The sequence below is a fragment of the Corylus avellana genome, chromosome 5 (genome assembly GCF_965113065.1).
Source record: "Corylus avellana chromosome 5, dhCorAvel1.hap1.2, whole genome shotgun sequence".
Taxonomy (NCBI): Eukaryota; Viridiplantae; Streptophyta; class Magnoliopsida; order Fagales; family Betulaceae; genus Corylus; species Corylus avellana.
In genome coordinates this window covers 29,295,044-29,411,279 of record NC_142494.1, presented here as the reverse complement: position 1 = coordinate 29,411,279, position 116,236 = coordinate 29,295,044, and the positions used below count along the sequence as shown (strand labels likewise).

The 116,236-nt window shown below is 35.8% G+C and overlaps 9 protein-coding genes, 1 non-coding gene and 3 pseudogenes across 12 annotated transcripts; 8 read left to right on the top strand and 5 right to left on the bottom strand.

The window, feature by feature from the left end:
- The first annotated feature begins 2,391 nt into the window (after positions 1-2,391).
- Positions 2,392-4,158, top strand: LOC132182896 (UDP-glycosyltransferase 90A1 pseudogene; annotated as a pseudogene).
- Positions 4,159-9,039: 4,881 nt separating this feature from the next.
- Positions 9,040-10,632, top strand: LOC132180370 (UDP-glycosyltransferase 90A1 pseudogene; annotated as a pseudogene).
- A 47-nt stretch (positions 10,633-10,679) lies between these two features.
- LOC132180368 (benzaldehyde dehydrogenase, mitochondrial) lies at positions 10,680-14,338 on the bottom strand. The gene is made up of 11 exons (XM_059593164.2): positions 14,095-14,338; positions 13,352-13,486; positions 13,081-13,223; positions 12,759-12,912; positions 12,436-12,665; positions 12,120-12,209; positions 11,759-11,932; positions 11,513-11,650; positions 11,269-11,406; positions 11,122-11,183; positions 10,680-11,033 (listed from the first exon to the last, which is right to left on the bottom strand). Exons 1-11 carry the CDS (start codon positions 14,159-14,161, stop codon positions 10,760-10,762), a joined length of 1,605 nt encoding a protein of 534 aa, XP_059449147.2. The 5' UTR covers positions 14,162-14,338; the 3' UTR covers positions 10,680-10,759.
- A 2,839-nt stretch (positions 14,339-17,177) lies between these two features.
- On the bottom strand, positions 17,178-21,766 carry LOC132181122 (benzaldehyde dehydrogenase, mitochondrial). Its single transcript, XM_059594198.2, has 11 exons — positions 21,559-21,766; positions 20,433-20,567; positions 20,162-20,304; positions 19,843-19,996; positions 19,513-19,742; positions 19,008-19,097; positions 18,618-18,791; positions 18,376-18,513; positions 18,127-18,264; positions 17,956-18,017; positions 17,178-17,867 (listed from the first exon to the last, which is right to left on the bottom strand). Exons 1-11 carry the CDS (start codon positions 21,620-21,622, stop codon positions 17,594-17,596), a joined length of 1,602 nt encoding a protein of 533 aa, XP_059450181.2. The 5' UTR covers positions 21,623-21,766; the 3' UTR covers positions 17,178-17,593.
- Positions 21,767-22,992: 1,226 nt separating this feature from the next.
- On the bottom strand, positions 22,993-26,231 carry LOC132182334 (cyclic nucleotide-gated ion channel 18-like). Its single transcript, XM_059595551.2, has 6 exons — positions 25,692-26,231; positions 25,311-25,523; positions 24,735-25,045; positions 24,420-24,531; positions 24,081-24,317; positions 22,993-23,876 (listed from the first exon to the last, which is right to left on the bottom strand). The coding sequence occupies exons 1-6, from the start codon at positions 26,157-26,159 to the stop codon at positions 23,094-23,096; spliced, it is 2,124 nt and encodes a 707-aa protein (XP_059451534.2). The 5' UTR covers positions 26,160-26,231; the 3' UTR covers positions 22,993-23,093.
- Positions 26,232-32,596: 6,365 nt separating this feature from the next.
- Positions 32,597-40,211, top strand: LOC132183075 (potassium transporter 8). 2 transcript variants are annotated; one of them, XM_059596471.2, is made up of 9 exons: positions 32,597-32,921; positions 33,053-33,192; positions 33,300-33,786; positions 33,883-33,936; positions 37,119-37,379; positions 37,478-37,530; positions 38,340-38,463; positions 38,559-38,813; positions 38,941-40,211. In XM_059596471.2, the coding sequence occupies exons 2-9, from the start codon at positions 33,154-33,156 to the stop codon at positions 39,990-39,992; spliced, it is 2,325 nt and encodes a 774-aa protein (XP_059452454.1). In that variant the 5' UTR covers positions 32,597-32,921; positions 33,053-33,153; the 3' UTR covers positions 39,993-40,211. The 2 variants fall into 2 exon arrangements, with proteins under 2 accessions (XP_059452454.1, XP_088372377.1); XM_088516251.1 differs by having other exon boundaries at positions 32,597-32,958.
- A 1,976-nt stretch (positions 40,212-42,187) lies between these two features.
- Positions 42,188-46,344, top strand: LOC132183076 (uncharacterized). The gene is made up of 7 exons (XM_059596472.2): positions 42,188-42,670; positions 42,754-42,834; positions 42,990-43,166; positions 43,971-44,141; positions 44,300-44,512; positions 44,597-44,685; positions 45,318-46,344. The coding sequence occupies exons 1-7, from the start codon at positions 42,586-42,588 to the stop codon at positions 46,095-46,097; spliced, it is 1,596 nt and encodes a 531-aa protein (XP_059452455.2). The 5' UTR covers positions 42,188-42,585; the 3' UTR covers positions 46,098-46,344.
- Positions 46,345-47,162: 818 nt separating this feature from the next.
- LOC132182203 (F-box/kelch-repeat protein At3g23880) lies at positions 47,163-48,652 on the top strand. The gene has a single exon (XM_088516869.1). The coding sequence runs from the start codon at positions 47,175-47,177 to the stop codon at positions 48,552-48,554; it is 1,380 nt and encodes a 459-aa protein (XP_088372995.1). The 5' UTR covers positions 47,163-47,174; the 3' UTR covers positions 48,555-48,652.
- Positions 48,653-68,465: 19,813 nt separating this feature from the next.
- LOC132181160 (uncharacterized) lies at positions 68,466-80,626 on the top strand. The gene is made up of 16 exons (XM_088516940.1): positions 68,466-68,480; positions 68,792-68,958; positions 70,387-70,617; positions 70,796-71,110; positions 71,892-71,999; positions 72,721-72,910; positions 73,082-73,344; positions 74,486-74,615; positions 75,378-75,457; positions 75,735-75,983; positions 76,077-76,153; positions 78,027-78,118; positions 79,079-79,161; positions 79,363-79,434; positions 79,984-80,109; positions 80,330-80,626. The coding sequence occupies exons 2-16, from the start codon at positions 68,824-68,826 to the stop codon at positions 80,357-80,359; spliced, it is 2,181 nt and encodes a 726-aa protein (XP_088373066.1). The 5' UTR covers positions 68,466-68,480; positions 68,792-68,823; the 3' UTR covers positions 80,360-80,626.
- A 6,639-nt stretch (positions 80,627-87,265) lies between these two features.
- LOC132183501 (small nucleolar RNA Z247) lies at positions 87,266-87,404 on the top strand. Its single transcript, XR_009440463.1, has one exon. It is a non-coding gene; the product is annotated as a small nucleolar RNA Z247 (small nucleolar RNA).
- Positions 87,405-97,339: 9,935 nt separating this feature from the next.
- On the top strand, positions 97,340-98,118 carry LOC132183127 (uncharacterized). Its single transcript, XM_059596524.2, has one exon. The coding sequence runs from the start codon at positions 97,519-97,521 to the stop codon at positions 97,981-97,983; it is 465 nt and encodes a 154-aa protein (XP_059452507.2). The 5' UTR covers positions 97,340-97,518; the 3' UTR covers positions 97,984-98,118.
- Positions 98,119-104,122: 6,004 nt separating this feature from the next.
- Positions 104,123-105,965, bottom strand: LOC132183306 (RING/U-box superfamily protein). 2 transcript variants are annotated; one of them, XM_059596715.2, is made up of 2 exons: positions 105,735-105,965; positions 104,123-105,394 (listed from the first exon to the last, which is right to left on the bottom strand). In XM_059596715.2, the coding sequence occupies exon 2, from the start codon at positions 105,348-105,350 to the stop codon at positions 104,250-104,252; it is 1,101 nt and encodes a 366-aa protein (XP_059452698.2). In that variant the 5' UTR covers positions 105,351-105,394; positions 105,735-105,965; the 3' UTR covers positions 104,123-104,249. The 2 variants fall into 2 exon arrangements, with proteins under 2 accessions (XP_059452698.2, XP_088372623.1); XM_088516497.1 differs by having other exon boundaries at positions 104,123-105,965.
- Positions 105,966-112,730: 6,765 nt separating this feature from the next.
- LOC132182201 (putative inactive receptor kinase At2g26730) lies at positions 112,731-115,027 on the bottom strand (annotated as a pseudogene).
- Positions 115,028-116,236: the final 1,209 nt, after the last annotated feature.

Here is a 116,236-nt window from a genome sequence, read left to right as displayed (position 1 = left end):
TATTTTTTTAGATAAATTTTATTTCAATTTTATCCTTATAATTAAAAAAAAAATTTTAAAAAAAAATGTGCTTTTCATATGTAGAAAACGCATATCATTTTTATAGAAGATGTTAATTTTTTTCTTTTCAAATTAGTTTCAGGAAAATATCGTCCGTACAGGACCATAATTAGTGCCCAAAGTCAAACATGACATCTCATTCAATTACCTTTATGTGAATTTTTTATTTTTTATATGTTCGCACAAGAGAAAAAGATTTGAATTAGTGACATTCGCTTCATTAGACATGGTCCTAACCAATTGAACTACCTTTTGAGGACATACAGTTCTGAAATTGAGTATAAGAGGATCGACATTAAAATAATAAAATAATTTTGGATTTTTTTTTATCCTTTAATTCATGGTTTTTTTTTTTTTTTTTTTTTTTTTTTTTTTTTTTGTGTTTTTGGTCCATCCAAATTTACTACTCTCCAAGAACTCAACCTACAAGAGAAATTGTAAGAAATAACATTAAGAAAAGCAGTTGACTCATATCTGAGTCTTGATAAAACTAGTGTCCATTACAAGACAATACGAAAAAGTCTATGTACCTACTAAAACTATGAGCCTATTTGAGATTGTATTGAAAAATAAAATTTTTGTTTGTAAAATTTTATCAAAAAGTTCTACCACTAAAAAACTATTTAGCTGTTTTGTAATTGTGTTTTTTTTTTTTTCTTTTAACTATTACTAATGTTTGGTAGCAAAATGAAAAAAAAAAAATGCATTTAGAAGTAAAAATGACAAAAAAGAAGAAGAAGAAGAAAGACATGTAATATTTTTTATTTCATTATAGCAATTAAAATGGTTAACGTAATGGTTGTGAGAAACGTAACTTTTTTTAAAAAAAATTAAACTCAAATATCATTGACAAGAATGTAAAGATCAAAAAAATCACAAAGAAGGGAGAGAAAACTCCTTACCGACAATACTATAGATGCTTGGTGGGATTTCTCATATCCATGTTTTATCTATGACATGGTTGGTTGCCTCTTTTGCTAGCTCGGGAGCTGCATAATTAGCTTTTCGCATCACATGAGTAAAACTACGAGACCGAAAATAACATAGACTTGTTTGGATCCCTTCCACAAAATGTCCATAGCAACTATTATTTTTCATAGTCGAATTAACCGCGTTCACTATTTGTAGTGCATCTCCTTAAAAAATGACATCGGTAAAGCCCATCTCCTGGCTGAACATTATTGCATATAGTGCAGCTTGTGCTTAAGCCATAACTGGATCCATAATGCTACGTAGAGTGATGCTTCAAGCTGCCACCACCCTCACCCTTGAATTCTGGCGTTGAAAATCACCAAGAGAGTCCCTGGCCTCACGAATCAGTTGCTTGGGATGAGAAAAAACGTCCCTATGTACCACGGCATTTCAACGGAACCAAATCTTTTGAGCCACTACTGCAAATAACTCCACGTTGTCTCTCTCCCATCTACCCAACAGCTCCTCAAATTTTCTCTCCTCCGTTTAAGGCTAGCTCTCTCCTCCACAAGCAATTTTTTTTTTTTTTTTTTTTAAACTTAAGACAAAAGTTGGATTTAAGTTATGCCTTTATCATTTTCCTTTTCTTTTTGCTTTGTCTTTTTTCCTCCACAAAAAAATGATGTAGCATCTTGTCATTTTGACTTTTATGGGTAAAATGTGAAGTTTCTATTAGATTCTAGCATTTTTCATACTAAAATGCAATCATTTCCTCACATTTAGCCCATCAAAAGCTGATGTGGTATGGTACTTTTATTATTTTATTATTAAAAAAATTTAATTTTTAAATCAAAATTAAAACAATAAAAACTAAAAAGAGGTTGAAGGGGTGGCCACTAGGGGTGACTTTGGCCACCCCTTGCAACATTTTTTTACTTTTTTTTTGGATAAAATTCACTTAATTCCTTCAAACTATCATCTCAATGACAATTTATCTCATAAATTACCAAAACAATGACAATGTATCCCCAAATGCTAACAAAATGATTAAATTACTCATATAGAATTTTCAACAAGACAAAAATACCCTTACAATTTTGAAAAAAAAATTAATTTTTAGTATTTTTGTTTTTATTTTAGTAAGGGTAATTTCATCATTTTTTAAAATTTGGGGTACATTATTATTGTTTTGATAGTTTGAGGGGTAAATTGTCGCAATTGATAGTTTGAGGGATAGATTGTCATTAGAATGGTAGTTTGAGGGGGTTAAGTGTACTTTACACTAATTTTTTTATTGTATTATTAAAAATCGCCACACACACACATATATATATATATATATATATATATATATATAGAGAGAGAGAGAGAGAGAGAGAGAGAGGGCGTTTACTGAGCCAGAATAAATTTGTATTTCCAAAGCATTAACGATAAACAAAGAGAGCTAGAGAGAAAGAAGAAGAAAGAAGAAGAAGAAAAATGAGTTCCAACTCTGAAACACAAGCTCACCATGTGGTTCTCTTTCCCTTCATGTCCAAAGGCCACACCGTCCCAATCCTCCACCTAGCCCATCTCCTCCTCCGCCGTGGCCACGCCGTCACCGTCTTCACCACCGCAGCCAACCGTCCATTCATCGCTCACTCCCTTGCTCAGACTTCTGCCTCCGTTGTCGACCTTCCCTTCCCTCAAAACGTGGCTGACGACATCCCCGCCGGCATCGAGAGCACTGACAAACTGCCCTCGATGTCCCTGTTCCATTCATTTGCTAACGGTACCAAGCCCATGCAGCTCGCCTTCGAACGAGCGATAGAGACTCTTCCACGTGTCAGCTTCATTGTCTCTGATTGGTTCCTCTGGTGGACCCTGGAGTCTGCCTCCAAATTCAACATCCCCCGGTTCGCATTCCATGGTATGAGCTATCACTCCAGGGCTGTGAGCTGGGCTGTAGTTCGGAGTCGGCTTCTCGTTGGACCCGAGTCAGACGACGAGTTGATAACAGTGGATCCTTTTCCATGGGTCAAAGTCACTAGAAATGACTTCGAACAGCATTTTAGTGAGCCGGACCCAAAGGGTCTGGATATTGAGTTCGTTATGAATGTTGTAATGGCAGAAATGAATAGCTACGGCGTAATATTCAACAGTTTTCATGAGCTTGAGCCTTTTTTTGTTGACTATTGGAATCGTGAGTGTTCACCCAAGGCCTGGTCCGTGGGGCCTCTTTGCCTGGCTGAGCCGCCAAAGGAATCCCACAGTAAGCCATCATGGGTGCAGTGGCTGGACAAGAAGCGTGAGCAGGGGAGCTCTGTTCTGTACGTAGCCTTTGGGTCTCAGGCGGATATTTCCCCTGCACAACTCAAAGAAATAGCAACTGGGTTGGAGAAATCCAATGTGAATTTCTTGTGGGTGAGAAGAAAGATCAGTGAGTCGGAGGTTTTAGAGGGGTTTGAGGAGAGAGTGAAAGACAGGGGGATTGTGGTGAGAGAGTGGGTTGACCAAAGGGAGATTTTGATGCACGAGTGTGTGCAGGGGTTTCTAAGCCACTGTGGGTGGAATTCCGTTCTGGAGAGCATATGCGCTGGAGTACCAATCCTGGCATGGCCGATGCTGGCAGAGCAACATTTGAATGCGAGAATGGTGGCAGAGGAGATAGAGGTGGGGATGAGGGTTGAGACCGTTGATGGGTCAGTGAGAGGGTTTGTGAAGTGGGAGGGGTTGCAGAAAATGGTGAGGGAGTTGATGGAGGGAGAGATGGGGAAGGAAGTGAGGAAGAAGGGGAAAGAGCTCGCTGTTATGGCCAAGAAGGCTGTGGAAGACGGTGGATCGTCCTGCCGCTCCATGGACCTGCTCATTGATGAGACTTGCAGGAAGGAAACTGCCATGAGTAACTCTCTCACTCTGCCAGCGGTGGGGCATAGAAATTAGACAACTTTTTGTTTTGTTCTTTCTCCCAACACAAATTTCTGTTCCTTGTGCACTGCTCTCCGCAGATTTTTGGAACTGACCGAAGTTTTCCATGTGAGTCGTGACAGATGGAGTACTAGTTTGTGTGTATATGGTAAACAATGTGATGACCTGCGATTATACCGAGCGGAGGTAATTATATATAGATCGAATATTCTACTTATCATATGTTCGTCTGTTTACTTGCTTCCCATAAGAATAAGATTCTTGTATTTATTTTATTAATTACATTGTTGGTGCTTTCTTATATATTTAGGGTTAAATATTATTTTTTTAGCGAATGCAGAGAGTTGCTTTTCTTCTCCTCAATCGCCTGCTTTCTCGTCGTCTCAGATCTCACCATCCTCGAGTTTCCTCATGGCTCACCACCATTCATCTCTTGATTTTAAGACCCTAGCTTCTCTGCAATCCAAACTAGGCAACTACTGCAAATTTGCTATAAAAATTGTTAACCAACCATCTGTGAAAAAAGTATATCGATCTATGAACCTATCAACACAGCAATGACACACTCTTATCATATACAGATAGGATAATATTTGTTATATGATGTAAACTGTATAGCTTTGAAAGTTCTATACTTAACTAAACATTTCTTTCTCTTAACCAAACGCTTTTAATTCTTAATTATGACATGTTTGAGATTGCGTTTAACAGGTTTAAAAGTACTTTTAGTACTCAATAATTCCGTTTGAAAACAAAAAACATCTTAAGCAAAGGTTTACCTCCATGGGTTCCAAGAAAAACGAAAACCCCGGCCTTCCACGACGACAGCGGCCGCCTTGGGTTCATCCACTCTCTTTCTCAGTCGGTTCATACAAGATAATGGTACTTAGTTAATGGGTTTTTTGGTTATTAATTTCGTCTTTTTTTTTTTTTTTTTTTTTATCCAGTAAAATCTGGAGCTTTCCAATTACACCATCCACGCTGAGAGATTTGCAGTAGTTGGGATTGCAATGAAGGATAGTTTGGCTAAAAGATCTTGGATAAATTAAAATCTGGACTTTTTTAAAAAAAAAAACAGCAATTGTGGGGCACGTAAGCTGGATCCTAGCTACAGCAGTGCGGTATAGATTAGACAGTTTTTTTTTAATTTTTTTATTTAATATTGAATTGAAAAAATTTCTTTTAACTTATTCTATAAAAATGATAATTCACTTCTTATGTGAGAAACATATTTTTTTTAAATAAAATTTATTTCAATTTTATCCTTTTTTTAAATAAAATTTATTTCAATTTTATCCTTATATATATATATATATATATATATATGTATTTATCATATGTAAAGAACACATATTATTTTTATAGAATATGCTAATTTTTGTTTTTTTCAAATTAGTTTCAAGGAAAATATCGGCCGTACAGTACATTGGACCATAATTAGTGCCCAAAGTCAAACATGACATCTCATTCAATTACCTTTATGTTTCATGCAGTTCATATTTTTGTATTTTTGTTTTACATGTCCGCATAATATGGGAAAATTCGAATTAGTGATCTTCGTTTCATTAGACGTGGTTCTAGATTGAACTACCTCTTGGGGACTTCAGGAATTGAGTATAAGCGGATCGACATTAAAATAATAAAATAATTTTAAATATTTTTTATCCTTTAATTCATGGTTTTTTTTTTTTTTTGTCCATCCAAATTTTCTGCTCTCCAAGAACTCAACCCTACAAGAGAAATTGTAAGAAATAACATTAAGAAAAGCTGTTGACTCATATCTGAGTCTTGATAAAACTAGTGTTCGTTATAAGACAACACGAAAAAGTCTATGTACCTACTAAAACTATGAGCCTATTTGAGATTGCATTGAAAAATAAAACTTTTGTTTGTAAAATTTTATCAAAAAGTTCTACCACTAAAAAACTATTTAGCTGTTTTGTAATTGTCTCTATTTTTTTTTTTTTTTTAACTATTACTAATGTTTGGTAGCAAAATGAAAAAGAAAAAAGAAAAAAAGAAGCATTTAGAAGCAAAAATGACCAAAAAAGAAAAAGACATGTAATATTTTTTATTTCGTTATAGCAATCAAAATGGTCGACGTAATGGCTGTGAGTAACGTACTTTAGTGTTTTTTTTTTTTTTTTTTTGAATTAAACTCAATTATCATTGACAAGAATGTAAAGATCAAAAAAGATCACGAAGTAGGGAGAGAAAACTCCTTACCGACAATACTATAGATGCTTGGTGGGATTTCTCCTATCCAAGTCTAAAATCTATGACATGGTTAGTTGCTTCTTTTGCTAGCCTGTGAGCTGCCTAATTGACTTCCCGTATCACATAAGTAAAACTACAAGACCGAAAATAACATAGACTTGTTTGGATCCTTTCCACAAAATGTTCATAGTAACTTTTATTTTCCATAGTGGAATTAACCACATTCACTATTTGCAAGGCGTCTCCTTCAAAAATGACATCGGTAAAGCCCAGCTCGTGGTTGAACATCATTGCATATGGTGTAGCTTGTGTTTCGGCCATAACTGGATCCATAATGCTACGTAGAGTGATGCTTCAAGCTGTCACCACCCTCACCCTTGAATTCCGGCGTTGAAAATCGCCAAGAGAGTCCTTGGCCTCACAAATTAGTTGCTTGGGATGAAAAAAAACGTCCCTATGTACCATGACATTTCGGCAGAACCAAATCATTCAAGCCACTACTGTAAACAACTCCATGCTGTCTCTCTCCCATCTACCCAATTGCTCCTCGAAGATTTGCATGAACTCCTTTCCCACACAAACCCCTTTTTGCATCTTCGTCCTGCCACACCCCCACACATCTTTCACCGAGGGGTAGCTCCAGAGTATATGTTCAACGGTCTCCTTATCCTTCCTACATATAGGGCATAGATTGTCTTGAACTACCCCCTTGCAAAATAAATTTGTTTATGTAGGGAGGAGGTTATTGCAAGCTTTCCACATGAATACCTTGACAACGTTGGGGATATTGATATTCCACAATGCTTTCAATACCCCTTCATTTGAGTTTGGACTAGAACCCCCACTGCAGTAAGAAGCGTGTATATCCACCTCCATATATATGGTACGCACTACAAATAGAAAAATCACTATTAGTAGTACATCTCCATCTTAATTTGTCCATTGGCCGAAGAGGACTCAAAGGAATGTCACAAATATTACGGGTTTCCTCCTATGTGAAAATATTCTCAATGAGAGAAGATTTCTACCCTTTTGTGTCTTGGTCGATGAGGTCTACAACTCGAGCATTCTTGTTCAAGATATGACAAGGGGACTGCACAATTAATGAATGAAACCGGAGTTGGGAGCCAACGATCGCCCTACACCTGAATATCTCTCCCATTTCCAACCCTCCAAATCAGCCCATGCCGAATTACCACTTGTGCCGATATGATGCTTCTCCATGTAAAGAATGGTCGGTTTCCCACCGTAGCTTCTAAGACTGAACTATGGGGGTAGTATTTGGCCTTTAATATCTGTGCAGCCAAAGATTTCGGATTTTGGAAGATAAAATAGGACTTTAGTGTTAGGCTGCACATAGAGAAAATATTTTTTGTAAATTAACTACCACAAGTGGCATTAATTGCAAAATGGTAAATTGAAGAGATGGTGGGGAGATGATTTGTCAAATGCAATGTAGCATTCCTCAAGGAAGACTCTGCGAGTTAACTGGCAAGAAGAAGAAGAAGCAGTAGGAAGAGGAGTAGGGTTTAAAAAATTACATTGTAAAATTTTTTAGTATAATTTTTAAATAAATCGATGTGATAGTTTATAATTAGTAAAATAATTAAAAATGTATGTTTTATAAGTCAACATATTAATTAATTAAATTGATAAATCAACTTTTTTTTTTAATTATTTAATAAATTATGATCTATTACGCATATTTGTAATAAAAACTATACTACTCCAAGCATCACTCGTAGCTAAACTTACTAACCAGAAACCACGTATCAAGATTCAAGAGCCCAAAAATAAAACATTCAACCTATTGATATGAAAAATTTCTACGTCCTAAATTAAATTCATAGAATCAATAGGTTCTTTTGAATCTTTGATCATTCATCCTCTTCTTTTTTTTTCCTTTTTTTTTTTAAATTTAGGACTAATTACCTTTAAGCTTCTTGTAGTTTAACAACTTTATTTTTTCTTTCATCGGTTTCTATTCGTACCACAAATGGTACTTGGATAATGGCAAAAAACAGAGATTGTACTTCCATTTAAATTTCGTCCAAAATTTGACAGAAAGTTATGTCAGCACCATTAAAAAATCAACACGTGTTCACATATTAATTACAAGTACAAAATAAAAATTTTAAAATTTAAAATATTAGAAAATTAGAAGGAAAAAAAAAAAAAAAGGGGAAAGGGGTGGCACGAACCACCCATTTGGCCCTTGGGGGTGGTCGAACCACCCTCAAGGGCCATGGGGTGGCTCGAGCCACTCCTATCTCCAAGGGCCCAACAATCACTAGGTGTATACCATAATTAAGCATGTTAACCATACACCTCCTATCAAAAGCCCAACAATCAACCTATTGATATGAAATTTTCCTACGTTGAGGATCAAGATTTCATACAATTTTAAAAAACTGTAAATTCTAAAATTATGTGAATTTAGATTTGTTTTTTAGTTTTGTTTTGGTTTTGGTTTTGGTTTTTTTTTTTTTTTTTTACATAGAATGGCTTGAAAAATGTTACCTATTAAAAATGTGGAATACTACCTATAAACATTCAAAAAGATTTTTTCTTCTTAAAAAATTTTCCAATAACTTTTGAATAGACACTTTTTCTTCAATATGTCAAAAGATGGTTTTTAGCCTAAATAAAAATATATTCAATTATCATTAATAACGTTTTTTTTTTGTAAGAACACTTTAAGGTTTAAGGCGTGGTCCCCAACATTTTCAATTCTCATTGAGCTACCCTGAGGTCCTCAGCATTTTCACTATGTGCTTTTTAAGTAAAAACAAAAACTTAATTATTTTATCAATTATGAACTATTATGTATATAAAACCCTTGTAATAAAAACTTTATTACCGCAGTCATTTTCGAATAGTCCCACAATGGATTGCGATATATATATATATAGGGAGGGAGTTTATTCAGCCAGAATAAATTTGTATTACCAAAACAACGATAAACAAAGAGTGCGAGAGAGAAAGAAGAAGAAGAAGAAGAAATGAGTTCCAACTCTGAAACACAAGCTCACCATGTGGTTCTCTTTCCCTTCATGTCCAAAGGCCACACCATCCCAATCCTCCACCTAGCCCATCTCCTCCTCCGCCGTGGCCACGCCGTCACCGTCTTCACCACCGTAGCCAACCGTCCATTCATCGATCACTCCCTTGCTCACACTTCTGCCTCCGTCGTCGACCTTCCCTTCCCTCAAAACGTGGCTGACGACATCCCCGCTGGCATCGAGAGTACCGACAAACTGCCCTCGATGTCCCTGTTTTATTCATTTGCCAACTGTACCAAGCACATGCAGCCCGCCTTCGAACGAGCGATCGAGACTCTTCCACGTGTCAACTTCATTGTCTCTGATTGGTTCCTCTGGTGGACACTGGAGTCTGCCTCCAAATTCAACATCCCCCGGTTCGTATACCACGGTATGAGCTATTACTCCGCGGCTGTGAACTGGGCTGTGTTTCCGAATCGGCTTCTCTTTGGACCCGAGTCAGACGACGAGTTGATAACAGTGGATCCTTTTCCGTGGGTCAAAGTCACAAGAAATGACTTCGAACAGCAATTTAGGGAGCCGGAGCCAAAGGGTCTGGATTTTGAGTTCTTTATGAATGCTGCAATGGCACAAATGAACAGCTACGGCGTCATATTCAACAGTTTTCATGAGCTTGAGCCTTTTTTTGTTGATTATTGGAATCGTGAGTGTTCACCCAAGGCCTGGTCCGTGGGGCCTCTTTGCCTGGCTGAGCGGCCAAAGGAATCCCACAGTAAGCCATCGTGGGTGCAGTGGCTGGACAAGAAGCGTGAGCAGGGGAGCTCTGTTCTGTACGTAGCCTTTGGGTCTCAGGCGGATATTTCCCCTGCACAACTCAAAGAAATAGCAATTGGGTTGGAGGCATCCAAGGTGAATTTCTTGTGGGTGACAAGAAAGACTGAGTCGGAGGTTTTAGAGGGGTTTGAGGAGAGAGTGAAAGACTGGGGAATTGTGGTGAGAGAGTGGGTTGACCAAAGGGAGATTTTGATGCACGAGTGCGTGCAGGGGTTCCTAAGCCACTGTGGGTGGAATTCTGTTCTGGAGAGCATATGCGCTGGAGTACCAATCCTGGCATGGCCGATGCTGGCAGAGCAACATTTGAATGCGAGAATGGTGGCAGAGGAGATAAAGGTGGGGCTGAGGGTTGAGACCGTTGATGGGTCAGTGAGAGGTTTTGTGAAGTGGGAGGGGTTGCAGAAAATGGTGAGGGAGTTGATGGAGGGAGAGATGGGGAAGGAGGCGAGGAAGAAGGGGAATGAGCTTGCCGTCATGGCCAAGAAGGCTGTAGACGACGGTGGATCATCCTGCCGCACCATAGACTTACTCATTCATGAGACGTGCATTGTGTAACTCTCTGCCAGCTCGGTGGGCTATTGAAATTAGACGACTTGTTGTTTTGTGTTAATAATTAAGCTTTGTAATTTGTATCCAACCCAGTGTTAGGAATTCTACTCTTGATTTGATTTTGTTCTTTCTCCCAACAATGTGACGGACGTGCAATTCAACCGAGCGGAGGTAATTAATTATAGATGACACTCAAGCTGTAGGCAAAGTATGCTCTTTGCTCATGCATAAATAATAATATAATTTTTAACTCATGAAACCTGATCTGTATATAGAAATTACAACCATGCTGGATTCTCCAAAGGAGTAACAACAGCCTTAACTTGCAAATAGTTACTAAGGCTGTAAATCCCCTTCTCTCTTCCATGTCCACTCATCTTGTACCCACCAAAAGGAATTGCAGCATCAAAAACTATATAGCAGTTAATCCATATTGTCCCAGCTTTCAATGCACGAGTCAAGGTGTTGGCAGTGTTAATGTTCTTAGTAAAAACTCCGGCAGCCAGCCCATACCGACTTGCATTCGCCCTCCGAATCACCTCATCAAGAGTCCTATTGTAAATACAAGTATTAAACAAAGAAGGTGAAAGGGGAGATGATCATTGAAACACGTATAAGCCATATATGAATAATAGCTTACTGGAATTTTAAGATGGACTGCACTGGGCCAAAGATCTCATCCTTCGCAATCAACATGTCATCCTGTTTGGAATAATGGTTTAAACTGCATTACTATTTATGCATAATGCATGTTCTCTGTTTTATTATGGGTTGGTAGAACTGGTACCTGAACATTTGAGAAAACAGTGGGCTGAATATAATAGCCCTTGGAGCCAACACTATCACCTCCAGATTCAAGAGTAGCACCACTTTCAATGCCTGACTTAATGTAGTTGAGGATCTTTTTGAATTGCACAGCATCGATCTATAATAATAGCATTCACAACTTTCATAAGCAAGTGGGTAGATCTGTTGACAAAGTAAATATGCACAAGCATGAATCAAAAGATTTTAGATTTGTCATATTTTACCTGTGGACCTTGCTCAACCCCCTTCTTGAAAGGATCTCCAACTACACGTTTCAAAGCTCGAGCTTTTGCTTTCTCTACGAATTCATCGTATACTCGTTCATGAACAAAAGTGCGAGATCCAGCACAGCAACACTGGCCCTGCAGAGAACAGTCACAGCACAAACTTTGTTACAAACATTCTGGTTAATAGTCAAAAAAATTGAAGAAGATGTGCTTCTTTTGAATATGATTTGAATATGGACAAACCTGATTAAAGAACAGAGCAGAATGTGCGTGCTCAACAGCTAGATCAATGTCAGCATCCTCACACACAATGATAGGAGATTTTCCTCCAAGCTCCAAAGTAACTGGCTTAAGATTGCTTTTTGAAGCCAGCTCCAGTACAATCTTACCAGTGTTGGTTGACCCCGTGAAAGCAAGCTGCAAAGAGAGCACTTCATAGTTTTAGCTGTTTAAATACAATTGTTTTGGTCGTTTTGATATAATCACAGCACTGTAAAAGAAGAGGCAGTTTTTATATGAAGAATTGGAGTATTCCAAATCCCCCATATTTATTACTGCAGAGATCTCTTTTGAAAAAGTTGTAACTTTAAAGCTAGTAAAATACCTTGTCAACATCCATATGACTGCAAATAGCTGCACCAGCAGTTGGACCGAAGCCAGAGATCAAATTTAAAACACCAGGAGGAAGTCCAGCCTGTCAGGGCAAATGCAAGATTTAAGATCATCACCAATCACAAATTTAATACTATCATGATTAGAAGATTTCCACTTTGAAGAGAAGTTGAAAATTTTGGTGTCAATTTACATGTTTGGATCATATCTGGATATGAATTCAAAATCTTAAGCAACCCCATCAACTGAAATGGTAGAAATCCAACAAAGAGAGAATAAAAACAGGAAATATCTTATAACAAGCCTACCTCAAGGAATAACTTTGACACATAAATAGCAGACAATGGTGTTTGCTCTGCAGTCTTCAGAACTATTGTGTTACCACAAGCTAAAGCAGGCCCAACCTTCCAAGCATACATGAGAAGAGGAAAATTCCATGGAACAATCTGCCCTGCAACACCAATGGGTTCATGCAGGGTCTGGACATGGTAAGGCCCATCAGCTGGAACTGTGAGTCCATGAATCTTATCTGCCCAACCTGGAGAGTATAGAGAGTAAAAGCATAAATGGCAACCCACCTACATAAGAAGTATGGAAGAGGAGCTTATAAGATATTCATCTGTCTACACACCAGCATAATATCGAAATAAGCGTATGACCATTGGGATTTCAACATTTGCAGCCTGTTCATAAGGCTTCCCATTATCCCAAGTTTCAAGTGCTGCAACTTCATCATTGTGCTTTTCCAGTAAATCAGCAAAGCGAAATAATATACGTGATCTTTCCTGGACATACATAACATTGAGTTAGGAAAAGTTGACACTTGTTAGAAATCTCATATGAACCTTCCCCCTCCAACAATGAACATACCAACAAAAAAAGTGATGAAAGAACATATAGGCTTTAAATTGGACAACAATCAAGAGAAATGAAAATGAAATGCATAATTTTACATAAGGTGTCATCTTTGGCCATGGCCCCTCATCAAATGCCTTGCGAGCAGCCGACACAGCACGGTTTACATCTTCACTGTCACCTTCAGAAACATGGGCAATCACCTCTCCTGTCCTGGGATCCAGGGTTGGAAAAGTTTTTCCTAAAGCCAGAAAAGTTCTCCCATTTAACTAATTTTGTCTCACAGTTTCTTAGTATGATATACCATTGCATATAGTCCTAAAAATTGAAAATTTTGTGTTGTTGGAAAAATCATAGAATGAGGCTAACCTGACGCAGCATCAACAAATTGTCCATTTATGAGAAGTTGAGTATGATCTATTTGAACAGGTGGAGTTATTGGTTCCTCAATAGCAACAGAGGTACTAAACCTATTAATGCCTCTTCCCCAGCTAAAATGACGACCTGCAAATTTACTTACTTTAGTCAAACCAGTATTCACTATGCCTCCAAAGAAATGAAATTTCACTGATGGCAAAAATGTAAGCACTCAAACATCAAATAGCTTAAATAAAAGGACTTTGAGTTGCAAAATGGGATATCTTGTTGTTTATAGTGATACCAAGAAGGGAAATAGGAGTGGTTTAAAAATCTGAAACTCTGATTAGGAATTTATGAGCGGGTACTCAGAAAATTATTATGCCTGCATATGAGAAGTTTAAGAACAATTGCTATAGTTTAAAGCACCAATGAAACTTGTAATCAGAAAATGACTATGTTATGATCAAACCTATAGTAGTGATCATATCAGACAGACAGAATTATAAGATCATACATATCAGACAGAATTATAAGATCATTGAAACCCAAGAAAGTTGTAGAGCCATGGAAAACAATAAGAGAAAAACCACATGCAGCATGAATAAATCCAATTATTCATCTCAAACATGAAGCAAGATCCAATCTTCACCTCCCCCACCATACAAAAACAAAATATCTGGATTCCATAAGCGCATAAATACATAGCTAAACAAACATGTTCATAGTTAAGAGTGTAAGGTAGTGGGTGTTACCCAAAGAACGTAAAGAAGCAGAAGTAGTAGAAACAGAAAGCAGAGAGGAGAGCTTTTGAGTTGCCATGAGCACTACAAATTACACAAACTCTTTGAAGTTTTCTATGAATTCTCTGTTTCTCCTTTCACTCTCTGACTTCACCACCTTTCGATCATTTCAATGTGCTCCATCTTCCTACAACTACAAGCTCTTAAAGTATTTAATATATAGTGGTCATTAAGCAAATTATCCCTTTGTTGTTTGTCAAACTCGTTTTATGAGATTTTTCAAAGTCAACCTCAATAGATAAGAACAATTCTTAATAAAAATATTAAAAGATAAGAGGCACAGCTTTCCAAGTGCTCATATTCAAGATTGGTGTTCTTAGCGTGTTAGACTCATTTACTCATACAGCTAACCTATACAAATTCTCTTCTATTTCATTTGCTAACCTTATCTATACAAACTCACTATTTTTATAAAATAATTAAGGCTCCATGTAAAATTTTCATTCTTTGATGCCATTATCGCTTGCGGAAGGTCATCAAAATTCACCATATGAATTCGTCAAGCGTAGCTGCTTTTATGTACGACTAAAGTCTTGAAAAATATATTCCGTTTTAACATAAAACATTTTAAGCAGAAACAATTGGAAATAAAGTGAATCGAAGAATTGTCTTAATCCCTATTTATGTGGTGCTCCCTTAAAGCACATGGAGAAAGAAAGGGAATTTATAGTTTGCTTCATCTTCATGAGGAGCTCCTACTTAGTAGGAGGTTGCCTTTACTATTAGAAATGGGTCTTGGACCTAACTCAACCCAAAAGCTAGCTCAAGAGTTGAGGTTTTCCATCATCTTTATAAATGGTTCATCTCCTTAATACCCAAGTAATGTGAAACTTCCAACACTCCCCTTCACGTGTGGCGGGAGGACATTCAAGCCAACATGTGCAGCAATGGAAAATGGTGGGCCACAGCCAATTTGGCAAGGCTCTGATATCATATTAAAAATGGGTCTTGAGCATAATTCAATCCAAAAGCTAGCTCAAGAGTTAAGGTTTCTCATTAACCTTATAAATGGCTTTACATCATCTTCTTTTGAGATCAAGGACATGCTGACCAAGGAGGTACTCTTGCAAGGGCCGAGTAGAGCTGGGCTATATCCTAACTTTTTGCAATAGTTTTGTTCCAGTAAAGCTTCTTGCATAGCTACTTCTTCATTTACTGTTTTCATAGGTGTCACTCCACCAATAAATGTCTAGCATTTACGGTTAGGTCATCCCTCAACACCTGTTCTTTAGCAACTCCTACAGAAATCATTTCTAACTGTCACGGGTCCTACAAAAATTCAAACTCTATGTGAACCATGTAATCTCTCAAAGAGCAAAAAATTGTCTTTCCCTTCTTCTAGTCATGTCCCCTTGAATTAATCTATTCGGATGTATGGACCTCTCCGGTTATGTTTGTTAGAAGTTGTAAATTTTATGTCGTGTTTATTGATGATTATTCTCGTTTTGCCTTTGGATGTATCCATTAAGACAAAAATCTAATGTAATACTATGTTTTATGAAATTTAAAGTTTTGGTTGAGAGTTTATTTTCTTGCAAAATTAAACAATTTTAAACTGATAATGGTGGTGAATATGTTTCATGTGCATTTCAAAACTTTCTTGAAACACATGGTATATTACACCAATTAACCTGTCCATATACATCTGAGCAAAATGGAATTGCAGAACGTAAACATAGACATATAGCTGAAATTGGTCTATCTCTCCTTGCCCTATCAAATCTTTCAAATAAATATTGGGTTGATGCTTTCTTGACATCAATTTATTTAATCAACCGTATGCCTACACCAATTTTAAATCACTACTCTCCATATTTTACTCTATTTCACAAACACCCATATTATTCTTTCCTTCGTTCTTTTGGGTGTACATGCTTCCTTTTACTTAGGCCTTATACTCCACATAAATTGTCTTTTCGTAGCAAGAAATGCATCTTTTTGGGTTAATATAGTTTCTGCTACTACTCCCCAAGTCGATACCAGTTCTCGACACACAGGTAACTCACACCCTTTATCCTCTTATGATTTTATGTTACCTAATCCTGTATTAGATATGGATACATCACCTCCTCCCAATAATTCTGATTCGTCTTTATCTACTACGGATTTTGAGAACTCACCCACTATTTCTCCAGAAGCTACCATTAGTCCAACCAATGCCTCACCATTTGTAGGTAGTTCCATCAATGACCCACCAACTCCTTCCTCACCCAATAGTGCTCAATTCCCATCTAGGTACCATACTTTGACTTCTACTTCTATACCCATACTTGCTACAGATCACGCCCATGTTGCTTCTAGTTCCCATGATTTGGTATCTCCTTCTATGCCCATGCCCACTACAGACCACGCATCTGTTTGTCTTGCCAGTGAGCCATCTGTACCCAATTCTACCCACATGGTTACTATGTCCCAGACTCACTTTCTAAGGCCTTTCAAAACAATTCTCAACTCTTGTGCTTTTTCTTTCACAACTCTAGTTTTCCAAAAAAGCACACCCATCATGCCACGACTCAATTTGTTAAACCGATGGTACAAAAAAAAAAAAAAATTTGTTAAACCGAACTCTCTTTATTAGGGATGGGGGTAATAATTAATTTGCCAATTTGGTATTCCATCAAATCAAATAAAATATATGGAGCCCACATTATTATTATTTTTTTTTTTAATGTTGGGGGTTTTTTTTTTTAGTGTTCCCTTGATTGTCTCCTATTTTTTCTTAATATTCGGCTAGAGAAATAAGGGCTATTTTTTATAAATAATAATAATAATATTCACCTAAGACCAAAAAAACACCATGAACACCTAATATTTTCTTTTGGGTTTCAAGCTGATATTTCTCCTGCACAACTCAAAGAAATAGCAACTGGGTTGGCAGAATCCAGAGTGAATTTCTTGTGGGTGACAAGAAAGAGTGAGTAGAGCTTTTAGAGGGGGTTTGAAGAGAGAGTGAAAGACGGAGGGAGATTTTGATGAACTGTGGGTGGAATTCTGTTCTGGAGAGCAACAATGGTTACTACATCAAATCCAACATATATAGCCAAATGACAGATACATTCAAAACAAACTGTCTTTGAACCAACATAACCAAATGGCACATATATTCAAAAAGCTGTTACGAACATGTTTTGCAAATACATCCAACATCCTCAAAATTACAACCAACTGTATTTGCAAATACATCCAACAAACTGTCATCACTTACAATAAACAATCACAGTATCCCACCTGGGTTTGTTTTTAGTCCTCATTGCCCTGGAGTCATCCATTACATCTTTGACCACTTGTATGTCCTCTTTGGTTGCAGGGGCTTTACCCATTCCACTATCTACTTGGGTCTTTGCCCCACATGACATACAAGCTGTAGCCTGTAGGCAAAGAATGCTCTTTGCTCATGCATAGATAATAATATAATTTTTCACTCATGAAACCCGACCTCTGTATCTAGAAATTACAACCATGCTGGATTCTCCAAAGGAGTAACAACAGCCTTAACTTGCAAATAGTTACTAAGGCTGTAAATCCCCTTCACTCTTCCATGCCCACTCATCTTGTACCCACCAAAAGGTATGGCAGCATCAAAAACTAAATAGCAGTTAATCCATACGGTCCCAGCTCGCAATGCACGAGCCAAGGTGTTGGCAGTGTTAATGTTCTTAGTAAAAACTCCGGCAGCCAGCCCATACTGAGTTGTGTTCGCCCTCCGAATCACCTCATCAAGAGTCCTATTGTAAATACGAGTATTAAACAAAGTAGGTGAAAGGGGAGATGATCATTGAAACATGTATTAGTTATATAGGAATAATAGCTTACTGGAATTTTAAGATGGACTGCACTGGGCCAAAGATCTCATCATTCGCAATCAACATGTCATCCTGTTTAGAATAATGGTTCAAACTGCATTACTTCTACACTTCAGATTATGTGTACTATTTATGCATTATGCATGTTCTCTGTTTTATTATAGGTTGGTAGAACTGGTACCTGAACATTTGAGAAAACAGTGGGCTGAATATAATAGCCCTTGGAGCCAACACTTTCACCTCCAGATTCAAGAGTAGCACCACTTTCAATGCCTGACCTAATGTAGTTGAGGATCTTTTTGAATTGCACTTCATCGATCTATAATAATAGTATTCACAACTTTCATAGGTGAATAGATTTGTTGACAAACTCAATGTGCACAAGCATGAATCAAAAGATTTTAGTTTGCAGGGGGGAGGAGAGTGTTACCTGAGGACCATGTTCAACCCCCTTCTTGAAAGGATCTCCAACTACACGCTTCAAAGCTCGTGCTTTTGATTTCTCTACAAATTCATCATATACACGTTCATGCACAAAAGTGCGAGATCCAGCACAGCAACACTGGCCCTGCAGATAACAGTCACATCACAAACTTTGTTACGAACATCCAGGTTAATACAAAAATATTAAAGAATGTGTGCTTATTATGAATATGATTTGAATGGACAAACCTGATTAAAGAACACAGCAGAATGTGCGTGCTCAACAGCCAGATCAATGTCAGCATCCTCACACACAATGATAGGAGATTTTCCTCCAAGCTCCAAAGTCACTGGCTTAAGATTGCTTTTTGCAGCCAGCTCAAGTACAATCTTACCAGTGTTGGTTGACCCCGTGAAAGAAAGCTGCAAAGAGAGCACTTCACAGTTTGAGCTGTGTAAATACAATTGTTTTGGACAGAAACGATAGGGCTATAACTCACAGGCCGTTTTGAAATAATCACAGTGCTGTAAAAGAAGAGGCATTTTTTATATGAAGAAATGCATAATTCCAAATCTGCCATATTTACTACTGCAGAGATCTCTTTTGAAAAAGCTGGAACTTTAAAGTTAGTAAAATACCTTGTCAACATCCATATGACTGCAAAGAGCCGCACCAACAGTCGGACCGAAGCCAGACACCAAATTTAAAACACCAGGAGGAAGTCCAGCCTGTCAGGCCAAATGCAAGATTTAAGATCATCACAAATCTAAACCCCCACCCCCACCCCCACACCCCACCCCCGCGGGGGTCCTTTTTCTTTAATACTATCATGCTTAGAAGATTTCCGCTTCAAAGAGAAGTTCCACCTATGTGCATAAATATAACACCAAGAAATTTGTGGTGCCAATTTACATGTTGAGATCCTGATAAAATCTTAAGCAACTCAATCAACTGAAATGGTACAACCCAACAGACAGAGAATAGAAACAGGATATATCCTATAACCAGCCATGGTATTATACTGACATTCAGGCAGTATATCCATAACTTGGATTTGGATATCATAACATGTACAACCGGACACACAACATATGCACTTATGCACTCTGTGCACACATGGATAAGTACATATCATAAGCCTACCTCAAGGAATAGGTTTGACACATAAAGAGCAGACAATGGTGTTAGCTCTGCTGCCTTCAGTATTATTGTGTTACCACATGCTAAGGCAGGCCCAACCTTCCAAGCATAAATCAGAAGAGGAAAATTCCATGGAACAATCTGCCCTGCGACACCAATGGGTTCATGCAGGGTCTGGACATGGTAAGGCCCATCAGCTGGAACTGTGAGTCCATGAATCTTATCTGCCCAACCTGAAGAGTATAGAGTGTGAAGCCATAAATGGCAACCCACCTACATAAGAAGTAAGAAGTACGGAAGAGGAGCTTATAAGATATTCATCCGTCTACATACCAGCATAATATCGAAATATGCGTATGATCATTGGGATTTCAACATTTGCAGCCTGTTCATAAGGCTTCCCATTATCCCAAGTTTCAAGTGCTGCAATGTCATCACTGTGCTTTTCCATTAAATCAGCAAAGCGAAATATTATACGCGATCTTTCCTGGACATACACAACAGTGAGTTAGGAAAAGTTGACACATGTTAGAAATCTCATCAGAACCTTCCCCCTCCAACAATGAACATACCAACAAAAAAAGTGATCAAAGAACATATAGGTTTTAAATTGGACCATCAAGAGAAGGGGAAATGAAATGCATAATTTTACATAAGGTGTCATCTTTGGCCATGGCCCCTCATCAAATGCCTTGCGAGCAGCCGACACAGCACGGTTTACATCTTCACTGTCACCTTCAGAAACATGGGCAATCACCTCTCCTGTCCTGGGATCCAGGGTTGGAAAAGTTTTTCCTAAAGCCAGAAAAGTTCTCCCATTTAACTAATTTTGTCTCACAGTTTCTTAGTATGATATACCATTGCATATAGTCCTAAAAATTGAAAATTTTGTGTTGTTGGAAAAATCATAGAATGAGGCTAACCTGACGCAGCATCAACAAATTGTCCATTTATGAGAAGTTGAGTATGATCTATTTGAACAGGTGGAGTTATTGGTTCCTCAATAGAAACAGAGGTACTAAACCTATTAATGCCTCTTCCCCAGCTAAAATAACGACCTGCAAATGTACTTACTTTAGTCAACTTGCATTCACTATGCCTCCAAAGATATGAAATTTCACTGATAGATCTAATAGTTCAAGTAAAAGGATTTTGAGTTGCAAAATGGGATATGTTGTTGTTTATAATGATATATCAAGAAAGGAAATAGGAGACTAGGAGCGGTTTAAAAATCTGAAACTATGACTAGGAATTTATGAATGGGCACTCAGAAAATCATTATGCCTGCATATGATGAGAAGTTTAATAGCAATTGCTATAGTTTAAAGAACCAATGGAACTTGTAATCAGAAAATTACTATGTTATGAATGGTATAGATTCTCTGCTGGACATCAAAACTATGTATTGATAACAAAAATTGTTGCAAGTGCGTATGCAAGCAATGAATTTTACATGGACAAAAAGCAGAGAAAATGAGTTAAGATTTTGGGTTGAAATGGTGTCCCAACATATATTTCAACAGGTTCTATTCAAATGAACAGAAATTGAAACACAGAATGATCTCAAAAACTTTGAGATAATGAGACATTTACAGAAAACAAAGGTACCTGGAGAACTAAAATAAAGTTCTATTCCCCCATTCCTTCTATCTGGTATTATAGACCTTCCTCTTGTATTTGCATTGATCTTAACCTTTAAAGCCTATAACTAACTACAATGAAACTACTCCTCGCTGGTGCATTCACCGGACTGAGATGCAAATGACCATATCATTTATCTGACTCTTGATGCCAGACCCCTTTACCCAAAAAATGAATAGAAAATCTACCACATCATATCAGACAAAATTATAAGATCATTGAAACCCAAGAGACTCGTAGCCATGGAAAACAATAAGAGAAAAACCACAACATGAATAAATCGAATTATTCCTCCAAAACATGAAGCAAGATCCAACCTTCAACCCGACAAACAAAGACGCAATATCTGGATTCCATAAGCGCATAAATACATAGCTAAACAAAAGAGTGAAAGGAAGTGGGTTTTACCCAAGGAACGTAAAGAAGCAGAAGAAGAAACAGAGAGCAGAGAGGAGAGCTTTTGAGTTGCCATGAGTACTACAAACTCTTTGAAGTTTTCTAGGAATTCTCTCTGTGTTTCTCCTTTCACTCTCTGTCTTCACTAGCTTTCGATCATTTCAAGGTGTTCCATCTTGCTACAAGCAGATATAGAGGATAGCTACTCCTCACACTCTCCGCACGGGGGTGTACGTGTTTGAAGTGAAAGCTGTCACGAGTGAGAGAAAATTACTTTACAGGAAAAACAAGTAAGAAGTTGACAAAAGTAAATGCCACCCTCCCATACAACTATACAAGGACTGGCGGCTCCTCTCCATTTGATCCCATTTCTTTACATTATCAGACAATTTGTAAATTAATTAAAAGAACCAAAAGACGCAGACTTTCAAATGCTTTATATTCAAAATAGGTGTTCGGATAATACACTTGCTCGAACAAGTAACTCTCTTCATTTGGTATTCCATCAAATCAAGCCATGTTCTTTATAACTCTTACCCCGTACTCCTACTGTCGTGTTTCCCAAATAAGCAAACCCAGCATGCAATTGCCACGACTCAACCTTGTTAAACCGAATATGTGTTGGGGGGTGATTTGGGTATTCCATCAAATCAATGGGGTCCAACTATAATACTTAGCCGACACTTTCGCATCTATACACGTACGCATATATTTTTGTAGCAGCCAAAGACTCAAAAAGAAGACTTTTGGTTTGCGTGAGAGATTTACCGCACAAGAGGATTAGTGTGAGAGATTTACATCAACTTAGGATATTATCTAGAATAGTCTATTTTTGTGAAAACTGTTTATTCGTGACAACAATGCTAAGTTAAAAATAAAAATTGACAAAAAGAAAATACAATTTGCAGAAGTAACAGAGTTACTGAAGAAAAAAGTATCATGGTCAACTTTATTCAACTTACAACAATTTTATATTTATTAAAATATTTGTTTCCTATTCTTCAAATAAAAATATTAATAAATAACTAAAAATACTATCTAAAACACAAAAATAATTTTCACATTTACGTTGCTTCATAATATATTTTTTCAAATCAAATACAAAAAAACTTTAACCGCTAAATTATCATCTGTCCCAAAATCTTAAATGTAAAGAAAATAATGAATTTGATCTTTTGATTACTACTTTAACATTCTCTTTCACGTGAAACTATAATTTAATAAGTGAGACCCAACACATAAAATATTTAATTAAAATGAGAGATGAACTATTGTAAAAAGAACTTTATGTAATTTAGAGATTTTTGACCAAATTTTCTAAAGGTGCCCCCCAACTTAATTATGTACCACTTACTTCCACAAGTTTTTAAATATTTCTTTCTCTTAATATTTGCTGCAAGTGCATAAACAATGTGACACTGAAGAAATTAATGAGAATGTGCTCGTTCTAGTCTACAGGGTATAGTTTACACAAGTTGTATAAAAAAAATCCTAACTATTCTGTCATTAGCTCATTTGTCCAAGTTTTTGATTGGCTCTGGTACTAACTAAATATCCTCTCGATCTACAGAGAAATCAGGTTCATCTGGCTTAAACAACTGGGGCATCTTTAAGCTTGTAGAAGCAGGGTCACCCACCAGAACTTTCTGCTGGTTAGCCCCTCTTCTTGTATTTGCAGCAAACTTGGAGGCCAGGATTGTGGCCCCAAGATGCTGGCCATTGTTTGCATTGTCCTTTACTGATCTCCCACCATTCTCATCCTCAAAATTCCCATCTGCTACCTCATCATTGTAGTCACTATCTCGGTCAGGGCTTGACGTATAGTAGAAGCTCTCTTGCCTGGTCAAGTCCTTTGCCAGCTTCTTCTTCCAATATCTTCTCCAAGCAGCTTGTATAAAGCAAGCACCCCATGTCCTCCATTGATGGGAATAGTACCTGAATGCGTGCTGAAGTTTCTTGCTGTGAAGGCGCTTGAACTGACTAGAAACAAATTTAAGATCCTCGGCTCGAAGAGCGAAAGCTTCAACTTCAGTTAGGGCTGTAACGGTTCGAGTTGAAGAAGGAAGGTTGAGGCTGGAGTTTGGCATTAAGGCCCATGTCAGTAATTCCTCACCGCAGAAGTCACCAGGTCTGAGGGTGATGGAGTTGAAGAACCCGGACCTTCCTCCATTAGTTGTTGAGCTCTCCAGTTGTCCTCTAATGATAAACAGCATGTCCTTTACTGGATCACCCTCTCGAACAATATATGTGCCTTGCGTGCTCAAGGATGAGACCAGGCGTTCACATATGGCATCAAGAAGTTGGTCATCCATTTGTGAGAAGAAAGGGACCTGCGTAATGAAAAGGGACATCTTCAAAACTAAGAATAATTACAGAATAAGAATTCAAATGCTTGCCAACCATCTCAATCCCCATGAAATATTGGAACCAAGAATTCAAATAATAAACAAATGGACCAATTTCCACAGGAAATTATGCACTGCTATTTGCAGTGATAGATGAACATAAAATGAAAGAGGCCAAGATAGACATACACGACGAACAAGGGCAAGACATAAATGCCGTTGAATTTCACGACGGAGGTCCAAGGGCAATGAAAGCAATATAGATTCTTCATTAACTCCTCTTGTGGCGAGCCATTTGTATTGAACAAACCGAAGAACACGTTCTTGCAAATCCGGAGGTAACTGGCGGTGCCTCATCCACTGCTCAGTATCTCTTTTCTTAATCCTCCATTCTTCAAGTCTTACCGTCATTGATTGCAAATAAGTCTTCAACAAGGGAAAACCGAGAATGCACATAAAAATGCAAAATAATATCTCGCCAAAAACATAAACTAAGAGTAGAGAAAGGAGATAGCATAAAATTTATACCTGCATGTTGCCAATAAAAAATGCGGACAGAACTAAACCGAGAATGCATATGAAAATGCAAAATAATGTCTCGCCAAGAAATGTTGTCGTCTCCAAAGTCTGTCCATAAGAACTGCATAGAGAAAGGGTATATATCATCATGTGCAGTGCAAGTATTCTAAACAGAATCACCTGTTATGTTGTAACTAATAGCTATATGAATTTAAAAGGATAAGAAAACAACTGCAAACAGGATCATCTGCGTGGCCCGTTTTCCCAGATACTTTATGACTAAATTAACTTCAAAACAAGAAATTAAAGAATCTGAACTCATACCTTAGATTTCTTAAACCCCACCAAAGACAATATAAGAACTTCTCAACGAAAGGTGAGGAAACAACTTCATTAGTAAAAGCATCTGCAAATATTCCAAACTTAAAACTGACGTCTTCGTCCTTTGCATCACAAGTGGCAATAACGTTAGTGATGTTTAGCCAGTATTGTCGTTCAGATTGTCCCACACTATGACAATCTAAATAACTAGGAAGGCAAAACAGTACTCCTGCAGCATTCTCCTTGGTACATTCAGCTTTCCAGCAGGAGAACTGCCGGCCTATGGCCGATATATACCAGATAGCTCCTAATACCTGCGTCAATACTAACTAAATGATGATACTGACATATTAATTACCACTTATCTCATAAAAATATTGAATTTAACACAAACTCTCCCTCATTGACTAAAACCCCAATGTGTAAAAGAAAAAAAAAAAAAAAAAAAAAAAACTTTAAATGAGAAATAAAGCTAAGCTGATGGGAATTGGTAAATTAATCTAGCAATGACCATTGAGTTTTAGCGGCTCAAAAGAGAGCAAAATAGCAAGCATAGACAGGAGGGGCGTGGATGCTTACATGACTTGCTAGTATGTAAAGAAGGAGATTGTATGCAGCACCTGCCCAAGCAGTCTTGGCAACAACCCCTGTAGTTTTTATAATACTCTGATTCAAAGGGAAGATGAGAAACAGCCTAGGAACATATTGCATAAGAAAAAAAAGAGCCAGAGCATTGTTGGTGGGATCAGAACTGGAGTTTCTCGTTGCTGGAATTACAAACCAGATGACAATCTGCAAGGCAAAAAGGTTACAAATCCTCAACTCCGAGAGAAACAAAACAGAACACATTCACCAAACATACACATTTAGCCAATCTTAGCCCTTTCTTCAAATTCACACAGATTGTTTGAATGAAAATAAAATAAAATTATAAGAGGAAATAATTAAAGTCGGACATGCCTGTGGTATAGGAAGAGACGCAGCGAAGTCGACGATGAAATCCGACTTCAAGTACCGCATAGCGATCTCCCTGCCGTCCATAACCAGCTCGCCCCGCCCGAAAACCCTAGACGAGGGCGCAACGAACGCTGTCCGGAACTTCAAGATCATATGCAACAAGTAAAAAAGATCGGTGACGGAGCGGAGGAGAGTGACGACGATCGCCAACCCGGTGTCGGCGGAAAAGCAGGCGGGGCCTCCGATGGAGGGGAGGTAGAAGTAGAGAGGGTCGATGAAGAGCGCGATGAGGGAGGTGATGAGGAAGACGTGGTTCCAGTGGGTGACGATGTCGCTGTCCGGTTCGAGGATTTGGTAGCGCCATAGGATGTAACGGGAACGGTGCCGGTCGTCGTCGTCCTCGGTCTTGGCGGTGACTTGTCGCCGGAAGTGGCGGAGCTTGGAGCTTGACGTCGAGATTATCCTATTCATCTTCCATGGCGGAGTCCGGGGGTCCTCGGATTCCGCGACGACGACAAAACGAGAGAGAGAGAGAGGAAGCAGATCAAGAAAATGGCGATCACAGAGTTGGAGAGACAGAGAGAGAGAGAGAGAGAGAGGAAAATGGCCGTCAAAGCGTTAGTTATGGGGTCAAAGTGTTGGTTATGGGGCCGTTGGGATTTTGGCGGGAAACCGAGGAACGCGGCGAGGAGCTTGGGTTTGCTTGGGGCAAGTCGTGGTGATGAAGGGATGAGCCAGCGCGGGAAGAGGGGCTAATTTGGTAATTTCGTATCTGTTTGGTTGGCAGCAAAATTTAGACGGATCTGGGCTCTCAAACAAAATTGACTGGTTTGCTTCAAGAGATAATAGCCCATAACCAACTGGGCTAGATTGGGCCTTAGTTTAAATCTTTATTTATTGAGAACCGTGAGTGAGCTTGGGCTTGATTTTCTTAAGGCCTTTCCCAGGCCTAATCTATGGCATTGGTTAATTTGGTTGACATGATTGGCATCCTTTTCTTTTTTTGTTGGATGATGTTTTTATATCTTCATAATTGACACACATTTTGAATTGAGAGGTGACAAGGAAATGAGGATATATATATATATTTCATTCAATGATTAGATTTCATTTACCAACTCAGATTCGAATCACTTGAAATTCACTGTTTAAATTGTACATAATTCAAATAGATAAGTCTTGTACTTGTCGTCTTTGTGAAACTGTCTGAGTTGCATTTAATTCTGAATAGAAAATATGAAGGAATCTTGATTCTCTGATTTGACTATTAGAATCAGACGAAAATGGATTGATGGCCAACAGTCATACCTAGTTTTCAATCACAATTTTTTTTTTTTTTTTTTTTTTTTGGCACATTTTGTTATTCTTCCTTTCCAAATATTTGCTTTGAAACAAAATTCTCTTTCCATTTATCTAAATAGTTCCAAACACCAATGTACCCTATGCAATGTGGAAAGTAAATAAATAACGACAAGAATTTGAACAGGATACACAAGTTGGTACTACTTGTCTGATGCCGACATGCACGATTCATCTTGAACTTAATCAGAGATCCATTCATAGACAACTGTAGTTTTGGTGTATGATAAGGACTATGTTAAGGAAATGAGACATTAAAATGTCAAAAAACATTTAAATACATAACAACAAGATCCATACTAGTAATAAACAAATGTGAATTTGGGTCAAAATGGAAGTTGCCAAATCTCAATCCTTGATGTCAGATTCAATCATGGTAAGCATGATCCTTGAATTATTGTGTCCCGTTTTACGGGGAAAACCCCAAGTAATGTGGGTGCTTGCACGAACTCGGATTCCCTCTTATTATTAAGCCGGATGAAAAATACAAAAATTCAAAATACCTTTTTTTTTTTTTTATATTGGGTTATTAATTTTTTATATGACCCACAAATTCAATATGAAATCAGCGAGTTAGATTGATGGGTATAACTTGTTTCAGTGAATGAGTCAGTTAAAGTTGAACCCGAACTTGACACTTACGGTTAGCAATTTTTCATAAGAACCTCGAATCTGATACGAATTAAACATATAATTAGTGGGTTTAAAGTTGAGGGGTCTAACCCGTTTCTTTAGTATCCCCATTATCTTTTCCTTTTGAATTGATTTGTATAATTTTATACTTATATATCAATATGATTTGAATCGGACACACGAGCGCGAATTATGACCCATCAATTGCAGAGAAGCCTCAAGGGTTACTAAATAGGGAGGGATATGAGTGAAGCACCATTTGGGGGGGTGTAGGCAGAGAACAAGACCCGGATTGAATGGAGTAGATTGATCTTGGTGGGGTAGGGAGAATCTGAAATTTGTAATGTAATTGCCTAAGAGGCATGAGTCAGCTTATCATTTGGACACATTGATAATTAAAGATCCTTCTGGAGATCCTTATTCGTAGGTATATGTGATGCACATTGTTGCACCCATCTCTTTCTCTCTCTCTTGCTGTCTCTATCTGGGGACGTTAGTATATGCACTAATTGTGCTAATATTGCTTCATGGTGGGATGGTCTTCCCCTTTCTCAAGGGTCACCTATCTTAGTTTTGTCATAAGAACTTTCAATTATATAAAAAAACAAGGATCTCGATTTATGTCTCACTCCTGGGCATATTTATCTATTTAATTTTGCTCCTTTAAACATATTATTATTATTGATGGGTGCATCACAAGTTGGACTAGGTTCATGTAATTTGAGACTAATAAAGTATTTGTTAATTCAAATCGCTGATAAATTTGTATTTTGATTGATGTAACACGTGGAAGAAGACATATAGTTGATCTAATCACATCCAAATATATATATATATGCTAATCTTAAAGTCTAATAAATTGATAGTAGAACTTCCTTGGTAACAACTCGAATGGGTCTATTTAAATGGGTGTTTTTTTTTAAAATACTTTGCCCCTGACATTTACATAGTCTACAGCCTACGAAAACTTTAAAAAGTGGCGTTTAAGACCTTCCAACTACCTTCTTGTTAAAAGTTACATCATTCGTTAGCAATTAGTGTTAAACTTGATAGAAAATGATGCAATTGTGTCGCACGTGGATTTTTTTTACTTAAAATCCACAAAATGTCCGAAAAAATTATTAAAAAAAATAAGAAAACAACTTGAAAAAAAATAAAATAAAATAAAATAAAATTGGGAGATGATTCAACCACCCCCTTGACTAGTCTGGATTGCAGTTTCGAGAGTGACTGAATCACTCCATACCCGTACGTATTGCAGTTTTGAGAGTGGCTAGACAATTTTTTTCCGAATATTTTTAGGTTCTTAACAGTGGAAAATGTCAAATATCTTCCTTTTTTTATGATTTTTTTCTCTCCCTCTTCATTGATATTTGGCGTGGGAATTGCTAAATTTGTATAAGTAGTTACATATATTTTTAATTGTCAATTTTTGTTTATAAGTAGTACTAAAAAAAAGATGTTAGAGAAATTGGTTTATTTATTAATTAAACGATGATAACATGAATAACTTACTTGATAATCAATTAGGTAACGAGAGATGTGCCAAACTAAAATCCAAAAATTGAAAGTGAAAGAAGAAAAGAAAAGGTGGATGTAGGGCAATGCCATTAACCAAGTAGTGGAAGTGGTGACCCTTTCTCAAAAGCAACGTGAGCAAGGTCAATTGGCCCTAGCTTGTTGTCATCTTCTCACTTGTCACTGCTCTTCTTTACATCCACTTCTCTTTCTGAATTATTGATATCAAATACCTGAAATATTTTAATAAAATAAGAAGTAAATTTATTGAGACAACGTTTGAATTCAAGACTTTTGCTCTGATACTATGTTAAATTACTATTTATCAAATAATCATTTTGAGGCTTGTAGCTCTTAGATACCTAATTAATACACTAAAAGCTTTTATAATTGATTGCATGTGAAAAATTAAACCCTTAAACTTATTCCGTTACCTAGGATAAATGATACAAATCTTACATAAATATTCACTTTTAAAATCCATTTGCAAGGAAATGGTGTCCAAGAACTTATATACATATTATTAAGATTGTACATAACCATGCTTCGCGGCCAACATCCACATAGACTTATTTTATCGACAATGACTTAATAGTAATCCGTTTTCTTTTGACAACTCCACTCATTTATAATTCAACATGTAGGTCGCCCATTTAATCCATACTCGATTGGCTATACTTAAACATTTATATACTTTGCTAGGAAGAAATTTTTTTTTTGGAGTTAATTTGGTTGTAGCTGATTAGGAACATGATCCTTCTCCAGTCCAATTTTGGACTGGAGAATATACAGTTAATGGTCAAGATCTCTTTAAAAATATCTTGAGGCCATAAATAGGACATTTGCCCCATTAATAATAATAATAATAATAATATATATATATATATATATATATATATATATATATATATATATAAACAAATTATAAAAAATTAAGGGGTGGTTTGGCCACCCTCAAAGGGTGGCTGAACCACCCCAGTTAAGGCTGGGGTGGCTTCGACCACCCCAAACCGCCGGTTTGGGGTGACCTAAGCCATCCCATGGCCCTTGGGGGTGGTCCGGTCACCCCCAAGGGCCAGATCTAAAAAAAAAAAAAAAAAAAACAAATTCGTTTGGCCCTTGGGGGTGGCCGGACCACCCCCAAGTGCCATGGGGTGGTCTGGCCACCCCTAGCCGGCCATTGAGCCACCCCCAGCTAAAATGGAGTGGTCCGGCCACCCCCTATGGCCAAGATGGGGTGGCCAGCCATCTCTTATTTTTTTTATTAATTAATTTATTAGTTTTTTTTAATTTAAAATATATTTTTTTAATTATTTTTTTGTAATGGGACATATATCTTATTTGTGGTTATAGGATTTTTAAAAAGAAATTTCAACCATAAACTAGTTATTTTCCGTCCTAGAGAGGATCCTATTCTAGTTGATTGCCTAGTATAGATGCCCACAAAAAGATGATTACCTAGGAAGGCCTATCACGTGTTTGAAATGAGTAGAATATCTCTTTCAACAGAGGAAGTGAAATGATTCGTAAAGGATCCCTGCCTTTTAATTACTCTCATTTTTATTGCCATCACTTTTTTGGTGCACTTTGGACAGTTGAAAGGTCTTAAGCTCATTTGGTTGAGAAGAAAGTGAGAAGGAAAAGTGGGAGAAAAAATAGATGGGGATAAATACAACTCATCTGGTTTGCTAAATATGCCCCTATTTTATAATGTTTATTCTTCATTTCCTCTTCCTTCCATATTTCTCTCCTTCCTGCCAAACACCCAACTGGGAAAGTTGGTAGCTTTTCGTTTTCAACCTCTCATTAATTTTCTCTTCTTCCAAATTTTCCATCTTTCCTATACCAAACAGAACCTTGGGCAACGGATCCTTTAATAGTGCTTGTTGAATCTCATCACACATTTAACACTTGAAGCTAATTGCAATGTGATTCAGATGATGTTTAACATGCATGGCTCTTAAATATCCTCACAAGCTAAACTATATATATATATTTATATATATATAAGGGTACCGGATTCTTGGGGGATTTAGTCTTAAGAATAAATAGTGAAATATTTGTATGCAAATCTTTTGGAACTATTCAAAGATTTCCTCTCCTTTGGTCCAACTAACACGCGCAGCCTGCAGTGATTTCAACTGTACTCAACATTATCTAGTTGTATAGTTGTGCTTAAAAGAATACACACACCTTTTGATCCATTTCTCTAGAAAAATAGTTCTTAAGAGGATTTATTCTGATTCTAGAACACCCTTTTGTCTGATTGAATTTTCCTAAGCAAAGGGGAACCCCCAGATCACGAGGGGGAAAAATATTGAAAGCGACCTATTTAATAATTTAATGTGTTTAGTGATTAGCACTCCGGAAAACTTTAGAGGCAGAAACCATATTTAGAGAAGGAGGAGCTGCCAGTGCACGTCTTCAACAATTCTAGAAAAAGTCAAATTTGAAAAAACGTCTAACTTTGTTAATGGTGAGAGAGACGGCAAGAGAGTCCGCTTCAAGAATGAGTGATTAATAGCCATAAGAAGCACGTGGTTGTTGTTTAATTAACTTCAACCTAAAGATTCATTGATTCACAATTTAAATCAAAGTGGTTGATTTAAACGAGCTTGTGAATAATGAAGGCCTAAGGCTAAGGGTTGGGTGAAATTAGGCAAGCCTAATTTCGTGAGTGAGGAAATGGTATTATAAGTAAACATTATGAGTTGTTACATCAAGTATCCCTTTCTTTCTACTGTGGTCTTTGAAAATAATTAGCCGTCATGCCCCAATTATTTATGAGAACTACTAATTATGTTATCTTATAATAAATATTTCCTTCCATGCATGTAAGTCTTACCACCAACCAACCACTACCATGCAAGCTAAATACTATATAACATGGTTAGAATATGTGAGAACTTTGTTATGGTTATTTTTTTAATATTATATTTTTGAGTTTGATTGTGATCATGTCTAACTATTTTATTTCACAAAAATTGAAATGTATAAAACCAATCGAGAGTAATGTTATAAGTCGAGTTTTCTCAAATGTGACTTTTAAAATTATTAATAAAATATCTCAGTACTTTTTGCTATTTATTGTGTAGCACAATATTCAAATAAAAAATTGTTTATCACCCTCCTTTTATCTTTCAAATAAAAATATGAAAAATAGAATATAATTAATAAAAAAAAAAACAATATTTAAAACAGATACAAGAACTAAAATAGAAAGTCTTAACTTTTTTTCAATGGATTTTAGCTACTGTTGTTGCAGTAAAGATGCTCAAGAGCGAAGTAATTTAAGCTATTTAATTATTTTTGGGGTCCAATCAGTGGGGGGATAATCCGTGTAAGGTTTGCATTCTCGGGAAGGATTTGATATTGAGGAGTCGAGTCAGTGTAGTTGGGCGCTATAAAGATTAAAGAATAAGAGTTGGTGCCTGCTGCGTTTACAGAGCAGAGTCCCCCACTCTCCAAATCTTTCTCATTCAGTGAATGCCAAGTGGAGAAAGATAACCACAACCCCTCCAAAATATTCCATCTAGAATCTGAACAAAAACAAAGCAAACCACCCAAAAAATCCACGAATATTCCACCCCCACATACCTAAATTTACCTATTGCTCCACCCTCCAATTCCAACCACTCCCTCCTCGTTGCAACGCTATTTCTCAGTATACGTTTTTTTGTGTTTCGTGTTTGTTCCAAATTTGTCTACGTTGATGGGTACTGGGTCGGTTTTTCCTTTTTTTATTGTGATAAATACGTTGGTGGGTCTTGAGCAACTTTCTGCACAGTCGAGTAAAACAAGTCTTTTATATATTATCTAAGATTTTGTTTGTTTTTCTTGTTCTTTTTCCTCAGCTTGTTTGAACTAGGGAGGGTGTATATCCTTCTGGGTCGTTCTTGCTTTTCCTTCAACTTGTTCAAAAAATGTACTTGCTGTGATTCTAAGACAGCCCAACATGGATGTCGAGCGTGTGATCCGTAGCCATCCAGTGAAGGTAAGACGTGTGATGTGGCGCGGTGTCATCTCATCAAGTTTTGTTGAAGACCCTCCTCCTCAGAAATCTCAGCCTTTCTGATCGTGTTCTTGTTTTTTTTGTTTCAGAAAGATTCATGGAAGACAGTGTTAACATTGGCTTACCAGAGCTTAGGTGTTGTCTATGGAGATTTAAGTACTTCTCCTTTGTATGTGTACAAAAGCGCTTTCGCTGAGGATATTCACCATTCTGAGAGTAATGAGGAAATATATGGGGTCTTGTCTTTTGTGTTCTGGACACTTACACTTGTGCCACTACTCAAGTATGTATTTATTGTGCTTAGAGCTGATGATAATGGTGAAGGTGGGACTTTTGCTTTGTATTCACTGCTATGCCGGCACGCCCGCCTTAGCTCATTGCCCAATTGCCAGCTCGCGGATGAGGAGCTATCGGAGTACACGAAAGATGGGATTGAGTCTGATAGGGGAAATATTGGGTGGAGATTGAAATCGACATTGGAGAAGTATAGAGTGTTGCAAAGGTTTCTGCTTGTTCTGGCTTTGATTGGGACTTGCATGGTTATAGGGGATGGGGTGCTCACACCAGCAATTTCTGGTATTGGAGGCTATGATATTTTCAATTTTGGTGTTAGAGTTGTAATCTTGGGATGTTACTGATTGAGAATTCCTTTTGCTTTCGGTCATTGTGTAGTATTTTCAGCCGTGTCGGGTCTGGAGCTTTCCATGTCAAAAGAGCATCACCGATGTAAGTTCCTCATCTAATGGCCGAAATGTTATGTCAGATTTCATTATTTCATAGTCAATAATCGGTTATTTTGTTTGAGAAAGATAACTTGTATAGGAGGTTTTCCACTATCTTCTAGATCTTCTGTTTGATTTGCAAATAATACTTTTACTATTCATCATAAGAATTTATAATGCATTTTCAAATCCATATAGAAAAATTTATTTTCATAATTCCACTTCAGAAGCATAGATGAAACACTGCCGATTTGAAATGATTGGGTAATCAGGAAAATAGTCCGTTGATATCTTAGAATTCTAGTTAGTGGTGAGCATCGAGTGGTAGGAGAACTTTTCAGAGAATTCTTTTAGCATTTATATCACATATATGCTGTGAAGTAGTGGAAAGAAGCAAATCAAAGTTAGGTATATATCTTGATTCTACTGTTACATATTCATAGCTTTAAATGCCATTTGAAAAGTCGAAAACCTTCTCCTCCTCCTTTTTCTAATGTACAGATGTGAAGTTAGTGGACAAGTTAGGAGTATGTTTATTGTGGTTCCCTAAAAATATAATTAAAACAAATTTCTTGCTTTAATCAAAGTCAAATCACTATCAAACTAGTAAAAAAGTAATTAGATTAATGATGTGGGGCCAAGTTGATGACGCCCTAGTTATCAATGAAGATGCAATTTGTGACTAAAAAGAGAAGCTTAGCCTCATAAATTAGAAGATTAAGATATAAAGTTTTGCTTTTTAAAAAGTTAAGCTGTCGTATGAGGCAAGGGAAAAGGTAGCTAAGTTTGGATAAGACTCAAAATAGTAGTATAAAATAATATAGAATGGAGGAGGCGTTCAGCTTATTTGTTATCTTCCATAATTGGAATTATGACCATTAATTAGACTGATCAAATAAAGTTAGAATTACCACTAAAGTCCCCTTTGGGGCATACATAATCATGATCATGGTGTCAACCAAGCCTTGACCCACTTGTTGGCAATCCCAAGCAATGTAGTGCATAGCATACCAGTATGAAATCATCATCGTCATCATTCTTTTATCAACTTCAACCTCTGTGGTCTAATCATCTCCTCAGTCACTGTTGATTATATCTGAAGATATTTATTGCAGTTCCACTTTCTAAAATCTCCAGCTGTTCTTCCATTGTCCCTCTTATTCCTATCATAGATGTGATCAACTTATCTGTCCTTCGACTAGTGGGCTAGTGTCTACGGCCTTTTTGTTGGTTCTGCTGTCTCTACTTACTGGGTTTTGCAATTTGTGGGCAACGTGTTCCCCACTGTTAAAAGTTACCTACACTTGAGAGGCCATTTAATGAGATTTTACAACCTTAGCTTGAAGAAATCTAACATGGCAAATTTTAAATGTGTGCTTGACTGCTTTCTAACATATTCTAGAATGACTAGGATTAGAGCATTCTGCTTTTGTTTCTTTTTCTTTATAGGCGGTAGTTCTTTATTCACATTTCAAAAAGTATTTAGCAACAAAAATCTTAGTGCAGAGCAATCACAAATCACATGGAAATTGTTAAGCTTCAAGATGCTTTTTCCTCGGTCTCAAAGCTTGCTTCTTAAGCATTTAAGTTTAGAACAAGGTGTAAAATTTGATTGAGTGATAGTTGAATTGGAGATGGCACAATTGTGTGGCATTTATATATGTAATCATAATAGATAATACACACGTATACACATCCATCATGTTGCTGTCAAATTCAAAGACAATCTGTGTATTGATGATTCAGAGCAAGTCCACCTCCTATCTGCAATCAAAATTGGCATGTAGCTTATTTTTTCCAAGCAGTAAAACGAATTTTTTAGATGGCTGCTAAATTAACAATGGCCACTTGGGTAGAACTTACCCATATGGGCGATATCTATGATTGTGGGAGAACCCTGTCAGCCATGTATTAAATGTATCTAGCTTCAAAATTTGTTGCACTGGACCTGTGAATTTTTGAAGGAAATTCAAGAGTTACAATTATTGTGTGTTAATTTCAATTTACTTAGAAGCTTGTCATCACCCCTTAATTCAGAAATATGTGGATGATCTATTGAACCTAAAACTTCTGCCTCTTTATGCATCAACAACCTTAGAAGATTTCACCAACTAATGCACCAGTGCTGGTGGGAGTTTGTGCTGAAGGCAGTTTTGTCTACTTTTCTATACTTTGCTGTCTTCTTGCTCACAGCTCAAGGACTCCCGGGCTGCACTTCTCAGTTCCACATGCATGCATCATCTATCTTAAAGCCTAGCATACCACAGTACCATTTGTCGCATTTTCATTTCCTTAATTCTCATTTCAGATGCTGAATGAAACATTGTAAAAATTTTGTGCAACTGATGATTTTCTTTATGATTGTGCCACCCCATTTTAGGATGCTTTTATTCTATCAGAAGCCATAAAGAAACAAAAAAGAAAAAAGAAAACAGGAAAGAACAACTCATATTTATTTTCCTATCATAGCAATGATTGCTATGATAGTGGGAAATTGAGAGTAGCTATGAGAAGCAAATTTTGGCAAATAGAAGGAAACCAACAAGGAGAAATGCAGATCTCTCTGTTCGTGTTCATTTCCGTATAAACTTCATATTATAAACACACGTACTATAGTTCGGTGTTTTTTTTTTTTTTTTTTTTCCCTCTATATTGCCAAAGAGTCACCTGTAAGCTCCAAAGTACTGGACCTAGGAGCACTGGACACTGAGTGGAGACCCTTTAAGTCTCCATTGAGTTCGGTTATGAGGATTTGCAACTTTAGTTGTACCTTTTTAGTCCATGACTGCCCTTCATTTTAAAATTTGTGTCTTTTATTTTTTACTCTAGTATGATGATCTTGATAAAGCACACGAGATGTCTCTCAACTGCATACCTCAAGAAGAAACCGAGTCTATTTTTGCAACCAGTTTGACTTACACTGTCTCCTTAAAAAATACATAAATAACTAAATAAATAGAACTATAAATAAATCAAAGATGACTGTGTACCATTAAAGCTTCTATCAGCTATAGAAGTAGTTCTAAGCATATTGAAGCCCCATTTGATTCTTCAGAAGCCACATAATCTTATGTTCTACACAAAGGTCTGAAGGTTGATTAGGGATACAGGTCATGCTAGCAGAATTTGATTTCTCATATAATTGAGCAAACTATTCTGTTCCCTCAAAGTTCATTGATTCTGCAGATGTTGAAGTCCCAGTTACTTGTATCATACTGGTATTATTGTTTGCTCTCCAACATTATGGGACCCACCGAGTAGGGTTCCTCTTTGCACCTGTCGTCATTATGTGGCTTTTATGCATCAGTGCTATTGGTTTGTATAATATCTTCTATTGGAATCGCGACGTTTATCAAGCACTCTCTCCATACTACATGTACAAATTTCTGAAGAAGACACAAAGGGGAGGGTGGATGTCCCTGGGTGGAATTCTCTTGTGTATTACAGGTACAAGAGTATGTACAATGAACTGTGTTCTCTAGCCATATATGATATAACCAATAGGAATGTTTGTCCCCTCTTGTACTAACTTTTCTACATTTCAGGCTCAGAAGCTATGTTTGCTGATCTGGGCCACTTTTCACAGTTGTCAATTAAGGTACATTATCTGATTCTTTGTTTGCTGGTGATTATATAACTAAAATATGCAAATGAAAATTTTTGAATCTGCTTAATATAGTCATATACCTGCTGATGAGATACTATGGGACATTATTTACCTGAATGAAATTTTAATATGAACGTGGACATTGAAGTGGAAAAATAAATAACTGAAGTTTCGGATAGTTAGTTTGTTCTAGTAGACTCCCTACCCTCTTTGTAGCAGCTAAAAATCTCATTACCCCAGTTTAAATGTTTAAAGTACAATAATCCTAAATATACATTCACACTCCTAGACTCTTCCCTTTTATTTAAATGCCTGAAGGTTGCTTTAGAATGTTTCATGTACCCAAATGAGAGAAAATGTAATTTTTCACCCTAGTGGCAATATAGAGTAGTTATAATAGATTTTCTTTTCCTTGGTTCTTTTGCGCAAGATTAACGGAAAAAACAGACCCATTTTTATTGTTGCTTCATATTCTGTACTCTGGCCAGATAATCCATCTTGGAATATTTTCATAGCACACTCCTAATAAACCATAAAAATTATATTACAAACTCTCATTTACAAGCATGATTAATATCCGTGGATAGGTTTACTTTAAAAGAAAATCTCAATTTGACTAGATCATTATCTTCTCTGGTAGATGCATATGCATTAAGTAAAAGACTTGTGTGTTCATTCTTTAGGACTGATTCACTAGTTCATGTTCATACATTATTCGTGGTAAATTATTATACAAATAATCTGTAGCAAAGGCCACCAAACTCAAGCTACTTGTTTAACAGAAAGCCACATTCTTGCAGATTGCTTTCACCTGTATGGTTTACCCATCCTTAATCCTAGCATATATGGGACAAGCTGCTTATCTTTCTAGGCATCATAATATTGAAACTCATTATCGGATTGGATTCTATGTCTCTGTACCTGGTAGGTGCATATTATTGTTATTTAGAGGATAATTAATCCAATTTATCATTTGGATTGGTATTGACTGATTTTAAAAACTGACCTTTTTGGTCCAGAGAAAATAAGATGGCCTGTTCTGGCAATAGCGATACTTGCGGCAGTTGTGGGAAGCCAAGCCATCATCACTGGAACTTTCTCTATAATCAAACAGTGCTCTGCTTTGGGTTGCTTTCCAAGGGTCAAAATTGTGCACACATCGTCTAAAATACACGGTCAAATATATATTCCAGAGATCAATTGGACCTTAATGCTGTTATGCTTGGCTGTTACCATGGGTTTCAGGGACACAAAACGCATGGGCAATGCAGCAGGTACTACTGTCAGCATCAATTTTTCTTTTTTAGTTTATAGGGCTTTATGAGTTCTAATCATGACCTAAATGTTTTATAAGCTCCAATCCCCATCAATTTTACAGCATCATCTTTTTCTGATGAACAGGTTTGGCAGTTATAACTGTTATGCTCGTAACTACCTGCCTAATGTCTCTGGTTATAATCCTGTGCTGGCACAGAAGCGTCTTCCTGGCCATTTGCTTTATATTCTTCTTCGGCTCCATTGAAGCACTCTACTTTTCAGCATCCCTCATCAAATTCCGTGAAGGAGCTTGGGTCCCCGTTGTCCTCTCATTTATCTTCCTACTCGTTATGTATGTTTGGCACTATGGCACGCTCAAGAAATATGAGTTTGATGTTCAAAATAAGGTGTCAATCAACTGGCTGCTCAGTCTTGGTCCCAGTCTTGGAATTGTGCGGGTCAAGGGGATTGGACTCATACATACAGAGCTTGTTTCTGGGATCCCAGCTATTTTCTCTCACTTTGTCACCAATCTACCAGCTTTCCACCAGGTTGTGGTCTTCCTCTGTGTCAAATCGGTCCCAGTGCCACACGTCAGACCTGATGAAAGGTTCTTGGTGGGAAGAGTTGGTCCAAAGGAGTACCGGCTTTATAGATGCATAGCACGGTATGGCTATCGTGATGTTCAGAAGGATGACAACGAGTTTGAAAAAGATCTTGTTTGTAGTATTGCAGAATTTATCAGGTCAGGGAGACCAGCATTAGTCGTGGGAGAAGAAGATATGGAGAATGATGAAAATATGACGGTTGTTGGGACTTCATCATCAAATTTAGAAGGTATAAGAATGTGTGAAGATGATGATAACTTTGCAGACATGGTAGGCACTTCAGAGTTGAGGGAGATTAAGTCCCCAGAAAGGGTTAGGAAGAGAGTGAGGTTTGTTGTGCCGGAGTCTCCACAGATTGATATGGATGCCCGGCAGGAGTTGCGCGAACTGACGGAAGCAAGGGAGGCAGGAATGGCATTTATAATGGGGCACTCATATGTGAGAGCAAAGAAAGGGTCCAGTTTGATGAAGAAAATTGTGATTAATCTGGGTTATGATTTCTTGAGGAGAAACTTCAGGGAACCAACTTCTGCTTTGAGCATTCCTTATGCAACTACTCTAGAGGTGGGGATGGTTTACCATGTTTAATCAATGCTTATACAGCATAGCTTTGTATTCTGCATTTTCTCCATCTGGGTCATTGTAAATAATTTATCAGATTTTTTCTTTTTCTTTTCTTTTTTCCGTTTTCGCTGCAATGTTCATCTATGTTGAGTTTATAGAGCTAGTAGTAGGCACAAAGTGCTAGAGAAAGTGTTCCATGCAGAACTACAAGATCAATCAACCGTGTTTCGGTTTGGGCTTCAACATCTTTTTGTTTGTTTTAAGAGAAAGTTTAGAAATTAGAAGCAAAGTTTGTGAAGGTGGCACTATCTGATGAGCTTTAACTGCGAGTCCATGACAGTAATGAAAATGCAGAATTTGGGCAATACTGGAACTCCCAAAAGCACAATGTTCAAAGAAGAAATTTAAACAAGTGAGAAGATTTTCTCCTCCCATGCAGCAAAGAATGCCTGCTCAAGTTTATCTCTTCAGGTTCAGGTTGGCGCGAGCCTCAATGTTGTGGTCCTCTATACAGGGAGAAGCTCTAGCGCAAGTTCTGCTGAGTAGTTTCTGAAAATATTGGTTTCCAGATCAAGTAATATTTTATTTTTAAGACTTCCCATGAGTCAGTCATTTATCCAAAGGTTTTTTTTTTTTTTTCTCCAGTAGTAATCAAAATAAAGTTTTATACTTAAATCTTCCATTTGAAAAAGAATAAATATTTATTGAAATGTGATGACTACAAACATATTCAAACCAGGATGGTGTAAACAAACGCATCAAATACTACTAGGGATCTTTTTTCCACAGGAGATTGCTCTTTATATATTTTGGGTATTAAGTCAATCTAAGGGATTACATATCATCACAGAAGTCATGATTTCTGAAGAATAAGAAAAGTGAATGTGATGATGATAGTATAAAAGTCATTGCTAATTCTCACAAGGGCCAATGGGTCATCATTGTTTGAGCCATCGTGACCAATACGTTGCTACTCTTGAGACAACCAAATCCTCTACCAAGAGAGAAAAGAACAGAAAGATTTGTGTTCTTTGGACCATTCAACAGGGACCCAAAAAAAAAAACAACAATAATAATAAAGAAGATACAAAGTACAGGAAAAACATTCTCATACAGATAGACGTCAACTTTCATTACACAAGGCATATGAGATCTAACCAGGAGCACATGACAAGCTGAGGGAAAGAAACAAAAAGGGTACCTCAAATAAAACATCAAAGAAAGCATTAAAAACACACACACACACAAAAAGAGAGTAAAGATTAAGGAGTAAATAAGAAGACACCAAGGAAGCCACCGTTCTTTATGCTTAGTAAACAATTTGGCTAAACTTTGCTTTCTGTACAAGCAAGAACAGTAAAAAAGAAAGAAAAAAGACCTGAAAATTTCTATTAACAAATTTAAAGGCTAATATATATATTCTTTTTGGTTTGTTGAGGGGGCCAATGGCCAAACCCAAGCTCCATTCCCTTCCTTATGTTTAGGAAAAATCTCAAAAAAATCACAAAAAAATACCCACATCTCAAAGTTAATCAACATCAAAGAGCATTTATAGTGTTTTCCAATGTATTAAAAAATATTGTAGACTCTCTATGCATTATTAAATTATAAAACATCTCATTCTCTCTCTTTTACATGTCCTAACAATTTTCTCTTCTCTCAGTGGTTATAATGATTGAAAAAATAATAATTTTTAATTCATAAAAAAAAAAACAAATAAAAATATCTATTGTGAAATGTTTTTTTATATAAAATAAAAAATAATTATATTCCCTAAATTAAAAAAAAAAAAAAAAAAAAAAAAAAAAAAAAAAAAACGGTTGAAAGACTGCTGCGGGTACTCTTATCTATAGGTGACAGCCGACACAGACAATTTTTTGCTGTTTTCCTAAACAGATAAAAATCTCTTCTTTTTTTTTTTTTTTTTTTTTTTTAAGACATAAAAATTTGGACAGCCTAAGAGGCTAAGATGTAAGACTTACCTACTACTCAAGTAGGTGGGTTACGAGGGTAAATTTCTGTGTTATCGGCGGGGTGGAATCTCTCTATCCTTCCTAAAAAGATCCAAAACTATAGAACACCTGGATGCACCAGTTGAAAAAGAAGGTGGGCATCCACATTTGAAGTTACAGCTCTGCCCACGCTCAAGACAATAATTTCCTCAGTCTCGGCTTCATGCAATAAAATGTGGCGTAACCGTGGATATTCAATAGGGGGCAGGGGCACTCCAGTTACCAAGAAAGTAAAGGACTGCCAAATTGAATTTGCAATAACAAAACTCAACTTGATTGATGTAAATACGAAGACAACAACTTTAGAGCATATGATTCCCTGTCTCTCTCTCTCTCTTGTGCGGCTGTGCCTTTACTTTCTTCCCTTTGATCCCAGCTCCTGTTTGTTCACTCTAAACCATTTTATGATCACACTATGCCCTGCTCTCCTTGTCTCTTTCACTGCTTTATCTCCCAAAAAGCTTTTCTACTGATTAACATGTAAAAAGGAGTTGGGAAACAGTCTGTGGGTCTCCTACTTAAGTGGGTTCTTCCAAAATGCAAAGCTTACTCCTTCACACTTGAGCATTTTGTTCGTTTTTTCGTGCTCTACTCTTGAGAGTGCTATGATGAGAAATTGGCTTCCTTTGGCACTCATTTTGGTGGTTCTTTTTGGTGGGTTTTCTTCAGCGTCAGCCGCACATCCTGCAAGTGAGTATGGCATTTTGTTTTCATTCTCTGCTTCAAATTCTATCAAAGTTTCAAATTTTCTTAACATTTTGAACCATTTGCAGAAATTGTAAGTGGGATTGTCTCCAATGTGGTCTCTGCGCTTGTTAAGTGGCTGTGGTCACAGAAATTCGTCACCAACGCAGGTAAAGATATTTCAATGAGCTCACATTTTTGTGTTTTGCTCTGTTTTGGGGTTTGTCTATATGGGGCTAGAGATTGTTCTTTGCAATGTCAAGGTTCATGAAAGAAAAAGTGGAATTTGTGAGGTTGATGGGATTTGTGCGGTTTGATTTTTCAGCGGTTCCTAGCCGTTCGATGATGAAATTTGAGGGTGGATATACGGTGGAGACGGTGTTCGATGGCAGTAAGCTTGGAATCGAACCATACTCTGTCGACGTTTCTCCAAGTGGGGAGCTTCTGGTTTTGGACTCTGAAAACAGTAATATCTACAAGATCTCAACCCCATTGTCTCGTTGTAAGTTATTTTTGGCTCGTACAGTTTAGGAATAATGCTTGATTATATTGTTTGTGATTTTGTACTTTTAGTTCGATCAAATTTTGATTTTTCTTGAATATAATGGTCTTGATATTGCTTTTCATAATGTGTTTTCGAACACCTATTATAAGTCTCTAAGAAATAGGCTTGGGACATATTTTTTTTGATTCGTTTCCTTGCTAAGACATTATTAGAGAAATGTTTTTGTTTAGCTGAAGCCTCCACTTTTGAAAGTACAATAGGACTTTTAGTTTAGTTTCTGTCAAACCAACTCTATCTTTTTGGAGATATGTTATCTTTTGTTTTAAGAGCAATATTCTTTAATTAGCAATTAAGCGTCTTGTTAACAACCTAGTTGTCCTTTATCTTTTTGAACCAAATAAGGCTTTTGTGTACTTTTACATTAAAAAAGAAAACAAAGTCCATTATGTTGATGAGTTGCCTTTGAGCTTCTTGAGGACGATTAACTCAACTTTTTGTTTGGTTAATGACCAATTGCACTTTTGCTTTTCAAGTTAGTTCATGAGAGGTTACTGGAAAATTTGATCAGATGCGAACCAAATGGTAGTTTCAGTTGGTTTGGATTCCCTTTTTTCATTTAAATATTCAAACAAGCTACACTAAGACTTATCCATTTCCCTTTTATTGTGGAGAATTGATCTCAAAAGACTATTACAGTTTTCTAATCTCATCAAGTTTCTTCTTTCTTCTGGGTGCTCAGCGGATTCTTTTAGTTGAACCCATTGTTCTTTTAAATGCTCAAAATGAATGAATGAATTGCAGATAGCCGGCCCAAGCTGGTTGCTGGATCACCTGAAGGTTATTCTGGGTATGTAGATGGGAAGCCAAGAGAGGCAAGAGTGAACCACCCAAAAGGGCTTACAGTGGATGACAGAGGAAACATTTACATTGCAGACACGCTCAACATGGCTATCAGGAAGATCTCTGATTCAGGTAATGTACGGATATTTAAGGGATTTCCGTGGTTAAAGAATGAAATTTGTTTCTATAACCCCCTCCTCTGACAAGGTGCAAGAAATCTTGGCATCCAAGGGACTTACTACTTTAGAGTAGGATCTGCATTAATATAATTTAGCTTTATCATTTTGCAGGGGTTACAACTATTGCAGGTGGAAAATGGGGCCGAGGAGGAGGTCATGTTGATGGTCCAAGTGAAGATGCAAAATTTTCAGACGATTTTGATGTGGTTTATGTTGGAGCTAGCTGCTCTCTTTTGGTTATAGACAGAGGAAACCAGGCAATTCGAGAGATCCAACTCAATGATGAGGACTGTTCTTCCCAGTATGATGGTAGTTTCCATTTAGGTAACAAGGAAAAACTCAGAACTTTCATCTGTCCTTTTTCTTTCGAGATCTTGGAGATTTAAGAAAAAACAAATAACTTTGCAGGGATGGCAGTGCTTGTTGCAGCTGGATTTTTCGGTTACATGCTGGCATTGCTGCAGCGAAGGGTGCGAGCAATGTTTTCATCCAAAGATGTAAGTTATCCCAGATATATAATTTTTTCTATCTCTAGTAATTTAATTTGTTTGTGACTGGAGAGTTGTCCCCATAGGCATCTTTGTCACATGTCTGAATTTCAAATTACAAGTTTACAATCAGGTTCTGGCCTGGTCCCCAAAAGAATAAAGAAAGGACATCTAACTTACAATTTACTGCTAAATGGCTTAGAATGGTCGTTGTAAGAAATCACATTATTTCTTTTCTTTTTACTGTCTTCTTGATCACCAAATGGAGCATGTGTCCAAGATATATCTATATAAATAACCGTTTATTCACGATTAATCTATGCATCTTGGATGTTGCAGATAGAATACTTTTATCTTTTTGTCATATTCTGAAGTGTTTTCTGAACATTTTAAATGTCAACATGTGCATTTGTTTCTAAGTCTGTTACTCCCCATGCCAAAAAAAAAGCGAAAATTATTTTATAGTTTCCCCAAGTTAATTTAATATAGTTCCAACAACTGTTCAAACCGTAAGAAATGAAAATTTTATTGTGGAACATGACACTAAAATTATTCACTGTGGTGGTAACAAGCTGGAATTTCTCTTCTACTGATTCCCTTCATAATATGACCAGGACAAGTTTCATATTTTCTTATTGCAGGATTCAAGAACTCCTATAAAGAAAGGTTCACCAGTGGCACCATATCAGAAGCCTCCTAAATCAGTCAGGCCCCCCTTGATTCCATCTGAAGACGAAACTGAGAGAGCAGAAGAGGGATTCTTTGGTTCACTTGGAAAGCTTGTCCTCAACACCAGCACTTCGGTAGCTGAAATATTTGGGGGATTATTTTCAGGCTCTAGAAGAAAGCCCCTCATCTATAATCAGCAATACGAACAACTGAACACACAGTCAAATCCGTGGCCCATGCAAGAGAGCTATGTGATACCAGACGAAGATGAGCCACCAACATTAGAAACTAGACCACCAACACCAAAGAAAACATACCCTTTTATGACCAAGGACCTGGAAAGGAGCCAGCATATCAAGCAAAGCCGGGTTTACCATAATGGATGGGATGGTGATTATCGCCAACAGCAGCAGCATATGCAGCATCAGCTGCAACAGCAACATATGCAGCAACAGCTACAACAGCAACATATGAAGCATCAGCAACAACAGCAACATATGCAGCAGCAGCAACAGCAACAGCAGCATCATCACAGGCATTTTTCATCTGGCCCGCAAACTTACTATGAGAAAAACTGTGAAACAAATGAGATAGTCTTTGGGGCCGTTCAAGAACACGATGGACGGCGAGAAGCCGTGGTAATAAAGGCCGTTGATTATGGAGATCCTATCTATAATCACCATAATATTCGATCCCGAATCAATTACATGGGTTACTCTCAGGGCTATCCATCATCTAATGCTACATATTAGCCAAGGGATTGTAAACTTAATATGTGAGATATGAAGGTGGAAATGGTTAAAAATGGATGTAAGAGGAGGCGTGCTCGTTTTTCATATTTACTCTCTTAGGGGTAATGTTAGTTCTCCAAGGTTTCATATCGGTAGAAGGAAGTACAAGAGTGTAATATTCATCTCTATTTTATTTTTACTAAAAATCAAGAATATCGAGCTAGTTTTATGGGAGTGTTAGAAAGCTTTTATATATGTAGTTTTTTTATCTAAGAAATGGTTTATATATATATCTATATATATATATATATATATATATATATAGAATATAAAAAAAGGAAAGTCCACATACCCCTCAAAATACCACCTAGTTGATAATATCCCTCAAACTTTCAATTGTGACAATGTCTCATTTTAAACTACTAAAAATTGACAATGTTCCCTCCAACTAGATCACATTCATATATGTAATGTGAGATTTTTTAATTTTTAGTAGATTTGGATGTGATCTTGTGTGTTTGTTTTATTTTTTTTTAAGTTGTACTAAGTTGAGAAGTCAATCTCTCATTAAAGGGTACAAAATGATAGGTTTGTGTCACAGTCCCATAGAAGTTATTTTCATTCTTTCCACACGAGAAAACTAATCAGAGAGTTATCAAGTTAATTATATTTAAAAGTATTTTTGTCTTTTCACTTTTTGATAGGACAAAAAATATTTTTTTAATATAACTAATCGGATATTTTTCAGTTCAAAAGACAAAAATACCTATCTAATATAACTAGATACTCTCCTATTTAAATGAGCTAGAGAGGCCGCAATGGCTTGCTATTTATTTGCGCAAAAATATTTATATAAAAGTTTTTCTTACGAATTTAACTGAACTTATTTCCTTTATATTATTATTATTTTTTTAAAACTCCTACATCATAAAAATTCACCTTAAATCCTGATAGTGAGTCATAATACACGGCATAACAACGGCACAAAATAGGAATACCAATCAGGGTCGGTTTGGAACTCCTTTCCTATATATTCTTATCGCTATTTGGGTTTCAGTAATTAATATCTCTCTCAAAAATCAGAAAACCCCTAAGACCATGATGGTGGCCTATTTTCCGGAGGAAATCATATCAGAAATTCTGTTGAGACTATCTGTCAAATCCCTAATCCGATTCAGGGGTGTTTGCAAATCCTGGAATTCTCTCATCACAAGCCTGGCCTTCATCGATTCCCATCTCAGTCAATCCATTCGAAACAGCAACAGCAACCCTCCCCCACGTGCACCATTACTATTCAGGTACGGCACTCCCCCACGTGCACCCTTACCCTTAATATTCAGAAGGCACGGCACCCATAAGTATATTGGCAGAGAACACTTTGAAGACCTCTTTAAATTGTTCCATGATAATGAAGAGTGTACGGAATTGGCTTTTCCAATGATAACCCGTCGGGGTCACCGTTTTATCGGTTCTGAAAACGGTTTGATATGTCTTTGTTGTAAAGCTTTTGACTTCAGTCTTTGGAACCCTTCAATTAGAAAAGTCGTGAATCTTCCAAAACCTTGCATAAGGGATTTTTATAGTTTTCGCGATGGCGAGGTCAAAAAACTCTGGTATACCTTTGTGGTAGGTTTCGGATTTGATTCGCGGACCAACGATTATATGGTGGTGAGAATTGCATGTCCTTATCACAGAGAAGTAGAAGGAGAAGGAGAAGGAGAAGACGACGAAGAAGAAGAAGAAGACGACGAATTTTGGAGGAAGACAATTTTGGTTGAGGTTTACTCTCTTAGCACAGGCTCCTGGAGAATAAGCAATGCCGGTTTTCCGCCTTCGACTCATCTTACAGCTAGTAATTTTTGTTCTTGGTCTAAACCCAGTGCGTGCTTAAATGGGTGTGTGCATTTTACGGCAGATTATTTTGTAGCAGCCGCTGGTGATAATGTGTCTTATGCAAGTGTATTGGCTTTAGATCTGCGTGATGATGTGTTTCGCGAGATGATGCCAAAAGATATGATCCGCCTTGAACTTCGAATAGATGAAATCGATACCCGTATATACAGGGGATCGCTTGCTTTGTTACATTATAATACGAATCGGAATCAAACCCAGGAAAGGTATTGTTTCATATGGGTTATGAAGGAGTATGGTGTAGTTGATTCTTGGGTGAAACAGTTCACCATTGATTTGAATGTGCATTGGAATGTGCTGGGATTCACGAAGAACTGCCAACCAATATTGACGATCGGTGGACAATCTTGGGAATGTGAGCTCTCATCGCTTGACTCCAAAAGCCAACAAGTTACAAAATTGGGAATGCATGGGGATGGGGAGGACCGCACCATTTGTGTCGACACTTACAGGGAGAACCTTGTCTTACTCAAAACAGAATCTTGTCTTACTCAAAACAAACGGTGTCGTTCCCAAATGGAGAGTGGCCAGGAGGATGAAGAGGACCACATGGAACAGAAAAAATAGGTCAAACGGTGTAGTTGTAGTTCCCAGGAGGAGACTGGGCTGCTCTCGCTCAATTAAATATTATTTTCATTTAATTTCATCAATTGTATTCATTTAGTTAAGCTTTTATTATCATCTTAATATTTTATTTTCGTCACTAATTTGATTTACTTGGATGTGTTCAGTACGTAATGGTCTGTGTTTAGTTGTAATAAAACACGGTGTGAAAAAAACCGTGTTAAATGGATTTGATCTAGTGAGGAAAGGTAGATGCATGGTTTCAGTAGTGAAATAAAGAATATATCTTGAGTTTGGGTTGCTTTTATGGGGCTAGGGTAATTTGGTTCTATAGTTATTTAGTGGAGAATTGGATTAGGATTGTATAGGTGGGCCAAAAGGTTTAGATTAAAGGGTTTTTTTTTTTTTTCTTGGTTTTGAAAACTAATGCAAGGATTATGGAGGATTTGGAGTCAAAATAGGTGTAAACTGTAAAGAGTAGCATTGCTCCTTGATCATATGCTAAGACCCCTTCTCTCTTACATACACACAAATTAAAGGCATACCAACTCTGCCAGTGGTTTTCTTCCTTGATAAATCTGAATGCTTAAGAATTTTCAAGAATGTGAAACTTGAAGAATCCTTATGCTGTGACAGTATGATGGTTCAGTATTTCTTATTGCATTAAAAAAAAAAAAAAAAAAAGACCATAAAAATTAAGGACACAATTAGAGTTGGTAGATTTCGGAGAGAAGATTGTTGCAGAGAAGCCGGGAAAAGACAGAAAAATACGTAATAAAATACTTAATTGATTTAGTAAAACAATTGTCATTTAAGGCTGCAAAAGATAAATGAAAAATCTCTCTCGTGCAGATATTGAAGATGTGAAAGATACAAATACCAAGCAAATTCTTAGCTAGCCAAGGGTTATGAGGGTAAAATAATAATTTTTCAATCTAAGAAAATGTTAAAAGACAAAAATAACTATGAAAAAAGATACACTACAAGTAAGAGCCTATTTGTGATTGCGTTTGAGAAATAGAGTTTTTTGACAAAATTTTTAAATTTTTGTCAAAAGTACTTTTTGACCATTTTTAAACTTTTTGAACCCTTAAAAACGCTTTTAATTTATTTTACCGAGTATTTTTTTCTTCTTCAAACCAGTTTTTTGAGTGTTAAAAACACTTTTAAACCCCTCAAATGCAATCTCAAACAGACCCTAAGCCTATGGCAATCTCATTATAGATTCCACTTGAGGTAGATTGTTGACAAAGTTCTTAATCTCAAAAAGAGCAATTTGTTTTTTTACCTCTTTTTCCTCCCACTGCGAAACTGCATCTTCGCTTGCTTCGTCGGAATCTGAATTGCAAACCTTTTTTTCCCAAGAATTATCCAAATCATATTGACTCATCACCCATGTCGAACGCTCTCGATTATCCTCGTAACATAACAACGCTAATAACTCATTCAAAATACAAGTATTCGCCCTAGTTCTAGGGTTGACCATTGTCAACTTCAACCCCTTAATATGTTCGCCAAACATTTTAAAAGCCAGCATAATTAGATCATTCTCTTTAAGACGCGTATTTGGCCAAACGTATGTATAAGAACAATCTCATGCCTAGTAGAATTACGGCATATGTTCCAAGATCATGTGTTAAGAGAGTAAACATCAACCACGGACGCACTTTTCACATAAAAATTTCTTTCTTCTGGAATTATTGAATTTGAAATTCTCAACACCATAAAATCTTTAGTGTGCAGATCAAATCCGAGAGATGAGTGACACCTAGCAACCTTGCTAAAACTAGGTTTCGGAAGATTGAATAGTATTTTAAGAGATGGATTCCAAAGTATGAATGCATCCTTCTGTAAAAAATATACTAAACCATGCTCACAACCAATGAACTAACAACCGCTGTATATGGAAAAATGAAATTTTGTACGCTCTTGGAATTCTTGATTATCTTCAAACAACTTATAGCGCAGTAGATTGAGATCAGGAGAAGAGCAGTCCCTAGCTATGAAGAGAGTGTTGTTGTTGTCGCGGGGAATTAATTCATAAAAGATGAAGCGAAAGCTTTTGATGCGAGAATTCTAGGATTTGCAAACAATCGTTAATTGGAGTATCAACTTGAGAGGTAGCCTCCCGATGATGTTGAACCCAACGAGTTTGTATGCTGATGACCGGACTAAAGGAGAAACAGGAGTGATGCGACGGTCGGACTGAAGGAGAAATGTGTTTTATATTTTGGATAGTCAAAGGATGATGGATGAAGACGAAAAACAATAAAAATTTGAGCTGAAACTGAGAAAAAAAAAATGGAAAAAAAATAATAATAACTTGAGGTGAGATACTAACGTCTAGATGAAATGTCAATATATGCATGAATGAGATATTAAGGTCTAGTTGAGATATCGATATATGAATGAGATATTAAGGTTTAGGTTATGAATATGCATTTGTACAAAGGATAATGGATGAAGATGAAAAACAAGAATAATAATAATAATAATAATAATGAGATATTAAGGTCTAGCTGAGATCTCGATATATAAATGAGATATTAAAGTTTAGGTTATGCATATGCATTTGTATAAAGGATAATGGATGAAGATGAATAATAATAATAATAATACAAATACGAGGACAACACTCCATTACCTTCGTTTTCGATCTCCATTATAATTTGACCATGCCCCAACACTTTGAAACATCTTTCAGATATTTGAATTGTGAACATTCTTTCCCAAGAATTAGGCAAACCATATTGAGTCATTACCCATATCGAACACTCTTGATTAACCTCATAACATATCAATGCTAATGACTTATTCAAAATACAAGTATTCACCCTTGTTCTAGGGCCGACCATTGTCAAATCCAACTCCATTTTCTCAATACTTTCGTCAAGCAATTTAAAAGCCAGAATAATTGGATGCTTGTTACGACGCCCTATAAAATGTAGAATTCTATTCAAACAAGAGCTGGATTCCAAAGCATGAAGCATTCATCTAAAAAATACATACCAAACCGTGTTCACAACCAACGAACTGACCACCATATATGGGACAAGGAAATTCTGTATGCTCTTAAAATTCTTGATTATTTTCGAACAGCTTATAGCGTAGTAGATTTTGAGTAGGATAAGGGCAGTACCTAGCTATGAAGAGAGTGTTGCTGTTGTAAAGACGATTTGATTTAGCAAAGATGAAGCCAAACTTTCTAATGTGATATTTCCACGATTTGCAAGCCGTCGTCAGTTGCATTATCTTCTTCACAAGTAGTAGCCTCCTAATAATGTTGAACACCACATCTTTGGGATATAGTCCGACATTGCTCTTCTTCTACTGCTGTTGTGCTTGGTTTTTTCTTGCTTTCTACTGAACAGAGCAATTGGGATTTTGCTTTTCCCGCTACTTTCATTTCGTTTATGATATTAAGGACAAACAATAGATGAAGACGAATAATAATAATTATTATTATTATTATGAGATATTAAGTTGCTGAGATCTCGATATATAAATGAGATATTAAAGTTTGGGTTATGCATATGCATTTGTACAAAGGATAATGGATGAAGATGAATAATAATAATAATAATATAGAGAGTGTTATTTTTGCCTTTATAGCAACAAAATAGGGTTTGCCTTCCCATGACATAATAAAGGATTTGCCAATTGATCACCCATTTTGGACTACAAGTTTATTTTAGATAATCATATTTTGACTTCAAAACTTAAAACTTTTCAAGTAACGTTACTTTTTGATTAAACAAATGTAAATTTTCCACAGTTTTTTAGGATCATAGTGTAGATTTTTGAACTTTAGAAAATTAAAGTTTATGCAAATTAGGACCGAAGCTGGTCTTTTATGACCAGCCAAAAGAGTCTAATTCCTCTTTTCTTGTAATTTTCCAAAAGAAATATATATATATATATATATAGAGAGAGAGAGAGACTTCAAAGAGTCTTACAAGGAAGTTAACGTGTTTCTAACAATGAAGTTTTCTCGTGGTGGAAAGAATTGCTAACAATAAATTTGGGAAAATTATATTTATTTTCCCAAACTTATAACCAAACTGTAATTTTATTCTAAATTTTAACAAGTTACATTTTACCCCAAACTATCTTATCTTTTCATTTAGCCTCCTGCCAGCAACAGTAAAAGCAATCCATGACTCACATGTTACGTAAAATATCGCAATTCTTCTAATCATGTCTAAAGCTTTAATTATGCACTTGGATATAAATAAATAAATAAAAACTTTTTCTTCGACCGTGGGTCTTTACGGCTCAGTCTCCTCTCATCGTGTTTTATTATTATTATTATTTTTTTTTTAGGGAAAACTTTACTTACTCTCCTAATAGTTTCTCACTTTTGCAATCGTATCCTCAATCTCTAAAAAATTGTAATGTTAGATCACCATCTTTAAAAATTTTGTAATGTCACAATTCCATTATGATTTTATGTTTAATCATAACGGAGAATATTTAAATACCAAAAATATCTCTATTATAAAAAATTTTAAATTTTTTTCTCTCACATCAATCACATTGACGTTTGTGACCGATGACCAATATGTTTTTTTTTTTTTTTTAATGTTTTAATTTTTTTTTAATTTTTAAATAATATTAAGGGAAAATTACAGTTTACCCCCCAAAGTTGACATCGTTTTTCAATTCGAACACTAAAGTTTCAATTTTTGCAATCCACCCTCACAAAGGTCCAATTTTTTTCAATTCGACTAATATTATCCCAAAATTCTCATATTGCCCCTAATTTTTATTTTTTATGAAAAAATTTGGGGGTGCAAAAATGGCCAACCACCCCGAATTTTTTAAAATTCTTTTATAAAAAATAAAAAATAAATAAAAATTAGGGACAATATGAGAAGTTTTGGATACAATTGATCAAATTGTTAAAAATTGGAACTTTCGGGAGGTGGATTGCAAAAATTGAAACTTTGGTGTTCGAATTGAAAAACGCTGTCAACTTTTAAGGGGTAAACTGTAATTTTTCCTAATATTAATAAGACATATAAGATACATCTCCATTGTTGGTTGAATTGACATAAATTCCCGTTAAAGAAATGGATAAAACTTGAACAAAATGTGCAAGTCGGTATTTAGATTTATGATTGATACTATTTATGATAATTTTTGAGACCGATGTAACTATTTGCTATTGACCCTACCTTTAAAGTTTTTAATGGTACCAAAAAACATATTTAACCTTAAAATAAAATATTGACTCTCATCTTGAAAGGGTGATATCTTCTCCAATCAAAACAAATCAAATGTGTAGCTGACTTAAAGTAGTAGTCAATTTCACAGCGGCACAATCACCTAGTAGGGGTAACGGGTAACCTTCTCATGTTGGACTCGAGCAACAAAAGTAAGACTAGAATGTTTTATTTTTTATTTTTTATTTTTTTATTTTTTATTTTTGCTTTATTCATATATATTTATCTTCTTTGGATTGAAAAATCCAACAATACTTTTTCATGAAAATATGCAAAATCGGTTTTACACATATCCATCAGAAAAATATATATATATTAGAATCAGTTATGTGATGTTTCTTTTCTTTTATATATATATATATATATATATATATATATATATATTGAAAACTATTTACTTAGAAAAAAAACATGATTCGGTGTAACCGATAGTCCCGTGGCGTGCGCCCAGACTTTATAGCCTGGCAACATTGTGCCCAAAGTTGTGTTCTCCTGCGGCCCATTTCGTAACTGGGCTTTCCCAGTCCACGTACTGCATCATCTTTAAGAACGTTATTTTGTGTTGTATTATATATGGTATTTCACCGCTTGACTCACGTCATTCATGGCTGATTCTGAGAATTCTTCCACCAACAACTTAAATTCTTCTTCATAAAATTATACGTACATTAAATTATCTCATATCCCAAAAGTTTAAGTTAATAATAAATAGTAAGTTTAATAATTTAATAACATCTATAATTCTCATGGCAGGAGCACATTACACCGTTCAACAACAATTTCTAAGTAGCAAATGAAATTACAAAGACTTTATTCAATAGTTATTGGATTATATTATAATGATCCAGAGCATAATAATTTTATTTCATCTGTATTAATTCATACTCTACAAGTAAATCAAACTTCCTCTTAAATTAACAATTATTTCAACTAAGGTGTCTTGAGACACATTTATGCTCTGTTTTTGGGTCGTCCGGACAGTAATGTATGCACCATTAACGAGTTAATGCTGAGCCCCGTCGCTTGGACCTCCCCCAGCTGGGTTTGAATCCGAAAGTTCCCTTCTGTTTAATATTGGATCAGAATTCTTAATTCCCAGAAGGCCATGAACTTCAGTAATATAATAACCTGTCACTCCATGGCTTCCAGCGGGATTCATTATGGCATGGTGGCAATGAGTTTGAGCATGCAGAGTGCGGGCTTGTATGGTAGAAGATAGGAAAAAGAAGCTTACCAAAATAGCAAGGACAAGGAAATGACGAGCTTGGAGTTCTCTAGCCATAAAATAATGTAGCAGGGAAGTTTTCTCTTAGTTTGTAGAGAAATTGGGATGTGAAATTGGGTAGTAAAGTTTGGTATTTATAGTGATCAGAGATGGTGGTAAGCTTGTGGAAATGGTGAAAAAATGCATGCCCGGTTCAAACACGCATGAGAATGGTGAGTATGTTACGAAGCATGCAAGGAAACTCAAAGAGAGAGAGGTTCAAATGTTGGGGGTGGAATCTTGGGTGACAAGCTAGAGGCTTATCTCAGATCAGTGAGAAACCAAGACCAGCTTATAAGTTGAATTAAGATTCCGGTCCAAAATGTTGTCTCACCAAATTCTTCTCTATTTGCTAGGGTTTGATGTTGGAATTTTTAAGTTTTCTAAGTCCTTCCCTTCTGCGTTGGCTAATATCAAGTCCAAGCTGCTCAAGTGCAGAATGGTGGTGGCAGTCAAACAATAGGTTTTGAAAGTAGTGTTTAATGGTGTTTGATACTTTGAGATGAATGGATTGAGATCTCCTTAAATTTTTTGCCCAAATTCCCGATACCCATTTTACAAAGCGTTATTGTTGCCTTTATGGCGACAGATCATGATTTGCCTTCCCATGACATAAGAAAGGATTTGCTAATTGACTGCAGGTTTGTTTTATATAACCATATTTTAACTTCAAAACTTAAGACTACCGTAAAAGAGTAAAATTTTTGGTAACGAGTAATATTACTTTTCACATTTATTTATCATACTTATTTAATATTGATTAACGTAACGTGTTTTAAGTGATGTTACTCTTTGATTAAATAAACATAAAATTTCCACAAATTTTTAGGGTCGATTTTTGAACTTTAGAAATTGAGGTTTATGCAAATTAGGACCGAAGCTGGTCTTTTATCACCAGCCAAAAGAGTCTAATTGAGTGCCAGACTTTACTTCTGCTTCTTGCAAATAAAAACACTTAATTCCTCTTTTCTTGTAAATTTCCAAAAGAATAAAAAATAAACACGGAGAGAGACTTCAAATAGTCTTACAATTAAGGGAGCTCCTTCAAAGAAGAGAAACGTGTTTCTGACGATGGTTACGTAAAATATCATAATGCCCATATCACGTGTAAAGCTATAATTAATATTAATTATGCACTTAAATATAAATAAATATATATTATTTCTTCGGCCATGGGTCTCTACGGCTATGTCTCCGCTCATGATGATTTAAAAAAAAAAAAAAAAAAAAAAAAAAAAAAAAAAACTTTACTTACTTTTGCTTTTGACTGTTTTGTTGACCCATGGTACTAGGTCACATTGACAATTGTGACCCATGACCAATTTTTTTTTTCTTTCTTTATTTTTTGGTTTATAATGTTTTTAATTTATTTATTTATTTTTTTTATGTTTTAATTGTTTTTAAAATTTTAAATAATATTAATAAGATATATAAAACACCATTATTGATTGGATTGATATGAATATCCGTTTAAAAAAATGGATAAAAATTGAACAAAATGTGCAAATCGAAATTTAGATTTACGACAAATACTATTTATGACATTTTTTGAGACTGATGTGGCCATTTACTGTTGACCCTTAGTAATGATACCAAAAAAAAAAAAACATATTTAACCTTAAAATAAAATATTAACCATATAATATCTTGAAAGAGAAATGCTAAACATTCTAAATTTTTGTTCTAAAAGTTAGTTCCTAAATAATGTGTTACAATCCCATTAATTGATGAAATATTTCTCAAAATAATAAATCTTGTAACATGATAACACGTCATTTAAAAACCAATTTCTTAAAAGAAAATTTGAAATGTATTACACTTCTCATCTTGAAATTGAGAGATCATTATCCCATATGAACAAATCAAATGACTGCCTCCTTGGTTCCATATTTGAATAGAAAAAAAAAAAATCAAATGTGTAGACTTGAATTGGAATTTAATATTTAAGTAGCAGTCAATTACAACGGCCCAATCACCTAAGAGGGGGTAACCTTCTCATGTTGGACTTGAGACAGCAAAAGTAAGACTAGAAATTTTTTATTTTTTTATTTTTTGGCTTTATTTATATATATTTATCTTTTTTTGGATTGAAAAATTCCTACAGTACTTTTTTCATGAAAATAAGCAAAATCAGTTATATATATATATATATATATGAAAATTGAAAACTATTTACTTAGAGGAAAAAAAAAAAAAAAAAAAAAGAACATTAGTCAGTGTAATAATAGTCATGTGGCGTGTGCCCAGACTTTAGATGTGTTTGGCAAAGAGCTTGAAAAAGAAAGTTGACGAAAATTATAACAGATGTGATTGATGTGAGAGAAAAAAAAAAAAAAAAAAAGTAAGAATTTTTGTGTAAAAAAGTAAAAAAATTTGTTTTGCAGTAATTTTTTTTATTTGAATAGTAATAAAAAAATGATTAATGTGATATAAAAAGTAAAAATGTTATAGTTGATTTTAAGAGAAATTTTTTAAATTTTTTAGTCCAGTCAATCTGAACCACTTCTTTGCCAAACAGAGCCTTGTAGCCTTGCAAACTTCTATAAATAGACGTGCAGAGCTCCCCGTCAATACAGGGGGAGTAAGCATCATCCTCAAGAACGTTATTTTGTGTTCTAGCTATTATCGTATTTCACCCCTTGACTCACGTGATTCTCAAAAATTCTTCCACCTACCAACTTAAATTCTTCTTCACAAAATTCTACTACATTAAATTATCTATCTTTTTTTTTTTTTTGTTTGACATTAAATTATCTCATATATATTCTAAAAAGCTATAGTTAATAATAAATAGTAAATTTAATGATTTTAATAACATCATCAATTCTCATGGCACGAGCACATTACTCCATTCAACAACAATTTGCAGCAAATGCAATTACAAAGACTTTATTCAAGAGATGTTGGATTAAATTACAATGATCCAAAACATAATAATTTATTTCACCTGTATTAATTCATACTGATCTACAAGTAATTCAAATTTCCTACTAAACAAACAATTATTTTCAACTATATATGGTGCTATTCTTGAGACACATTCGATGCTCTGTTTTTGGGTCGTCCGGACGGTAATGTATGCTCCATTAACGAGTTAATGATGATTATCCCCGGGGCTTGGACCTGAAAGATCTCGTCTGGGTAAGATTGGACCATAATTGTTAGTTCCCCAGTGGCCAAGAACTTTAGTAATATAATAACCCGTTACTCCATCTCCATGGCTTCCAGAGGACTTCATTATGGCATGGTGGTGTTGAGTTTGAGCATGCAGAGTGCGGGCTTGTATGGTAGAAGATAGCAAAAAGAAGCTTAAGAAAATGACAAGGACAAGAAAATGGCGAGCTTGGAGTTCTCTGGCCATGGAGTAATTTGTATTGAAATTGGGATGTAAAGCTTGGTATTTATAGAGATCAGAGATGATGATAAGCTTGTGGAAATGGTGGAAAAATGCATGGCTGTTCAAACACGCACAAGAATAGTGACTATGTTGCGAAGCATGCAAGAAAACTCAGAGAGAGAGTGAGAGGTTGAACAATCGGCCGGGGTGGAATCTTGGACTACAAGTTTGTTTTAGATAACTATATTTTCCCGTCAAAACTTAAGACTAGTATACAAGTAAGCATTTTGGTTAGATTTTCCACAATATTTTTTTGGTCTAGTGTAGATTTTGAATTTAAGAAATTGAAGTTTGCGCAAATTAGGACAGCTGGTCTTTTATGACCAGCCAACTGAGTGGCAGAAGTTCTTGTTAGCATTATAATTTGGTTTTGCTTTTTCTTTTTTTGCAAATAAATAAACTTTATTGTCTCTTTTCTTGTAATTTTTCAAAACATATATATATATATATATATATAAGAGGGAGAGAGAGAGAGTTAAAATAGTCTCACATTGCTTGTGAACAAGATCTTGGGCATGTTTATAAGGATTAAAGAATGAACAACGCTCTCTTAAAGAACCGGTTTTATGAGATGAGTTAGGGTCATGAATTTTTTCATGGTATCAGAGCCTACCACAGGACGAATGGGGACCCACACTACTTACCCCGTGACAAGGACCGAGAAAAATACCGGTCTGCACGTGAGGGAGAGTGTTGAGAAATAGTCCCACATTGGACTATTTCTAAATTGACGGAGTCAAGATTCGATTCCAGGACCTTTGGCTCTGATACCAAGTTAAACTACCATTTATTCCAAAAGTTTAAGTTGATAAGAAAAGGTAAATTTAATCACTTAACTTTCACTTTAACAATTACAAGGAAATTTCTTCAAGGAAGAGGAACGAAATCACTTAATTATGAAGTTTTGCCGTGGTGTAAAGAGGAGCTAAGAAGGCTAAAATTTGAGAAAAACTACATTTATTTTTTCAAACTTATATGTAAATGCTAATGTTTCTCTTAATTTTAAAAAGTTATAATTGGCGTTCCAGAGTACAAACTATTTTGCCCTTTCACTTAGCTTCCCGTTAGGATTTTATATTAATTTGGATGACAAATGCATCAATAATTTTTACTACGGCCCTATCATATGTATAAAAATACAATTATTTCTTTAGATTAAACCTTTCCTAGTCATGGAGAGGTCGGAGGTCCCCTCCCATGGTCTTTTAAAAAATGAAAAAAACAAAAAAAATGATATTATTGTCATTTTGGGTCATGTGTATTGCACCTAACCAATTTTTTTTTTTTTTTTTTTTTTTATCAGATTTAACAAAAGACCCTAATGGAGAAAGTTAAGTGAAAGGCTAAGTAGTTTGAAAAAATATTGTAATTAAGCTTTTAACTTTTCGGAGAATATTATAAATTGGGTGTAAATTTGAGAAAATTAGGACTTGTCAGACCCAATGTATGCCAATCATGAAGAAGACGACTTCAGGCAGATTTTTTTTTTTTTAAAAAAAAAAATTCACCAAAAAAAAAGAAAAAAAGAAAAGGCTTAAACTTGAAAGACATTATTGGTACGTATACAAGTTGTTCATTCAAAAAAAAAAAAATCACCAAAAAAAAAGAAAAAAAGAAAAGGCTTAAACTTGAAAGACATTATTGGTACGTATACAAGTTGTTCATTCAAATGGTAGGTCATAAACAATATTGGACAATCATGTCTAGTAATATTAATAACACCAATAAATTGTACTTTTTACTATACTTAGAGAAATATTACATGAAATAATTATTTTCAGGGGCAGGAATCTGCAAAGTCCATTATTATTATTATTATTATTATTATTATTATTCTTTAAACAATATAAAAGTGGATCAGCAATACCACATCTAGCTACCATCACTCAATTAAAGTATGAATCTTCCAAATCCATGGATCCCACCACATTGCAACTATTTTATTACTAAAATATTCCCTAATATTCCCGATCAGTGGATCGGGAATTCACCAGAGTGTAAAGAATTCACGACCGCACTGGATCTTTACTTCCAGTTTCAACCGTTAATGACAATAACGAAGAGAAACGTGCTACCCAGTATGACAGATGGATTATTAACAACTAACAGTTATTTCTATGAAGACCAAGTGAATTACCATGAAAATTATTAATTAATACCATTTTAATTAGAAAGCACCTAAGGTCCTGGTGTAAACCAGCTCTTTTACAGCATCTAATCACCATGTGACACATCATCAATTTAAAAAAAAAAAAAGTAAAAAATGAAAGTGAGAACAACACACTAAATCAAAGAAAAAAAAAAAAAAACCGTAGCTGGCCAGACCCCGGCCAGACCCACACCGTGGGTTTGGCCAGCGATGAACGCCTCAAACCCTGCGAGGACTTAATAAATAGCACCTCTTTGCAACTTTAAATTTCTCGATTGAGATCCCCTCCATTAAATTCTACTACATTAAATTATCTATCTTCTTGTTTTTTTTGACATTAAATTATCTCATATATATTCTAAAAAGCTAAAGTTAATAATAAATAGTAAATTTAATGATTTTAATAACATCATCAATTCTCATGGCACGAGCACATTACTCCATTCAACAACAATTTGCAGCAAATGCAATTATAAAGACTTTATTCAAGAGATGTTGGATTAATAATTTACAATGACCCAAAACATAATAATTTATTTCACCTGTATTAATTCATACCGATCTACAAGTAATTCAAATTTCCTACTAAACAAACAATTATTTTCAACTATGGTGTCTTGAGACACATTTGATGCTCTGTTTTTGGGTCGTCCGGACGGTAATGTATGCACCATTAACGAGCTAATGATTACCCCCGGGGCTTGGACCTGAAAGATCTCTTCTAGGTAAGATTGGATCATAATTGTTAGTTCCCCAATGGTCAAGAACTTTAGTAATATAATAACCCGTTACTCCATCTCCATGGCTTTCAGAGGGCTTCGTCATGGCATGGTGGTGTTGAGTTTGAGCATGCAGAGTGCGGGCTTGTATGGTAGTAGATAGCAAAAAGAAGCTTAAGAAAATGACAAGGACAAGGAAATGATGAGCTTGGAGTTCTCTGGCCATGGAGTAATGTAGCAGGAAAGTTTCTCTTTAGTTTGTAGAGAAATTGGGATGTAAAGCTTGGTATTTATAGAGATCAGAGATGATGATAAGCTTGTGGAAATGGTGGAAAAATGCATGGCCTGTTCAAACACGCACAAGAATAGTGACTATGTTGCGCAGCATGCAAGAAAACTCAGAGAGTGAGAGTGAGAGGTTGAACAATTGGGATGGAATCTTGGACTACAAGTTTGTTTTAGATAACTATATTTTCCCTTCAAAACTTAAGACTAGTATACAAGTAAGCATTTTGGTTAGATTTTCCACAATATTTTTTTGGTCAAGTGTAGATTTTGAATTTAAGAAATTGAAGTTTGCGCAAATTAGGACAGCTGGTCTTTTATGACCAGCCAACTGAGTGGCTGAAGTTCCTTTTAGCATTATAATTTGGTTTTGCTTCTTCTTTTTTTTTTTTTTTGCAAATAAATAAACTTTATTGTCTCTTTTCTTGTAATTTTTCAATATATATATATATATATATATATATATATATTGAAGAGGGAGAGAAAGAGTTAAAATAGTATTACTGTTGAGAAATAGTCTCATATTACTTGTGAACAAGATCTTGAACATGTTTATAAGGAATGAGCATCATTTTCTTAAATAACCAATTTTATGAGATGAGTTAGGGCCATGAATTTCTTCATGATAACAGGACGAATGGACTGCTTACCCCATGACAAAGACCAAGAAAAATACCGGCCTGCAAGGTTTGATCTTAGGACCTTTGGCTCTGATACCAAGTTAAACTACCATTTATCTCAAAAGCTTTAGTTGATAGAAATAGATAAATTTAATCACTTAATCATCACTTTAATGATTACAAGGAAGTTCCTTCAAGGAAGAGGAACGAAATCACTTAACTATGAAGTTTTGCCGTAGTGGAAAGAGGAGCTAAGAAGGCAGAAATTTGAGAAAAACTACATTTATTTTTTCAAGCTTACATGTAAATGCTAATGTTTCTCTTAATTTTAAAAAGTTATAATTGGCGTTCCAGAGTACAAACTATTTTGCCCTTTCACTTAGCTTCCCTTTTCCCGTTAGGATTTTATACTAATTTGGATGACAAATGCATCAACAATTTTTATTGTGGCCCTATCATATGTATAAAAATACAATTATTTCCTTAGATGAAAAAGAAAAACCCTTTCCTAGCCATGGAGAGGTCGGAGTTCCCCTCCCATGGTCTTTAAAAAAAAAAAATTCTAACAAAATGATATTATTGTCATTTTGGGTCATGTGTATTGCACCTAACCAACTTTTTTTTTTTTTATCAGATTTAACAAAAAACCCTAATGGAGAAAGTTAAGTGAAAGGCTAAGTAGTTTGAAAAAATATTGTAATTAAGCTTTTAACTTATGGGAGAATATTATAAATTGAGTGTAAATTTGAGAAAATTAGAACTCGTCAGGCCCAATGTATGCCAATCATGAAGAAGACAACTTCAGGCAGATTTTTTTTTTTAATAAAAAAAAAAATCACCAAAAAAAGAAAAAGAAAAAGAAAAGGCTTAAACCTGAAAGACATTATTGGTATGTATACAAATTGTTCATTCAAATGGTAGGTCATAAACAATATTGGACAATCATGTCTAGTAATATTAATAACACCAATAAATTGTACTTTTTACTATACTTAGAGAAATATTACATTAAATAATTATTGAGGAATAATATAGCCCCAACTTGAGGCTAATTTTTTTTTTTTTTTTTTTTTAATTTAAAAAAATTAAAAGTTAAAAAAGTTTATGAAACAATAATTTTTATTTTGGTCCTTCTTTTATTTAGTATTTTTTTAAAAAATAAAAATTGTATTTTTATTCATAATAATGGCCAATTTTTTTAAAAAATGGTCATTATTGTGAAGAAAAATATTAAAATACAATTTTTATTTTTTTAAAAAATATCAAATAAAATAAGGACCAAAATAAAAATTATTGCTTCAGAACCATTTTTATTTTTTATTTTGTTATTTTCTAAATTAAAAAATAAGACAAAAGTTGACACCAAATTATCAAAATAATTGTGCTTTTAGCATTTTTCATAATTATTTTCAGGTGCAGGAATCTGCAAAGTCCATTATTATTATTGTTATTATTATTATTATTTAAACAATATAAAAGTGGATCAGCAATACCACATCTACCATCACTCAATTAAATTAAAGTATGAATCTTCCAAAGCCGTGGATCCCACCGCATTGCAACTATTTTATTATTAAAATATTCCCTATTCCCGATCTGTGGATCGGGAGATCGGGAATTCACTATAGTGTAAAGAATTCACGACCGCACTGGATCTTTGCTTCTAGTTTCGACCGTTAATACTTGATGACAATAACGAAGAGAAACGTGCTACCCAGTATGACAGATGGATTATTAACAACTAACACTTATTTCTATGAACACCAAGTGAATTCCTATGAAATTATTAATTAATGCCATTTTAATTAGAGAGCCCCTACTATTGGTGTAAATCAGCCATTTTACACCATCTAATCCCCATGTGACACATCATTAATTTAAGAAAAATGCAAAAAAATGAAAGTGAGAACAACCACACAAAATCAGAGAAAAAAACCCGTAGCCGGCGAGACCCAGGCTAGACCCACGAGTCTAGCCGGCGGTGAACGCCTCAAACCCAGTCGGATGTGACCTGTTTTAAAACCCGTTTCTAATGCCCAAAAACCCGTTTCTACTGCTTCAAAACTCATTTTTGGATTCAAAACTAAAATCTAGAGGTGGAAGGTTAACCCTTTAGGGATTTTATCACCCTAAAATTTAGTGTATTTTGGTCCAAGTTATTTTTGTGCACTTTTTATGTTTTTGCTTATGTATCAATTATTGATTGGAGACTGTAAAAATAGGGTTTTAAGGCTCATCCTGATATAAGTTAAACTCTTTTAATTAATATTAAATAACATTATTTTTACATTGCATTCAAATTTTACATTGCTCTCTGATGTAAGAGCCTTATGCTCTTAATCTTTTTTCAATCGAGACCTAGGCTAGACCCACGAGTCTAGCCGGCGGTGAACGTCTCAAACCCAGTCGGATGTGACCTGCTTTAAAACCCGTTTATAATGCCCAAAAACCCGTTTCTAATGCTTCAAAACTCGTTTTTTGATTCAAAACTAAAATCTAGAGGTGGAAAGTTAACCCTTTAGGGATTTTATCACCCTAAAATTTAGTGTATTTTGGTCCAAGTTATTTTTGTGCACTTTTTATGTTTTTGCTTATGTATCAATTATTGATTAGAAACTGTAAAAATAGGGTTTTAAGGCTCATCCTGATATAAGTTAAACTCTTTTAATTAATATTAAATAACATTATTTTTACATTGCATTCAAATTTTACATTGCTCTCTGATGTAAGAGATTTATGCTCTTAATCTTTTTTCAATGAATGAATATGAAAGATCTTAAAAAAAAAAAAAAAAAAAAAAATGGGGTGGGGGGGGAGCTATTGTGTATGTCATAGATTGAGGAGATTCCAAATTATATATTTGGCATTGTACTAAGAGAGCATTTTTTCCAATTTAATTGTTATATCAATGAAGAGATATCGTTAAAAAAAAAATTAACTTGCTTGCGTTACATCTAATTATCATGGCCATTAATCTTTGTCCACCTGCTTCCTACTATATTATTTTTATTAGGGTTGGGGTAATTAAGTTAAGTTATAATCTTTGATATTCTCCTTTATCTTTCTTCGACTAACAAAAGAGAAGGGGAACCCTAGAAACAAGAAACCCTAGCCCCCTTCTAATGCAATCCAAAAGGGAAGAATGATGATTTCTTCCATCCTTCCTCCCTTCCCCTTTTTCCTTTTTTTGTTTTAGATTTTGCTTAGACTCTAGCAGCAGTGTCCAACCTCCTCAACTGCTTTGGCCGTCTACTACACCCAGATCTTTTGGCTTTGTCGGTTTCTACAAGGGTTCTTAGATCGGCTTTTTCCGAAGCAGATCTACATTTTCTCCGCCTGTCCAAGTCCTATATGTGTCATTACACCTTCTTCCCCGGTACCAATGAGTCCTATAGACAACATACGTTTTCCCTCCGGTCGGCATGCGACGGTTGTGGTTCGAATGTGCCAGAGCGTGGATCGCGTGAATCTCACGCGCTTTTGTGTGAGCCTGCCACTGCTGTTTGTGATTTTTTTATTGTTTGTTAATGTTGTTCTGGCTTTCGAGTTGATAACGAATAATTTTTGGGTTGAAGACTTATCTCTTATGGCCTGTTAAATAAAAACTTTTATTGTAAGGATATGATCTACCCATGTCTTAGATCTAGTCTGCTAGGAACAAATTTATGCGATAAATGAAGTTTGTACATGGGTGTGATTGGAAGTCATGGATACGATTTGATTGTTAGATTTTTCGATGTATTTACGACTTTGTAACCACGAGTAAAGATATAAGGAGGATTATAGTCTTCCTAGAGTTATCTCAAATGTAATGTGACTTTTAAAATCACAAATAGATTAAAATTCAATAATGATCATTTCAAATTCAATGGTAATTTTAAAAGCCACGTCATATTTGGGAGGACTCTAGGAAGACTCTAGTCCTCCTTATAGCCTTACTTTGCAACCACATAGTTTTTTCCTATGTTTTTAAGAGTTTTATGCTATGTGATGTAAGAGTTTTATGCTTTGTAATATAATAGCTTTACGCTTTGAATTTTTGATGGAATGAGAAGAGATTATATATATATATATATATATATATATATAAAACAAAAAACAAAAACAAAAACAAAACAAAACAAAAGAGAAATTATATATACTAGACAAGTATCTCATTTTATCCACCAAAATTGAGTAGTGTGGTCTTCCAACCAAAAATTCAATTTCAACCAATGCTACGGGGGACTACACGACAATATGACATCAGTTTTGACGGATAAAATGTAAATACTTGTCTAGTATATAGTTTATTTTTCAAACAAAAAATATACCATAATATATATAGTCAATGGTGGTATTCGACACATGCAAATTTATGCTACACACACCAGGGGGGGTGCGAAGAATTCTATTTACCCCTTTTAAGATCTACTTAATGGGGTCATATAAAACTAAAAAATACTCGGTTTCGATCTTCTTCTTTATTTTTAATTTTTAATTTTTAATTTATTTATTTTTAAATTTGGTGCTCAAATATTGTGTCACCATTGCATGTGATCTATTATTTTAGTAAATAGAGGTGTAAAGTAGTGGGATGGTAACACATCATTTGAGAATCAATTTATTTATTTATTTTAGAAAAAGGAAACTAACTTTTCTCTATAAAACTCAAATTTACACAATAATTAACATGATGTACGCCATGTCGTGGATGCATGAAACATGTTGGTACTCAATCATTCGACTTGAACTCCATGTTATGATTAATTGATTATCACAAATTTTTTTGAGCAACTGGTGCAACAAAAGAGAAAAAAATGAAATCAACATACAACGAAAGAATATATAAAGCAACACAAAGAAAAAGAAGTGAAGGACATTAGGGAGGGTTGAGATCCATCATTGATAGGGACAACAACAACAACCAAAGTTGATTTTGAAGAAATTTCCAAGAGCTGGTGACAAGTTTTCTTCCTTGAGACTTGATTTATGACTCCAGGCTTTTGAGATTATCACAGCATAGGTTTTTCACTTGAATTGAGAGATGGAGAGCATTAAAGGTAAAACCTCCATGAATGATTTTTTTCCTTTGAGAGGATTTTTCAGCGTTTAAAGAGCAAAAATGATTTTAGAAATTTGTTCCAAATAGACCCTTAGACTTCAAATGTTTTATCCGTCTTATGTTGGAATGCATAAAGGCCTTCCAACTTTAGAGTCGTCCATTCTTGAAACTTGAAAGCCAACCGAAAGGATCAGAACTAGATCGTCAAGGGATTGGAAGATTGGTTTTCTATTATAAGCACAACCCTAATCTTCACGCACATTTTGCTTTGTAGAACTTATATTAAAATTAAGAAATATTATTTAATAGACTGTTGTATGATTATTATATAATTTTTTTTTGAAACACAATTATTATATAACTGTGATGACGTAATAGTAAAAAACAACCTTTGGATTAGCGATATATTGTAAAAAAACAAATTCAAAAGTTGATTTTTGCGATTACGCTATCCCAATTATATGACAATCATATAAGAATTTGAGAATAACTTTTATAAGGTCTTGACACAAACCAAAACTTTTGTACCCTCCAATGAATTTTATTCATCAATACCTCATATAGTCATTTGCGTTAAAATTAAAGATCTTGAGAATAAACTTTTCCTATTCATCCTACCTATACCCACCACCAACCACCAGATCTCACCGTCGACCAACCCAGACCACGCTGGAGATGATGCCGACTAGAGCATACCACATCGACAAGCCCAAATGCCGCTTGTATTCAAAGAATTATTATTATTATTTTTTTGCAATATGCTTTGCTCTTGGTTATATATATATATATATATATATATATATATATATATATATATATATTACCAGCGTGGAGGAGTGCCGTGGGCGGTGTCGTGGTTGTCTGAAATTGTGGCTGATGAAGGTGACAGCAGAAGGTTTGTGTAGACGAATAGAAAAAGTGGGAAATAAATTTTTTAAGTTTTTTACTTTTAACCCATATGAGTAATATGAATATAAAAATCAGGTGTTTTTTCTTATTTTGCTTAAGGTGTTCCACGATTGATTTGTCAGGCCCTCATTGAAGGACACAAATGTCTTAATTTATGTCAAAACCTTATAAAAGTTATTATCTAGGAATTTACTAAATACTCCTTCCAATTTTGCCAAGCTCACAAGGTAAGCCCTTATTGGTGAATGGAAATATTTGTGACCGTAGATGAGCCAAGCCCAAAACAATCACAGTGTTCTGCTTCACATTATGAGGCCGTCAGTCTCTACTACACAGGATTTTAATTAAAGTTTTTCTTAGTTCCAATTCTCGGTTTTTAACTTTTTATTAGAAATTTTGATTTGAAATTGGGCCTTTAGAAATCGCAATTCATTAGCTCACAATTGAAATTGGGCCTTTTTTTTTTTTTTTTTTTGTGGACATGTTAAAAAAAAAAAAAAAAAAGAATTTGTGATTTTCTAAAATAAGTGCCCTAGGCTAATCATCCAATATATCTTTTCTGTTTTCTCTTTCAATTCTGTCTGATTTTAATTGATATCTGTGGAATTACTGTATCTTTGATTTCCAGAGTTTCTTAAGAAGGGTGAAGAAGGAGTAGCAATGGGTGTACAGAGAAAGGGTGCAAATAGGGTTTCCGAGGACCCTGAGGAACTGACACGCGTACCCTTGCAGGCCATCCTCTTGGCTGATAGCTTCGCCACCAAGTTCCGTCCCATCACCCTCGAACGCCCCAAAGTAATGTCTCTTTCTCTCTCTCTCGATTGTGTGTATCTACGTGCGTACGTACGTATATGATGTTGGTATCTATGTTTTATACGAATGAATGTATGAACGCACGCATGTGTGCATAGATATAGGTGCATATGAATCTATGTAGGATGTTGAATTATGCTATCCATGTACATTGCTTGGAATATTTGTATTCTTCATAAATTTTCCTTGTAGGCTAATTTAACGTGATTACGAAGAGAGAAAATTCGGTTGAAAATTGTTTTAAGATGAAGTTTGTGTATTCATTTGATAAATTTGGCTTCTTTGTGCCCCGTTTGTTGCTTATAGGTGTCGAAGAAGAAAAGGGGTTGGGGGCTTTTGGATTTTAATCTTTTTTCTTTTGCTATTTCATGCTTGAATGGGATAGTTCTTTGTTTAACGGAGCTATGTGATAAGAAAAGAGAAATTATATATAAACTCCTTAGGTCAACGCGCTTTTATTAAAAACTGTCTAGGTTTTTTTTTTTTTTTTTTTTTTTTTTTTTTTTTCGAAAATTTAGTAATTGGGTCAATTGGAAACTACAATAAATTCCTTACTGTCAATTTTTTTAACACCTGTTAAGGCCACTCAAAACTCTCCGTTTTATCTGATTAAAATATTAATTTTTTATTAATTTAATTTAAAATTTAATTTTTTTTTAAAATAAAAATAAAAAAAATTGAAGGGTGGCCAGGGGTGGCGGTGCCACCCCCAACCCCTATGGGATGGCTGCAAGCCACCCCATAGGGGTTGCCACCCTTGGCCACCCTTCAATATATATATATTTTTTTTAAATTTTTTTTTTAAAGATTTAATTTTTTAAATTAAATTAATAAAAAATTAATATTTTAATCAAATAAAACGGGGAGTTTTGAGTAGACTAACGGCTGTTAACAAAAATTGACGGTAAAGAGTTTTCTAGTAGTTTCGAGTGACCTAAGGACTAAATTTCCGGAAAAAAAATACCCAGAGAGTTTTTAATAAAAACGCGTTAACTTAAGGAGTTTATATATAATTTCGCTAAAAAAAATATAAGATGTACTGTTCAAGTATTTGTCCCTCCATTTTCGCCGCTATAGGAGGTTCACTTATTTATTTCTTTATTTTCTTGCACAAGGATGCGCAGAGAAGAATATTTAGACAAAATATGAAATAAAAATACATTCTTAAAATTTGGACGTTTTTGATGACCGCCTGTGTTACTTGCATATTGAGATGTTTCAATATTTAGTGTTACTTTTTTTATTTATTTATTTTTTAATAAAAAGAAATTCTTTGGGAATTTGTATATATATAGACAATGCCATGGGCTTGTACGGAGGCCAACTTGTGCATTCTTATGTCTTGCAAAAAGATTTTTTTGTTCTTTTGATGCCAATTCTTGCACTTATGTAAGTTTTTTGGTGTTGAAGGTATTATTACCATTAGTAAATGTCCCGATGATAAATTACATCTTAGCATGGCTTGAATCTGCTGGTGTTGAAGAGGTTATTGTCTTTTGCTGTGCTCATTCCAAGCAAGTGATTGATTATTTGGAGAGTTCTGAGTGGTTTTCTCATCCAAACTTCTCGGTCACGACGATAGTGTCCCACAATTCTATCAGTGCTGGTGATGCTTTGCGCGTAATTTATGAACGCAATGTGGTATGTCCATGTCTCAATTTCCTATCTTATATTTCTGTCCTTATGAGAAGTTGGAATTTCCTTCGTTCCAATCAGTTTTAATTATTTGTTCTTAATGAATGTAGTTCCACCTATGCTTGCATTTAGAACTTGCTGTTTCATAGTGTAATGAAGTTATCATCTTCTGTGGCTTTTGAAGATAAATGGAGATTTCGTCCTTATTAGCGGAGATACTGTGAGCAACATGTCACTTACACAGGTGCTTAAAGAACATAAGGAGAGAAAGAAGAAAGATAGTAATGCTGTAATGACCATGGTTATTAGACCGTCAAAGCCTTCTCCAATTACTCGCCAATCTCGACTTGGTACTGATGAGCTGTTTATGGCAATAGATCCTAATACTAAGCAGCTTTTATATTATGAGGAGAAGGCAGAGTATTCAAAAGGCGTGATATGTCTTGATAAGTTGCTGCTCACTGACAATCCATCAATTTCTTTACACAACGATGCACAGGTTTATTTCTTGAATCTTTCCCTCAAAATCTTTTAGTTTTATTTTCAGAGTACCTTATAAAAATAAGATTTATTTTCAGCTTTCGTAGTAATCTATTAGTGGTAAATTCCTCCTCCCTGTGGCTTTTGTTTTGGTCTTCAAACTAGTGCTAATTTGTCTTCTTACAATAGCTGTTTCTCTAAGAAGTTATTTTTATCATGACAATGACCAAAATTTATTGTAGAGTGATGAAGGATATGAAACACTGCAGTGGATTTACTCAATTCGATAATAAGGAAATTGCTTGAGTTTTGATTCGCTTTGATAGCCAATATTACTTGACATTATAATGCTTGCCTGGTACAATTTTCTAAGAAGGTATCTAAAGTGTTTCTTTGTCCTTATATAGTGATGGTATTCATGTCTCGCCGTTGTCTCAGTCCAAGATTTTCTGAAATCGCTGAGGCAGTGAATGCGCATGGGCTGCTTCTTGTACTTTAAAGGACCCATTCTCGCTTATGTCTCACCACCTCCCTAACCCTTTTCTTTGGGCACTGTTTTTGAGGAATGGATGGTTGCTTTTAGTGCTGTGTGTGTGTGCCAAGCATAAGAAGGCAATATACTATTGTTAATGGCTAAATCTGCATTTACACTCCATGCTGTGGCTGCTTCAGTTTGTTGTCAGTAGATGCGTTGGCATTCTATCTGAAATTATTATTAGTTTTCTCTTCATTTATATGTCTCTTCTCTAAGGAGACCTGTGATACAAATTTATGCTAAATTGTTAATTTATTCTCTGTAGGATTGCTATATTGACATCTGCTCGCCAGAAGTGCTTAGCCTTTTTACAGACAATTTTGATTATCAACATCTACGAAGCCATTTTGTCAAGGGCTTGCTTGCTGATGATGTATGTGTAACTCATTATACATCTCTTCTGAAACCTAAATTTAGTTACTTTCATGTGCAAATAATCTGCTGGTACGCTGACAAGCGCCCTCTTCTACACATTTACATGTGTGTTGCAAAGACACAGAGACATAATAAGATGATGGATCCCCCTGCCAACTGATGTCTCCCTGTATTAGTTTCTAAGTATGTTTTCTAAGTGTAAATTGAACCTTATTTGATTAGAAAATGTAGATAGAAATGTTACTAATATCTCAGCATTTGTCACAAACTTGTGTAGATATCTTTGATAGGAGGGTGGTTAACAGAATGGATGTGTTCTACATTCCTTCTGTGCACCCAATGAAAAAAATACATACACTCTTTTATGCATGCATGATTATAGATGTCGTTTCATTAATTGAGTAAAAAAGTTTCCTTTGCAGAATCATAAATTTTCATTTTTCTGCAATGTTTAAGCATCTCAGATTTTTTTCATTATTTTTTTTCTTAGTATCTAGTATGTTATTAAGACATCTCTTTCCATTTTGGCACATTTAAAAGAAGTCAAAACATTTAGTATGCTCATTTACAATGAATAACATTTTTTTTCTTAGTATCTAGTTATGCTCATTTACAATGAATAACAAGCTTGTTGATAGTATGTTCCAATATTTAGACATTTTCTGTTGGTTTTAGTGTTTTTCATTTCACACTTCTAAGATATCCATATTTTCTATCAGATTATGGACTACAAAATCTTCACTCATGAAATTCACTCAAGTTATGCGGCTAGAATTGATAACTTCCGAAGCTATGACACTATTAGTAAGGACATAATCCAGAGGAGGACATACCCATTTGTGCCAGATGTTAAGTTCTTTGGGAACTCTGCCACCAAACTTGAAAGACAGGGGATGTATCGAGCATCGGGTACTGATCAAAGATCTAATTGGTCAATAATCTATGTAGTTGGTTACATATTCTGTTGTAATTTCTCCATTAAATACGATTTAATAAACTTTGGGTTTTTTTTTTTTTTTTTTTTTTTTTAATTTTTAATTTTTAATTTTTTTGTTAATTTTAATTTTTTTTTTATACCAGAAGTAGTGCAATCTCGTTCTGCAGAAATTGGTCCTTTTACTGTTATTGGAAATGGTACCAAGATTGAGAGCAACACTAAGATTTCAAATTCAGTTGTTGGGGAAGGTTGTACTATAGGATCAAATGTTTCAATAGAAGGTTCCTATATATGGGATAATGTCATTATTGAAGATGACTGCAAGATAATGCATGCAATAGTATGTGATGGAGTGGTTATGAAGTCAGGAGCAGTTTTGGAACCTGGCGTGGTTTTATCTTTTAAGGTATGTGTCTCTATATCTCTGCTACACCTTGTTTGAACTGCTAAATTATTCTTCTTCTGCTTCCTGTGTAGTTAGGGGCGCCTTACGCTTTTTAATAAAACTTTCATTACTTATCAAAAAAATTATTATTCTTCTCCTGTTCATCTTACTGTTGGGTTGGTTCCCAAACGACAAGGCAACAAGATGTTTACCGATTACAAGTCCATATGTTAGACTAAAATTTTTATCGTGAGGGAATAAATTCATTGGAAACGGATATAGTAATATTGTTATGGGATTGGAAATCTACTTGATTGACAGCATATTTGTATGAATGTAGAATTTCATAAGTGCATATTTCTAGTTTCTCAGGTTTTTCGAATTTTTGTTCTTATTTTTCTTCAGATTTGGGGTTCTCTTGTACTTATAAAAAAAAAATAAAAAAAAAAAAACAAAAAGAAAAAGGATTTGGGGTTCTCGTGTACTAGGGTTGCACCCCTTTGCGCTAATAATAATGAAATTACTTATAAAAAAAATGGTGTAATGTAACCAAGACCGTTGATCTACTTATAGGGTTCTGACATTGGGTATCCACCGATATGGAATGATTGGTAGAGATGTTCTTGGTTATGAAATTAAGCTGAAGACTCTTAAGCTCTAATTTTTTGTTAAGCTTCTGCTTTCTTCTTCTATATTACCTTGATCGCTAAGAATGCGGCTGTGTGTTTTTATCCTTCTTCATACATTTTCGTTGTTAAGTCTTTGTTGCATGAAAGCTAATTTAAGGTGGGCACTCTCTCCGGAGTCCGGAAGAAAGGAGGGTAATCAAGACTACGATATACAGTAAACACATATAAAGAAGCGAAGAAGCAAAACTTAATTAGGACATCTGCTTTTGGGGCGCACATGACTCCAAAGTGGTGCCACCCCTTTTTAGCTGTAAAATCCACCTGCTCAGCCAATTTTGAACCAACTTATTTAATTAAATTTCCTATCCGCTTCATTAAGTTTTGGTATATATATATTATTTGTGTCTTTTCAAATTCATCTTTCTTTTTTGAAAAATAATAATTGCAAGGTACGAATATTGAAAGTTATGACCCTTTTGTGATTTATGACTATATGTAGTTTGTACGGTGTTTTGAAATTTCTTATCCTCCAGGTTGTAATAGGGCAACAATTTGTTGTTCCTTCATACTCAAAGGTATCATTGCATCCACAACCAACTAAGCAGGATAGTGATGAGGAGCTGGAGTATGCCGACGATAGCAGTGGGGTTGCAAAAATTTTATGTAACTTCTACTGGATCCCATCTTTTTCCTACTTTTCTGGCTTGTTTAGTTAAGTTACAGTTAGATTAATTGTTTTTGGAAGCGTATAGCCTTGATCTAACCATGATATGGGCAGGAGATCAAGTTTACTGATAATAATTCTTAGATAATATAAGCCTGTTAAGCTTCCTTAAAGTGGGGGTGCCTTGAAGTGATGAGGAATTAAGAATTTGTATGGAAAGAACAGAATTTTTGGTGTGAACATTATTTTTCGACGCATACATGCATGTAATAGTAATCACTGTTCAAATATAAGTAAAGATATCAATCATTTTACTTCATGAATTTAAGCAAAATTTGAAAGCTATCCACCTTCATATTTTGTAGGTTTTTGAATGATTCGGATTTGTAAAACATCTCACCATTGAAAGCGAAAATGGGTGAGATCCCATTAAACTTTATAGGGTGCTGTCCTATCAAAGTTTATCTATGCATGTTTACACACATATAAATATATTTGTGTGTTTGTATGGATTGTGTTTTCCAAAGACTGAAGTATTAGAGCCATACTTATTTCTTTGCTGCTAACAAATTGCAAATGAAGTTTTAGACATCATATGTGTTACGGTAGGTGAGGCCAGAGTGTCTTTATACTGATGCTTTCTTAGCTGTATTGTTTAATGCCTTACAATTCTTCTGCCTTATACTAGTTCTTGACAGTTAAGATGTTTGTAACTTTTTGAAGTGCTGTTGTGCAGTTATTATAAGTTTTTTTATATGCAGCAATCACAAGTACATTGGAAGGGTCAAAAGAGGCGATGACATCCCAATTATTGGAGAAACAAAGTTGGCCTACTTATGAGGTTAGCTGGCATTTTCTTTTGGTATATGCTCAGGATACACTAGCCTGATAGAGTTAAATGTCCAGGCTTATTTCTGTCACATATGTGGCAGATTTTTCAGTAACTGGCAAACAAAAAAACTGGTAATGAACATTTATTTCTTCTTCTTCTTCTTCTTCTTTTTTGGGTTTATTTTTGGTTATAAAATAAAACTGGGAAGAAAGAAAGAACAAATCAATGTTTGAGATCATTAACTAATATGTCATTGACTCTTATACCAGTTACTATTATTGATCAGCTTGGTACAGGTGGGGTTGGATATGTTTGGTCAGTATGTGAAGGAAGCCATGAAGAAGAATGGAGACATTCAATTGCACCAATTCCTGCAGATAAGCTTGCTGAGGCAATGCAAACTACTGACGATGATCTGGAGTTGTTAACCCATGATGGCAGTGTTCTCCCAACTGCGGGAGAGTTGAAACCTGACTACAACGATTCAGATGATGATGTTAATGAGGATTCCAGAGATGAATCCTTTGAGTCAGAGGTGATAAAAAAATAATGTCAAACCAGAAATGATGATGTTAGTGGATACACATTTGCAGAGAATGAACATTTATTCAGCCATTATCATTTGCAGGTTGAAGAAGCTTTTCTACGGTTTGTGTGTGAAAATATTAAAGAAGAGAACGCAATCTCTGAACAGAGAACATTTCGGTATGTTCTTTTTTTTTTCTTTTTTTTTCTGTATCTACACTTTTAAACTGCTTCAATTCACTCCGTTGTTTGCGTAATTGTGCCTCTACTATTGTGTTTCATTATATTTAATTTTTCTTTTCCTATTTCTGTTTTTTTTTTTTAATTGGTAGTCACATACCTAATAGCACTTGAACCCACAGCCTTAACCTCCTTCCTGTTCCTTCATGGGGGAGAGGAGCCATTTGAGCTATGGCTCATTGGACAAAGACTTTTTGGACAAATATTATGTATCTGGAAAAAATGGAATATGCGTTTGAATATTTAATTTTTTATGCCAAAAATGATGACATACTTTGATGATGTTCGTAACCTGCCCACAAAGTTTCTTTGACTTGGTTTGGTTTAGCTACTAGCTTATATATTCCTAACGTACTCCACAAACTATTCACTCCCCTTCCTCTCCTCTTCTTGTCCATTTTCTTATCCATTTGGTGAGTTTCACACTTGGTACTTTGAAAAGAAGTGTTTGTATTATTGTGTTGCAATGTTCAAGGTTATAAAGGAATGAGTAATGCTAGAAGGAAGACTAGAGTCTTTATTGTATCCTTCCAAATGCGGCGTGGCTTTTAAAATTATCAATATATCAAAATCTAATAATAATCATTAAATTTAATGGTGATTTTAAAAGCCACATCACATTTGGGAGGATACATAGTCTTCCTTCTAGCATTACTCTAAAGGAATTGGTAATCGACTCAGACAGTGTTAATAGGTATAATGTAAAAGGCAGATCTGAGAATCATGCTCAGAAACCACAGATCGATGACCAGCCAAAGAGTAGGCCTACAAATGTTGCATCACCCAGTTAGAGAAGAGAGGAATAAGATCAATCCCATCAATTACTGTCTGGTTTGTATAACATTAAATAAAGTAGTATGGAACCTATGGTTGGAGGTCTTTGTCCTTGTGTTCAACACAGTTTAGCATTGTACTGTGTGGCTTAGCAGTTGATATGGAAAAGGGGCGTGACAAGTTTCTGCTAAACTTGACATCATTGAAAGTGATTATTTTTTTAACCTCCAAATGTCCACTTGACATCATGGTAACGAGTCTTCTTTTCCAACTTGCAAAAACTTCTATCACAGTCCGAGGCATCAGCCAATACAATTCAATAACATAAGGCAAACAAACACAATTCTTTTAATACAGTGCAATGTAAGAGGAGATGATCTAGTACCTTCTCACCATTATTCTTACACATGCAGCATCTACTCACCCTTTTTTGCCAAGTTATCAACTGTCAGTATTTTACCCAAAGCAGGTGTTTATCCAAAGAATGCTCTGCTTTTGTTAGTACCTTGGCACACCAAATACTCTTCGGAGGAAATTCAATAGCTAAACCCCATTATGAGTCTCATAATCACAAATCTTCCTTTCTTAGAATGTCTCCAAAACATTTTATCTTCCACTTCAACAAATGGAATATAATACATTAGCTCCAAGACAATGTCAAGTGATTCACGCGCCCAATCTTGCGAAGATCTCAGAAATCTAATATGCCAATGCTGAGCTCCTTCACCAGTTATTCCAATCTCTAAAATCTTCTGTTTGCAAAACCCTAGCTGAAGAAATAAGTACTATACGCACAACTTTTGGAACTTGTCCTACATCAGCATTGCAAACCCTTCCCCATTTCCATCCGAATGCACACTTTATATGATTCTTCTGCATTTTTTTCTCTAGGCTATGTTTGGATGTATTTACTGGGATAATGCTTTTATATATATTCAGTTGGTATGAGGTTTAGCCGAGTTGAGTTAAGTTTAGAATGCTTTTGTTCTGTGTGGATTAGTTGCTTATCATATAACTTTTTTGGCCATTTATTTAACAGGGTGACATGCACGAAGTCATGTGCGGACGCTGCTGGAGTTATATTTTATTCAATGATGAAATTGTCATTAGAAACTCCGCATAGCTCACCTAGTAAGTTATCTATGTTTTCTTGTTTTGGTATACATTCAGGTAGAGGATTCTCATTTCTTATTTTATTTCAAATAAAAGCTCTTTATGCTCGAAAGTGATAGTGGCCTTTTGAATTTTGTTGAATATGTCTAAATTAGATTAAGAGCCTGTTTGAGATTGCATTTAAGAAATAGAGCGTTTAAGTTAAAAAGCGTTTTCTGGCAGAAGTTGTTTATTTGTGTTGCATACCATAACTACTTATGTAGTCTGCTCTTTCTCTCTCTGTGTGTGTATGTGTGTGAAGAGAATGAGTTATGTTTATGAATGACTGAACACCTAATTATAATTTATAGATCCTCATCCATCAATAGTTTATATATTGAGATATCTTTACAGTAATCCTATTATATTATAAGAACTGAAAGGCGTTATCATCTTACCGTGTACTTTTAAATAAATTATTCTGTTAAAAACTATGCTCATTACATATCTCGATCCTTAGTTGTGCCCCTTTTATTTTGGCCCAAAATAAGTTGTTCAAAGTATCAACACTGAAGAAAACTGTGTTTGTTGCCCTGTACTTTTTATGTTAGAACCTATTTTCTTGTTTTTACTGTTTCACATATTTGCTATATATATTGACGCATCCATATTATGTCATTCAATACAGCATCCATATTTTGTTGTACCCCGATTTTTCATTTGGCTGCCTTGTCTTGTGAGGGACTTGGTGGGATTGGTGAGGATTTGGATTGGGGTTTGCTCTGTCCAGGGCCAGCTAGGATAAGGTTGATACACATCAACTGAACTTGTCATGGTTTTAGTCCTGTTTCAATGATAGCATATCTTGTTTGTACATTACTTCCTAATGCTATACATATCTTTCTGTGTAACAGATTTCATTTATGTATAAAAATTATTTTCCTTGCCTTTTGATCTATGGAATAAACAATTTGGTTTTCTTCTTAATCTACTTTTCAGGTGAACTGTTTAATAATGCCGTGAATGTAATTACGCAATGGCAAAAACTTCTGAAGTCTTTCCTGACTGACATTGATGCCGAGGTCTGTTTATGATAAATCCTTTTAGATAATTGTTGCCATTTCTTTGACTAGTAATGTTTACACAATGAATATGATTAACTTGGTTCTAGAATGTAATTAGATATTGTGCACCCAGTTCCCTTGGTTTTGATGGTTACCAAAATAAGTCTCGTTATTTCATAGTCAATTCTTTTTAATAAATTTTTCTTGCATACTTTGCAGATTGAAGTAATACTAAAGTTTGAAGAAATGTGTTTGGAATCTACCACCGAGTTCTCCCCGTTGTTCTCACAAGTATATTTATCTTAATACTTTATAATGTAGATCTCATCAGAAGAGAATGAGATGTGCACTTCGCTTCAATATATAATTTTCTTTGATGTTGTGGTTCCCTATGATGATATTTTGGTTCACATGACACACATTTTGTGCTTGTTCTTGCATCCTGAAGATGACATCACATCAATATAGTTCGAGGAAGTTTTAGAAAAAATTCATCAATATTGCCCTCTATAATATCTATTGACAATGCGGCATGTTGATCAAAATATATATATATATATATATATATATATATATATATATATTCTCTCACTCTCGGCCAATAAGCTCTCCCTCTCTCTTCCTCTAGCGGCAGCGCGTCCCGCTATAGTCTCGGTTTTTGGTTTGTGAGATACAGTTGGTTAGGTTGAGTTGAAACGTATTCTTGGCCAAAATAGGTGCCATGTGATTAGAAATTATGGAGATTGTTTGCATTCTTAGTTCTTTTTGCTTTTGTCTTACTTTGATCGTATTTTGTGTAGTTATTCTGCTTATTCAAGTCATTGTTATGTTCTTTTACAGATACTGTGGCTTCTGTATGACAAAGAAATTATACAAGAAGATGCTATTCTAAAGTGGGATGATGAGAAAAAAGACGCTGATGATTTCGATAAAGTTTTTGTTAAGAAGTCGGAAGAATTCATTAAAGTATTACTATTCATCGTTCTCCTTTCCTCTTTTCTAAAGGAAAAAAGAAATCATTTAGTTGTTCTTGCAGCGTGGCCATCATCTATGCCACGCTGCATAGATGATGAATCATGCCTCTCTTAGACTTAAGATTGATGTATCATGCCTCTCTTAGACTTCACCTGATTTGTTTGTTGTAATATAATATTTGCATCTTCATATGTGTGTTTTCTGGTTGCAGTGGTTGAGAGAGGCTCCTGAAGAAGATTAGGGAGGAGTTGATTTGTAGATCTAATTTGGTGGGGGCGTTGAGATATCCTTTCATAAATATCAAATTGATGTATTATCTTTCAGGGGTGTTGTATTGTGGAGCGGGGATAAGGGTTCTTCTGTCCATGGCCTTTGAATTTGAAGGAGCCAGCCATTATGTACTCTAGGAGTAGAGGGAACCCAGAAACCTGAACTTATAATCTAACATTGAATGTGATTTTGAATGAAAATGAAAGATTTGAGAAAGTAAATTCTCAAATTTGTTACTCGGGTTGTCTGTTTGTTCTGCAGAAAAATCACCTCTGGAACTCTAATATTCTGTGTTTTCTGATGTTGGGGTTAAATTGTCGGCAAAAAATAATCTTCAGGTAATGGAAAATAATCCCCATAGGTCATAGAGGCAGAAAAATGCCTCCAACCTCGTCTTTGTTGGCAAGATTGTCTCAAAGAAGCTGATTAACAAGCACCCTTCGTTCAAACAAGCTGATCCATCATTCTTTGCAAATCCCAAGACAGGTTCACTCCCATCACCAAAATCGTCTCAAAAACCAAGAAAATGAACCCACTTATAGCTCTGCCTTTTCTCCCTTCACCCACATGGATTGAAATCCTATGTAACCCAGATCATTTTAAATGAAAAACTCAGGTTTTGTCACGTCAGTTAAAAATTAAAATTTAAAGTTCTTTCTTTCTAAAGTGTGTCACCATCACTAGCCTCATAGTTTTTCACCACCACTACTAGAGGTGGCCGGCCACCCTTTTAGCTGTTTGAAAGTGGATGAACCACCTCAATGGTTGTTAGAGTGGTTCGGCCACCCTAAGAAGTCAAATGAGTAGTCAACCACTCTAGAATTGGTGGAAAAAGAATGTTAAGTGTTTTTGCTGATATGATAGAATAATATAAACGTCTCATATTAGACTATTGCAAAAGTGCAATACCTAAGCACCTGATCTTAATCCAACTCATTACCCGGTCATCTCAAACCCCATGCAAGATTTATTCTCACCTAAACCCAAATCCCACTTTGCTCTTAAGCTAGCTTTTTCTCTTTTTTTCCCCTTTTGGGGTGGTGGGCATAAATCAAAATGTACTGCCTTTCCACTTTTCTCACGTTATTTTTTTTATTTATTTTTTTTTTCTGGGAAAGATTTCAATTAGTTTTGCCAAAAAGCCATTAAAAATTTTTTAGGTTGCAATTAGAATTGCAATTCCTTCGAATTTACAAGAGATTTCTAGCTTTAATTTTAGATTTCCGTTGATTTTTTTATTTTTTTTTATTTTTTCTAACTTTTAATAGTTAAATCTCATACTTCGTAGTTGAACCATCTCTTAACATAGATCTTTTTACCTAGTTATAGATAGTTTCATTTCTTCGTTACTGATTATTGGATTCTCTTGACTCATTGTACCACACGTGGCTTAAATCACATTTTATAACCCCTATATAGATACAAGTAATGAGTTTCTTTACTAGCGGTTGAACTGAAAAATTGCACCGATTGGGTAATTGTGACATTTACTTTTACATTATCCAACACCTCCTTTTTTTTTTCTTTTTTTTTTAAAAAAAAAATATATATTTGGATAACGAGGAAAAGTGTGTACATACAATTTACTAATTAGATGTGATACCACACTAATGTACGGGTAAATTCAGAAGTTCTTACATTCTAATGTGACAGTTGGCACGTCAGCTTTTTACTATAACATTTGAGAGTACGCACTTACAAATATAAAAAAGCGAGTTCATGTAATATTTTTCAATTCCAAATACTTGAAACAAATTTATGATAAATCGTAGTTTTTTTATTTTGATTATATTTTTTAACACCCTGGAGGATAATATCCAAGACTTTTTGACACTCAAAAATTGAGGAAAATAAATATAGAAGAATAAATGGATTCTGCCCAACAATATATAAAATGCGTCAAACATATAACAAATATCGAAAACAATATACTACATATCCACATTAACAAATAAACACATTATATTTTTGCTGCTTTATTAATTACTTAGGTCTGGATAATGCATGATTAACTATGGATGTACAATAAATCCGCTGGAAGGCAGCCCACCAAACATTGGTTCCCAGCAGTCTCTATGATGCAGCAGCTGCAAAAAATAGAAACTGATATGTCAGCACCAATCACAAATTGACACATGTCTATATAATTAATTTTAAAAAAATTATATTTAATTATATATATATAAATAATAATAATAATAATAAAATTGGTATTATTGGCCGCGCCGTTTCCATCTTCTACAGTAAATACTAAGAAGCAAGCTCCTCCGGCGGACGTCATGACACAGATCAAGCTTCATTTCATCATGGAACATAAACAAAATGAAATGAGAGAGAGCAAGCATATATATGTTAGCAAACTACAAAAGAATGATGGACTACGACTAGTAAGAAAACATTGGATGGGATCATGCGAGGATCTAGGAAATGAAATATTTTTCAAACCATTCATCCTTTCCAATCACCCTCTGTCCTCTGATCTAATACATTTTCACTCATCTTTATGATCAAACTATAACGAAGAAGAAACAATTTGGCGGGATTATAAACCGGGAGGAGACAAGCTAACTGGGCTTTCCCAGTCCACGTACCTCATCATCTTCAAGAACGTTATTTTGTGTTGTATTATGGTATTTCACCCCTTGACTCACGTCATTCATGGCTGATTCTGAGAGTTCTTCCAACACAAAATTCTACGTACATTAAATTATCTCATATCCCAAAAGTTTAATTTAATAATAAATAGTAAGTTTAATAATTTAACAACATCTATAATTCTCATGGCAGGAGCACATTACACCGTTCAACAACAATTTCTAAGTAGCAAATGAAATTGCAGAGACTTTATTCAATAGATATTGGATTATATTACAATGATCCAGAGCATAATAATTTTATTTCATCTGTATTAACTCATACTCTACAAGTAAATCAAATTTCCTCTTAAATTAACAATTATTTCAACTAAGGTGTCTTGAGACACATTTATGCTCTGTTTTTGGGTCGTCCGGACAGTAATGTATGCACCATTAACGAGTTAATGCTTAGCCCCGTCGCTTGGACCTCCCTCAGCTGGGTTTGAATCCGAAAGTTCCCTTCTGTTTAATATTGGATCAGAATTCTTAATTCCCAGAGGGCCATGAACTTCACTAATATAATAACCTGTCACTCCATGGCTTCCAGCGGGATTCATTATGGCATGGTGGCAATGAGTTTGAGCATGCAGAGAGCGGGCTTGTATGGTAGAAGATAGAAAAAAGATGCTCACCAAAATAGCAAGGACAAGGAAATGACGAGCTTGGAGTTCTCCAGCCATAAAGTAATGTAGCAGGGAATTAAGTTTTCTCTTTAGTTTGTAGAGAAATTGGGATGTGAAATTGGGTGGTAAAGTTTGGTATTTATAGTGATCAGAGATGGTGATAAGGTTGTGGAAATGGTGGAAAAATGCATGCCCTGTTCAAACACGCATGAGAATGGTGAGTATGTTACGAAGCATGCAAGGAAACTCAAAGAGAGAGAGGTTCAAGTGTTGGGGGTGGAATCTTGGGTGACAAGCTTGAGGCTTATCTCAAATCAGTGAGAAACCAAGACCAGCTTATAAGTTGAATTTAGATTCCGGTCCAAAATGCTGTCTCACCAAATTCTTCTCTATTCGCTAGGGTTTGATGTTGTTTGACCAAATTCTTCTCTACTTGCTAGGGTTTGATGATAGAATTTTTAAGTTTTCCAAGTGCTTCCCTTCTGTGTTGGCTAATATCCGGTCTAACTGTCTAAGTGCTTCCCTTCAAAGCTTAAGACTACCGGAACAAGATTTTTGGTAAAGAGTACTGATGTTAATTTTCATATTCATTTATCATACTTATTGAATATTAATTAACGTGGCGTTAGTCTTTGATTAAACAAATGTAAATTTGCCACAGTTTTTTGGGGTCAAGTCTAGATTTTGGAACTTAAGAAATGGAAGTTTATGCAAATTAGGACTGAAGTTGGTCTTTTCATAATCTAATTGAGTGGTAGAAGTTCTTTTAGCATTATTTACTTTTGCTGTTTTGCAAATAAAAACACTTAAATGCCTCTTTCTTTGTAATTTTCCAAAAAAAAAACAAATTAATAAATTTGGAAAGAGACTTCAAATTTCTACGGTGTTGTGGTCCAAATACATCTTTTTGTGCTCTCCAATGAGATATTGACACCTCAACTTAATTAGTACAACTTAAGAAAATAAAACAAATCCACCAGATCACATTCATATATGTGATGTGAGATTTTTTTAATTTTTAATAAATTTGGATGTGATCTCGTGTGTTTGTTTTATTTTTTTAAGTTGAGATGTCAATATCTCATTGGAGGGTACAAAAAGATAGGTTTGTGCCACAGCCCCATATAAGTTATTCGAGAGTTATCAAGTTACTTATATTTGACGAATATTTTTTTGTTTTCACTTTTTGAGAAGACAAAAATACTCTTTTAAAAATTCTATTGTGACTATCCGTCAAATCCCTAATCCGGGTGTTTGCAAATCCTGGAAGTCTCTCATCAGTCACAAAGCCTTGGCTTTATCGATTCCCATCTCAGTGAATCCATTCGAAACCCACATGATCCTTAATTCGACTTTGGAACCCGTCAATTAGAAAAGTCGTGAGTCTTCCAAAACATTATTCTTTGCCACCATCTCTTATGAACATTGACAATTGTTATTTGTGACCCACGACCAATGTGTTTTTTATTTTTTATTTTTATAATGTTTTTCATTGACCCTTAATTACTAAGGGTACCAAAGAACTTATTTAACCTTAAAATAAAATATTAACGCTCGTCTTGAAAGGGAAATATATATCCTTCTCCAATCAAAACAAGTCAAATGTGTAGCTGACTTGAATTAGACTTTAATGGTAAAGTAGTAGTCAATCTTACAGCGGCACAATCACCTAGTAGGGGTAACCTTCTCATGTTAAAGACTATATATATATATATATATATTGCTTTATTCATATATATATATATTTATCTTTTTTGGATTGAAAAATCCAACAATACTTTTTCTTGAAAATATGCAAAATGGTTCTCCTGCGGCCCATTTCCTAACTGGGCTTTCCCAGTCCACGTACCGCATCATCATCAAGAACGTTATTCTGTGTTGTATTATGGTATTTTACCCCTTGACTCACGTCATTCATGGCTGATTCTGAAAATTCTTCCACCACCAACTTAAATTCTTCTTCACAAAAAGTAAATTCTCATGGCACGACCACATTACTCCATTCAACAACAATTTGTATGTAGCAAATGCAATTACAAAGACTTTATTCAAGAGATGTTGGATTAAATTACAATGACCCAGAACATAATAATTTATTTCACCTTGTATTAATTCATACTGGTCTACAAGTAATTCAAATTTCCTCCTAAACAAACAATTATTTCAACTAAGGTGCATTGAGACACATTTGATGCTCTGTTTTTGGGTCGTCCGGACGGTAATGTATGCACCATTAACGAGTTACTGACTATCCCCGGGGCTTGGACCTGAATTTGCAAGATCTCTTCTGGGTAAAATTGGCTCATAATTGTTAGTTCCCCAGTGGCCAAGAACTTCAGTAATATAATAACCCGTTACTCCATCTCCATGGCTTCCAGAGGGCTTCACTATGGCATGGTGGTGATGAGTTTGAGCATGCAAAGTGCGGGCTTGTATGGTAGAGAATAGCAAAAAGAAGCTTAAGAAAATAACAAGGACAAGGAAATGGCGAGCTTGGAGTTCTCTGGCCATGGAGTAATGTAGCAAGAAAGTTTCTCTTTAGTTTGTAGAGAAATTGGGATGTGAAATTGGGATGTAAAGCTTGGTATTTATAGTGATCAGAGATGGTGATAAGCTTGTGGAAATGGTGGAAAATGTTAGGAAATTAGGTGCCACTATTAAGACACTAGAAGATATTGTGCCACAATCCTCTCCTACACTCAAGACCACACCTTTCAAGGAGAACCCAACAAGGAAACATACAGCTGGAAGGAAATATCCAGCTCCAATTATTGCGCCAGAAGCTTCTAGTAATCATACAAGGAAACACACACAGCTGGAGATTCATGAGTTATAGCCACTAGTCAAATATACCTTCATAAGGAAAACATTAAAGACAAAACGCTCCAGCAATTAACATGACGCTCCTGTCATAAATTAGATTTTCAATCAGTAGAAATTTCCTTGTAAAAGTGTCTCTCGTGCTTGTATATAATGTACCACATACAGTGGCTGTAGATCAATAAAGTGAGAAGATTATCTCCAAAAGAATTGTTTGTCATTACATGGTATCAGAGCCCTTCTAGGACTCACGTCATTTTTTTTCTAATCCTCAAAATGTCTTCCTCCACCAATTCCACCAACGTCACTCCCTCTGTTACCCTTTCCCCTGCCTCTCTGTTTAACAATCTTCCGCATCGTGTCACTGCCCAACTTACTCGTGAAAATTATATCACGTGGCAATGGCAGATGGTAACTTACCTCAAAGCCCAAAATGTCTATGGTTTTGTCGAAGGCACCATCCCTTCACCCACACAAACAATTCCTAACCCCACCCCATCTACGAATTCCCCTGATACAATTGCCAACCCAGATTTTCTCACTTGGCTCCAGCAAGATCAAATGGTCCTAAGTACCATCTTGTCCACCCTCACTGAGAGTATTATCTCTCAAGTTATTGGTTATTCCACTTCAAGTGAAGTCTGGCATGCTCTTGAACGCATGTACTCTTCCCATTCACGGGCTCGGATCATGCAAGTTCACTATCAACTTGCTACACTCAAGAAAGGAGGCTCCTCCATTTCTGAATTTTTTCAGAAATTCAAAACTCTTGCTGATACTCTAGCTTCTGCTGGCCAGCCACTCAATGATTTTGAGATGGTTTCATTTTTACTTGCTGGTTTGGGCACTGAGTTTGACTCGTTTGTAACCTCTGTTACCACCCGTGTGGACCCCATGTCCATTGAAGACTTATATGCGCACCTTTTGACTCATGAAATGCGCCTAGAGCACAACTCCAGTGCTGTTGAATCTGTTTTTCCCTCAGCAAACGTGGCTACAGCACGTCCTTTGACCCATAAAAATAAGGGTGCATACCGTGGGCCATCCCCACCCTTTCGCCAGCATTCCACTCACAGATCCCATGGTTTCCGTGGGAGAGGCCGTGGCAGAGGGCCATCACACACATCAACTGGTCCCAATTCTCGACCAGTCTGCCAAGTTTGCAACAAACCTGGCCATACTGCCCTTAGTTGTTACCACAGGTTTGATTATTCTTTTCAAAAGGATAACTCACCTAACATGCAAGCTTTTTCTGCAGCATCCTCTCAGAACAACAATGATATCAACTGGTATCCAGACACCGGGGCTACCAACCATGTCACATCGGAGCATGAAAATCTCAACCTTTATTCTGATAGCTACACCGGCACAGATCAATTGCATGTAGGCAATGGGCAAGGTCTAACTATAAGCAACACTGGTTCTTCCAAATTAATCTATCCTAATGCTTCATTTTTATTGACCAATCTTCTTCATGTCCCACAGATTAAAAAGAACCTTTTGTCAGCTTCTCAGTTCACTCGTGATAATAATGTCTATTTTGAATTTCACCCCTCTTTCTTTTGTGTTAAGGATTCACTCACGGGCAACACTCTGCTTCGCGGCCAGAGTAAAGATGGCCTCTACACGTTCCCCTCATGTCCTCCTCCACCTCGGTTAGCCTTCTTGGGTGAACGTGCTTCCATGGACCGCTGGCATTGTCGTCTAGGTCATCCCTCCCTCCGTATTGTTAGTCAAGTCGTTCGCGCTCATCACCTTGCAATTCTCAAGAATAAAGTCTCTGGTCTATGTGCTGCATGTCGAATGGGCAAAAGCCATGAGCTACCATTTCATCTTTCTCCATCTGTTTCAAATTATCCCTTGGATTTAATCTTTACCGATGTATGGGGACCTTCCCCTTATTATCCTAATAATGGCAATCGGTATTATGTGTGTTTTATTGATGATTACAGTAAATTTGTGTGGTTGTTTCCTATTGCCGCTAAATCTGCTGTTACTTCTATATTCTTACAGTTCCAAACACATGTAGAAAAAATTTTTGAGCGTAAAATCAAAGCCATCCAATCAGACTGGGGTGGAGAATTTCGAGCTCTCAATCCCATTTTATCACGCCAAGGGATCTCTCATAGGATCTCTTGTCCTCACACTCATCAACAACAAGGTTCCGTGGAAAGAAAACACAGACACCTTGTCGAAACGGGTCTCTCCTTACTCGCAGCCGCTTCCATGCCACTCAAATTCTGGGATGACGCCTTCCTCATTGCAGCCTTTTTAATTAATCGTCTCCCTTCCTCAGTTACCCACAACAAATCGCCATTTGAATTACTATTCCACAAGGCTCCTGACTATAATTTCTTAAAGGTTTTTGGGTGTGCATGTTGGCCTCATTTGCGCCCTTACAACCAACACAAACTTGCCTTCCGATCTCAACTTTGTGTTTTTCTCGGGTATAGTTTTCAACATAAAGGTTACAGGTGTCTCCATGTTCCTTCAGGCCGCATTTATGTGTCCCATAATGTTATTTTTGATGAAAATTCTTTTCCTTTTCATACTAACTCTGTGATTGCAGCTTCTCCCAAGACTAATTCTGTGCCATTACCTTCCAACCTCACGGTACTACCAACTCCACTTGTCACAGATCTTCCATCTCCACAATCCTCTCCTCATGCACCTCAAGTTACACCTGGCTCACTACACTCTCCCTGCTCATCAAATTCAGAACCTGTTGCGTCACCTAATGCCCATGTGCTGCCGGTTCCCCATGTGCCTACTACTGCATCTAATTCCACTACTATGCCAGGTGCTGCTCACTCCATGCAAACAAGGTCCAAGAATCAAATCCATAAGCCACGTGCATTCACAGATGGGACCATTCCCTATCCTCCACCAAAGGCACTTCTCACCGCGATTGATGCTTCCTATGAGGAACCTACCTCATTCACAATTGCACACAAATCCCTGCACTGAAGGGAAGCCATGACATCTGAATTTAATGCTCTCCTTCAAAATGGGACATGGACGCTTGTTCCTCGAGAGCCCCACATGAACCTTGTTGGGTGCAAATGGATCTATAAAATCAAGCGAAAATCTGATGGCACTATCGATCGCCACAAAGCTCGACTAGTCGCCAAAGGATTTCACCAACAACCTAGGATTGATTATGATGATACTTTCAGTCCAGTGGTTAAACCCACAACCATTCGGACTGTCCTTTCTATTGCTGTCTCATCCAATTGGTATATAAAACAATTGGATGTAACAAATGCTTTTCTCCATGGATTTTTGCAGGAAGATGTATACATGGTTCAACCACAAGGATTTGTTCATCCCACTCTTCCAGATCACGTTTGTCACCTCAAAAAATCCCTCTATGGTCTTAAACAGGCTCCGCGAGCATGGTTCTCACGCCTTAGCTCTCGCCTACAGGAACTTGGTTTTGTGAGTTCACGGGCAGATACTTCGTTATTTCTTTTTGGTACCGGTGCTACCACTATTTTCATTCTCATCTACGTGGATGATATAATCATTACAGGTCCAAATACAGAACTCATAGCCCGTCTTATTGCTAAGCTCCAAGGTGATTTCCCAATCAAGGACCTGGGCACTCTTAATTACTTCTTAGGTGTGGAAGTAACCCCTGATGCACGTGGACTTTTTCTCTCTCAACGAAGGTACATTTTGGACCTCCTCAAGAAATCTAATATGCTATCTGCTAAGACAGTGACATCCCCTATGTCTTCTTCCAAGACATTGTCCCGCTTTGATGGCGAAGCATTTGAAGATCCCTCGTTATATCGAAGTATTGCTGGTTCCTTACAATATCTCTCACTCACTCGCCCAGACATCTCTTTTGCCGTCAATAAAGTTTGTCAATTTCTCCAATGGCCAACAATCCCACATTGGACTGCTATAAAGCGAATATTGAGGTATTTGAAACATACTTTGTTCTATGGGTTACTCATTCGCAAAAACTCAGTCTCACAATTACATGCTTACTCCGATGCCGATTGGGCTGGCTGCCCCGATGATCGCCGTTCTACTGGTGGCTATTGCATTTTTCTTGGGAGTAATCTTATATCTTGGAGCTCTCGTAAACAAGCCACTGTCTCACGCTCAAGCACCGAAGCCGAATACCGCTCACTTGCCAATACAACGGCTGAAATTCAGTGGCTCCAGTCCCTTCTCAAAGAACTTGGTATATTCCTATCTGCACCTCCCATCCTATGGTGTGACAATCTTGGCGCCACCTACCTAACAGCCAATCCCATGTTTCACGCCCGTACCAAACATATCGAAATAGATTTTCATTTCGTTCGTGATAAGGTTGCAGCAAAATCCTTGATGGTCCGATTTATTTCCACAAAAGATCAAAAAGCCGATATCTTTACCAAACCTTTGGTCTCTACCCGCTTTGATGTTCTCCGTAGCAATCTCAGCATCACTGAAATTCCGCTTCAATTGAGGGGGCATATTAAGACACTAGAAGATATTGTGCCACAATCCTCTCCTACACTCAAGACCACACCTGTCAAGGAGAACCCAACAAGGAAACATACAGCTGGAAGGAAATATCCAGCTCCAGTTATTGCGCCAGAAGCTTCTAGTAATCATACAAGGAAACACACACAGCTGGAGATTTATGAGTTATAGCCACTAGTCAAATATACCTTCATAAGGAAAACATTAAAGACAAAACGCTCCAGCAATTAACATGACGCTCCTGTCATAAATTAGATTTTCAATCAGTAGAAATTTCCTTGTAAAAGTGTCTCTCGTGCTTGTATATAATGTACCACATACACTGGCTGTAGATCAATAAAGTGAGAAGATTATCTCCAAAAGAATTGTTTGTCATTACAGCCACTAATTCCTCTTCAGGATCTTGGGATCCAATCTGTTAAGAAGACAACAACACACAAGTACGGTAAATAGTATTTTTACCAAAGATACAGCTTGGTACGTTCCCAGGTAAGATTGGAGGAGTCACACCGGTCTCACTTAAAATCCAATCTTTCCTAGACATAACATACACGTGTATTTTTGATTAGTACTATAAACACGCACAAACATACACAAGACAAGAAATTTATACGTGGTTCGGCCAATACTGCCTACATCCACCAAATTGCAGAGATTTCACTACTTTGGTAGAAAATAACGGGGAGACTTTACAAGAGATATTTCAGAGAGAGATTGCACACAACTCTTCTATGTTGTGATCTGCAATTCTTATATGCCTAACACTAGACTTATCTCTCTATACCTTTTTCTCTCAACCTTTCCTTCTTTTTCTCTCTCTATACTTTTCTTGTCTTAGCACACTTGAAACATTGAAGCTTGATGCTCCTTATATAGGTGTAGAAGGGTTGGTGAGAATGGTTGGTGCAACAACTATGCACTATTCCTCCGATGGCTTGGTTGGTGCAACAACCTTTCACTATTGCTTTGATGGCTTGGTTGGTGCAACAACCTTTCACTATTGCTTTTATGGCTTGGTTGGTGAACTCCACCAACCATTTGACCCATGTGAGATTCATGGCTTGATTAATTCAAGGCAATTTCCAACAGAAAAATGCATGACCTGTTCAAACACACACAAGAATAGTGACTATGTTGCGAAGCATACACGAAAACTCAAAGAGAGAGAGAGAGAGAGAGAGAGAGGGGTTGAACAATTGGGGTGGAATCTTGAGGCTAATATGGAGATGAGAAACCAATACCAGCTTAGTTGAAATTAAGATTCCTGTTCAAAGTGCTTCTTTGACCAAATTTTTCTCTATTCCTATGTTTTAATGTCAGCATTTTTGAGTTTCCTAAGTGAGAAACCATGTGTTGGCTCCAAACCCCCCAACTCCCCTCTCATTTCCTGCCAGATTCTGAATTCAGGCAGAAAATTTCAGGACATCCCCATTCTAGATAAATATGTTTTGAAACTGTTTGCAGAGCTTCATATGCTGATGAATGGTTTTGACCATTCTTCCATGGAGGATGCTTGAACTGACACTGCTCCCCAATTTAGAGTGTAATTTTTGCCTTCCTATCCTATGACGAGATGAGTAATGCTACTTTTTACATTCATTTCACAGTAGTTAATATTGCATGTTTTAAGTTTTTTTTTTTTTTTTTTTTTTTAAATGACTGATATAATAAGTCACGTCATTTGGTGTAAAATAGATGTGAACATTACTTCTTCCTTAAGAAAGCATTGAAAAAGAAAGTAAAGCAAAAAAACTATATATGCCAATTGACCACTTATTTTGGACTACAATTTTGTTTTAGATAACCATATTTTCCCTTCAAAACTTAAGACTTATACAAGTAAGCATTTTGGTTAGATTTTCCACATTTTTTTGTTGTCAAGTGTAGATTTTGAATTTAAGAAATTGAAGTTTGTGCAAATTCGGACCGGAGCTGGTCTTTTATGACCAGCAAAATGAGTGGCAGATTTTTACCATGACCCTATCATATGTATAAAAGTAAAATTATTTCCTTAGATTAAAAATATAAACCCTTTTCCTAACTATGGAGAGATCCCCTCCATGGTCTTTTTTTTTTTTCAAAAAAAATAAAATAAAAATTCGAACACAAGGGTATTATTATCATTTTGGGTTACATGTATTGCATCTGACCAATTTTTCATCTGATTTAACAAAATACCGCAATGGAGGAAGTTAAGTGAAAGGCTAAATTACAAATTGAGAGTCTCCAAGAGGTACCTCAATTGGTTAGGATCATGCCTAATAAAGCGGAGGTCACTAGTTCGAATCCACATCCCTCCTCTTGTGCGGACATGTCAAAAAAAAAAAAAAATACAAATTGAGGGTAAATTTGAGAAGATAAATAAATAAATAAATATAGTTTTCCCCCAAAATTTGAAAGAGCATATACATCTTTTTGTGGTCCAAATACATCTTTTTGTGCTCTCCAATGAGATATTGACACCTCAACTTAATTAGTATAACTTAAGAAAATAAAACAAATCCACCAAATCACATTCATATATGTGATGTGAGATTTTTTAATTTTTAGTAAATTTGGATGTGATCTTGTGTGTTTGTTTTATTTTTTAAAGTTGAAATGTCAATATCTCATTGGAGGGTACAAAAAGATAGGTTTGTACCACAGCCCCATATAAGTTATTCGAGAGTTATCAAGTTAATTATATTTGACGAATATTTTTTTGTTTTCACTTTTTGAGAAGACAAAAATACTCCTTTAAAAATTCTATTGTGACTATCTGTCAAATCCCTAATCCGGGTGTTTACAAATCCTGAAAGTCTCTCATCAGTCACAAAGCCTTGGCTTTATCGATTCCCATCTCGGTCAATCCATTCGAAACCCACATGATCCTTAATTCGACTTTGGAACCCGTCAATTAGAAAAGTCATGAGTCTTCCAAAACATTATTCTTTGCCACCATCTGTCATGAACATTGACAATTGTTATTTGTGACCCACGACCAATGTGTTTTTTATTTTTTATTTTTATAATGTTTTTCATTGACCCTTAATTACTAAGGGTACCAAAGAACTTATTTAACCTTAAAATAAAATATTAACGCTCGTCTTGAAAGGGAAATATATATCCTTCTCCAATCAAAACAAGTCAAATGTGTAGCTGACTTGAATTAGACTTTAATGGTAAAGTAGTAGTCAATCTTACAGCGGCACAATCACCTAGTAGGGGTAACCTTCTCATGTTAAAGACTATATATATATATATATATTGCTTTATTCATATATATATATATTTATCTTTTTTGGATTGAAAAATCCAACAATACTTTTTCTTGAAAATATGCAAAATGGTTCTCCTGCGGCCCATTTCCTAACTGGGCTTTCCCAGTCCACGTACCGCATCATCATCAAGAACGTTATTCTGTGTTGTATTATGGTATTTTACCCCTTGACTCACGTCATTCATGGCTGATTCTGAAAATTCTTCCACCACCAACTTAAATTCTTCTTCACAAAAAGTAAATTCTCATGGCACGACCACATTACTCCATTCAACAACAATTTGTATGTAGCAAATGCAATTACAAAGACTTTATTCAAGAGATGTTGGATTAAATTACAATGACCCAGAACATAATAATTTATTTCACCCTGTATTAATTCATACTGGTCTACAAGTAATTCAAATTTCCTCCTAAACAAACAATTATTTCAACTAAGGTGCATTGAGACACATTTGATGCTCTGTTTTTGGGTCGTCCGGACGGTAATGTATGCACCATTAACGAGTTAATGATTATCCCCGGGGCTTGGACCTGAAAGATCTCTTCTGGGTAAGATTGTATCATAATTGTTAGTTCCCCAGTTGCCAAGAACTTCAGTAATATAATAACCCGTTACTCCATCTCCATGGCTTCCAGAGGGCTTCATTATGGCATGGTGGTGAGGAGTTTGAGCATGCAAAGTGCGGGCTTGTATGGTAGAGGATAGCAAAAAGAAGCTTAAGAAAATAACAAGGACAAGGAAATGGCGAACTTGGAGTTCTCTGGCCATGAAGTAATGTAGCAAGAAAGTTTCTCTTTAGTTTGTAGAGAAATTGGGATGTGAAATTGGGATGTAAAGCTTGGTATTTATAGTGATCAGAGATGGTGATAAGCTTGTGGAAATGGTGGAAAAATGCATGACCTGTTCAAACACACACGAGAATAGTGACTATGTTGCGAAGCATGCACGAAAACTCAAAGAGAGAGAGAGAGAGAGGGGTTGAACAATTGGGGTGGAATCTTGAGGCTAATATGGAGATGAGAAACCAATACCAGCTTAGTTGAAATTAAGATTCCTGTTCAAAGTGCTTCTTTGACCAAATTTTTCTCTATTCCTATGTTTTAATGTCAGCATTTTTGAGTTTCCTAAGTGAGAAACCATGTGTTGGCAAACCCCCCAACTCCCCTCTCATTTCTTGCCAGATTCTGAATTCAGGCAGAAAATTTCAGGACATCCCCATTCTAGATAAATATGTTTTGAAACTGTTTGCAGAGCTTCATATGCTGATGAATGGTTTTGACCATTCTTCCATGGAGGATGCTTGAACTGACACTGCTCCCCAATTTAGAGTGTGATTTTTGCCTTCCTATCCTATGACGAGATGAGTAATGCTACTTTTTACATTCATTTCACAATAGTTAATATTGCATGTTTTAAGTTTTTTTTTTTTTTTTTTTTTTAAATGACTGATATAATAAGTCACGTCATTTGGTATAAAATAGATGTGAACATTACTTCTTCCTTAAGAAAGCATTGAAAAAGAAAGTAAAGCAAAAAAACTATATATGCCAATTGACCACTTATTTTGGACTACAATTTTGTTTTAGATAACCATATTTTCCCTTCAAAACTTAAGACTTATACAAGTAAGCATTTTGGTTAGATTTTCCACATTTTTTTGTTGTCAAGTGTAGATTTTGAATTTAAGAAATTGAAGTTTGTGCAAATTCGGACCGGAGCTGGTCTTTTATGACCAGCAAAATGAGTGGCAGATTTTTACCATGACCCTATCATATGTATAAAAGTAAAATTATTTCCTTAGATTAAAAATATAAACCCTTTTCCTAACTATGGAGAGATCCCCTCCATGGTCTTTTTTTTTTTTCAAAAAAAATAAAATAAAAATTCGAACACAAGGGTATTATTATCATTTTGGGTTACATGTATTGCATCTGACCAATTTTTCATCAGATTTAACAAAATACCCCAATGGAGGAAGTTAAGTGAAAGGCTGAATTACAAATTGAGAGTCTCCAAGAGATGCTTCAATTAGTAAGGATTATGCCTAATAAAGCGGAGGTCTCTAGTTCGAATCCACATCCCTCCTCTTGTGCGGACATGTAAAAAAAAAAAAAATACAAATTGAGGGTAAATTTGAGAAAATAAATAAATAAATAAATATAGTTTTCCCCAAAAATTTGAAAGAGCATATATTCCATAAAAGATTATCATTTTAAATGGACAATTAAGACTCGTCAGGCCCAATGTATCAAACAGAGCCAATCAGGAAGAAGACAGCTTCAACCATAATTCTAGTAATAACTCCTTCTAACACCAATAAATTGTACTTTTTACTATAGTTAGAGAAATATTACATGAATTAATTCTTTTCAGGTGTAGGAATCTGCAAAGTCCATTATTATTATTATTATTATTATTATTTAAACAATATAAAAGTGGATCGGCAATACCAGATCTACCATCACTCCTCAATTAAAGTATGTGATTAGCCAACACCGACTATTAGATTCTCTGATCTTCCAAAGCCATGGATCCCACCACATTGCAACTATTTTATTACTAAAATATTCCCTTCCAATGGCATAAGAAGCTTTAACGGTGATATCAGATTCACCAGCAGAGTGTAAAGAATTCACGACCGCACTGGATCTTTACTTCCAGTTTCGACCGTTAATGACAATAGCGAAGAGAAACGTGCTACCCGGTATGACAGATGGATTATTAACAACTAACAGCTATTTCTATGAACACCAAGTGAATTCCCATGAAAATTATTAATTAATATTAAATAACCTTTAATCTTAATCTTACATTCAAAGGGTTAAATATGATCATCTATGTCTATTGCGACGACTTATAATTAGTAAAATGATTAAGAGTATATGATTAACAACTTATAATAATTGTTTTTTTTTTAGTATATATATCTAATAACACCGATATAAAACATGTAAATCTCAAGGTACAATTACAAATCATGATACAAAAGGAAAAGAAAGGAAATGAGCTGTTGCAAACTTGCATTAAGTATAAACAACTTAATTAATAATAAAAATAAAAAACCATTATTAGAGAGAACCCCAAAAAAAAAACAATAAAGAATTAATACAAACTCCTATAAATGACCTCCCTTAATTCCCGGCGATGCTAACCCACTCAGAGGCAGCGAGGCTTCCGTTACGTCTCCTTATTTCTCCCCCAAAGAGACAAAGAGAGAGCGAGAGCGAGAGCGAGAGAGGGAGAGAATTAGGGTAAGGGTTCCCAGAAACTCTCTCTCTCTTTCTCTCATTTCTCTTTCTCCGTCGCAAAATGTCGTCGGGCCAAACGCCGGAAATCTCCCCACGCGATAACGACGACGCGCAGGAGCTCTTCTTCGCGAACAGAGGCTGCTGCCTATGTGTTCCGTGCTTGGGCTCCGGGCGAGGCTCCACCGTCGGATCGGTGTGGTGGGAGCGGATTCGGACGGCGGAGAGCGAGGACCGGTGGTGGACCCGGGGGTGGAAGAGGCTCCGGGATTGGTCGGAGCTCGTGGCAGGTCCGAAATGGAAGACCTTCATCCGCAGGTTCAACAAGAACAATAACAACAACTATAGGCAGGTGAAATTCCACTACGACCCTCTGAGTTACGCCTTGAACTTCGACGAGGGCCCGGGGCAGAACGATCATTTCGACGACGACTTTCTCGGCCGAGACTTCTCGTGTCGGTACGCCGCGATCCCGGCCTCGGCCAAGTCGTCGATGGATTTGGGGAGGGAAGGGCCGGCCTTCACGTGACGCGTACGTGACGTAAGAGAACGAGCGGGCGGTTTTTTCGAAATTGTCGGCGGTTTGGTTCGCTGCGCCGCGCGTAGAGAGCGCAGTACCGATTTTGGTGGAGAAACTCGTGGTGGTTGGCTGGTTGACTTTTTTTTTTTTAATCTAATTTATGGCACGCTGGCGTAGATAACACGTGGCGCGCGCTAGATTTTTTTTTTTGTTTTGTATTGCGAAATGTAATAATGTATTTATTTTTATTTTATTTTATTTTTTCTGTTCAGAATAATCTATATACTGTGTGGTAAAGAAATTGAAAAGGAGTTGCGGTTGTATATGATTATGAATTATTCAAAGAGTAGTGTGTTTTTTTTTTTTGGTATTATGAATTACCTTTTCTGTTTATGGTTTTTGTCTTCTATTCAACATGGGGAAGAGGAGAAAGAGAAGAATTACAAAAATATAAAAGGCAAAGGAGACAGTGTCATCTTTATAATAGTTAAGTATGAATCAAATAAATGACATGACTCAAAAACAAATGGTTTTCGAACCCTGCTGATAAATGGCATAACCGTATCAAGACTCTTCAAGCTTATTATATGACCTGACTCATCTGTCAAAAAAAATGGTTTTCGGACCAGCGCGTGATGAAAAATAGTGTAATCGTATCAAGACCCTTCAAGCTTATTATTTGCACCGAATCATTACTATGAAATTAGCATGTTTTTTAAGGACAAATGTGGTTTAGAGCCATGTCATGTTGGGAGTTGTACTTGCACTTCTAATTCTTATGAATTTGCAATTCTTTAAATTTCATACTATTCTTTTTAAATAAATAAATGATCAAGATTATGCTGTACCATTAATCTTATAAAAAAAAAATTCGGACTCTTTGTTTTTTCAATTCTTCGGCCAACCAGCTTTAGAATGGCGAAACCATTTAAAACAGCTTATGGAAGTAGTCAATTCACTCTCATAAAATGTTTCAAGTTAATTAATGGACCATTTTCACTAATTATTTTGAAACAATTCGGCCACTCTAGCCTATTATAGTTATGCCCGATTACTCTCTTGACCACCCCTTTTAGCTTCGAAAAATGATTAGTGTTAATATTTTGTCAATTTTTTTCTCATATTATCTTATAAATCAATCATTAAATTTGTGAACTTATGTGGACTCCACAAATTTAATGATTGATCTAATGATTTATCTTACAAATCTAATGATATATATATATATATATATATAGAGACATATTATTTACACCAATCATTTTTCTTTAGCTTTATTGTTTTTTTTTTTTCTCCTATTATACCATGTGGCTTATTTTGAGCTATTCATTAAAAATTGTCAACTCCTACAATTCCTAGCCTACAATCTAAATCCCTATGGCAAGTGATACTTGGGTCACCTCACCTTTAGCATACTTTCATGTGGTTATTTTCAAGGTCTCCAAGTGATTTAATAAATGTCCAAAGTGTGTGGTATGGGTGAAGGTATCGAAGGAGTGGTCGGGATAAAAACCTCGTCATTAACAGAAAAAGAAGAAGAAGAAGAAGATATTTGGACGCTAACTATGGTGAAAAAAAAATGATTATTGTCACTTCTGATTTTCAAAGAAGGAAAATCAAGTTATATGTAAACTCGTTATACCGCAATCAATAACATTGTGAGGTCCATAATTATGAATCGAAAATTATTATGAGATAATAAGGCTTGCGTCTTATGTTTTGTTTGGTGTGCATAGAATACAGGACGACGCGTGACACTCTTGTCTTGTGTTCTATGTTTACGGGAATATGACACGCACCAAATCCAATTGGGTGATTTCCCATTACAGATGCAGATCCCAAATCCCACAATCCTTTCCTTCTCCAGCTTTTGAAGTGGTGTTGAGAGTCTTGACAAGGCAGGGCACTAACAAACGTGCACTGCCGCTCCTTGTGTCCTGCAAAATTCAACACAACTTTTGTTTGTGAAAGGCCTCTCTTTCACCACCAATTGACTGTGGCTGTGGACAGACTTCTTCTGGGCCTTTTCTCCCTTGTCATCATTTTCTTTCATTCTCACCTTTTGGCAGGCCATCCATGACCACTCTTCCATTTCCTTGATCATCCCCCCCAAACACACAGCCAGCCCTTCACGTATTTATCGATGATGTTGGAGATAAGCAAGCTAAACATTTGGTCCCACACACTTCAATGGTTCAATGGATGGTGAAATATATTTGGTGATCATCTTCCCAATAATTCACGAACACACAAATATATGTATCTAATTAAGAATGTTGAAAGACTGAGGCATGTGCGCATGGCTGCACAAAAAGATACCAACTGGACCAGACCAGACTCGTTTTGCCCTAACAAGTTGCACCTAAGATGTCTTCCTCCTTGATTGCAACTGTATCTCTTGCGTCTATTATATGAATTAACTAAAAGTTGCAGTATATAGTTATATCAATATACGCAAGACAGGGCCGGCCAATGGTTTTTAGGGCCTTAAGCGAAACTTTTAAATTGAGCTTTAATTTTTAAAATATTTAAATATTAATTAAATAATATTTATTTTAATATTATTATTTTTATATTTTTATTTAAAAATCATTATTCCCCACAAAATACTCTATCTAAATCTTTTGAATAAACTAGTCATTTTCTATTATGCTTCTTCCTATTTGATAATTTTCGTATATAATATGTACTAAAAAAATGCTTAGAATTTTCATCTTTAGGAAAATCTATATTACTATCTTATTGGACCCCTTTTCTACTAATAAATCTCTTAATTTTGCATCAATATTTTTCTATTGGCCTGGGTCATAAATATTTGTAACAATAGAGTTTTTTTTTTTTTTTTCCCTATTCAAATGAGGAAAGGGATAGAGTTAGATACTATTCAAATATTTGTATCAATAGACTTAGATATATAAATAGTATTTTCATTATCTTCTAATTCTTTTTAATGAATTTCTAGTTCATTTACAAGTTTTTCACCTAAATCATCATCTATATTTTGTTTATTGCTAATAACAAATTTATTTAGAGCCCCTTTTTGAGATTCAATCAGCTTTTCTACTCTTTTTTTTTAAAAAAAAGTTTTTCATATCCAAATGCATATTTTTTGGTAGAAATATTTGATTAAAAATATTAAAAAAATTAAACAAACACGATTTATATATATATAGAACAATAAAACTGATTTGTGGTTTTATTGTTCTATTTTTTACTGTACAGCTAAGGAAGCATGATGTGGGCCTTGTGAGTTGTGGTCGTTGTGCAGCGAAAGCATGCTGAGGACCTCAATATTATAAAAAAAATAAAATTATTTTCTTAAAGCATGTTGAAGGCTTTAAGAAAGCATGTTGAGTGCCTCATTATTATAAGCAAATAACATATATATATTTTTAAACATGTTGAGGGCCTTGAGGCCGTTCTGCAGAAAGCATGCTAGGACCTCCATATTATAAAATATATATATATAAAGCACGTTGAAGGCCTCAAAAAAGCATGTTGAGGGCCTTCATATTATAAACAAGTAATAATATTTTTTTTAAGCATGTTGAGGGTCTTAAATTTTTATGCAATTTTTTTTTTTTTTTTTTTTTTTTTTTTTGGTCTTAGAAAATTTTTTTTGGGGCTTATGAAATCGGGGGCTCTAAGCGCCGGCCTAACTCGCCTAGCGGTTGGACCGGCCCTGACACAAGATTAAGTTGTGGGGTATTGGTAATTACAATGAAAGATAAGAAGCACTATAGCTAATCTCACATGTTTCTTGCTTTAGGGCACGTTTGGTATACTAGAATGATAATTATCGGGGGAATAGGGATGAGTATTACTAGCAATACAAGAAGTTGAAATATAATGACCATTGATATTCATTTGTTTGGTGATAACATGTGAATGAGAATGGCCAAATTTTCTAATTGAAATGAAAATTTTCAACAATTTTTTTAAAAATACATTTACTTATAAAAATAACATAGGAATAGCACATCCATCTCCTCCTGGTTAGTGCTACCCCCCAACTATTGCGCAAGGGTGGTTGTGACCAAAATATCTTAGTCATCTGGTAGTCACAACCACCATATGGCACATTGAGGGTGGTCATGACCACCCCCAATGAGGAAAATCATCAATTTTGTCCTATCAATTGGGTTTGGCTGGCTTTCAACTTAATCCGATTTGTTCAAGTGTAATTCCATTTCAGTGGATCAACTTCTATAGATGCGTGTATTCAAAGTTGCAAGGCTCCCCTATTCCGAGCAATCTTGGTTGGCCTTCAACTTAATCCGATTTGCTCATGTGTAATTCCATTTAAGTGGATCAACTTATATAGATGTGTGTATTCAAAGTTGCAAGGCTTCTCTATTCCGAGCAATCTAAGATACGAAACTCACTTGCCCAAAGCAAGTAGGCTCTGCAACCCCTTCTTTTAAATTGTAATAAACAACAAGAATGTGGAGCCCCTTCAGTGTAGTTTAAGTAATGTGGGTTGGTGAGAGTGCAGTTTAATCAAACATGAAAAATGCAAGCCCCCTTCGTTGTAGTTCAAATTTTCAATGAATATTGGTTGGTGGGCGTGCTGCATTTTCCATTGGAGCTCGAAAAAGACAATATTATTCCCCATGAGATTATGTATTGTGGCACTCAATTGGTGCAGTTGGTATCATGATATCTGAATATCGCACCGACCACACTCTCCAAAATAAGAACTTTAGTAGTATTATTTCGGAAAACAATGAAAGAGAATTATTGTAGGAATTATAAAGGCCAAAGGAAGAGTCAGAATCCCCACTTTTTTATTTTATCTTATCTTTTGTTTTTATATTTTGGGTACAACTTTCTCTTTTTCTGTCTTTTCTTTTACCTCTTTTTCAATCTCATTTGACTGTTTCTTATATTAATGGACCGTATAGAGACACTTTCCCAAAGGTGCTAAACTTGAGATCGATTGATAATCACCACATTTGAAATCAAATGAGAAATACTTGGAAATTTTCAACAAAGCCACATGCGAAGGGCAAAGTAGGACCCCACAGCATTGCCAGTACAGCCAATTTCTGAACCAAAGGTCTCATATTACCAGAATGAAAGATTCTGTCATACAGCTTTCATGGATCCCACCACCACTGTCCAACTGCCCATTTCAGAGATCACTCGGCGCAAAAGATTATGTACACAACATCCCAAAAGGGTACATGAAAAATTAAAGGAGATTAAAAAAAAACCCAACGCCTCAAAAGGCAAGAAAGCATGAGCACTTGTCTCCTTCCCATAGATCATGTACAAGCTAAGCAAATTTACCCTCTAATCAAATTAACTATTCATTTTTTCAAAATACATACATCTTCCTCTTTATTTGTCTTATATAAAGATTGGTGAGATAACCAAATTTGGTGAAAGCTATATCAGCTCACCAATTTTTGGGTTAAAATAGCTATCCAGATGCAGTTACATACTTACCCAAATTTACATCCGGCTTGTCAAAATAACCTTTAACTAGCTGGGCGTGAATTCTACCGGTGGCTTGAGAGAGGGAGAGAGAACATTTATATGTTTGATAGCTAGAAAATATTAAGTTTGTTTGGAGAACAGAAAGGACTGTCTGGCGAAAGATTGGGAATTTTAAGTCCTAAGACAAATTTATGCTTCATATTAGCATCACAATATGTTCGGTGGTCTTGTGCAGCAAGGTTGAGATGGAAAATGAAACTATTTAGATGGTATAATATAGATAAGAAATTTTGAGAAAAATATGTTAAGACGATGTTCCTTTATTAGCCAATAGCCATTCCAAGCCGGCTAGGAAATTGATTTTTATTCAACAAATCGGGTGCCTACACTTCTCTTCTACATTCATATTCATAGTTGACATAACCCTTGAACTAGTAAATGTATCAGATTTCTCCCACTAAGATGGGTTCCACAAGGTTGGCTCTTGAATCATTAAGATTTGCAAAGGCAAACAGAAAAAATCATATCATATTCTCTATTATAAGACACGAGACATCGTGTGTTCATCAAAGCCTCATCCCAACTGGGGGTCATCTACACACATCCTCTACTGTCACATCCCAAAATACGAAGAAAAAAAAAAAAAACCCATGAAAGAAGTAATTTTCAGGTTTCAAAAACAAAAAGATGCTGTAGAATCAGAGTATGACACAACCATTTAGGATAATTGGTGAATTAGCATCTTGAAAACTTTTCAGTAAGAATAGCTAAAGCATAACAAGCTTTAATCAATGGATGGAATATAGACCAAGAAAACAATCATACAGATACCTTCATGTCCCTTGTGGTTTACTCATCCATGGCAATTCCGTATTAAGAGAAGGTGGCATGCCCATCTGGACATCTGAAGAACTTGAAAATTTGCCTTTCTTTGACCACTGCCAGATCTTGGAAACAGAATAGCTCTCACCTTTAGTCACAGTACCAATCTTCTTCCCTTCCACATCCCCATCAACGGAAGAATTCCCATTATGTTCTATCCCTCTTGCGAGCTTTATGTCGAGGCCTTGTCGATCATGGTACAAGGCAACCCGGAGTTCTGAGTTGCCAAGTACATACTGATACGATCCCATAGAAAAACATCTTCTTGCATCTAAATTACTGCTACTGGTCTCTCCCACTTCAGTCTCCCCTGCTTCAACATCTGGCTTTCTGAATTTACCAAGTCTCACTGGGAAACCCCCCTTCTCGACTACAATTTCTTCCATTTCCACTGTTTTTTGACTAGAAGTGAACCGGTTTTGTCCATCACCACTACAACCATCTTCTTCTCTCAAATCATCAAAATCAAAAATTGGGTTTTCAATGGAAAATCCGGGATTGAAGAGGGTCCCTCTGCAAAGAGGACATGTTGAATTTGATAAGAGCCAAGTGTCTATACAATTGATATGGAAAGCGTGGCTACACATCGGAAGTAATCTGAGCTTGTCTTTCTCAGAAAATTCACACAGACAAACGGCACAATCAAATGGCTCCTTGAGACCCACTATCTCTTTATACTGGAAAACAGGAAGAGCATCTATAAAAGCTTGATCTAGGCCAGAGTCATGGAGATGGAAGAGTTGTTGTAGCTGTCTCTGGAGAGCATCAGAGCTAGAAATTTCTGGGTATCTATTAGATCGAGTAGATGCAGAGGAAGATGGGTGCTTTACGAGAAATCTAACAAGAAGGTGGAGTAGACCAGAGATGAAAAATAGTACAGCCAGAATTACTATAATGAAAAGAAGAGCTGGGCTTATTCTAGTACCAGATGATGAAGGGGTTGATTCTTTATGAAAAGTACCAGTATATGGAGATGAGAATGAAGGAGAAACAGGAGGTGGGTAGCTCAAATAACCATCTTTTAGCTGTAGTTGATGCTGAATCGAAGACATCTTCAAATGAGTATGCTCCAAAAACCACTTCTGCTCTTTGTACTCTGACATCCCACAGATCATATGGGCACACTCAGAAACCATGTAAAGGAAATTCCTACTCTTTCTATTCAAAAACAAACGAAACTCATTTCGAGACTACCAAAGCTAAAATCAAACGCTGCTTCCTTGTCATTGATGCAACATGCAACGCCCCCCCTTAAAGACTAGAGCTTTCGCACTCAGATTTAAGATAGTTGAAGGTAGTAGCTATTTGGTTGTGTAGCGCTTCCAGATGCTTTTTAAAAAAAATTATGCATGATTTGCAATGAAAGTGAAGTCACTGATTGAGCAATAATAAGATAGAAGCTGACATAGAATATATGATAATAATCTGGAGCTTACCAAACTTGATTCTGGGGAGTCCACCATTTATGTATTATAAAAAAGCTCTTGAGAAATATGATGCTCTCCCAGCAGAAAACCCTAAAGCCCCAAGCTTTTTTGAGTCACTTATATAGCACAAAGAAGAGGAAAGTGAAATGGGTCGCTCTCTGACCAAAAAATAAAAATCTCCCTCCCTCTCTCCTCTCTCTCTCTTTCTCTATCTAAGTTTCTGGTAGAACAAAACCAAAGAAAGCCAGAATGGTGGCAGCGGCATAGTTTCCAAAGTGAGATGTAAAGGATGCCAAAAAGAGACGCTAAATTTTGCTCCACGTGCCAAGAAGAGCGCGTGAGAGTGCTACGGTCAACCATAAGCGACAAAGCGCCAATCTCAAATCTCAACTCTCAAATGAGGGGTTCAAGGTTGGCCTGGGCTCATTTCAAAAGCAGTTTCCACTCCTCTTCTGGGCTTCTAGAGAAGTGTTCCAATGGATTAGGGTGTAGGCTAGAGAATTTGATGGCTCTTCTTTATATCGTAATCAAGTGGTGAAAAATGAAACTCATGAAAATCATGAACATGAAATCGACATTATATACTATGAAAATGTTTGGGGTATATGTTTTACTAATGCTCTTAAACTCATTAAAACACGTCACATCAGTCAGTTAGTCACTCAGTATGAAGAGTATCATTATTCACATTATTGTCCGACTACTTACGCGAGTAAGCGGTGGTTTTTTAGCCTTGAAATTCTCATTGGTGAGTAGAAGGAAAAAACACGAATACATACAAAGTGGGAGAACACAAGCGAGCTATAATGTCTGTCTCAATCAAATGAAAGCTCCAATTATGTAGAAGACTTGCAATGTGAAACAATTCTAATTCAAACAAGTATTCATTAATCTTTTTGGTTTGTCTTTATACATCCTGTGCAGATTTGGTTGCTTCCAAATGAAACTCTTTTATATCACATTTCTTGAGTAACTTGGTGCAAGATATTACTTGTATTTGTTGGATATTTTGGCTGTGTAATTTGCCTTCAAAGGGTGATGATCATGTGACTGCTTCTTTTGTCTTCCTTCTAAAGTCAATTAGGTGAGAAGACTTTAGGCCGACAATTGCATATTAGCTGCAAGTTTAAGGAAAATAATTAAGAAGGAAGAGGACTGGTGGCCGTTAGGTAGGTAGATGACAACTGCTTTCGTAGTTCAACTCCCCACCTCACTAGGGCAGATTTGTTGAGTAATGCTATATATAAGTCTCTTAGAGTCTTTCTAGAGTTATTTTAAAAGAAAAATTACAGTTTACCCCTCAAAGTTGACAACGTTTTTCAATTCGAACACCAAAGTTTTAATTTTTGCAATCCACCCCCCAAAGTTTCAAATTTTTGCAATTTGACCAATTGTATCCAAAACTTCTCATATTGCTCCTAATTTTTATTTTTTTTATTTTTTATAAAAAAATAAAAATAAAATTCGGGTTGGCCGTAGCCACCCCTTTGGCCATCTCGCCATTTTTTCAACTCCAAATTTATTTTTTTTTCATAAAAAAAAAATAAAAATAAAAATAAAAATCAAGGGCAATATGGGAATTTTGGGATAATAATGGTCGAATTGAAAAAAATTGGAACTTTGTGGGTGTGGATTGCAAAAATTAAAACTTTGATGTTCGAATTGAAAAACGCTGTCAACTTTGGGGGGTAAACTGTAATTTTCTCTATTTTAAATGTAATGTGACTTTTAAAATTACTGTTGAATTTGAGATGTAATTTATTGACTTTTGATCTATTGATGATTTTAAAAGCCACATCACATTTGAAATGACTATAGGAGGACTCTACGAAAACTTATAGCATTACTCATATTTGTTTCTCTCACCTTAATCATTTCTATTTGTTAAGATAGTTGCCATTTGATGATGATTATTTGCCATGCCGACTAGCTACTTCTAAAAGATAACATTCTATCTAGCTGGTGCAGTGTTTAGAGTGGAGAATTATTTGGGAAGATGGTCTTAGTAAATAAGCATTGTCGGCTAGATATCTCATAATAATTAAAGTGTGGCCGGCATGTCACATAAGGTTTAACTAGACACAAATTAAGATAAAATTTTAATTGAAGATCCTTGACCTAGTTTATAAATAACCGAGCATGTGTATTCCATTTGTAAGGTATTATTGGGCATAGGTAAGCATTTACATCTGGCTCAACAAATTTGCTCTCAATTTTAGCTAAAAAAAATTACAATTTTCTATTTCAATTATCTACTTTTCGCTCTCTATTTTGACTATTTACTTTTATGATTCCATTTAAATATTTTGTGTCGATGATTTCTTTATTATTTCTTGAAATGAGAGAGAATGTTAGAGATTAAAAATATGTGGTATGTTTTTGTTTTTGTTTTTTTTTCTTCTATTCAAATAAGGGAAAGTGGGTTACATGGGATTGAACAACAACAAAGAAGTGGACATCCCTACAACAAACCCAAATGATAAAATATAGTATGTAATTGGTAATAGTAACAGTAAAAAAGTACAGGTAATGGTTTCATTCATGATCTAGATGGAACATAAACAAGCTGGGCATTTTCAAGGGTCGCACACAGCGGTTGACAAATGGTAAAATGACTTAGTTAAGAGTCCCAAGCGGTGAATACAACTACTTCCGTTAAGAGGTAGTTGCAGGAAATGTATTGTAGAAAACCGTATAGGAGTCGTTGAAGGACGAATGCTGAGAACAAAAGTTTCCTCCATAAGGTCAAACCACTTCAGATCAGAGAAACAATAACCCATAAGAAACAGAAAATAAAGCAAAACACAACATAAACAGAAAATACAGGAAAACATTAAAAAAAAAAAAAAAAAAAAAAAACCTACAACAATGATCTGAACTCCGACAGCAGGCAGGCGGTCGAAGGAGCATGAGCGGCAAGGGGTATCCACTCGCAGGCGTGTGGGGACCACGCGCTATCGCGTGAGTGGTAGATTTGAGCGCGGATGGTGCGTGGGGACCATGCCACCCATCGCGTGGGTGGCATATCTGGTTTGTTTTTGTATTTGATGAGTGAGCTCGATCATCAAATATTTCTTCAAATTCTTGAGCCAAATGCAACTCCTTTCGCTTCCATTTCAACGTCTTGACTAATTAAAGTAACATTTGGCTAGCCAGATGATAATGCTTATAAAATAGGAGAAAATCCACTTTACTCCTTTGAAGTTTCAGGAGTTTTTCAATTTGAACCCTAAAGTTTAAAAATTGGCAATGTATCCCCTAATGTTTCAAAAATTTTCAATTTAAACTTTTCGTTACTAATTTCCGTTAAATTGGACGGAAATTTTTTTTAAAAAAATCCTGAGGGTAATTATATAATTTCTTAGATTTCCGTCCAATTTTACGGAAATTAGTAATGAGAGGTTTAAATTGATATTTTTTGAAACATTATGGGGGTACATTGCCAATTTTTAAACGTTGGAGTTCAAATTAAAAAACTCTTGAAACTTCAGGGAAGTAAAGTGAATTTTTCCTTATAAAATACTTTTTTACTAAAATATTTCTTCGGAGTTTTTGTTGCTAGTTTTTCGAAGTTGCTTGAACAAGTATGATTGAAATTTGAAGGTAATTCTACAACTTTTTTTCCGCTAGATATTTTGTACATTATTTTTATGTGCTTTAATTACATTGTCTTTGATAATTCATGTGGGATTGGTTTTTTTTTTTTTTTTTTTTTTTTTTAAGTAATTCATGTGGGATAGTTAATTAGTTGGTTAGAGATCCAAAACGATAAAGGAAACAAAAAATTTGAACTAGTGGTCAAGTTCTTCTGGGAAGGATGATCGATGTAATGCCATAGAGGATCAATGTCGAACGAGGAGATTAAATGTCATAAGAAAATTCAACGTATATATATGTTGTATATATGTCATAAATAATGTCATCTTGACATCATTAAAGCCATAAAGAATGAGAGTTTGTGTCAAACAAGTTATGTCAAGCACAATCCTAGGCATCTTATGAAACCCATTATCTCACAACCCCAGCAGATCCCTCGGAAAATCTTGTTAATTTCCTGTTTTCTGGTCCCAATAACGATCTTAAAATCAAGAACACTTGCAGCTACAATCTTCCACCTGCATGATCACAAAGTCATAGATAGCTGCATGAAGGTCATTATCATGGTAGGGTGGTGAACACCAAGAGAATGGTGAATTTATTACTTGTTTGATTTCTGGCTCGTTTTCATCATTACATGGTTACAAGACATACAGTGAGTGTCATGGAAAGTGTAATGATTTTAGTTAGACAAACTAAAAAAGTTGGCTCCATAAGCCATAATAACCACAATTAATGGTGTTCATTATACATCCCCAATATTCCTGGCTAATTGATGCCCTCCCTGCAGCAATAAGGAAAGTCTTCTCATATGCTCACTACCACTCTATGGGGACCTCCAATTCAGGGTATATTTTCAAGATTTTTGTGAATCTTCAAAGTTTTCTTTTGCAAATAAAGCTAAGAAAATCTAGGTACTCATATATATGTGTACATTATCAGCCACGACTTGACCTATTTATAGTTGAATGTATATTTGAGCGACCGCCCATTGTGATTTTGGGTAAGATTTATGATGTGATATTTTTGTGACCAAAAATATCAATAATAAAATTACCACTCGCAATAGGACGAATCTTTGTAGGATACGGCTATAGAGAGGGTGTCGAACCTCAAGGACTGCAGGGGTTTTATTATCAAAATTTAAAAGATTAAAATTAACTTAATTAAAAAGAAATTTGTTTTGATTTTCTTTAAAACTAGAGTGCATGAAAATAAAAGAGATTTAAAATAAGAGAGAGAGTGTAGGGTATTGACTTCACCTCTATCCGCACAACAATGGCTAATCATAATTAATCCCAGAAATTTATTCTATGCATGTTATAAATAAACAAGAAACTACCTTATTAAAGAATAAGCATAATCTATCTTCGGTTGGCACGGATCGTCCACCTAACCACTAAGATGCGGTACGACCCGTCTTCCTTAGGTATAAATTATCAAATTCTTTAAAAGGATACATACAATCAATGAATAAGTGTAACCCATCTTCGGTTGGCACGGATTGTCTACCTAAATTACACTAAACTAGGGTGTAGTACAATCCGTCTTCCCTAGGCATGGCCTATCAAATCCTATTGATCATATGTCAATTAAACCCATTGTATAACCATCATCCTCATAATCACAGAAAACAAGAATGATTTGATTTCAATAAAAGTAAAATACTTTCTAAGACAAGAGAAGAATTTCACAAGTATTGATATTGAAATTTAAGAACAATTGCATTTAATATGAAGAACATAAATCAATTGTAGCAATCCTCATAGTTATACAATCAACATGCATAAATTAAAAATCTAGAAATTAAATACAATCAAACCATTGTGCTTGGATAGGGTTACATCAACACCCCACGAAGGGGTTTAGCCGTTCATGATCTCCTAAGCTCCACAAACTATTTTACTGAATTTTTGCTCTAGAAGCGGTGTGTCTTTTCTCAATGCTTAGAGGCCTATTTATAGGGCTTAGGAGAGTCCTAGAAGCCCTAGTAATCCTATAAATTTCGGAGATTTAAGTCCAAGTCCAATTAGGATAAAGAAAACCTAAGTCCAAATTGGAATAGGATTCGCCCAGAATTGCGTTCTTATCTTGCGGAGCGATTTTGGCAATGCGGCGCTCCGAATTAGGAAAATGTTATTTCACAATGATTTGTATAACTTTGAGTTAGCTTTCCAATGCCGCTTGAATCACCTCAATCGGATATTTGAACTGAAAGTTATGGCCAAAATACCGAGACATATGCAGAATCCCAAATTGAATCCAATCCGATTTTGACTCCAATTTGAGAAATTCTGAATTAATCATTTCCTTTATTTGATTAAACTTAACCATGATTGGTTAAGTTTAACCATATCTTCTAGGTCTTCTCAAAGTGTGCTTTTAAGCCCAAAATGAATGGAATTAATTGCATCTTTATTTATAACCTGAAAACACAAAAACAAAACAAAATCAAACAAATAACAACGCTAAGGAATTAACATATGTAAATTAAGGAGCTTGAATGTGCAACATTCGGCGCTTATCAATTTATATTAGCGAAAATAAAAAGAGTTGTCATTGATAAGAAAAAATTAGCGATGATGCGTCGGCTTACACACAAAAACCTTCAACATCAACAAGTAATATTATTAGCGACAACATTAATAAGTACTGTCAAGTAAGACAACATAGATCATTTATAGAGCTTTAGCAATAATTGTCAAATGAGAGCCACGTGACACTAATTAATTCGTTTGATATTGCATATCGCTAATTAATTGAACAATAAGTAGATGGAAAAACCTATTTAAAACATGAGAACAAATTAAAAATTTAATTATAAAGACTAAATTAAAATAGCATAAAAACCTAGAGACTCATTCAAAATAATAGATGTTGAAAAGGTTGCCAAAAATGCCAACAAGAAAAGTACAGCTCCTTCTTCCAAACTGAAAAAAAACAAAGGCCTGCCGGCTCTAATGGGCCTCGTTGGCCTCCCAAAGATGCTCAGCTTCTAAAATATCCCATGAATGTTCTTCACTTCTCTCTCATTCTGTATCTTAATTCTTAATCAAGCATAGAATTTTAAACAGTCTTTAATCCTTTTAAATTGCTTGGTTTTGTTTGATCCATGCTTATAGTTAGTGCCATTTACAAAACCAAGAACCTCAAACATTTTCAAATGTTTCTGGAAAATTCTGGTGACATGGTTTTTTGTTTGAAAATTATGGAAATGTTATTGAAAGGATGGATACTTATTGAATTATTGGTTTTCCTTTGGGAATATGATAAAAGAGATTTTACAACATCATTCTTAAGATATAAGAAATTAAGGGGGATCAAAATGTGATCTTTCAATTATTGGTTGAAAAGTACAATATATATATAGCTTCTTCTGGCAAGTTTCTTCTAATGCTAAGCAAGAGATTACTGTAGTGATGGTTCAAAAGACATGGACCTATCATCTTCATCTTTTAGTGTGTTGATCATGGTAGCAACTTGATTTATGCTTGGCCTTGCATCAGGCGAATTGTTAACACATTTAATGGCCACCTGCAGCAAGTTTAGCAGCCTCTCTTCACTTGCACCTTCTGAAATTAGGACCTTGTCAAAGACTTCAGCAGTCCACTCCTCTCGAACAACTGAGACAACCCAATCTGCCAGGTCAACTCCACTGTTCTGTGCCATCTTTCCAGTAAGCAGCTCGAGAAGAATGACACCAAGTCCATAAATGTCCCCTTGGAAGGCTCTAGATCTAGATGATTCGCTCAGCCATATTTACTATCCAGAGACGTCATAAGACCATATTCACTGATGCAAGGCTCCATATTCTTGTTCATCAAGATGTTGCAGGATTTCAAGTTTCCATGAGCAATCCCATCGTCTTTTAGCTCCTGATGCATGAAGGCTAATGCCTCAGAAATGCTAGCTGCAACACCAATTCTGCTTGCCCAATCAAATGCTTGGCTCATGGGGGTTCCTGAAATATAACATTTAGTGCCTCAGAATCCTTCAAGATAAAATGTAAAAGAGCACATCAAGTCCTATAAAGGTGTTACGCTCGAATCTGATACCAAAAGGACACTATGCAACACTATAGAGTAGGGTCTTTCGGAAATTGCCCGCAAATCGTCAAGACCTCGAGGTATAAAAGGGCGTTTTTACTTGTTTATGTTCCATGAAATTGTCTGAAGGAAGAATATGTTCTATAAAAGTTGTGGTACATTATAGCAGCAACATTCTGTATTAATTAGGGGGTTAAAATAAATAAAAGGACACAGAAAGATGTTGAAAGTGTGATATTTACCATGGAGAAGCCCGAATAGACTTCCATTGGGCTGATATTCATAGACCAAAAGCTTCTCATATGTGGAACAATAGAAGGCAAGAGCTGGCATTACATTTGGATGCTTCACTTGGCCCATCCTCTGCATCCTCTGCTTAAACTCAGTGCTTGAGATTGCCCAATCCTTAATCCTTTTGACTACCAGGACTATCCCATTCTCAAACATGACCTTATAGAGGGTACCATGCTTTCCTCTTCCAAGCAACTCGGCTGGAGCACTGAGCAAGTCCTCAAATTTCAGTCCATTGACCACAGGGCTCTCAAGGACTGTCAGAGAGGTCGAAACCAGCTGACTTTCAGCTGAAATTTCCATGTATTCTGACCTGCTCACATCTGATTTGTACTCACTTGATGCAGCGTTATGCTTGCTGATCATACTATCATCAATTGATGCCACCTTGTTTGCTGCCTCAACCCTCTCTTCTCCTCTCTTTTTTCTTTTGCACACCTTTAAAATAATAAACATGAGAAAAACCAAGGCCAATGCAGCATAGCCTGAGTACATAAGAATCTGATCCTTTGAGACACCCTTTGACTTGTTTTCCACTCTCTCCTCTAGAGACACATTTTTGTGACAATGGATCTCCGCATAGTCCGGGATTGCCCAAGAAGCTGCTTGTAGGGAAACGGCTGCCACCGTCTGGAATAAGGCCGCTGAAGTTGTTGTTGGAAACGTCGAATTGCACAAGATTGGAGAAGTCAAATTTGGGTATCTCCCCGCTCAGCTGGTTGTTTTGAACGAGGAACATTGTCAGACCTGAAATCCGAGACAACTCTGGCAGGTTACCAGAGAACTTGTTGTTTGAAATATCAAGTCTTTTCAGATTTCCTAACATGGGAAACGAGCTGGGAAGATTTCCAGAGAATTGGTTTCCTCTTACATAAATGTAAGTGAGTTGCTTGCATTTTGAAATCCCATCTGGGATTCCTCCACCAATGTTGTTGCCAGCAAGAGAAAGAAGATAAAGAGATGCAGCAAGCCGCGTGCTACAAAGGGAAGTGGCATCAAGAGTTCCATTGAGATTTAACCCTTCAAGAAATAACTTTGTCACAGAAGTATTTCGACGATCGCAGGCAACACGAGGCCAGCTGTCCTTGCAAGGATCAAGGGTCGAGTTCCAGCCTAAAATGAGATCAGGTTGGCCATTATTGGTAGAGAGTTTTGTAAGAAAGCTTATAAGTGAGTTTCTTGTCTCCTCCTCTACAGAATTTGTCATGTTGAGGAGGAGAAACAAGGAAATGAAGATCACCCAGATGGAAACTCGATTCATTGTGTCTAGAGAATTGCCTTGTTGGGAAAACTTGGAGCTGTAAATATGGTGTGGTTGGAATTGTTGGGATTGTGGAACAAGGAGAAAATTCCAATGTCCTATGTCATTGCCGGAATTAGTTATCGAGCCATTTGGCTGATTCTACAATGATAATTTTATATTCTAGTGGGTTTTGATGAGGAACATTTGAGCCAATAATAAGCCATTTGACTTGCACTAAAATTTGAAAATGCAGAGCCGGCAGCTACAGAAGGTTGAAACTACAATGTCGTTTCTTTTACAAACAGTAGGCTAACAATGAGAAGTCTCCCTAGCACCAACTAGCCGCATTAAGTTACTATCATCCAGGTAAGATATGATCAGGCATGATCCAACTGATAAAATCCAGACAGAAGAGAATGACAATGTGGAATGTACAAAACAAATGTTTTTTCTTTGCATTTTGTCTGCAATTTGACAGTTTTAAGCATAAATTATGTCTTCTATGGCTTTCAAAACTCTTAAACTGTCATTGCCTACAGCTCAAAAAGGCTATCACAATGACTTCACACACCTGGCTTTAGGGAAGATCTGAGTGCACAAAAATTCGAAGCATCTCATGGGGCTCCAAGTGCAACCAGCATATCCCTGAAGGCGATTCTTATCCTTGTCTCCACATGCCTTCCATTCCTGCACAAGTATCAAGCAAATAATCCATGCATTTACTTTTGGAACTCTGAATTAAATACTGCAGTAAGATAAATTTGTCACTAACTATTATTTTACGTCATAGTAAACACCCGAAAATATAAAAAATATTTTCCGTAAATCATTTTACGGTGAAACAAACGGAGCCTTATTAGTCACTCAATTTTCCTATCTATGTTGATGATGCATACAATTTTAAACTTTCCATGACACCAAAAATTTGCCTCATCTTCCGACAGAGCTTTTCTTCTTTCTATCACCCTTTTGCCTAGTCCAAAATTTGACTGGCAACTAGAAGCACAGTTGTGGTAATTTTCTATGTCCCTAATTTTTTTTTTTTTGGGGGGCGGGGGGGGGGGGGGGGGGTTAACTTTTCCTTTCCTAAACTACCCCATTTACATATTGCCCCAAGAACCACAATATGTCACACTTAAGTGACTCAACCATCTTAAATTACTATTTCTTGAAAAAAAAAAAAAAAAAAAAAAACACATGTTAGTCAATATCATTAAATAGTATTTTTAGACTAAAAGGACAGAAATACCTTCAAATAAAAAACACAGGTTTTCAAATTTTTTTTTTTTTTGGTGGCTTTTCAAAGAATTTTAATGGAAATAGAGTTTTGAGTT

Bases quoted from the DNA above. Each gene is read 5' to 3' on its own strand.
- LOC132182334 (XM_059595551.2), bottom strand. From the start codon at position 26,159: ATGAATAGGATAATCTCGACGTCAAGCTCCAAGCTCCGCCACTTCCGG. The intron at 24,532-24,734 runs GTATGAGTTCAG...TTCTCTATGCAG, and splicing joins TGGGGTTTAAGAAATCTAAG to TTCTTATGGACAGACTTTGG. The intron at 24,318-24,419 runs GTATAAATTTTA...CCCTTGTTGAAG, and splicing joins TTTTTATTGGCAACATGCAG to ACTTATTTGCAATCAATGAC.
- LOC132183127 (XM_059596524.2), top strand. From the start codon at position 97,519: ATGTCGTCGGGCCAAACGCCGGAAATCTCCCCACGCGATAACGACGAC.
- LOC132182203 (XM_088516869.1), top strand. From the start codon at position 47,175: ATGATGGTGGCCTATTTTCCGGAGGAAATCATATCAGAAATTCTGTTG.
- LOC132181160 (XM_088516940.1), top strand. From the start codon at position 68,824: ATGGGTGTACAGAGAAAGGGTGCAAATAGGGTTTCCGAGGACCCTGAG. The intron at 71,111-71,891 runs GTTTATTTCTTG...TATTCTCTGTAG, and splicing joins CTTTACACAACGATGCACAG to GATTGCTATATTGACATCTG. The intron at 74,616-75,377 runs GTAACTTCTACT...TTTTATATGCAG, and splicing joins TGGGGTTGCAAAAATTTTAT to CAATCACAAGTACATTGGAA.
- LOC132180368 (XM_059593164.2), bottom strand. From the start codon at position 14,161: ATGGCAACTCAAAAGCTCTCCTCTCTGCTTTCTGTTTCTACTACTTCT. The intron at 13,487-14,094 runs GTAACACCCACT...GTAAATTTGCAG, and splicing joins TGCTTCTTTACGTTCTTTGG to GTCGTCATTTTAGCTGGGGA. The intron at 11,933-12,119 runs GTATTTTACTAG...CTCTCTTTGCAG, and splicing joins GTCATATGGATGTTGACAAG to CTTGCTTTCACGGGGTCAAC.
- LOC132181122 (XM_059594198.2), bottom strand. From the start codon at position 21,622: ATGGCAACTCAAAAGCTCTCCTCTCTGCTCTCTGTTTCTTCTTCTGCT. The intron at 19,997-20,161 runs GTAAAATTATGC...GTGTATGTCCAG, and splicing joins GGCCAAAGATGACACCTTAT to GAAAGATCGCGTATAATATT. The intron at 18,514-18,617 runs GTTTGTCCATTC...TGTTATCTGCAG, and splicing joins CTGCTGTGTTCTTTAATCAG to GGCCAGTGTTGCTGTGCTGG.
- LOC132183075 (XM_059596471.2), top strand. From the start codon at position 33,154: ATGGATGTCGAGCGTGTGATCCGTAGCCATCCAGTGAAG. The intron at 33,937-37,118 runs GTAAGTTCCTCA...TTGATTCTGCAG, and splicing joins GTCAAAAGAGCATCACCGAT to ATGTTGAAGTCCCAGTTACT. The intron at 38,814-38,940 runs GTACTACTGTCA...TCTGATGAACAG, and splicing joins ACGCATGGGCAATGCAGCAG to GTTTGGCAGTTATAACTGTT.
- LOC132183306 (XM_088516497.1), bottom strand. From the start codon at position 105,434: ATGGTTTCTGAGTGTGCCCATATGATCTGTGGGATGTCAGAGTACAAA.
- LOC132183076 (XM_059596472.2), top strand. From the start codon at position 42,586: ATGATGAGAAATTGGCTTCCTTTGGCACTCATTTTGGTGGTTCTTTTT. The intron at 42,835-42,989 runs GTAAAGATATTT...TTGATTTTTCAG, and splicing joins GAAATTCGTCACCAACGCAG to CGGTTCCTAGCCGTTCGATG. The intron at 43,167-43,970 runs GTAAGTTATTTT...AATGAATTGCAG, and splicing joins CTCAACCCCATTGTCTCGTT to ATAGCCGGCCCAAGCTGGTT.